Source organism: Callorhinus ursinus, unplaced genomic scaffold (assembly GCF_003265705.2).
Source record: "Callorhinus ursinus isolate GAN/ISIS: 27379988/994484 unplaced genomic scaffold, GSC_fseal_2.0 scaffold25, whole genome shotgun sequence".
Classification (NCBI taxonomy): domain Eukaryota; kingdom Metazoa; phylum Chordata; class Mammalia; order Carnivora; family Otariidae; genus Callorhinus; species Callorhinus ursinus.
This window is the reverse complement of record NW_027397087.1, coordinates 31,838,356-31,980,787: the sequence shown is the minus strand read 5'-3', so window position 1 is coordinate 31,980,787 and position 142,432 is coordinate 31,838,356. Positions and strand designations below refer to the sequence as shown.

The 142,432-nt window shown below is 51.4% G+C and overlaps 2 protein-coding genes across 8 annotated transcripts in view; one reads left to right on the top strand and one right to left on the bottom strand.

The window, feature by feature from the left end:
* AAGAB (alpha and gamma adaptin binding protein) overlaps window positions 1-15,981 on the top strand; it is a 66,859-nt gene extending 50,878 nt beyond the window's left edge. Inside the window, exons 6-10 of one of the 3 annotated variants that reach the window (XM_025883997.2) lie at window positions 7,777-7,859; window positions 8,725-8,821; window positions 12,919-13,023; window positions 13,478-13,527; window positions 14,197-15,981. In XM_025883997.2, the coding sequence (XP_025739782.1) occupies window positions 7,777-7,859; window positions 8,725-8,821; window positions 12,919-13,023; window positions 13,478-13,527; window positions 14,197-14,274 (413 nt within the window). In that variant the 3' untranslated portion in view covers window positions 14,275-15,981. The remainder of the gene's footprint in view (window positions 1-7,776; window positions 7,860-8,724; window positions 8,822-12,918; window positions 13,024-13,477; window positions 13,528-14,196) is intronic. The other 2 variants (XM_025883998.2, XM_073877254.1) reach the window with 2 other exon arrangements.
* A 5,615-nt stretch (window positions 15,982-21,596) lies between these two features.
* On the bottom strand, window positions 21,597-136,609 carry SMAD3 (SMAD family member 3). 5 transcript variants are annotated; one of them, XM_073877239.1, is made up of 10 exons: window positions 135,839-135,969; window positions 53,490-53,615; window positions 47,021-47,214; window positions 46,731-46,862; window positions 45,312-45,386; window positions 42,479-42,529; window positions 33,019-33,231; window positions 30,923-31,060; window positions 28,386-28,530; window positions 21,597-25,893 (listed from the first exon to the last, which is right to left on the bottom strand). In XM_073877239.1, exons 3-10 carry the CDS (start codon window positions 47,103-47,105, stop codon window positions 25,770-25,772), a joined length of 963 nt encoding a protein of 320 aa, XP_073733340.1. In that variant the 5' UTR covers window positions 47,106-47,214; window positions 53,490-53,615; window positions 135,839-135,969; the 3' UTR covers window positions 21,597-25,769. The 5 variants fall into 5 exon arrangements, with proteins under 5 accessions (XP_073733340.1, XP_025739781.1, XP_073733342.1 ...); XM_025883996.2 differs by lacking the exon at window positions 53,490-53,615 and having other exon boundaries at window positions 135,839-136,609; XM_073877241.1 differs by lacking the exons at window positions 53,490-53,615; window positions 135,839-135,969 and adding an exon at window positions 94,376-94,721.
* Window positions 136,610-142,432: the final 5,823 nt, after the last annotated feature.

Genomic DNA, 142,432 nt, shown 5'->3' with positions numbered 1-142,432 from the left:
CTGAGCCATCCAGGCGCCCTGGAAGAGATTGTGTTTTAAGAGAACACGGAGAAGAGGGAATTGTGAACAATTAGAGAAAATGGAAGGGAATAAATGAGTGATTAGACTTCGTTTTTAAAAAAATCACCCCCCAAATTGTCCATAAGCAAATGAAAGGTGGAGGATCTCTTCAGATTTGTCACCCTGGAGGCAGGGTCTCCTTCTGCGGCCACCTGGCAAAACATTTTTGGTAGTTTTCCTTTGGAATTTTTAGAGCTGGTTATGAACCACATAAGAAAAGTCATCTTTTTCTTTATGGTAACATCTTGTTTCCTTGCTTTTATTATTCCTCACACTTAGTTCTGAATGAAAAAACCATCAAAATCAAAAAGACTAATTCTAAACATTCCTTTGAGGATTTTTTAAGACTATGCTTTAGGCTCTGGAGATACGACTACAGTGGAGCCATTATTGGAATTATGTAAAGCTTCCCTTTAGAACTTTGGAAAAGATAGCACTCATTCTGCTGTTCAGTTGAGTTTATTAAGAATTTGTGTGTGTGCATGCATAGAAAAGACCAGGAGGACATATGCCAAAGGATTGATTGGCATCTTTCATGATTTCATTTTCTTCTTTATACTTTTCTCTATTTTCCCAGATTTTCTACAATAAACATTTCGCTTACAATCAGGTAAAAGGGAAAAAGCATAGTCTGGTGACTTTGTGGTCATGTTCGTTATATTTTCAAGCATGGGCAGAAACCGTTCTTGACTTGTGAGCAGGTGTCCCAGGTGTCATAGGGAGAGCACAGATTCACTTTTGTGGATTCAAAGCCAGGGCTTCTGCCAGCTACAGTGCATCAAAGTTTTGTCTTTTCAAGCAGCAGTTTCTTAAAAGAATAATTCTTTTTGATTTCAAAAAGGTTCCTTTCAGTATGTCAAGCAGAAGTGGAATATGTTAAAAATGTGTAGGCTTATTTCCCAAATACTAGTGAAATCATTTCTGGTGGAGTATGTGCTTAAAATAAGTTTTTATGCAAATTGTATGGTGTGATTTAAAAATATCGTTCAAAAAATAGACACAGCTTCTCTATGTAAATTGAACTGTCTTAGTTGCGGTGTAAGTTTGGTCATGTGTATCACATGGGAAAGAAAATATTTTTGGGGAGAGAAAAGGGATGTAAAGAAAATTTAAAATATGGGGAACACTTGAACTTCTTAAGATGATGCCAAATGCTGCTTTAAAGAAATAAAAGCTGAATATGAAGACAGAAAGTATTTAATGGGTCATCTAAGACATTTTGGGGGTATGGCCCTGGAGGTTCTTAATATTGTAGCCATTTGTATACATTTGAAGTAAACACTTCTCTGTTTAGCTAATGCTTGCAGCCTCTGTCTGAGTCATATCAAGCTGTCAGCAGATTTTGCAGCATTCTTCGTATATTTAGCACTATGCTAAAATTTCCCTTTTGGCCCAGGTTTTCAGTTCTCCAAGTGTCTCATGTAATGTTCACACAATTGCTGTGTGAAGTACATTTTATGTTTTGTATAATAAAACTGTGCTTTTAGATTTATGAAAAGATATCCACACAGTGTCATATATATGAAATTTTCTGGAAACTTCTTATTAAAAAATAAATATATAAATAGAAGCTCCTGCCCGAGGCACTTCAAATCTTTATCCTAGTGCTATAGCTTTGTTTCTGACACTTCTGGAAGAATTCTGTGCTAATGACCGGCACCAGCAGATTTTTTCATGATACCATACTTTTTAAAATCTAGTATTCCACAGGTGCCAACTTAGTAGTCTGAAACTGAATTAGATGTTTTTAGGACTAGAGTTTAATGTACTTAGCTGTGCCTTCCAGAATAATTTATTTTATACCACTTAACAACTTCCCTTTTCTGGAGCTCTGAAGATCCAGAAGAATCAGTTCAGTAGGTAGATTAATTTATTCCTTCCTCGTATAGTATTTTGTGGCATCAATAAAAACCAGAGATGCTAAAGCCAATTTTAACAGCTACCTGCTAAAGGAATAAATTCTTCTTAATAGGGATGACATTTCCATGCCTTGAGTCCTAGGAAAAAAAAGTCTGGCAAACAAAAAAAAGATTTATGTAGTCCTTTCCTATGAGAAGAATAGTTTTACAGTGGATGCACATGGGCAGAATTTTGCTGAACACATTTTAAACTAGGCAGGACTGAGAGTTTCTTTAAAACCATAGGTCTATAAAATATCATCCAAGTTTTTTTGAACCACATGAATGTGCAAGCAAGCTGCTTTGGATGAACAAAAATGAATTGTTTTTCTAATCGTGAAAATTGATATGTTTCTAATCTCCTTAAAATATAAGCAACGGAACATAGTGGACGGTCAGTTTGTCTATGTTTCTCTATTGTTTATAAGAAAATTCTGAGCAAAAGTCCTTCCAGCTTATTATTAGCCTGAAACCTGATTATAAACTAGTAGTCACCTGTGAACCTTAAAAGGATTAGGAAATTTAAGATTCTTGTTTTTTTATTTAGTAATTTAAAAAAAAAAGCCCAGCTGATCAAAGTTACTGTAAGCGAGGTGAAAGAGTGTCTTTTCATAAAATCACAGACTTCTAGAGCAGAAAGGACCTGAACAACCACCCCTCTTATTTTATAGAGCAGAAAATTGAGACGTAGAAAGACTGATGAATTTGCCCAGGTCACACTGGTAGGCAGAGCCTGGAGTGAAATCCAGGCTTTCTGACCTGTAGCCCAGTTCTCTTCCCACTATTCAGACTTTTTCATCATCTCATTCATTATTAGAAGTGGGGCATTCGCTTTTTTTATTGTGATAAAATACACATAGCATATACTCAATCATTACATTAAAAAAAGATCTCTTTGAGTAGGTAAACACATGAACATGGAACCAAAGTCCAAAGGCATACAGAGGTTCATGGTGGTCTGCAGTGCTGAGTTAGCTCCCCTAACTCCTGTCCATTCCAGACCCCTCCTTGGAGGCAGCCAATTATACTGGCTGGAAGTGAGGAATTTTAAATAGACCGTTTTGATCTAATGACTTGTCTAAACTGACATAATATTGCGTTATTCTTCCCGGATTGCAGCCTGGCCTGCCAAGTTTAGGTAATGCCCAACAGGAAAAACATAAACCGTGGAATTAGAATATAGAGAGATTTGTGAATTGGATTTGAAAATTACCCTAAGCCCAACATTTTTCCAGTAATAGAAGTGCGGGCTCTCGTAAGAGTACTCTGTGACTTGGATAATGCCCTTCATGCAGAGAGCCTCAGGTAGACTATAAGAACTCTCATGACATGCAAAATCCCTGTCGGAGTATTGAACTGTGTACAACAGCTTTAAGATTAGCACATTGGCCAAAAAGAAGGAATTACGCTGATGTTTAAATAAACATCCCGAGGCTCCATACAGCCAGCTGTCAGTGTGAGACACCACGTGGATGTACCTCTCTTGGCCCCTGAGCCTCCACTGCCTACCTTGTGACACCTTAGTGCTTGGTCCTGGGATGGGCGCACCCGAGTATTTGGCCTGGAATGTTCCTGGCAGAGTGAGCAAATTGGATAAGGAGGTGAAAGGGGCCCCGGGGGTACAGGGGCCCCGTTGGCCCTGCTGCCGCCATTGGGGTATGGCGTGAGAAAAGCAGGGGTTGTTGGCGCGTGCAGCTGCCCGTGTGGTGAGAGGTCAGGCTGGGGAAAGCTGCGGGCCTCCGCCTGGCATGCCACGGTCAGGGCTTCGTCCCCGTGTAGAAGACAAATCCCGAAGGAGGACAGAGACCGCAAGCGTTTCTCTTCTTTCACAACCTGTGTGACTGTGACAATGGGTTTTACCTGACAGGGGAAAGGACACAGGAAATTATAGGTGGTTTAAAGAGCTGAGAATGGGCTCAGGGAAGAGAGGGAGAGAGGAAAGACAAGGGGAAGGAAGTTGTCTTTTTTTTTTTTTTGATGAAAAATATTTAATTTAGATTTAGCCAGCTGGACTCAGTTTAGATGATTCCAATTTTGTTGGCAACATCCAAAGCATCATAGTCAGGAGCCATTCGAACATATGCCTTCTTCTCTCCATCAGGCCTGATCAAGGTGTTGACCTTGGCCACGTAAATGTCGTAGAGCTTCTTCACAGCCTGTTTGATCTGGTGCTTATTGGCCTTGGCATCCACAATGAACACAAGTGTGTTGTTGTCTTCTATTTTCTTCGTGGCTGACTCAGTGGTCAGGGGAAACTTGATGATGGCATAGTGATCAAGCTTGTTTCTCCTGGGGGTGCTCTTTCGAGGATATTTGGGCTGCCTCCGCAGACGCAGTGTCTTGGGTCATCGGATCGTAGGTGACGTGCGGATTTTCTTTTTTTGTGACTGTGGACGCCTTTCAGCACCGCTTTCTTGGCCTTCAAAGCCTTTGCTTTGGCTTCGGCTTTGGGAGGGGCAGGGGCTTCCTTCTTAGCCTTTGGCGCCATCTTCGTAAAAGGGCAAGGAAGTTGTCTTTTTGAGAGAAAAGTTCTCTGACTTGTATACCATTAGACCCTTGGAGTGTGGGTTTCACATTCTACTCTAAGGCAATGATTTTTTTTTTTTTCCAAACTTACCTGATCCTCAGATTATCCTGGAATACTTGCTAAAAGTTCAGCTTCCAGGGCGCCTGGGTGGCTCAGTCAGAAGAGCATGCTACTTTTTTTTTCACCCCTCAACTAATACCATCTTTAGTGAAGTTAGAAGTGGTTTTTTAAAAATTTTTATTTAAATTCAATTAACATATAGTATATTATTCATTTCAGAGGTAGAGTTCAGTGATTCATCAGTTGCATTATAACACCCAGTGCTCATTACATCGTGTGCTCTCCTTAATGCCCATCATCCAGTTACGTCATCCCCCACTCCACTCCCCTCCAGCAACCCTCAGTTTGTTCCCTATAGTTAAGAATCCTTTATGGTTTGCCTTCCTCTCTGTTTTTATCTTATTTTTCCTTCCCTTCCCCTATGTTCATCTGTTTTGTTTCTTAAATTTCACATGAGTTTAACTGACTTATTTTGCTTAGCATAATATCCTCTAGTTTCATCCATGTCGTTGCAAATGGCAAGATCTCATTCTTTTTGATGGCTGAGTAGTATTCCATTGTATACCACATCTTCTCTATCCATTCATTTGTTGATGGACATCTGGGCTCTTTCCATATTTTGGCAATTGTGGACATTGTTGCTCTAAACATTGGGGTGCATATGCCCCTTTGAATCACTATGTTTGTATCCTCTATTTTTAACTTTTTGTGGAACTTTCATACTGTTTTCCAGGGTGACTGCACCAGTTTGCATTCCCACCAACAGTGTAAGAGGGTTCCCCTTTCTTCACATCCTCACCAACATCTGTTGTTTCTTGACTTGTTAATTTTAGCCATTCTGACCAGTGTGAGGTGGTATCTCATTGTGGTTTTGATTTGTATTTCCCTGGTGCCGAGTGATGTTGAGTATTTTTTTCATGTGTCTGTTGGCCATTTGAATGTCTTCTTTGGAGAAATGTTTGTTCATGTCTTCTGCCCATTTCTTGATTGGATTATTTGTTTGGGGGTTGAGTTTGATAAGTTCTTTATAGATTTTGAATACCAGCCCTTTATCTGATAAGTCATTTGCAAATATCTTCTCGCATTCTGTCGGTTGTCTTTTAGTTTTGTTGACTGTTCCTTTGCTGTGCAAAAGCTTTTTATCCTGATGAAGTCCCAATAGTTGCTCAACTTTGCTTTTGTTTCCCTTGCCTTTGGAGACACATCTAGCAAGAAGTTACTGCGGCTGAGGTCGAAGAGGTTGCTGCCTGTGTTCTCCTCAAGGATTTTGATGGATTCCTGTCTCACATTTAGGTCTTTCATCCATTTTGAGTCTGTTTTTGTGTATGGTGTAAGGAAATGGCCCAGTTTCATTCTTTTGCAGGTGGCTGTCCAATTTCCCCAGCACCATTTGTTGAAGAGACTGTCTTTTTTCCATTGGATATCTTTCCTGCTTTGTCGAAGATGAGTTGACCATAGAGTTGAGGGTCCATTTCTGGGCTCTCTATTCTGTTCCATTGATCTGTGTGTCTGTTTTTATGTCCGTACCATACTGTCTTGATGATGACAGCTTTGTAATAGAGCTGGAAGTCCGGAATTGTGATGCCTCCAGCTTTGCTTTGCTTTTTCAGTGTTACTTTGGCTATTCAGGGTCTTTTCTGGTTCCATACAAATTTTAGGATTGTTTGTTCCAGCTCTGTGAAAAATGCTGATGGTATTTTGATAGGGATTGCATTGAATGTGTAGACTGCTCTAGGTAGCATAGACATTTTAACAACATTAGTTCTTCCAACCCATGAGCATGGAATGTTTTTCCATTTCTTTATGTCTTCCTCAATTTCTTTCATAAGTGTTCTATAGTTTGCTCAATATAGTTCCTTTACCTCTTTGGTTAGGTTTATTCCTAGGTATCTTACAGTTTTAGTTACAGTTGTAAATGGGATCGATTCCTTGATCTCTCTTTTCTCTGATTCATTGTTAATGTATAGAAATGCGACTGACTTCTGTGCATTGATTTTATATCCTGTGACTTTGCTGAATTCCTGTATCAGTTATAGCAATTTTTTGTGGAGTCTTTCAGGTTTTCTACGTAGAGTATCATGTCATCTTGAAGAGTGAAAGTTTGACTTCTTTGCTGATTTGGATGCCTTTTATTTCTTTTTTGTTTGATGAGCATGCCATTCTTGATCTCGGGGGTTGACTCTCGATCTTGGGTTTGTGAGTTCGAGCCTCGCATTGGGTGTAGAGATTACCAAAAATAAATAAATCAACTTGAAAAAAGATAAAAACTAAAAGGAGAGTTCAGCTTCCTTGGCATCTGCCCCAGAGATTCTGGCTCAGTGAGTCTGAGATAGGGTCCTTGAATACCAGGGTCGTTTTAATGGGTGTTCCAGGTGATTCTGAGGAACACAGCGATCAGGACTGATGCTTGTACTGTCCGTCCTCAGGTCTAGATGTTCTCCAGATTTGTCCTCCATTCTAAGTACAAATATTGAGAGGGCCTTAACTGCAAATGGCTCATCCATCACAAAATTAAAGCTTTGTTTAAAAAAAATCATGCATGTTCCTTTTCCCCTGATAATGATGCCTTTGTGTTGATTTTTAAAAAATGTGTCTGGACATTTAAAATACTGTTTAAAACACCAGAATATTGGTTGATAGTGACTGTTGAAACACGAATGCTGTAGGGGAGCCTGGGTGGCTCAGTTGTTAAGCGTCTGCCTTCGGCTCAGGTCATGATCCCAGGGTCCTGGGATCAAGCCGCACTTCAGGCTCTCTGCTCAGTGGGGAGTCGGCATGTCCCTCTCCCTCTGCCCTTCCACTGCTCGTGTTCTCTCTCTCTCAAATAAAGTTAAAAAAAAAAAAAAAAAAGAAGAAGAAACATGAGTGTTGTTAACCTTTACAAAAGAACCACTGAGTGGTCTTGTTTGTTGTAATGGCCCTGCCATTATATTTGACCCGTGTCTGTGAGTTTTTACATTATTCAGATTTGAGAGAATGTGGTAATTGTGAGTGACTTTTTTTTTATTTTTTAAGAGGTTTTTATTCAAAAAAATTCATATTTTCAAATAGTAATTACAAAGAAAATGTAAGCATGAGTAAGATATATAAATTCCTGATGTTGTCTGACAGTAAGTTTCTATAGTTAAAACTTTTATAATGAGGAAATAGCCATTGTTTCTTTATCACAGTCATTTTAACATTTTAAAATGTAAACAACAAATTTCAGTGATTGTACTGTTTTCTTTTCAGATAGGAACCAAGGCTTTAGCCTTCTTAGCTCATTGGCTGGAGCAAATCATAGCATTGGGTCAGCAGAGACGTGTCCGTCAGAGGTAAAAATTCTTCCTGGATCCTTTCAATGCTTTGGTTTTAATTTCTCCTTGTCAGTATGAGTCTATACCATTTGTTATTTTTTCCTTTCCATTTAAGAGGCAGCAGACAATAGTAAACCAAGGATAAAGAGAGAATCTAAAACAGTCCTCTTGTGCCTGGTACCTGTTGAGAGAAGGCTAGTTCAGCATTAAAGCAGTAAGCCCTTTCAAGATGTTTGCAATTTGGGCTGTTCCATGGTTTGTTTGTTTTTTTTTTTTTTGGCTAGAGTGCTTTAAAAAATGTGCTAGGAGTTCCTTGAGAATTAAAGTTCCCTCCCGATCTTTATAAAATAAAATCGATGGTTCTTTGTCAGTACTTCCTATGTCCAAGGCTCTGTACCCATCTGACGCAGGGCCCCTGCCCTCAGTGGGCTTCATAGTCTGACTTCGACCCTCTGTCCTCAAGGATTTTGGTTCAAGTGTACCTTGGTCAGCATGCTGGAACCAAGAGCAAATTACACAGTGCCATATTGTCTTCCTGGGCATCTTTCTCATCAGTCTTGAGCTCTTTGTGATAGGCTTATGTTCATTTTCACATTTTGAATAATACATGGCTCTTAAAGCAAACAAAAGACATGTTTTAATAGCCAGCAGCAGAATCATAACACTTTCTAGTTTTTTCTCAAGGGAAAATAATCCTGAGTTAGTGAATTTGTAGCCTCTTTTTTTTTTATGTGACATTGATCCTTCTTCCGTCTCTCCTTGTCTCTAGCTCCTATTACTGCTTCTCTAAAGCCAACCAGGGAGTGGAAGTGTGAGTCTTTTTGGCTTTAGTTCTGAAATAGCCTACTATTAAATTATTGCTTGTGTGTATTTTCCTCAACAGCGGCCCCGTTTGCCAGCAGCAGCTAGGACTGAAGCTCTCTTGGACCATCGGGGTGGTGCATCCAACGCAACAGATGCTCAGGCTGATGGCATTGTGGGTAAGTTCCTCCTTTAGCTGCCAGGAGACGGCTCTGTGGAACTTGGAAGAGGTACGGGGCATAAATCATCTAGGGGGAAATTGACTTTACACATGAACAAGGGAAGAAAACTGATAGTGTACCCCAAGTGAATGTGAGCCTTAGAGACGGCTATCAGAAAAGGAGGGAGAATAACCACATAAGCAATCTGTGGGTACCGTTTTCTCTCCGATTCTCTTAGCAGGATCTTGATTCAGATCATCTTAACTAAGACAGACAGAACCAGTTGGTGAGACAGCTTTATATCTCCATATTCCAGTTTTTTTCATAGTATTTAACAGTTGGTAGAGTTGATGGTAACAAGAATAATACAACTTTATAAGCCCTTTCACATCCTTTGAAAGTTCTTTTATATCTACTTTCTCGTGTTTGGTAATGAAGTTTGGCAGAGAACTTATTTTATGGAGATGAAGCCGAGGCCCAGAGCAGTTTAATAACTTGTCCAAGGGCATCTAACAAGAAGGTCCCAGAACTGAGACTAGAATCCATTCTGATGTCCAAAAGCCAAGAAATGTAGTTGACAGTAACTGTAAATGTTCTTTTGTTGGGGAATTACTGACATCTCTGCTTTCTCTTTATGTCATAGAGGACCCACGTGCAGGGTGTCCAAAACTCTGTTGCTGATTAGAAGAGAGTCCATGTAGAAAGCTTAAGTGTTTGGTAACAGACACATATTACAAAGGAAAAATTACATATAATCTCTTTTCTCTCTAGTATATTCAACCTTGTTTTCTCACTTGGGTCCCTCTTACTGGCTTTAGACCTGCTGAAGTCTCTGCCATGAAAACAAACCAGTAATCACACTGAAGGAGGGAGGGAAGAAAAGAACTACCCTAAATAACTTGGGGAAAGAGCATTCTGACTGGATACCAGGAGGCCCCAAACAGAAACAACTGAACAGAAATAGTGAACTCTGCTTAATATATTTGATTGTCATAGGGGTATGGTTTAGAAATTCTGAGGTTATGTATATTTTGTGTATATCAGGGTTGAAAAAATAAGAAAATATAGAGAATGAGAGCTAGGTTTCTCCCTGAGAAAGAAGCCACATGTAAGGAAAGGAGAAGGCTGGGATGAACCCTTGGTACTGGGCTAGAACTCAGGGTATTAGCCTGACGACATACTTACAGTTAGAGCAATAAACAGATACTCGTGTGCATGTTAGTATACATGCGTATATATATGTTTCCTACCTATTTCCACTGAGAGGGCCTGGAAGCACCCACACTCCCTATAGCAGTTGACACCCTTAGCATTTAGATCTTGGTTTTTAAATACCATTTGCCAATAAAAGGACCCAGGGCCACTTGGAGGAAGTGATTGATTCTAGGGCCGGGGCAGGAGAAACTCAGGATGATGAACCTAGAGCCATCTCATGGGGCCAGAAAGTAAGGAAGGGATGGGGGCATATTGAAGGGGCACCAAGCCAACCTTGGAGAGAGCTTCCAGGGGCCAACGCTGGAGCAGTTTGACCAGCAAGAATGAATTTAGTATTGGGCTGCAACCTATAGAACAAAATATCTGTGACTCCAGGCGAACAGAAGAAATAACTGGGGAAGAAAGGGCTGCTCTTCCTTATAGAAAAATTCTAATTAATACACGTAGAAGGAGCGAGGGAAAGAAAAATCCTTGGCAGCCACACACCACAGTAATAATAGTTGTTGTGATCAGGATCCACTGATGGATGTGAAAATTAGTAGATGAAAGTTTGAGAAGAAACATGACATCTCCATCATCTAAAGTAGCTCTCCCAAGATATTTACTTAGTACAAAAAGGAAGATAGTAACTTTGCCCTGGAGAAACCCAGCAGGTAGCCTTTCAGTGGTGGTGAAGCTCACCAGCAATAAGGCACGCTGATATCACGTGCCTCCTGATAGGGGCACCGGAAGGGCTCATCGTGCTTGTGGTCTCCATGCCAGGGGTGCGTAACCTCAACCTCCTAGGAAAACATCTGACAAACCCATGTTGAGGGACAGGCTACAGAAGGACTGACGAGCACTCTTCAAAAGTGTCAAAGCCATGATAGACGGGGAAAGACTAAGGAATGGTCCCACATGGAAGAAGACGACAGAGATCTGGCAGCCGAATTCTGTGTAAGCTTCTGGAACAGGATGTTAGTGAGAAAACTGACGAAGTTGGAATGAAGTCTGTAGTTTAGTTAATAGCACTTCCTAACTTCTTAATGTGTGTCATTGTACTGTGGTTAGATAAGAGGTTAACGCTAGGGGATGCAGGTGGAACCCTACTGTTTTGGTACCTTTTTTGTAATACTAAAATTATTTCAAAATTGAAAAAAAAAAAAAAAAGGCAAAACCAAACCAACAAGGGTAAAACACTTGTCAACCCCACGTCTCCCTCCTCTCTTTATTGAACTTCTTTCCATCCCTCACCTCCCATTAGTCTTCAGCTCACTCCCACCTAGCTTTTTGCCCCACTTGCCACTAAAACAGTTCACCACCGACCTCCAGGCCACCGAAGTTAATAGACATTTCCCAGTCCTCATCTTGACCTCTTGGCAGCATTCAATATGATGAATCAGTCCCTTTTTAAAACATTTTTTCTTGCTCACCCAACAATTTTCCTGGTTTTCTTCTGACTTCTCTGGCTATTCCTTTTCTTTCTCTGGTAGATGACCCTCCTTTATCCAGCCTTTAAAGATTGCCATTCCTCAGTGCTCCATCTAAACTCCTCTGCCAATTGTATATTTAAGCATGAAGTGATTCTGTCCAGTTCACTTACCATGTACACACAGATAAATCACAAATTTTTATCTCCAGCCCTGTATATCAACTGCCTACATGAAATGTCCACTGAACCAAAGCAAATTTATGAGCTAAAATGCCTTCTTCACACCAAATTATCTGTATAGCATTGTAGTAGATGCAAAGAATTAGAAGCTGTCCTTGTCTTCAAGCAGCTTATACCCTAAAACTGTAGAGAGAGGCTTTGCAGTATAATGCTTACAGTTGTGGACTTGGAGGCCTGGACAACTGGGTTCAAATCATGGTTCTTCCAGTAGTGGTGAGATGATCTTGAGTAAGTTATTTAGCCTCTGCGGGCCCTAGTTTCCCTTTCTGTAAAATAAAATTTTTCCTCAGAATGCTGTTGCAAAAATGAAATGGAATCATGGGGCCCCTGGGTGGCTCAGTCAGTTAAGCATCTGACTCTTGATTTTGGCTCAGGTCGGGATCTTGGGGTCGTGGGATCGAGCCCCCCTCATCGGGCTCTGTGCTCAGCAGGGAGTCTGCTTGGAGGATTCTCTCCCCGCCTCGCCCTCTTCCCGTCTCCCATCTCCCGTGCACGCTCTCCCTTTCTCTAAAATAAAAAGTATGGGATGAATTCTAGGGAAGGAGACTTGTGAGCTGGACTGGCTAGGGAAGACTTCCTAGAAGTGTTCAGCATGGAGTGGAGAGTGAGTAAGAATTCTGATTAAAAACAAATTGTGATAAATCCTTATCAATGGATTTTTATTTTCTTACTACAGATCCTTTATTAGGATAATAATAAAGGATTTGTAGTAAGAAAATAGGAATTGACTCTACTTCTGAGTAGCTGTAATCTTAGATGAGTGCATTTTTAAACCCAGCCCCTTCGTGTGTAAACTGCAGACATCGATTATCTGTCCTAACCACCTTATATAGTGGCTGTCAGTAGTAGATATGAAAATATTTGGTTGTACAGGGAAATACGGTATAAATTCCAGACAGCCGTTGATCGGTGTACCTCAGTGGAGAGGGTGGCCTTTACAGTTGGTAACACCAAAGTCTGAATCTGTGTTCACACCAGCTGTGACCTTTGAGCAAGTCACTTCAACTCAGAGCTCTACGTTTCTCATCTCTAAAATGAAACCATATTCTTTGCCTCAGTGTAATGTTGTAAGGATCAAGTGAGTTGCTCTCCTTTCAGGAGGCCACTAGCAGCCAAGCGGCTTTCCCACACACGGAGTGGTCATTCAGTGATGGCTCCCGCCAGAGCTAGGATCCATTGCCTCAGGACTGTGTATTTAGCACACGTAGAAGTCCTGTCTGGCAAATAACGTGACAAATCCTTTTTTCAGATCCCATGTTAGATCTGGATATTCAAGAATTGGCCAGTCTTACTACTGGTGGAGGAGATTTGGAGAATTTTGAAAGACTGTTTTCAAAGTTAAAGGAAATGAAAGGTAATTGGCTCCATCGCGTCTGACGTGTTCCCCTTTCGGTGCCCCTCTGCTTTATGTGGTAGGATTTTGTTCTGTAACCGATGATTGGATTCCACGCTCTGGTCTCGGCTGTCTGGAGACACTTGGTGCCTGGACTGTGTCATCCTCTGTTGGTAGAAATTCCCCAGGGAAAGTTTTCCTCTTTCTTCACTCTCTTTCCTCTTACTGTCCCTTCTTTTGCCTCTCTCGGTTTCTTTCAGTGTGTTTCATTAACCTGGAATCAGTAAGATCCCTGCCAGTTTACTCACAGCATCCCCATGTGGAAAATCGGGAAGACTTAAACTCCCTAACAGCTGTAATGACTACACCATAAGCATTTGTCTTTGAAACCCATCTCCCATCTTCTAGAACATCCATACACTCCAGACTCTCCTGTGCTATTAGACGAATTTCTTAAGATTTATTTTCCCCCTAGACAAGGCTGCGACGCTTCCTCACGAGCAAAGAAAGTTGCATGCAGAAAAGGTGAGACGATCAGTCAGGTATTTATTGAGTATCTATGAAAAGGTCTGGTGCTGTTAGAATTATGTATCACACTCGCTGAGTTCTAGACGGGTTTCAGTGTGGACTTTTCACTGGATAGTAACTTGGAACGAATTGGATGTTTACACAGTAGTAATATAATTGCTATAGTCAAACCAAGATTTTTCAAATGTATGTTGAGTGACATGGGAATTTCATTGAGACTCAGGATGTTTGCCTTCCTAACTGTTGGGCTGGAAAACCCTTAGTCGTTTTGTTTTGTTTTGTTTTGTTATTACCAATGCAACACATGTTCTTGGCAGGAAATGTATGTGGTTTATGGTATTTCATTGTATGAATGTGTCCTAATTTATCCATTTCCCTTTTGGACATTTAGGTCATGTGCATTTTTTGCTTCTGTAAATAGTGAAGCTGTGCATATCCTTACACATCCACCACCTTTGTATGTAACTCTGATTTCATCCTTAGTATAAATTTCTAGAAGTGCAAGTCCTGGGTCAGGGTATTCAAGGGTTTGGATACACGGGGAAGGAGGGCTGGAGGGCAGGGGGTAGAATTTTAGGCCTTGATCAGTTCAGCATATTGACTAACTCATGACACAAGCTGCAGCGTAGCTCTTGCCTAAAATGTGTTGCATGCTTCTCTCCACAGGTGGCCAAAGCCTTCTGGATGGCAATTGGGGGAGACAGAGATGAAATTGAAGGCCTTTCATCTGATGAAGAACACTAAATTATTCGCGCTAGGGTTTGACTGCCTCAGACACTTCCCTGCTTCACCCTGTTCTGTTTGGCTGAACTTCCCATCATCCTGTTGGCGACCTGACTTAGTTCTAGGGCCGCCTTACTTTGAGTTTTTTGTAGAGGATAGTAGGGCTTTTCTCCCTCAGTGTAGCGTAAGGGAACGCGGAGGATAATGACACGGAGTGAGAGTTTCTCAAGTACACTTTCTTTAGGGACGGGAGTGAAACAAGGCTCAGAGGCCTGTGTGATTTGCCCCAGTTGCAGAAGGACCACGCCATTCCCAGCCCACCTTTTCCAGGGTGTCCTCTGCAGTCACAGCCGATTCCTGCAGATCAGGAGCTGGTGCCACCTTTCCTCGGGCTTCTGGATTTTCCGCTTTCAGGGAGCTTGGCACCCTGAGCTTTGGTGCTTTTGATGGTAGGAAAGGAAGCTGCTGCAAATTTAATTTGTGCCACAGGGTAGGTGGGGCCAGAGTCAGTGGCCCTCGGCTTAGTCTCGCGCTAAAAACGCCTCTGGGCATTTCATCTGAAATAGTGTCTCAGCTCACACTAGAAACTGCTGAGAAACGAGGGTGAATTTTTAGACAATGATAGAGGAGGCCAAGGTGTCCTACTCTGGTAGGGATAAAACAAACTCATCTACTAAGTTGCTGTTTGGGAGTGGGGTGGGGGGGTTTGTGTTTAAGAGAGAGAAACTTCAGGAATTCCCTGTTCTGGGCCATTGAGGCAGTATGTGATCGTATCTGGAGGCTTTTGCATTAGTCCTACCAGGAGGAAACTCGTCTTCCTTAGAGCTCTTGAGATATCAGAGCTGTGTCGTCACACTTTACCCTCAAAACAAGGTAGTTTCCCCCTTCTTTGTCTCTGAATGCCCAACAGATCACTGCTAACGTGGTCACACTGCGGGGTGGGCAAGTGGGGAGAGGATGTCAAAGGTGAGGCGCTGCAGCTCTGAGGGCCGGTGTGACTTCCAGGGCTGGGAGTGGGGGGTCCCCCACAGGGAACGTTTCCAAAGGAAGGGTGGGAAATAAAGTAAATAAAAATCCCTATTTCTGTGTTTGTAGACACTTGGTAATGCATGCCATTGATCTTCACTGTGGTAGCCACTGCCACGGTTCTAGACTGGCACATGGCGCCCCGGCTGGCTGGTGCGGGCGCACAGGCTGACAACCGCTCCTGGCCTTGCGTGGACTGGGAACTCCTTAGGTCACCAGCAGAAACGAGTTTCAGACCCCTCCAGCACCGCCTTAGTAAGCACTGCAGAAGGAATGGCGGGAGGAGTGGAATGCTCCAGGTCCTGGGCCAGGGCAGCCACCAGGAGGGAAGGCTTCAGTGACTGGAGCATTCAGGAAGATACATCATCAAAGGCAACATTGGCAGTTCTCTGGCTTGGTGACTTTTTTACCCCCTTCCTTCCCCCCCCCCCCTTTAACTCTTCTGAAGATCTTTGAGACTATAGTTGATCACCATACCATCGTTGTTTCTTTGAGGTGACTGCATTAGCTGTTGATTAAGAATGCAAGGGAAGTTGGCTCTGGGGTTGCAGAATGAAAGGCAGAATGTTCTTCTTAAAACGTGAAGGGTTCCAAAAAGTATATCAGGTCACATGGAGGGAAGACAGACTAGAAAGAGCTGTGAATGTGATTTTGTGGATTAAACAAAGCTAGGTGATTAAAATATGATTTATTTATAAAGTCTGCTAATGTGATTCTGTTGTTTTTTAGTAGGGGATGTGTTGGGGGAAGCCGTACTTGACATTAGGCATAAATAGTAATTGGAGAGTTTGTCAAACTCACAGTTTTGGAATCTACCACATATAAGTATAATATCAACTGACCTTTTTAAGACCTCAGCTTTTGGGGCGCCTGGGTGGCTCAGTCGGGTAAGCGTCTGCCTTCGGCTCAGGTCGTGATCCCAGGGCCCTGGGATCCAGCCCCGCATCGGGCTCCCTGCTCGGCGGGGAGTCAGCTTCTCCCTCTGCCCCTCCCCCCACTCGTGCACGCATGCACCTGCATGCGCGCTGGCTCGCTTGCTCTCTCTCAAAAACACACTTAAAAAAAAAATGAAGACCTCAGCTTTCTGGGGCTGTTGGCCCCTTCCAGGGGATACGGGGCATAAAGTGTCCGGTGCTTGTCTACGAAAGGCTCATGTTAAGAAGAGTGATCATGAGCTAGTAGTGCAATAAAAGTTGCATTCTACCTGGGGGCCTGGGTGGCTCAGTCGCTTGTGTTTGACTCTTGATTTCAGCTCAGATCATGATCTCAGGGTTGTGAGATCAAGCCCCGAGTTGAGCTCTGCACTGGGCGAGGGTCCTGCTTAAGATTTTTCTCTTTCCCTCTGCCCCTCCCCCCCCCCCCCCCTCAAAAAAAAAAAAAAAAAAAAAAAAAAGTCTATCTAATGTGACCTAGGTATATGCCGACACAAGTTACTATGGACTGTCTGGGATTTAAAGTGAGACTCGGGTTTTTTCCCCTCCATTTCTCTATTTGTGTAACACAGAGTTGGGCACATAGTAGGCCCTGAATTTTGGCTTCGATTTGCATATGCTAGTTTGATGAAACTGATGACAAAGTTTGAAGCTCCACCAGTGTTGGAAGGTAGGGAGAGACAAAAATAAATCTCCCCCCCCCCTCAGAAAATCATGTGTTATGTAATAATTTTAGAGTGATGAAGACATAGATATTTTTATAATTTTAAAATATGTTACCCTGCCAGAGTATGAGAAGATTGACAGAACCAGTTTGCTTTCTCTCTATTTATAGAACTTGGCCACATCTAATTCAGAGAAGCAAGAGATTCAGGGACGCTAGACTTGGACGGCTGAGTAATGTGGGATGTGGTTCAAGGACCATCGAGCATGTCAGGTCATCACTACAGACTGCTCGTAACTCATGAAATGTGGCATACGGCTACCTTCCTGTTCCCCACTGTGGAGAGGAGGGGATAGACATCTTCACCGTGGCCTGTCGGATTTCTTTCACCTTAGGCCAGTGTCATAACAATGGCCATCGAGAGAGCACGTGGAGTGCCCCTGGCCCTGCGCTGGCCTGCCATGGAAAAGCAGTCTTAGAAGAATCACTGTCTAAGGGTAAGCTGAGCGCTCCATGAACTATTCTGAGTGCTTGCTGATGCAAAGCTAAATTTAGCAAACATGTGTCCAGTGTGGTCAGAGGTTCTGATTCATTGAACGTTCTGATTGATGGAGACAGAGCTTCAGAGAATTGTGTAATGAGTTAGAGTCCTTCACCCCCCCCAACCCCAAATTTAAAGCGGTCAAACAATTCAGGTATGGCATTCTGTCATTAAATACCAAATCTTACTGGAGGACTCCAGGTGGAGAAAGTGAAAAATCTAGTCAAGTGCACTGCCTTCGTGCAGATCGGTTGGAGAACAGCCGAACGATGAACTTTCCTGGAATTTATACGTCTCCTGAAAGCAGGCTGAATGTGCAGGGCGAAGTTCACGTTTTGACTTTGATTCCACTTAGGGTTTAGCGTAGTGATCTATTCCTTGCATCTCTGGCATATAAGCTGTTGTAGAAAAGGTCTTAGAGATTCTCGGTTTCATATTTTTGGCACCACCTAGCCTGTTATTAATATCACGAGCCTTGCTCTTAATGTAGATACCTTTATCCAGAGTTCAGTGTGTGTGTCTGTGTGTAGCACTAAAGCCAAATTCTGGACTAGGAGGCATCTCGCTCGGCGCTGAGGTGTTTCTCTGATGTGCAGAGTGAAGGATTAAGAGAGGTAATAGCAACCACGTGGGCCTTTTGTGGGAACACCACTGAGCCCCATTTCAGCTTTTCATGATTTGTGGTTCTACCTTGTTTCCCGTTGGAAAAGTATTGAGTCAGACCCTGGACATCAGAGTTATCACCGCATCTTTAGAACACAGGTTTGGGAAGAGAAATTGTTCCTCTAAAATGCTGTGATGTCTGTATCTGTCTGCTGATAGTTCCAAACCCTCTCTCCCCACAAGCACAAATCGGGGGGGGGCCATAAACAGGTCACATAAAGCGGTTCAGGAGCAGCCTCCCTGCTTCTCTCCTGTGAAGGAGGTGACCAATCATTGCCTCTCCCTTTTATCAGCCGGGTGGCTCTAATGCTACAAAAATGTGGGCTAAGTGAGGTCTGGGGTAGGAAACGGCACAGTTTAGGAGACCATCCTCTTCATCTGAAGCCCAAGGACACGGTCTGCACCAATCCTGCCACTCTGGAAAACTCTCAGGATGTCGTCAGTGGGGAAGTTAGAAGGCTTCAAGGTTGGAGTTGAGGAAAAGCAACCGTAAGGCATTCCTTTACCCAGGTGAGAGCTGAAACTGGATTCAGGGTCCAGCACTGATTGTGAACCTTCTTGGTGCCAGGCTGTGCCAGGTGTGGCAGAGACCACAGACTTGGGTAAGGCTGCAGGTTCTCTCTCGCAGCGCCTCGTCCAACCCAGGTGATAGTAGGGGGAAGCAAGACGAGGCCACAAAGGTAGGATGCTGGGCAGCAGGCGAAGTGCTGTGCCCAGCCTCAACTGCTGTGGGAAGGAGAGAGCAGAGCAGGCTGGGGAGAGCGGAAAGCACAGCTTGGAGCACTGCTCTCAAACCTGAGCCCGTGCCGGAGTTACCCGTAGGGCCCCGCCCTGGAGTTTCTGGTTCACTAGGTCCCGAGCAGGGCCTGGGAAAGTATGTTTTGACCAGCCCGGGTGCTTACTGATGCTGCTGGCCAGGGTCCACACTTTGAGACCCACTGACGTCGAGGAAGTGATGCTTAAATTGAGCCAGGGGCTAGGGTATGAATTGGGGCAGATGGGTGAGTGGAGGCAGCAAATTCTCAGTGGAAGTTGTGGCATGGACAGAGGTACGGAGAGAAAGCAAGGGGTTATGTTGGGAAAACCCACATAGTCCAGTTGGAGAAACGGTGGTAAATCAGGATGGAGTGAAATTTGGAGAAAACCTTGAAATACTACTTCGTGCAGCCAGTGCCTACTCCGGAGGTAATCAAGGAGCCCAACGGGTTTGGAGCGGAAAAGACATCTAACCATAATTACATTGCTGGGAAATCTGGCAGCGGTAGTCGCCCAAACTAACTGATTAGCACCACCTGCCAGGAGAGCTGTGTTGAGAAGGATTCTGAGGCTGAGAGCAGACCCAGCACTGGGATTCGTGGTGTTTTTGCCGTGGGTAGAGAAATGGAAGGGTGGTAATTTCACTCTGTGCCATCCCCAGACTGGAGGGGCGGGACACATGTTAGGAGAACATCAGAATAGCTGAGATAAACAGTAATCAGGAACTGATGAGTGGCATTCCTTCGAGCATATGTAAGGACTTAATACAGGGTAGCACAGTGGAAGCAGATGTAAAAGATATTGCTAAGGTAGAACCTGCTAGATACGGGCAGTAACTGATTCATCTATTCAGCAGAAATTGGTGGCCTGAAGGCAGGGGTACAGGGAGACATAAACGCTGCTCACTGGGAACTCAGAGCCTAGAGGGGAGAGCGAACAAGGCCCCACCTGGCCATACATCCGTGAGAGACTTTCTAGAGGAGATGTCTGACCTAGTCCCAAAGCGTTGGTGAAAGTGCTGCGGTGACCTGCTCGGGTGCCAGGCAGGCCCGGGGGGGGCGAGCATGAACTGGGGAAGAGGGCTTGTCGTCACGGAGGGGAGTATGTAAGGAGCTGCAGCGCCTGTTTGCTGCTGGGTTGCAGAGTGTAACAGCTGTGACAGCCTGATAGCGGCCATGTGACGAGAGCCCAGGGGTCCCTGATAATGGCTTTGGAGCTTGTGCTATGGCCCGGGGGGGTGGGGGGGGGGGGGGTTGGAGGCGTCTGAGGTCATGCAGGTCACGGGGCAGTGTGGGTGATGCTTTTCCGGGAAGGCGGGGGCCAGGAGCTGTTGGGGAGCTGGTGCGGTTGTCTGGGTGCTAAGGACCTGAAGCACAGGGCAGGGAGCATGCACAAGCAGGACTGGGTGGCTGTGGGGGTGAGGGAGTGCGGGGTGATCGTGGCTTCTGGGGTGTAGGCCAGAGAGGGAGGTGGTTTAACGAGGGCGGTGATGAATCCCACTTTTACGATCGTGAGTGTGAAGTACTGTGGCACCTCCATGCGCCAGTAGCCGGTAGGCTGTTGGATACACGTCTGAAACTTGGGATTGATGTCTGGACTATAAATACTGACTTGGGAGTCATTAGCATTAATGTGGCTTGAAATCATGTGGGGAGATGAGATCACTCAGGAAGGAATGTCAGGAGTGCATACAGTGGTCTGGAAACCCCGACCCGGAAGGAGGAGGCGCAGGCCCGAGCGCGAGCGAGCGCGTGGGAGGGCCAGGACAGTGGGGGAGTGGGGCCGTCCCGAAAGGGGGGCTTGGTCAACGGGATGGCGAGCACGGGAGAGAAATGCATAGAACCGCTCAGGACTTGGAGGATGGGGGAGAGGGACGGGGGGCAAGCTACTGATAAAAATGGGGAGTCCCCCAAGAGTGCCAGCTTGAGCGGTGTGGAAGAGAACTCGGGTTGGGGCTGTTGTGGTTTGGATCCCATTTGCTAGGCAGCTGGAATTTAAAATTGTGGCTCTGAAGGAACAGGTTGGGTTAGAGATGGGGATTTGGATCATTTGCTGAGAAATACACTGGCTAAATCCCTGGGGAAGACGGAGACAGGACGGTAGAACTACTAACTCTGAAGGTGGGGATTTGACGCAGGCTGTGGGGGCCCAGTCTTTAGGCCCGGAGGAGCCGCCCCTGTGAAATCGGCCTCCCAACTGCTAGGGGAGGTGTTTGGGGAGTTCCTTAGCAGAAAAATGCTAGAGAAACGGCCCAGTTAAAGGATTACTCTAGCCCCATGCCATCCTCCTCGCCCCCCTCAAAAAAATTGTTTATTCATTTTAATCTTGTTTCTTAATCCACATTATCTGGGGTCAGTGAAGATTCAACCAGATAGTTTTTCTCCTTGGGAGTTTTCACAGGCACGGACAAAGTGTGAAAACCCCCCTCTGTAGAAATCTACAACTACCTCCATGCCTCTGGGAGGATGAATGTGGCGGCACTCATTTCCCTGTACCTGAAGGCCTCTGACAAGCGACCGGCTGCCCGACGCCCACACGGGCACGGCCGGGATAGGACCGGTGCGGTGCTCGGACGTGGGGGCCGGTGCCCGGTATTGCCTGAGGGCGGGCTGGCCCTGCAGAGTACCCTGGTAAGCTGAAGAGCCTGGGGCAGAATGGGGGTGCTGGGGACATTGCTGAAGCCCCTGGAACCCCTCGGGGGGCTCCCTTTAACATCCTCTCCCCGCCCAGCAAGAAGGGATTGAGCTCCTGGCACAGGAGCTTTTCAATGAAAAGTTTATTAGAAGGGCACTTACAGGGGAAGGAGAGAGGACACAGATCCTTGACAATAGGGGCACAATGCTTACAGGTGCTCTGCTCTTAAGATACAAAAGTTAGAAAAATCTAAAACACTATAAATACATACATGCTTTTTACAAAGGTATTCAAAGGTCAGGCTGGCTGAGAAGTGAAGGCCATCAGCATCCTCCACACTCAGTTCCCCCCACCCCAATACACACCACCAGAGTTCGAAACAGCCTCGTCGCAAGAGCAGCAGGGAGGTGAGTGAAGGAGGAGAGGGAGGGGGGGCTCGGGCTCCATCCCCGGGGGGAGAGCCTGCAGGTGACGCCGAGCTGCCTGTTTGTACATGCTGCCACATGCTTAGCCAGCCCCGGGGGGTGGGGGGGGGAGGGCGGGGGCTGCTTCTGGATGCTGAGCCGCTGGGCCCCTGACTCTTCCCAGCCACGGTCCTGGGGAGAAGCGACCTTTGCAACTTTTTCAAAAAAATTAAATAGTTCTCTGTCTTGAATGGTTTTAAGAAATTATTACATAAATATAAAAACACCAGAATGCTAGAGTGTACATCAGCATAAAAAAAATCAATTACAGAATCACTGAGCGCGTTTCTCAATCCAGTTTACACGATCGGCGAGTTGCTGGGCTAGCTGTGTTTCTGGAAAGTTGCCTGCACGTCATTTCCCCACTGCCCGCCCCCCTGCCGTCGGAGCCCCAGCCTCTGTGTATGTGTTTTGCTTTCCCACCCTCTTGGGAAGTAGTTGATACTCCTCAAAAGGACGATCTAGGAGGGAACATTCATGCCACAAAAAATGGTACAACACAGCTGTGTTGCGGTTTTCTTCTAGTAAAGTGGGGACACATGTAGATCTTGGGGCCAACTCTGCCACTTAAAGTCACACAGAGTCCAGAACTAAACTCAGGCCCGCTCTTGCTACGGGTAACCCCCTTGGAAACCGTCTGGGAACAGTCCCCAGATTGCTTTTCCTCCCTCATCCTTTCAAGGATGACAGAGAGGGGCCTCAGGTGAGCTCAGGGCCCAGGCAGAAACCCTATCTGCCTTCTCCCCAGACTACATGCATGCATGCATGACAAGTGCACGCTACAGCCTTTTCCTGCGGTTTGAGTAAAAGCCCTTAGCCCTGGAATAGGTCCAAACTCTAGGAGGCCAAGGGAAGATGGGGAAAAAAAACTAAGCACAAGATATGTGCTACAGCTCATTCCAACACATTAATGATTTAAAAAAAAATAATCACCATGGTCAATAAAAAAAAAAAAATACAACACAGACAAAAGGATGACGGGAAAGTCTGCCAGCAGCCTTGCCCTTGCTTGCGCGCGCACGTGTGTGTGTGCGCGCGCGCGCTTCCTAAGAGTCAAAGTCCCCGCTCCTGACTCTCGGCTTGTCTCAAAATGTCAGATCGTCTACAGCCTGCCAGGAAGGTGGCCAACTGAGATGATGTTCCAGCACAGGCCGTAACCCGAAGCCGCTGGGGCAGCTACCCACTTTGTGCTGGAAGAACCTTAGTTACTAAATAAAGTTGGGGCGGGGGGAGGAAAGGGAAGAGAAGTTGGCTCCTCGGGGTGGGGCGCGGCCAAGGATCTCAGGCGCAAGGCTAGCTCCTCGGGGTCAGGGGCAGCACCAGCCCCAGGGTGAAGGCGACTGGGCAGGGAGCCCTGCGAATGACACTTAAAACTGCCCTCCACCCCCCTAGACTGCCCTATTTTCTCTTGCTCCTTCAACTGTCCTTTAAAAAGTTCTTTTTAACGTGTAAATGCCATTCCTACAACAGGATTTTCAAACCAAGAAAACCAGCTTTGTGACTTGAAGGATGCTAATACGACACAAGCCCCCCCCGCCCCAGCCCCCAGAACACAGCTGCAGCCTCTCTGATGGGAAGGGCACCACGTCCTCACCTCTGGGTCTGACTGAATCTCTTCCAGAGGTGGACTTACCTACATTTTCCTCTCACATCCTCCTCCAGGAGTCTAGTCTATAAAGAAGAGGGGCCAAGTAAGCTTTTGGAGAAACACAAAACTGGAACTTCCTGCCTCCTAAAAGGAGCCCTCAGCCCTGAGCATCAAGGGGACCGAGACACCATCCGGGTGGAGCCCCCGGATGGCCCAAACTGGGCTGTACCTGAAGCTAGTCCCCAAGAAACGGGAGGACAGCTGGGTGCCAGAGGAAGGCCTCAGAGGAGAGAAGGCAGGTGGAGAACGCAGGCCCTCAGAAACCGCTGTCCTGGCTTTTGGGGGAGGCCACAATGGAACACTCCCCCCACGAGTCTCAGCCCTGACCAGGAGCGTGCGCGCACATCCAGGAGGTTCAGACGGCTTGCTGGAAGCAGCAGGGCGCAGAGTGTTTCACAGCAGGCCAACTCCAGACCTGCAGAAGCTGACCCTCTCGGGGAGAGTGGCCGTGTGGGGTCTCTGGGTTCTGTGTCCACGGCCCCGCGAAAAGACCAGCATAGGTCTGGCACGGTGCTCCTCCCATCTCTTCCTGTGTCCTCGGGGAGCCTGGAGAGCAGCTCTCCTACCTCGAAACCATAAAGCTAGAGCTGCAGAGGCATTAGGATCCTGCCGGGGAGGCACCGGGAAGCCCCCAGCGTCTCCATAAGGTATCAGAAATGTCATCACATTTGAGATTCATACCTGCCAGTAGACATTTTCTCCCCTTCACCGGGAATAAGACAGGACTTCCATGGGAAATCCCTTTTCCTGGTAGAAATCCATGCAAAAAAGATGGGATAAGGTCATTTCATACAAAAACAGCAACGAGGAATAAAGTACCAATTGCAAGTGGCAATGTTGTCTGCTGTATTCGGCAAAAGGCCAGTCGAAAAGGAGGGCTTTTTTTCCAGTTAAAATAATTTATAAGTTTCCTCACTAATTGCCACTGGGAACAGTACTTCTCCTACAACATAACTGCTGGAGTTGTCACTGAGGATCCGCCGCCATGAGCTAGATAATCTTACGTCCCAGGGGAAAGATGGCCGACCTCTGCGCACCAAGCCTCCAATTTTCAAAGGTGTAAAAAAAAAAAAAAAAAAAAAAAAAAAAAATTTAATAGCCCTTTTCATTTGCCTATGTTGGCCTGAGATTTTTCCCTTCTGGTGAATTTGCTTCTGTTAATTTCAGTTTCCAGAAGTGCTGGCAGGTGTCTTCTCAACAAAACCTGGAAGAGCTTCACCTTGAGAGAGAGGTTGCTGGGCCCCCCACGCTGGTTTCCCAGTTACTGTGCCAACCCGGGATTTTTGTTTTAATATAAACATTCAAATGAGCATACGATAAAGCTCATTCAATTAATGCAACTATGTAAACCAAGAGAGCCGGATGCATGAGAATAGCAAGTGCGCTCTTACAGAGGACTGGAGACCCACACAGTGGAGGGCAGCCTCAGCTCAGGCGCCGTTGACGCCACGGCTGCCTCCTGCTTCCCGTGACTACACGTGAATCTCTGAGATTAATGCGAGAGGAGAAACTATACACTGCCTACGCGCTGAGCCTCAGCGGATCTCCCAACTGTTCAAAGTGAGAAAGGACAGGTTTACGAGACGAGGTGTCCCACCAGCTTCCCCCCCGGCCCCGTGTGCATGTTCTGAACACACTGGCTCACCCTTCTCAGTACGCTCTGAGAGGAGAGGGACAGGCGAGCCCCCCCTCCCCACCCCAAGTCAATCCGGCTCCTGGGGTGCAGGGTCTGCTAGAGCGCTGGGGCTCAGGAATGCCCCGCTGAAGAGTTTGTTACAAGCGCCAGAGGGCTAGGCACGAGGTCCGCTCCTGCCCCTCCCGCCCCGACAGGCTCTACCCTACCTAGAACACCCCAGGTGAGTTTCATACTCGAGTCCGGAACCGATGGCCATTTCCTGTTGGACAGTGACATCCCAGATTGCTGTCATTAAAAGATAAGGGGGCTGGGAGGAGGGGGCAGTTGGGGCCAAAGGGCAAATGGGTTCGGCAGACACAGCTGTTCAGAAAATCCATCTCTGGATTTGCTTTTGCGTTTTGGAAAACAGGTTGGGGCCGCTTTGATTGGAGGGAGAAAAATTTCTTCTTCATTGACAATGGTGAGTTGAGTTCCAATTTTCTCCACCTCCTACGCGGCCTTTTCCCCCCAAGCCCGCCCTCCCCCCACCCTCCCCCTTCACACCCAACGTCTCTAAGACACACTGGAACAGCGGATGCTTGGGGAGCCCATCTGGGTGAGGACCTTGTCAAGCCACTGCAAAGGCCCATTCAGGTGCAGCTCGATCCAGCAGGGGGTGCTGGTCACGGTCTGTCTCCTGCAAGACATAGGGAGAGGGGTGGGGTGGGAGACTTCAAAAAATGTCCGGAAGGACACACCTACAAGTCAGAACACCTTTTCTTGCTTTGGTGAGAGTCTTCTTCCCAGAGCCAGAGATAGGGTCCATGGCGCCTTGCTAGACCCAGCTCTAGAGGAGGTCCCAATAACTTGCTGAGACTGCCAGGCCGAACTCCTCCAACTGGGAAGAGCCTTGAGTAAGTCACGTTCTCCTCATGGGGAAGGAGATAGCCCTTCAAGGGCTAAACATGTGAGGCAAATCCCAGGGTATCCCACTTGCCCACCCATTTCTGGGATAACCCCCCCCCCCCCCCAGTGAAGAACTTCCAGCCTGAGCAAAGGTCTCCCAGGGTCCCATCTGTCATGAATGGGCAGCCTCATCTCCAGCCCCAGGTCCAGTCCCGGCAGGCCATGATGACGTGTGTCTGTCTGATGGAGGGTGTTGTTTGCAAAGCGCCGACAGAGTCCACATGCCATCAGTTCCCAATGTGCTGATATAATTCCCATCTATGGCCTTATTTTGGAAAATCTTACGAGCAGAGCAAGCCATGGAACAATTACTGGAAAAAACCAAGGCACACCACACGTTTCTTCTCCCCAAAGCACTTTGTCTAAATTCAGGCTGGCTGATGACGCAGCCGCAGGCGAGCTCCCAACGGCCTGCAGTGAGCAAAGGCTATCTGCTGAGGCCGCGGCGCTGGTACCAGCTGGAGGCGGGAGGCCTGCGCCCGGGGCCCTCGCCGCTTCTGGCCATCTCACGGGAGGGATGAAACCTTGCTCTCTCTGGCCCAAGAGGCAGAAGGAGGGCAAGACTGTTCTGGGAAGGGGCTGCACGGCCCGTTAGGCTGCTCTGCGGGGCTGCCAGGTGGCAGGGACCTGGTGGGCCGCCCAGGACCCGGCGTGTTGGCAGCATGTCCCGTGTGGTGACACAGGGCCCCCAGGGAAAGGCTTCCGCCACCCAGGGGCCTCTTCCCAGCACTCGGAGCTGGAGGGCCACGGTGCTGCGCCAGCTTGAGGGCTGCTTGCTCAAGGCCACCTCCTGCCTTTTTTTGGCCTACGCTGGGCCCAGGTGGAGGTCTCTAGATGGCCTCGTGGACCCCGGGGTGCCCCTCTGACCTGTGGTGCCCGAGTGCAGTCCTCTGGACTGAAGTCTGGGTGTAGGGAGAGCAAAAGGACCTCTCTCTGGCTCTTTTCCATTGGGGTCCGTCTAAGTATTTCCCTTCCCCACTAAAAGAAAAATATTAATTTTAAAACATTTTACTCTGGTCCCATAACTGATTTCAGCCAGGGCCAAAAGGTGGGCTAAAACCTCTCTCGGGCTGGGCCTTCGGGCCTGGGCTCATCACCTCAGGCCGTCATAACTGGGCTGTAAGTTCTCAGTTGGTCACTCATCCTGGATTTCAGAGAGACTCCCCCAGACCAAGGTGCTGTGTTCGCCTGGCCCTGCGGGGCAGACACAGGGCACAGCAGCTAAAATACCGTAAACAGAAGAGGACTTTAGGGGCCGAAATCCTCTAATGAGAATCTGACTTTCCATAAGTCATGCTCATCTGGATTTCATTACAAACGGTGGCCCAGAGCCAATATTGAAATGGGTTTGGCCCGGGTGCAGAATGACTACAAAACAAAATGGATTCCAAACATCTGGAAAAATGAAGAGGAGTGGGGAGTCACTTGCAAGGCGCTGGCCCCAGCTGACATGTGGGCACCTCTGCGTCTGGCGCGGGAGCCGGCGGCAGGAGGGGGACACGGCCCTGGCCCTTGCACACATCCTGTCTAGGTGTGGAAAGAAAAGGGACTGGATTCGCTAAACCCAAACCAGAATGTTCTGAGAGATTCGACAGCACAGACCAGGTAGACCCGACCAGTGCCATGTTTAAACCAGTATCTGAAATTCTGAAAAAACTCTTAGCAAGTAAACTGTTCCTTTATGACTACCCAAATCTTCTCCCATCCGCCTCTCAACTTTAATACCCGAGATCCTCAGGGTCACCCGAGTCAAAGGCGGAGCCCCAGAGGAGGGAAGAACAACAGGATGAAGACTTAACTCCCTGGAGAGGGTTGTCCTAAAACCATCTGCCCAAAATGAACACCGAGGAAGCAGCCAAGAGGCACAGTTCTAGGCTCAGCTTTTCCGCTAACAATGTGACTTCAGGCAAGTCACTTCCCCTCCCTGGGCCTTGGTCCCCTCATCCATGCATCGGGGGTGATGCCAGCGTCCCCACCCAGGCTGGTGGTGAGGGAGAACTAGAACATGTGTGTTTATGGTGCTTGAGAAACCGAAGTGCCTGGCTCTTCCTTATCCAGTGTGGCTCGGGCCCTCCCAGCCTGCCAGGCCACGGCCACGGCCACTGATCCTTGGCCTCTGCTTTTTGGGGCGAGGGTGGCCTAGCTCATCTCTGAGGGGCCCCTGCTCTGCTGTTTGAGTCATGTGCACTCGGGTCCCCATGATATGTGGCACCCAGACCTGACCTGTATTCTGCTCCCCAGCCTTTGACGAAGCTCATGCGGATGGTACACATCCGCGTCAACTGGTAGACCGCCTCGAAGCCCTGGTTGACGGACTGAGCCAGGAGGGCGGCAAACTCCTGGTTGTTGAAGATCTTCAGGTTGCACCCTGCCAAGAGAACAAAAACAGCGCTCGTGGGGACAGAGGCATACGTGTCCAGTGCCCCACTCCTGGCTGAAGCCACCCCTGGGTCATCCAGAATGGCATACCTGACCCGGCTCAGGTGGCACACAGTTAATCCGTGCGCTAGCCCCACACTCGACACTCAGTACCACGCTAGGGACAGGCCCCCCTCAGTCCCTGCCCTAAGCCGTCCTCACCTCAATGGAGAGGTGTGGCTGACACACAGGGGTAGATTAAACACTGGCCTGTAAGCTCCAGCTCCTGGAGCCAGGGAACGCAGAGGAAGACTATAAAGTAGGCTACCAATGACGAGAGAGATGGTTAGGAGAGGTGGGCCTTGCCCTGGGCAAGAGGGCCAAGGCAGGACCCCAGGGACCAGAGTGATAAGGTACCCAAGCCAGAATGCCCACGGCTGTGGGAGGCACGGCTGACCACCTGGGGAGCAGGAGCCCTTGGCATCAGACGGAGGGGAAGCAAAGCCTGCCACTCCAACAGGAGGCTCGGCAGAGGGTCCCGGGGTACCTTCCACCCAGGCTTCCCTGGTGAAGCCACCTGGGACCAGGAAGGAGCACGAGACTGGGGCCACATTTTGGCCTTTGGGCACAGGGCTGGGTCAGGGTGACATTCGCAGCAAAGTGAAGATGTGTGTCTAACTCTCCAGGCAGTAAAAACCAGAGACAGGCCCAAATAAAGTTTGTAATAAATCTTCCTGAAGTCCTACCAACCCGGGTGCCAGGAATGTGTCAGTCAGAAAAAGAAAGACTACAGCTCATGCTGGGAATACCCAAAAGGTGAGCTAAGGTGACGTTTACTGACAGGCCAACACTGGACTCCTAATCTTGCTGTGTGACTCTGGGCCCGTCACCTTCTCCTCGGGAGCCTGGCCTCCGAGGTCCTCCCAGCTCTGATGGTCTATGAGCTAACAAACCCCAGCACGGCCCCCTCACCAAAAAGGTGGGGGAAGGGCTGGGGACGGGAGAGGTCACAACGCCAGGAGCACACCCGAGCTTCGGGTTCTCGTCTTCTCCAAGGGGAAGTGTGGTGACCCCGGGGGCAGCAAGAAGCACAGGAGCAGGAGCCTCGGCGGCCACAAGGCCTGTGGCTCGTCCCGGCTCAGCCACTCCCCCGCTGTGGGCCTTGGGGCAGGCGGCTCAACCTCTCTGAGCTGGTCTCCTCGCCTGAGGAGCCAGGATAACTGGAGAGGGCCGAGAGCAAAACCATCGACGTCCTCTGTAAACGCGACCACACAACGTGCGGGAAACCGAGAGCGCTGTTCTTTCAGACCTCCTACGCTCTCAGGCTGGCCCTGCCCGGAGCCCATGGCTCGGCACCCGCTACCGAGACGAGGAAACGCGGGCCGCACACAGTACCCGCCGGTCCCAGCCCGCACTCGGCCAGGTGCTGCGTGCCGGTGCCAGGCGGGCTCGGCCGCGGCTCTCGGCCTTGGTTTTCTAAGTCCAGAGGCCCGGATGGGGCCCGTCTCTGCCTGTGTTGCTGCGTGGCCGTGGCCCTCTCCATGCCACCCTCTAGGGTGCAGCCTGACACCCTTTCTTGGAGCACAGGTGGGATTCATCAGCTCCACTCGGAAAGCCCGCAAGAGCTCCCCAGAATAAAAGCACAACTTTCTCACGGCCTTCCGTGGCCTGGCCCCGTCATGCTTTCTAAACATTTCCTGTCTCTTACACGGCCTCTCCAGCCACAGTGCCACCCGTACATGCCCTACCCTCCGTCACCTCCGGGCTTTGGCCCATATTGTTCCCTCTGCTCGGAATGCCCTTCAAGGTCCCCCCCCCCCCCCCCCCCTGCCCCCTCCCCCTGGCACCCTGTGCCGAATGCCAACCAGCCTGCAATGCCTGCATGCCTCCACCATGAAGCCTTCCCTGATCCATCCCAATGGTTAAATGAGTTTTTCTCCCCGGCTCCACGAGCACCTTATCTGTGCTGCTTGCTTGGTACTTAGTACCCTTCCTTGTATTAAACCCATTCGTGTCTTTGTCTTGTACACTCGGCTGGCCTGCAGGGCCTGTGCGGACAGCAGCAGGGCCTCCCGGACCCCTCCGTCTCCCTCAAGCACCTGGCGCGGCGCCCACAGGCCGTGCGAGTTTGTGGAACGAAGGGGGAAAGCACAGTGCCTGAGCACCTGTGCACACAAGGCAACAAGCAGGGACCCACGGATCAGAGGCAGATCCGCCGGAGGCTGCGTCTGCCCCCCCCAACCCCCCCCCCGGAGGGTCAGGGAGAGCGCAGCAGGACAGTAAGACACATTAAAGTCCCCAGCGAGGCACCTCCAGGCAGCCACTGCCAACACGGAGGAGCAGAAGAGGAAGGAGAACCGGCCCAGCAGCCCAGGCGCGCCGCGGTGGGTAGGAGCGCGTACCTGGTGGGATCTTGCAGACAGTGGCCGGGTGCCAGCCATAACGCTGGTTACAGTTGGGAGACTGGACAAAGATGGCGCTGTCGCTGAGGCACTCCGCGAAGACCTCCCCTCCGATGTAGTACAGCCGCACGCCTCGCCCTAGGGAGATGTGGGTCAGACTGGCCCGGGGGGACCAGCGGAGGCTCGCGAGGGAGACAGCCGCAGCCGGTGCTCCGACGGACCGCCTCTCTGCGTCTCACCAGGCCGACAGGACCCAGAGCCCAAGCTTAAACCCGCACAGGGGACGTGGAGGTGGCACTGGGTCCCTAACGCCGGAGGTGGCAGATGACTAGGGGAAGGGGCATGGGGTAAGTCTCTGAAACAGCCTCTGCCGCGGACGAGCCATCGGCCAGCATCAAGTTACTTCAGCCCCTGAGCCTCAGTTTTTTCGCCTGGAAGATGGCGCGATGATAACACGTGCCTCACAGGGTGGTTGAGCCGCACACGGCGAGCGCCCGCTAAGCGTGAGCAGCTACCACGGCTACTGCCACAGACACTCACTGGCTTCATGCCACCCCTGTACCTTCTCTCCTCCGTGCATTTTTCTAAAACATTCCATAGGTTTATGTCATTCACTTTTCCTCCATCTCTTAAAAATCCATTCCAGATGGACAAATTATTTTTAAATTGGCTCTGCAGTCCGAGCAGGCAGTTACATAAACACTCTGACAATGAGGTCTGCTCTTGGCCAGGGGAGGTTTTCTCCTCCTGCACGGGAAGGCCTCTGTTGCCTTCTGGGGAAGAGGCTCAGAGGGCTGGAGGACGGAGCCAGATTCTATAGGCACGGCGTCCAGTGGGGTAGACACCAGGGGGCTGCTGGGAATTCTGCTGCCACCTTGTCCTGCCATGGCCCCAGCGCCCCTTTCTTCTTGGGGGGGGTGCTACAAGACTCGGTGTCACAGATAACACGGGGTATGGGCAGACTCGGGGTCCACAAGGGGGGGCCGCTGGGTTATGTCCATCAGGAGCAGAAGCAGAGGTGGGAAGATCCCAACCAAAAGAACAAAAATGAGTTTTGTTTTGATAATTTGGGAACTATTTTTAAAATGTAGAGGAGCATAAGGAGAATAGGTAAACACCTATGGATGCCACCCAGGATCAGTATCTTTATTTTAAAGTAAAACAAATGGGGAGGCTGTCTGGGAAGGCTGCGGGCTCAGTGGCAGGGGCTGTTTGTCACCAACTAGGTCACACTCACAGTGTGGCCTCTGCAAGGCTCTGCTGTCCCCTGGGCATCAGGTTATTCCCTGGAGAAAAAGCACCCAGGCCCAGACCCATGGCTTCCAAACTTTTCTTCTCTTAACTATAAAATCCTCTCCACAAATGAAATCGTCCATGAACATCCAAGAAACAGTAAGAACAAGATCAAGGGTGCTCTGGGTCACTTAGGACCAGACCCCCTGCTGCCCTGCCCAGCTCCGGAGTTTGCCCTGGAGCCAACCCCCGGGGGTTCTGGGCTGACAGTACCCTATTACACCGTCTCCAGGTGTGGAGATGGCCTTCCAATGGACTTAGGATCTCAAAATTATGAATATCCAAGTGACACACACACAGCTCCTTCTTCCATAAACCAAGTGGTCTCCTACTACGTTCTGGATGTTAGAAGGCAGAATATTAGCACCGGGGCTGTTCTGGCAGCCCAGAATAATTGTATATGAAATTAACAAATAAAAGATCATTCCTTAAAGATGGACACCGCCTACCTATCCCACTATCAGTCAGTACTTTAGGAGTATGTTTATTAAGATACATATGTTGCCCTTTTCATAGATTTGCCCTTCTTGTCCCCTCAAGTTGAGTGTTTTCCTCCATGGCTTTCCCCTCTTCAGACTTAATTTGTGTTTCTGAATGGGAATGACCAAGCAATGTGAACCCTTCTGGTCTGGCCCTTAAATGGGGCAATACAGAGTTTGGGGGGCTGGCTGGGGGGGGTGGGTCCTCTCCCCAGGTCCCAGTGGGAGGCGTGGCACAGCGGGGGCAGGTGGGTTCTGGGCAGAGGCTGCTGGGGCCGCTGGCCGGGGCAGGGGAGGGGGATGGGGAGACGGGGGCGCCCTTACCGATGTGCCTCCGCGTGAGCTCCACGGCTGCGTTCCTGTTGACGTTGGAGAGCAGCCCCAGGCAGAAGCGCTCCGAGTTGGAGGGGTCGGTGAAGCCATCCACTGTCATGGAGGGCTGTGAGGCATGGAATGTCTCCCCAACGCGCTGGTTCAGCTCATAGTAGGAGATGGAGCACCAGAAGGCCGGCTCGCAGTAGGTGACAGGCTGCAGGTCTGGGGAGACAGGCCAGGCTACTGGGTCAGGGGCCCCCAGGTCACCTGCTGCTCAGCGAGCTCCCCTGGATGCTCTGTAAGGCTGTTTCTGTACCTCTCTGAGGGTTATGATCCCCGAAGCTCGTGCCTCGGCATTAAACTTGCAGGATCCAATGTGATAGAGTGCTCTAGTGTTTGGAAAAGCCTTCCACCAGCCTGGCCGCTTTCATTTAGTCTTAGCTCACAGAGGCCCTGTCCTGTCTGGCTGGCCTTAGGTTGAAGTGGTCTTCAAGGAGGGCCAGGCACCACCTAGCACCTGGGCAAGCCCGCAGGACAGGCCCGGCAGGTTCCCCGGGCGCGCCATGCCACCCACGCGGCCTCCTCCCGGAGTCACCCATAGTGATCTCGGCCTCCAAAAGGGCTTTTAGCTTTCGGCACTGCCTGGCCTCGGGCACTCCTAGCCTGTGGAGCGGCAGAGACTGAGCCTGTAAAATGACAAGGCTAGTGCAGCCTGGGGGCCTGCACAGGGTGCTGGGCCTCCAACCACACAGTCTCGGTTCCACAGAGTGGAACCAGGTCCACGGCTCTTATTAGAGAAACTATCTTCCAAATGTCTCCACATGCTGTCTGTCTGGGTGGCTAAGATACAAAGTCACCGAAAAGAAATTCTCAATTTGTCCTGTGGTCTCAACCAAGGGCTCCTCAAAGCAAAACTACCGTCTTGGGAGACACTGGTTCTCTTTCTCTCAAGAGTTGGGAATCCCTGAAATAGAGGTTTCCCCTCACACGATCCCCCATCACCTTTCCTGGGACTCCCTCGCCCTCCTGTCGCCTCCAGCCACTCTGGTCCACACCCGTCCAGGCCCCCGGCCCTCCTCCGTGCATCATCTCTGACACCTCAGTGGGTCTGTGCTTGGCCCGGGGCCAGGCCCCCCGTCCTTCCTCCTGGGCATCAGTGCCGCGGCGCCCTAACAGGACCCCCAGCACTCTAGTCCGGCCTCTTCCCGCCACCTCCCTGCCCTGCACGGCCCCACATGCGCTGGAGTACTGTACTGATCCCGCTCGCTGCCTACTTGAATCCACCCCCCTTGGTGGAAAACCAGGGAGTCCCCTGCCCCTTGTCACTCCTCCGTCTCGGACCTCCACTCAAATATATTTGGAGCTGCCCGGGGAATTAGGGTGCGTCTGTAGGAGCTGGTTCGAGGGACAAGAAGGGTTCACCGTGCCAGCTCTCAGCCCTGGCCAGAGACCCTTGCTCACTGCCTAGAGTGAGAACCCACGGGGGACCCTGCTCACCAGACCTTTGGAAGTGTGTGAAGCACGGGGGGGGGGGGGGAATCCAAAGCTGTTCTGGGAGGGGCCTCCAGGGCCAAGGGCCGGACCCGCTTGTGGGGTCTGTGTGCCTATGATCCCTTCTCAGGGGAAGGAGAACGCCTACCACGTGTGTGAGGAGATGCAGACCGGCAACTTCCCTGCACTTGGCACAGGCCCAGAAAGTGTCAGCTGGAGGGTTAGGACACCTAGAGCAGCCTCCTGGCCCCAGCATCACTGACATCTTGGGCCAAATGATCCTCTGCCCGGGGTGAGGGAGGGGGGCCTGGTCCGTTACAGGATGCCTAGTAGCAGCCCTGGTCGGTATCTACCCACCGAATGCCAGTGGCACACATCTGTCACTCCCGCCCGAGCCGGGACAGGGACACATGGCCCCAGACAGTGCCGGCTGTCTTTGAGGGGGCAGAACAGCCCCTGGGTGAAAACCACTACCTTCGAGGGTCAGCCAGGTCATGGAACGCAAGCTTCAACGCCAGGCGGCCCGGAAGGCACTCGGCGCTGGGGCACGGACCAGCTGCGCGACCGTGAGCAAACCCGGGCAGCTGGGAGCTTCAGCCTGCACATGGCTCCCGGCAGCCACGGCGCGGGGAGCCCTCTTTACCTCCGCCGCTGTCTGCAGATGGCCCGGGAGGAACCACGAAGTGCGGGGCACGCCTCAAGCCCTCGCTACGTGGTGCTGCCGATTAGAACTGATGATGTACGTGAACCTGAGTATGTCCCGCTCCTGTCCTGGCCTCTGCTGCAGGGGAGGCAAAGCGTCCATGCCCCTTTCCTCTCTTCCCAGGGGAGAGGGAGCGGAAGACGAGGGAAGGCGGGGGATCGAAGCTACTTTTAATGGGGGAGGGAGGAGTGATGGGGCAGGGGCGACCAGGGCTTGCGACCTGCGTCCCAGAGGTTGGGTTGAGCCACATGGGCCACATCCGGCTCTGGCGTCACTCGATGCTTCGACATTCCAATGAGATAAGCTATATTCTAAACAATGTGGTCACTAAAATGTGAGCTATGTCGCTTTGGAGACCTTAAAAAAAAGCCCAAGAAATCCAAGTATAATCCAAGCCCTCAAAAGGGTCGGTCGGGCAACGCGTCTTGAGGCAAGAGGTCCTGAGCAGGGGCTGCTGACCACCAGTGCCCAGGGGCAGGCTCTGCTGGCCTTGCTGTGTGAGCTTTCCTGGCCTGGACAGTGACTGCAGCTTTACTGGAAGACATCTAGTGCAGACCATCTAGGTCACTGTGCATCTGGCGTGGGTCAGCTGGGAGAAGCAGCTGGGGCTGATCTGCGCCGGCCCTGGCTTCCCCGGTAAAGTACAGAGTCCTCACCCCAAATTACAAAGCCTTCCAGCACCCCCCTGGGCTTCGTCCAGACAGAAGAGATAGAGCTTGGCTCCCAGGAACCCTGGCACAGCCTGCCCATCAAAAGAAGAAAAGGCAAAGGCCACCCATCGGGTAACACGGTGCCAGAACCACTCAAGGGAAATGTGGGCTTTGAGGCATCTCAGAATCAGAGACAGACTTGGGGTCCTAGCCCAAGAGGCCTCCCAAGCAGATCTGAGCCCTTATCCAAACATCCCTGCCAGCTTCCAGATACACACTGGACAGTGTGGTGGTAAACGCTGGACTTGGGAGCCCGACACATAATTAAGGAGATGCTAGTTTGGGGAGTTGGGGGGAGAGCAGCGCAGTCAGGCCAAGGCAAAGTCTGAAGGGTACGGATGAGCTGGCCTGTGTTCAGAAGCAGGACTGACCCGGGGCACTGCCCCCAGCCACGTACGTATTCACAAGTCTCCACAAACAACTAAAACCTAGCCCTGCCTTTCACCTCTGTGCCTCCTGGCACCTCTCATCTGCTTCCTCAAGGAACTTCTGCAAGGCGGGGGGGGGGGGGGGGGGCGCTGCAGACCAAAATGTATGGTCACTACCTCTGGGTTCGGCCTTGAATGGCAACCTAGTTTTTAAACAGCATGTATGTCCTCGTTTTTTTTTTTCCCACCCCAAAGACTTATCCACACCATGGTTAAGTACAAGAGAAACAAAAAGTCAGGACTCTGGAAAGGAGAACATTATAAACAGGATAACCATGGGCTATAGCTACTGACAGAGCACTCAGCTTGGCTCTGAGCTTCCTAGCAGACAAGGAAAAAGGGAACATCATATGCTACATGGCTCTGGTTGTGGACAGATAATGCTTACAGGTTCTGCAGGGGAACAAATCTTGTCCTGGCCCTAAGTCTCAAAAGAAATCTTTTATGAAATCAGGTGGCAACCTCTCCTCCCACATCCGTCAGGCCAGCCAGCCTGAATTCCAAGAGTCTTCCAACAAACGCAGAGGCCATTTTGCATAAGGTTGCTTCTTGCAAAGGACCTGAAGACATGCCACTCAGAGGCTCCTCTGGGAGGACGACTCTACAAGGCTAAGAGCACTTGACTCCCTGACAGTGGTTTTGCTTCTCCAGGCCAAAGACTCGGCACACCCGGCGGGCTAGACAATGGCACGTGCCCAAGGCCGCCCCCTGCACACGGCCCTGCCCCCGGCCAGACTGCTGAGTCTGTGCTAATCGCCCTTCCCGGAGGAGAGGTGTTGGAGACGCAGGAACCTCCAGCTCGCGCTGCCCTCCGGCCCCCTGCCCCCACCAGTGTGGTATCGGCCAGGCTTCTCGAGTGGCGTGGGGCACTTAATTCACGGCTGGCCCCCTGCCAGCCTAACGGTGCTGGCTGGCTTGGGTTTCGAGCCCTATTCCAAGCTGGCATAGACTTTCTGTTTTGTTTAAGGAAAAGAAAACAGAATAAAACCCAGAAGGCAACACTTGGATTAAGGGATGCCTATTAAAAACATGTGCAAGAGATCCAAATCCGGTAAAGGAAAAGGAGGGGGGACAGAAGGGGGAAATTAACTTTCTACTACGAATCAAAAGCGGGGAGCGGGCAAAACACTGAAGCTGCAAAGGCTGAGGGTCAGGACGTGAATGAATTGCCTTCGCCTGGGCCCACCTCACCTGTGACAGGCAGCGTGACCTCCCATGCCGGAGATGCCACACTCCAGTCCCCAGGGACCCCCATGGTCCCCGCTGCCTGGGCTGCCCCACCGCCCCGCCCCAGCTCACGTGGCTGTGAAAGAGTCCCTCGTGGCTGTGTGTGTCTGAGCCCCTGCTGTCCCCGAGGGTTAGTTCCTGCGGGGTCGCTGCACCCGAGGCCCCAGCTCCAACCTATGTCACTGAGGACGATGACAAAACAAGGTGTGCAGGGAAAGCAGCCAGCGCTCTTTCAGCCCCGGGGCCAGCTTGCTGCAGCCGAGACCAGACGCACAGTCTAAGGGAGGCCCTCGGGCTGGCGACGGCCTTGCTGGCGTCGGGAGGCCTGTACTTTCTGAAGCTCACAGAGAGCAGAGCCCGAGGAGGTCGTGGCAAGAGCTTGGTGCAGCAACACGAAGACCCCTGCAACTAGGCGGGGCTGCACCCTGGAGCCTGCCTCTTTCAGGGGAGAAGCAGTGTCTTCCCGCTGCCCCCCCACCCCCACCCCGTCCTGGCAGGAGCGGAAGCACCTCATCCAACTGCAAGCACTCCCTGGTACCTCTTCTCCCACGGTCAAGGCCCCTCCCCAAAGCAAGAAGAACTTACTCACCGACAGGGCCGGCTCCTCACCCTTTCCTCTTTCCACTTGCCTCCTCCTTCCCCTCCATTTGGCCCAATCCTTGACTTCACTGCTCAGGAAAGCCCAGGTGACTCATCTAGCAGGCACGTCACCTGCTCACACCCCTTCCCCGAAAGAAAGACAGAGCTGCCGGGTCTCCCCCGCTGACAAGGGGCTGATCTGGTGGGCAGTCACTCATCTGGGCCCCGCCCCGTGTCACCAGAAGTGGCAGGAGCCCCACTCCCTTGCCTGGAGGGGGAAGGAAATGAGGAGCCAACCAGAGGTCCTCTGTTTTCTCTCTTCCCGCATAATTTCTTTGCAGGAAATGATCTGATCTCCTGACCTGTCCCCATCCTCCTCTGTCATCATCTTGGTCTCTTCCCCGACCTCCTCTTTCCCAGGGTTGCCCCATCAGTCCCTCTCTGGACTTCTTTCCTTCTCCCTTCTCCAGCTGGGTTTCCCTCTCCCAATTCATCCACACCCAGGACCTCAGCATTTCCAGGGTGTGAGCCTACAGACGGTCGACAGGTTATAAGAGCAAAGTGTTTCAGCGGCGCTCAGATCCGTGGGCAAAAGGCTCAATCCCGTGGGCCTCCCTTCTGCAGGACTGCTCAGAGGCCTGACCACGTGAGTGCCCTGGGCGCCCAGGGGGGCTACGGCACAGGCTTTCCAAGCTCAGGTGATGACAAAACCCTGTCTCCCTGACCCCACTTGGGGAAAGCCTGCCCACAGGCTAAGGGCTTCCGGTTCGGCACAGCCGGCCCCGGTGTCCCTCCTGATGGCCCGGCTGCCTCCTGGACACGGTTAGGCATCAGCAACTCATTGCCACCTTCCCACCCAAGCCATCCCAGCTTCTGGATGTCCTACCTCACCATCTTCCCAGTTAAAGCTGGTCAATAAGCGCCTGCTGACTCAGGCCTGCGGCCCTCTCTCAGTGCCCCTCCCAGCCCCGCCACCATTGCTCCAAAGCATTCATCTTGGTCTCCTTCAGTTTAACAGCTTTCTAAGGGTGGGTTTTTCTTTTGAAATTTGGGGGGGCAGGGCTGGGGTTTGGCCACCAGCCATTTCTCCTAGACTTCAACTTCTATATAGTGGCCAGGTTAATCTTTATGAAGCTGTCATCAGATAACCAACCAAACACCCTTCCTCCGGTGACCTCATTCACAGGCAAGAAGGGAATCATGGAGTATGGCCTTCAGGGCTCTTGGCTCAGTGCCCCACAGCCTTGTCAGCTTCATCTGCCCCCCTCATCCCAACCAACCACAATAGCAGCTGTCCTCTGAGCTCACCCTCCGCTTTCATGCCCTTCCCTCTACCTGCGATGTCCTTCCTTCCTTCTCTGCCTCCCAGTGTCCCACCTGTCCTTCCGGGGCCAGCTCACACCTGTCACCATGACTCTGAGGTCTTCCTGCCTGATCTGGCACTTTCCTCCTTGGCCTCTACAGTTCCCCTTGACAGCTGGCATAATGCCTCACGGCAGGGGACACAGATCCCTCCCGCCACTCCCAACAGACCGTGACTGCCCAAGTGAACCCCCAGCGTCAGTACATACTAGGAACACAGCAGAGCGGACTGACTGAATGAATTCCATAGCGACACCAGCCTGGAGGCCGGTCCCCCCCCTGGGATGCCACCATTGCCCCCTCTGGACCCTCCGGCTACTTCAACTGCACCTACTTCGTGTTTTGTAATTACATTTACTCCTGCCTTACTGATTCCCCACAAGGCCATAGCATCTTGATGGCAGGGTCTGTGAGTCCTCCTTGAACCCCCCCCCAACCTGGACTGGCAGGAAGGACCTGGGGCATCAACAAGGAAGGAAGAGACAAGCTGGCAGGCAGGGCTCCCACCCAGGCCCCTCAACCCGAGAACCACCCTCAACGACAGTAAGTGCCCTTCTAGAGCTTTGTTCTGAGGTGGTGGTGGTGACAGGGATGCTGGTCTACGTGATGCAGTAAGACAGCGTCGGGCTGCAGACAGAAGCACGTGCTCTGGAACCCGAAGGCCGAGTTCGAAGCTTCTCCATTTACTAACGGCGCTACTTGGCATGAGTGAGGTGAGCAGCCTGCTCCTTGGCTTCCTAATCAGGAAAGTGAAAAAATCATACCACCGCCATCTTATGCAGCGGTTATGAACCGTGGGCTAACACGCATGAGGCGCTCCAAACAGCACTAAGTCGTCAAGAAATGTTGACCATGCTCATCACCATCGTCCATCCCCTTCCAGTGAGGATGCCAGGAGTCTGTGAGATTTTCTGGGTAGGGATGAAGCCAATAGCGTTGAAGGGGTGAAGGTGGGGGGGGGGGTGCCGGGGCCCCGCAGAGAGGAAGCACTGATGTCTCACCGCCAGTCCCGCCCCTGACTCATCAGCTGACTCGCCCCCCCATTCAGGTGTTCCCACAGACTGGCACCCACTCTCCGCCCCCCAGGCTCAGGAGCTAGTCCTTCCTTTGGAGAAATGACCTAAGCATTCTCAGCCCTCAGACAAGCGGCCTGAGGAATGGGGCAGCAGGAAGGGAGAACTGAGTCAATGGGACACCCCTGCCCCAGGTCCAAGTTCAAAAACCATCCTGTTGTCCTGGCCCACACAATCTAGAAGGGAATTCCCAGCAAGCTGCCACCTGGGACAACTTTCATTCTGAACCACTGAGTCAGGCAGCATGGCTTCCAATGCAGGCGCCTGCCCCGGAGTCTGTGCACTTACCGGGCTGCCTTGGCCAAGGGGCGGGGGGAGTAAAACGGCCCCCAAATGAACTTCAGACCAGCTAACCTTGAAAGCTGGAAACCCAGAGACGAGTTCACAGTCCTGGCCTTTCATTTCTCAAGTGTTAACACAGCTTCTAGCCTTCAGAGTTTGTTTTTAATAACTCAATCGGTCCTTTCACATCAGGAATGTGACCTTCCCTCTGCAAAGCCCAACACTCACAGTGATATTATTTTACAAAGATGTTAGAACAGATTCACCCAAAGTCACATTTCACACTGCCCACTTGTCAGCCTGTATGAAAGGGGTTTCAGGCATCTCCCGATGTTCTAAATGCTTTTCCTCATCTGATGCTATCAGTCAAGGACTCGAAGCAACTGGAATAAAAGCCTGACCAACCCCCATCCCCTGATTCACCGAACTTGGATATTAACTCTTTTTCTTCCTGAACCACAAATCAAACCCCCAGCAGTCAAGGCCCAAATGCAAATCAAACTCACATTTTCCCAAAACCACCAGGCCAACACATAAAAAAAAAAAACAAAAAAAAAAACACCTCAATAAAAACAGTGGATGTTTCATTTGTCCTGAGCCCTTCAGCAGGCCCCACGCTGGAGCTGAGGGGCGCTCCTGGAGCCCAGAAGCCACAGAAATGATGGTCCAATTGTTCCAACACATCACGAGACAACGCAAGATGATAGAGGAGGCATCTAAACATGGAAAGGCATTTACAAAATAGCAAAAAGAATGAAAAAAAAATGGGTGGACATTGTGATGGCCATTGGCCAGGCACAAATACACAGGCCTGATCCACAAGCAGCAGAAGGACCGTAACAAAACAAAACCAGCATGGGAGGGTGGGGGACGGTGGGCAATTGTGCTTTTCCCCCTGATTTCCTTGTATCTTGCTGTGTCAAAGAAAAGGTACATGGGATGCCTGGGTGGCCAAGCCAGTTAAGGATCGGCCCTCGGCTCAGGTCATGATCTCAGGGTCCTGGGATCGAGCCCCGCATTGGGCTCCCTGCTCAGCGGAGAGTCTGCTTCTCCCTCTTCCAATCCCCCTGCTTGTGTTCTCTCTCTCTCTTTCTCTCTTGTTCTGTCTCTCTGACAAATAAATAAAATCTTTCAAAAACTAAGCTTTAAAAACTAAATAAAATTAAAAAGTACATAGTTAAAAGACGAAATACTCAGATAAAATCCAAAGTGTCTCTTGAAACCAGTCAACAGAAGTCAGGGGGCTGGAGTCTTCACTGCTGCCCCTGGCTTTGCATCAAACCACACACACGTATGCTTGGCTGACCACAGCTTCTCGGCTCCTGAGCACAAGGTTTGGGGGATTTTCATTCACTCACGTCTGACTGCCACCCAGGGGAAATACAAACCCAGCACATGGTCGTCTTTTTCCTGCCACCACTGCTCTCAGGCTACCCTGTTCTGCGGGTGACCCCCAAATCACTGTAACCAGAAACCTGATGGGCTGAGCTCAGCTGATGGTGGGGGGTGGGGGTGCAGGGAGAGCCTCGCCGTCAGGGCCCCCTCCCCACACTGGCCACCAGCCAAGGCTGCAGCTAGAGGGGGTGACAGTCCCATGGATGAGGAGCTACTTACCCAAATTATTGTGTGCTGGGGACATCGGGTTCGGGGATAGGTTTGGAGAACCTGCAAGGTGAGACACAATCGTGAGAACTAATAGAATATTCTTGGCTTGGAGAGCCAAATTCCTGAACGCCTACATCGAGATGGGGCAGCTCAATGGAGCAAGAAGATAACCCTGGGGTGAGCCTCCAAGGCCCAGGAGGGGCCCTGACCCCGGGGTCCTTGCTCGACTTTCCATCCCTGGGTCTCAGTCTTTACCTGTGGCACAAACGGACGATCGGATAACCTCAGAGGTCTCTCCCAGGACTTGATGGCGTGAGGGTCCTGACCAAGCCCGCAGCACAGGGCACAGACCTCCCTGGCAGTTGTGCCCCCAGGAAAATGAGACGGGCAGGGAAGGCTCGCTCCCCAGTCTTGCTCAAAGGCCCCAGCAGCGAAGCTGCGCCCTCCTGCCCATCCCAAATGTAGCCCCTTCCCCGGGGTCTCAGGAAACTCAGCAAGCTGACTCAGAAATCCCACAACTCTGCAACCAGACGGACATCTGACGTGAGGCATGACGCTGCCCGTGGGAAAATGTCCAAACCTACCCAATGCTTGCTGCCCTGCTACCTTCTCTCCACCCCTCGCTCCCAGAAAAGAGAAAACCACATGGCATCAGCCTTCAGAAATACCAAGCGGCGCCTCTCCACAGAGTAACTGGGCTCCTCCCTCCGTCCCTGCATCCAGAGGCCTGGCAAGTCAGTGATGCGGGAAGAGCCCTGGCGGGGGGGAGCGCTCTCCCCCTGACACGCCAGTCCGCCCGCACAGGTGCCCTGAGCTGTTAATGGTGGTCTGTTCCCGCTCCCCAACTCAGCTGCAACCTCCTTGAGGGGGAGGGATGAGCCATGGGCTTCTTTTCCTCCTCCTGAACCCAATCTATCAGGGGATATGGAAGAGTCTTGGCAGAGGCAGAGCTTCCAAATTGGCCCTGGAGTCCAGGCATGCTCCCAATGTATCGGCTGTGGGGTTTTAGCAAAGTGGTTTAACCTCTTTGAGCCTTGATATTTTCCCTCCCTTCAGGTGTAAATGGGATAATACCACCCACTGTGTGATTTGTAGACGTGAAGGGGGGTCCTGAGTATACAAATGGCCGTGTGATGACCGGCCCACAGCAGGCACTCAATAAATGCTCGTTTCCCATTTTGTGGCAGCCCATTTGGGGGTAGGCATGTTAGGGGAGCCACAGGGCTAGACCCCAACTAGAACACCATCACATCTCAGCTGCCAAGACAGCAACTCGATTGGTTTCCCGGTGGACAATTTTGAGTCAAGAACAGAGGAGAAGCAGGAGACCCCACCCAACCACCCACTGGCTGGGGGGGGGGATCCCTAATGCCCAGTGTCCACCTCTGACAGATCACTGACAGTCCCAACAGGGCCCCGCAGGTGCGCTGATGGGGGGAGAGGAAGACAAAGAAGAGGGACAGAGAGAATGGGGGGGGGGGCAGAAAGGAGGGCGGGGAGGGGGCAAGAAGCGAGAGCCAAGGCGGACAGGGGCTGGCTGCTCATTTGATACTCGGACCCTCTCCTTTGGTGTGTTTTCTTTGACAACAGCAATAGGCCCGTGAACAGGAAGAACAGCTAGGAGGGGAGAGAGAAAGGAGCGAGAAGCCAGGCGGCATCTGGAGAGATGCTGCTCGGCCGGCCTGCGTCCTGCACCGGCATTCAGAGCTGCAGAGTCGCAGGCTTGCCCCGGCCACTTGGCACCGAACACAGGGAGGCCTTCGATGCATTCCAGCTGGGTTCACGCCGTCCGCCCCTCGCAGGGGTGTGTGTGCTCACCCCCACGTGCCACAACGCCTCAGGCTGGGTACCAAGCAGCTAGGTCTACAGTGAACGGCAAGTCTCCTTCGGGCTTCTTGCAGGAACCGCACACCCTCTTCTGGGCTGTGTGCCAGGGTGGGTGGCTCTGCCTCATGCAGCGGCGCCGTGTGGGCCAGGCATGCCCGCTCTCATCAGGACGGAACATCTGCTCGGCTCCCTCCTCCCCACCCCCCCACCCATCCCCCCCCTCCACCAACCACACACGAGTGCACATTCTATGTGGCAGCTGGGGTTCAATTCAAGCAGCCGCTGGTTTGGAGCCAATTTGGTCCCAAGACAAATGACGTGGGAACATCTGGAGATGGGGCTGGAGACAACGGGGCTGGGTCCCTCATGGCAGGAATACATCGATCACGTTTGGTCACTACACACAAAGAGATGCTGCGCGGCCTCTCCCGGCAAAGACCCTGCCTCCATGCGGGCTCTCCTGACTGGGCTCGGGGGATCGAGCCCACCCACCAGGCGACTGCCAGCAGCATCTCATGGGGGCACAGACCCTGCTTAAAGCGCACAGAGGCTCCCGGCCACAATGGAAGCCCCGAATGAGGGTCTTCCTGCCTCTCCGCACTCTCCAGCCACACCGTCCCCTGAAGGTGCCAGGCTGTCCTGCCCACGCGCCCCATGACTCTGCCTGGCATACCTTTTGCCTGCCCTGATGGCTTGGCCAACACCTACCCACCTCCAAGACTCAAGAGACACCTACACTGTGAGGTACTTCTCTGCCCCAACACCTCCTCCCCAGGAGGCCCTCCCTTGTGCCCGATGCCACGGCGGCGGGGGGGGGGAGGGGGAGGCATTCTCCATCAGGGCATATAGCTACCAGTTGTCTCCCTCCCCAACTGGGAGCAGCTCAGGCTCCTCCTCTATCCCCAGCGCCTGGCACAGTGCCGGGCACATGGAGGTTGCTCTATAAATGGTGGAGAGAGGGATGGAGGGATGGATAGAGGGAAGGCAGGTGCTCGGTTAGGATTGAGACTCTGACCTGCATCCATGCTGTGGTTCATCTGGTGGTCACTGGTCTCTCCATCTTCACTCAGGTAGCCAGGGGGTGGGGTTTCTGGGAATCAGAAGGAAGGCAGTTCATTAAACGGCCTCCACGGTTTGACTCGGAGACCCCTGCGGCACGCATCACACGTTCACGGCAGCAGCAGGTACTGGAGGAACTCTGGGCCACGGAGCAACGGCACCGGCTCCTGGATCCAGTGGTCCTCACGCCCTTCGACACCCGGCTCCTCGGCTGGTTGGCGACCACCTCTGTTCACGTGGCCCAGACTGACATACCTGTTCCTAGGGCCTGTGCCAGGCTAACTGCTCCTCATGCTGGAAGGTCAGGTGTGAGCCCACCCCCCTCCAAGGCGGCCGTGGACTTGCCCGTCTCTGTCCTCCCAAGGGCAACTCCTTCATGCGGCACTCTGGCTCTGCTATCTACCCCTGCTCGGACACCTTGTTCTTTGTCGTCCCTTTAGGCGACGTCCTGGCTTCCGCAGGGGGCTGCAAGTTCAGTGACAGCAATAACCGTGATCTATTTCTCTGAATGACCCCAGACGGTGACTTAGCTCTCTAAGGTTTGCTCAGTGAACACAGTGACCTACCCCCAGGGACCAGCGCCACGTGTGAAGGACCCGGAAAGCCTGGGTCCATAAAGGACTCTCTCCGAATGCTCTGCCCCTGCGCACAGGTCTGTGGTCAACCTCAAGCACGGGCGAATTCACTCAGGGAGAGAGGCTCGTCCAGATCAGAGCACTCTCCGAAAGACAGGCGGCAGGATTCCTGCCACTGGGACCAGCCCAAGTGCCGCCAAGCGGTCTTCCTGGACGCCCCAGTGCTGGTGATTCACACATTATTTGCATGTAAATGAGGGGCTTCTAAAAACATTTGCGCTCTGACGGCTGAGCCCACTTTCTCCCCCGTGCAGGAAAAACTCCACGCGGGCCTCAGCTCCCACCCAGGCTGCAGCCCGCCCCCCCCCACCAGGCTTACTTACTTAGGGGCCGGTTCTCCGCACTGGCTGCCCGGCCCTCGGCTCCCCCACGGCTCTGCAGGCCCCCAGACCGTCGGGGGATCCTGCCCAAACTCCAGCCTCGGCCGCGAGGGCGGTGAGAGAAACACAGCGCTGCAATTTCCGCTTCCAAAATAAATGACTGCACCGAGCCCGGGCGGAAGGGTCACGCCGCCGCTCCTCCGTGCCAAGAAAAGCATCATTAGTGAGCGGGGAGCCAAGGCCACGGGTCCTCTCCCAACGGGGGTGCGGTTCTGAGTCAGGGGACCTCGGGCCAGCGCCGTGTGCGGAGGGGGGACGGGCCCGAGGAGGGCCAGGAGAGCCGCGGGGGGACCGGTGTCGGGGCGCCGGTGCCCCGGCCTCCCGGAGGCCTGCACGCCCGCCCCCCTCCCCCGCGCCTACCTGGAATATTGCTCTGGGGCTCGATGCCCGCGGGGAAGTTAGTGTTCTCGGGGATGGAATGGCTGTAGTCGTCCAGCGGGGGGAACTCGGCCGGGATCTCTGTGTGGCGTGGGACCAGCACAGGAGGTAGAACTGTCCAGAAGAGCAGCGGCGGGTCAGTGTCAAGGCCGGGCTGGCACCCTCCAAGCCCTCCAAGCGCCACCAGCACACATGCAAGGCGGACCCCCCCCCCCACACCCCGGGAAGGGGAAGGAGAGGACGGGCAGGTAGCTGGGAAAGGTGGCGCCTACCTGGGGTCTCTACCCTCTGGTAGTGGTAGGGATTCACGCAGACCTCGTCCTTCTTCATGTTGAAGGCGAACTCACACAGCTCCATGGCCCGTAGCTCATGGTGACTGTGCAGGTCGGGCCATCGCCACAGGCGGCAGTAGATGACATGGGGGAGCCCCTTGCGATGGGACACCTGCAGGCGGCCATCCAGGGACCTGTCCGGACGGAGGAGGGGTGGAGAGGAACAACGCAGAGGATTTGGCTTGGGTTCTCCCCGAGACGGGCCCACACTGCTGCCTCCGGTGAGCTTGCTGGCACAGCCTCAGGAAGCCCTCCCCCGCAACCCCTCGTTTCTATGAGCCGCACAGGGCCCGGGCACCAGAGAATTCTGTTAGGGCTGGCAGGGCTCCCAGGAGAGGATCACAGAGGCCCACCAAGGAAGGCCGAGGGCCTCCCCGGGCTGGCAGTGTAGACCCTGACCGCACCAGGCCCTGGGGTGAGTTCTCCAGCCCTCCACCCCCCATATGAAGGGAATGGCACTTGACTCATGCTCTGAGCAGGCCCACGGGCAGGGCCGAGGCTGAGCAGGTCCACGGGCAGAGGGGCTCAGGGCTGAGGAAGAAAATGGGAGTTCTTGGGGTATGTGCGTGCGTGAGGACCACAGTGATGCTGTGAAGTGACAAAGCACAGGCGCATCTATCCCCCCCCAACACTCACTCAGCCCCTCCCCCCAGGAGAAAACAGGAAGAACCTCTCCCCCTTTTCGTCGGTATTTGTGACGAGGCAGGAAGGGAAAGAGGGCAGTTGAAGGGCTTGTAAATGGTAAGAGCCTACAGCGCCGACCTCGCGGGAATCCCTTTCCGGTGGAGGGTGGCACCCGGGTATCCCCGTCCACAGCGCGCTCCTAGCTAGAGCCAAGGCCGGAGGGCTGTGCGGGAGCTGAGCAGGAACAGAGCTTCCAGCTCCACCCCAGGCTGAGTTCTGCAACTGTCCCCAGCCTGGCTGGACCAAACACCACAGCCAAGGACAGGGCCCTGTCCCTGGGCAAACAATGTCTTCTGTGGTGACCTGGGCTCTGGGCAGCTGGGGCTTGGCACCCCCACCTCTCAGGCCAGGCCAAAGTGTGGTCCCTGACCAGCAGCACGGGGCCACGGAAGTTTGTTAAAAAAGGAAGAGTTTCCGAGGCTTCCCCAACCTACTAAATCATAATCATCTTCCTCTTTATAAAAGCCCCCAGGTGATATGCGTGACAAGAAAGGCGGAGGGGTGGTACTGGGCATGACCCCTGGGAGCTCAGGAGTGGCAGGCGTACTCTCAGCCAAGAGTAAGGTAGGGAGGTGGGAGGCTCCGGAAGACGACGTCCAGTGTCAGACAGGTGAGGAGATCCTGTGCACACAGTTCTTTATTTAACAAATCTTTTGTGAGCTCCGACTATGTGTGGCACGAGGGACACAGCGGGGAGGGAAGAGATGTCATAGTCAAACGGACCACAGAGTAGTCCCTGCTCCCATGGACCTTCCGGTCCAACGGACAAGACCAATATTAGTAAAATCATCATCACAAACTATGCAAGTATTCTGAAGGAAAAGTGCAGGGAGCCACATGACCCCGGGGACCTTGCTTTACCGCAGGGCTGGACAGGGTGCGTCTGAGGTGGTGATGGTTGGCCTGAGAGTCTAAAGGACAAGTAAGAACTAACCAGGCACAGGCACATGGGAGAAGGGCATTCCCCATAGGGGGAAGGTCATGTGCAAAGGCCCTGTGGATGGTGGAAAATATGGCAAGGAAGAAGAACAGAAGGAAAGCCCAAGTGACTGGAGAGTAGAGAGGGAGAAAACCGGGTATAAGACGAGGGAGCGGAGTGGGCAGGGCTGATTCCGCAGGGCCTCGGGAGCCATGACAAAAGGTTCTGCCTTTTTCCTAAGAGCCACAGGGAGCCCCTGAGACGTTCAGCTGTGTGTGCACGTGTGCGTGCACCAGATGGCCCCCGTGAGAATCTCGGCAGCCCGGCCGAGACCGGGCACCATGGGGGTGGACAGCGAGCGGACGTGCACATGAATACGGAAGTACGCAGGGGCAGGACCACTCTCCCTACAAGAAGGCCCAGGCTAGGATCCCACCGGTCAGTGGGTGCCACTGTTCCCTTAAGAGCTGGGTGGGGCCAGTGGAGAAGCATCCGCAGGCTCTCCCTCCCCTCGGCCCCCCCCCCCAGGAGGGCACCCATCTGCCTGAACAAAGAGAACTGATGGGCCCTCTGTGTGGGAGGGCCTAGCCAGATGCAACCAGAAGCACCAACCCGAAGAGAAAGAAAGAGAAATCCAATCAAACTCTCTAAGGCCCTGGCCTGGGAGTGGGGAGGGGACAAAGGTCAGAGCAAGACTTAGTTACAGGGATTGACGGGGAGCTGCTGACGAAGGGCCTCTCAGAGGATGTAATTACTTCCCTCCCGTGGGGCCCCGAACCAAGGAACCCCTCCAGCCAAAACACAGTAATTACCAGGCAGGGCAAGAGAGGACAGCCTGGGACTCGCCCTCCCCCAGGCAGAGGAGGACTACAGGTACGGAGTCATGCAGCCTGGGGTCAACAAGGGGTTCTCCTCTCCCGGCCGGGAGACCCTGGGCAAGGCAGGAGGTCTCTGAGACCCTCAGCTCCTTCACGTGGAAAATGCAAACAGCTCCCGCCCCTCCGCCCAGCTCAGTGCCCACTGGAAGCCCTTTGCGCCGAACCACCCAGCGAGCGTTTTTGCTCCACATGATGGCAGTCCTGGGTCAATGGGGTGAGTTGTGGGGCTGAGGAGGAGAGAAAGGGAGGGTGGGAAGGCATGCGTGGGGACAGGATTACTCAGCTGCTCCCATTCTCTTGCAAAGCCACCGAGCGCCTGCGGATGAGGACCGCTGCCACAGTCACTCTTCGGTGTTGGAAAAAAGCCGCAGCTGAGAGCCAGCTGGATACTGTGGTGGCCTCTCTAGGGGGAGGCCCTGGAGAAAGGTCCAGGTGGGCAGTGAGGGAGGGCTGGGGCCGTGGAGGGGGCCCCTCACCGCCCCCCCACCTGGCTGATCGAAGGGGGTGACCCTCTTGTTTTAAAAATAACAACAATGGAGGGTAAGAGCGGGGCGTGGTGGAGCACAACGCAAGAGAAGGGTCTCAGTTTCCACGGGGCAGATGGCCCAAGAAAGTGAGCACAAGGCCGAGCTCCTGACAACTCTCTGCCTGGGCCGGAGCCTTTAGGAGGGAAGGGGGGAGGGGACAAGATGCTCTGGGTGCCCCGGATGAGGAGGGACCCTCACACACACACAGCCCCAACGTCAGAAACCCCCAGAACCAGGACACTCGAGCCGGGCACCTCACTCCACAGAGATCGGAGTGGACCCAGGACCTCACACCGGCTCAGACACCTGCGAGGGGGTAAAGGGCACGGAGTGGGCAGACGTGGGACGGCCACGCAGACGTGAGGCTCTGACGGGGCCAAAGTCTGCGCGTGGGGTGGGCTGTGATGGGGTCGCTACGGCTTTCTGCAGCTGAGGGCTGGGAAGGGACATCGAGGTGGAGGAGGGGGGCAGGTGCATTATATCTGTAGGTTGAGAACTTCAGTTCGCCAATTCCTCATCCATTCCTTTCTGCATTTCATGGGCCGTGTCCTCTCGAGGACAAAGTGCTTGGCTGTCTCCCCGAAGAATGATGGCACAGAAGGCTCCAGGCAGAGAGGATGGTGGGGGGAGAGAGGAGGAGAGAGAGTAAAGGGGAGGAGATATGGGAGTGGGTAGAAGGAGGTAGCGGAGGGAAGGAAGAGAGGAGAAGGGGAGGCGTGAGGAGCAGACGAAGGGGGAGGGGGAGGGGAAGGGAAGGGAGGAGGGAGGGAAAGAAATGCCCCTCCATCAAATACATCAAACTGAAAGGATGCGTCTATCTCTGTCCTGCCCAAGGTAACAAGTAGGAGAAGCGCGCAGACGAAAGTGGAAAGGTGGCCAAATGGGAACAGACTTCAGAGTGGACCGAGCAGAAACCAAACCACCTACCAAAGGAAGCCAACAAAAGTGATTCCATTTGTGCCTCAGAACCTGGGAAAGACTCAGGAACTGGAGGCGCCATGCGCTTCTCAAGATGAGACCGAAAACTGGAGGATGGGTTGAAAGTCTATGGAAGAGACAGTCAGATCAGCTTTCCTCCCTGAGCCCCTCAAACAGGACCTCCCCCGTCCTGTAAGAGACAGGTCTGCTCTCTGCAGAAAATGAGCCCGAGAGCAGGGCTCCCGATGGGACCCCGAGGGCGCAGCTGTGGTCAGGGGAGGGCTGGAAACAGGCTGTCGTGAGCCATCGCCTGCTCACTCAGTACCCAGGACAGTGACAGGCAGGCGCGTGCCCCCCACCCCCACCCATTGGAGAAATTAAACAGCCCAGCCCATAAGACCCGCAGTACTGACATTTGGGGAACCCCCAGCAAAAGGGTCCTGTTCCTGCCAGCTCACCCTGCAGGGAGGCTCACCTGCCAAGGCCAAACACAGAGCATTCAATCTGCTTTTTACGGCTTCGCTTGTAAATATGAATGCACAGCCAGAATCCTCAGCCATTTAAAAGAAAGCCTCTAACGGAAGGCACAGGGACAGAAATAAGTGGGGGAGAAAAACGAAGTCTCAGACAACGCAAGAAGCAGAGAAACTTTCAAACAAAATGAAACAAAAACTACTCTCAGGGAGACAAGATATTGCAATCCTAAAACCGGAACATTTACAAACTACTATAAAAAAAACACTTAGAGGGGCGCCTGGGTGGCTCAGTTGCTTAAGCGTGTGACTCCTGATTTCGGCTCAGGTCATGATCTCATAGGTTGTGGGATCGAGCCCCCCTGTCTGATGGGTTTCTCGCTCTCCCTTTGCCCCTGCCCCCACCCCGCCCTCTCTCTCCCCTTCTCGAAAACAAAAACAAAAACCCAGAAAAACCTCTTGGAAATAAAATAATAATAATAGATAATACATAATAAGTTAAAAATTCTGGAGAGACCTGAGGTTTTCAACTATATACATGATTTATCAATTAAGTTTTTAAAAATCAAGGGAAGCCCAGGAACCAAGGCAGTGTGGTAATGGCAAAACCACTGAGAAACATACCAATGGAGCCTAACGGAGCTAGTCACGTGTGTAAGGACAGCTGATGTTCAACAAAGGACCAAAGACAATTTGGTAGGGAGACGACTGTCTGTTCAACAACAGTGCCAGGACGACCGGATATCCATCTGCAAGACAAATGACCTTCAACCTACACCTGGCACCCGATACAAAAATTAATGGAAATGGGTCCTAATACAGGGCCTGAAACTACCACCACAGGAAGGAATCTTTGTGGCCATGGGCTGGGAACACGTGGCTGAGACACCGCCACATCAGAAGCACGTTCTGCTAAACAAGAAAGTTGACCCACCGGACGTTCCTCAAAATGTAAGCTCCTCGTCTTTGAACAACATCGTTGAGAGAATAAAAAGCCACAAGTTGGGAGAAAATATCTGCAAAGCCTCCATCTGATAGAGGACCCGCTTCTGGAATCTATCAAGAACCCCGAAAACTCAATATTAAGAAAACAACCCACCCAACTATAAAAACAAAAACAAAAAAACAGGTAAAGGATTTGAACAGACGCACCACAAGAAGATATAAAGACGGTAAAATGAGGCCCATGAAATGATGCTCGACACCACTAGTCATTAGGGAAGTGCAAACTGAAACCACGGTAAGACACCACTTCATAGTTGCTCAAACAGCTACAATTAAGGGCCGTGCCACACGCTGGTGAGGGCAGGGAGCGCCTTAAACTTCAGACGTTGCTGGTGGGCACGTATAATAGCGTAACTACTTTGGAAAAACAGTTTGGGAGTTCAAAACAGTTCTCAAAGAGTTCAAAACCTAAACCTCCCAGATGATCCACCCATTCCACTAAGTGCTTCCCCAAGAGAAGTGAAAGCATCTGTCCATTAGAAGACCTGTGTACGAACGTTCATAGCAGCTTTACCAGTAATAGCCCCGAACTGGAAACTACCCCATTTCTCAACAGGTGAACAGACAACTGGGATATATCCACGCAAAGGAACACTACTCAGCAGTAAAAACGAATGACCTATCGACACACACAACATGGATGAATCTAAAAACAGTTGCGCCGAGAGAAATAAGTCAGACAGGATTCCGTTTCTGTCACGTTACGGAGTAACTTAAAGTAAAGGCAAACATCTCTAGAGTGGCAGAAAGCAGATCAGTGGCTGCCTGGGGGTCGGGTGAAGGGATATCCGGGAGTGGGGGCAGATTAGGAGTTAAAGGCTATGTAGACTATTTCCGCAGCCCGGGTGGCTTCACGGATGTAGACAGACGGCAACATTTCTCAAATTGTTCACTTTAAACAGCAGTTGGTTGTATGTCGATTACACCATTATTCAAAAAAAAAAAAAAAAAAAGGCAAGAGCTTTGGGGCTTTGGACTTGGATAAACCTGGATTCAAAGACTGACCGTGCTCGAGAACTGTATAAACTTCATCAAATTGCCTCAGGTCTCGGTCTTCATTTTTTACCATCTGAAATGTAAGCCCCTTCATTCGACTGCTGGAAAGACCCGTGGATCCTCGGTGCAGAAAGCCTTTGGCAGAGTTAGAAACAGTCAATGTGTCCTACTGTCAACTATTATTCATGGCTCATTATTTCCTCCATCACCAGGACAGCGCCTGGCAAAGTAGGGTGCACAGAAACACCAGCCCCCACCCAAGGCTTGTGAGGATGGCACACTGGTATGTCTGAGATGCCAGGCTCCTCGCCTGGATCACACAGCAGTCTGCATCGGGCTGCCGCTAAAGACCAGCCTTCTCGGCTGCCAGGCTGGGCCCCAGCGGCAGGGAGGCGGTCACGCTCTCCAGCCCACGAGCACGTGACCACCAGCCTGGCTTGGCAGGATTTTCCAGAAGTCATCTGGTCCATGCCCCTGCTTTGGGGCCACTCACCACTTCTCATGCATCGGCAGCTACTCCTCTTAGTTCAGAGTCTGGGCTGCCCGGAGCCAGCCCTGGCGATGTTCCTTCTTCCTCATTCCCTCCCTCCATCCCACTCGAAATCCTCACCGATGCTTACCACAGTCAGAATAGGGAATCAGGAGTTTCAGCCGCTGGATCTAATTTAGCTGATGTGTCCAGTACATACCCTCCTGAGCTCACAGGGCACCGGGCCCATGTGAAGTAAATCCAATAAATAGGTCTTAATTCTGAGCCGATGTTACCATGAACATGCTCCGTTGCAGAAGAGGGTCTATTTATGGCCTGCTCTGCTCCCTGACCCAGCCCTTCCTTGTAGCCCAAAACCAGTGGCTGGGGCTGACAGCACAGTCCCAGAAACAGGCCTCTGGGCCTCCTCCCCGTTTATGACAGAGATCTCTTCCCACACCCAGTGGCTTCCTGATGAGAGACCTCCAAGTCTTTCTCCAGCAACCCTCTCCAGCTCCTCTGACAGAGGTTTAATCCTTAAATATATTCTTCACCAACCGAACCATTTCCTGTGGCAGGAAATTAGGTTTCCTCCCATTGGCTCCAAGTGGGACCTGTGAAGTGTCCCAAAATGGTGGCGGGAGCCACAGCCAAGGATGTGGACATGCCAGAGCCCAGAGCCGACAGTAAGGCCGAGCCGGCCAGAGCGCTCCCAGGCAACAGGGTGGGGCTGGGCCCACCGCCTGCCACAGGCCATTCACATCCTCCATTACCAGTGATCTGTGACCCACAGCCATCTGGGGGCCGGCATGAAGTACCAGAGGATTTGGACACGGGGGTCCAGCAGAAGACTGGGAGCAGAGCACGTAAGTTCCAGAAACACGCCAAGACCTATTCAGCATGAGCCATGAGCCAGTGAAGTAAATGTGAGAATACAAAATATGGCAACACCCCAGTCTACCCTGCCTCCACCTCGCTCAGAAGTGAAGGGGCTTGCCCAAGTCCTATAACTGTGCAAGGCGGGCCCGGGATTCAAACCCAGGCCAGGACTGAGAAGTAAAGAGAAGGGAGGGTAAACAGGGCTTTTTCTGCTGTCCCACGCTGCATGCCTATCGGGGAAACAGACCGCTTACCAACCAGCAAATACTGACCGAACACCTCCCACAGGCCAGGCAGGAGCCGAAGAAGTGAACAAAAAGGAAATTCGTTAATGCTATCCTATTTCGGTCGAAACCGATTTTATTTTACACACACAATACTTACCTTTCTAGCTCCTTTCAGAGATAAGCTTTCTTTCCTGACTTGCCTATTGAGTAGTGACAGTAACACTAGTGACAGAAGTTACTACCGCTAGTATATGCCAGGCATTGTGTTGGTCTCTGGATGACTGTAGCAGATTGAATTCATCACCTTCTTTGTTATGTGTGCCCTTAGCTGGATGGCTCCCCTGCTCCTCCTAATATGAGTATAGTGTACTTCCAGGGCTTCTGACTTTGGGCTAGGCTATGGACTAGCTTTGGCCCAGGGAACGTGAGCAAAAAGGTCAAGAGTCACTGTGTGTTTCTGCTTATCTTCTTGCACCTCACTTCGAGAAGAGCTTCCCCCAGAGAAGCTGCTGCCCCTCCCCACCTGGGCCCAGGATCTAACACAGGAGGAGCAGAATGAGCCAAACCTGCACAAGGCGCCAAGCCCAGGTGAGCCAGAGAAGCCCGAGTCAGCACCAAAATGGCTGTTTTAAGCTGCTGAGCTTTTGGAGTGTTTGTTACTCACCACTAACTGACGGATACACCACCACTGGTCTTCCAGATAAACTTGCAAGTATCATTATTATCACATCCTGATGGAGAAACAGAGCACTGACAAGGTTTCCAAAATTTGCTGAGGCCCCAGGGTTAATATAAAGTGAAGTCAGACGATGTGACACTCTTTTCCTCAACTCTGAATGGGGCATCACGGCTATTTCCTGACCTTGAAGAGGACACATACATAAGACTTAACCATTTCAGAAGGACTACGTTTTTGTTTGTGGAGGACAACCTACCTACAGGCTTACAGAGTTGATTTGTAGTAAATGGGAACTTACCACATTTTCTCAACTACTGCTCATTTTTTGAAGTGGTTCAACTAGCACATCAACCCAAAACCCAAACCTTTGGTATCTACTTCATCTCAATTTATCCTCTACCTTTATACTTCCCCCCTAATATCTGCTATAGCTTAGTGTAAGAAAAGGGGTTATTTCTCATCTTGGGGTTACCAGTTAATACCACAAACCCACACCCACACCCACACTTCCCTGAACACAGATGCCGCAGCTGATAGGTCCAGTCCATGTGCTCTGAACGTGTGCTGCACTCCCCTCCCACGCTAGTGGGATGGGGCCTCACCTCCCTTCCTTGGACAACGATCAAGCCAGCCACTATCTGTGGGTCCGCTCACATGCAATAACATTTTTACACAACACTTTTCTTGAGCTTTGCAGTCTATGTGGGTTTTCTTTTTGTTTTGTTTTCCTGGTACAAAATAAAAGCAAGGCTTGCTTGAGTAACTTCAGATTTGGGTTAGGTGCTCACTCAGCAGACCATCTAAGAAGGCAGAAAAAATTCTGGAGACTTCACAAGGCCCCAAGCACTGGTTCCGTTTGGGCTTTGGGCCACAGTGGTCTGCCTGACAGCCCTCACTCTCTGCTGCTCCTTACCGTGCCAACATCAGAACGTGCCTTCCTCCCTTCCATGCCACAGATGGCCCAGGAATGATGTGATAGATTAGCAAACATGAAAAGCCCAGAAAACACTCCTGCTGAGAGGGTCAACGGATCTGGGGGTTCACCCAGGATCCATTCCCTTTGGTAAACACAGCTAAAACCAAAGCATCCTTTGTTCTAGGCAGAATTTCTGCCCTGGCCGGGGCAGGGGTGGGAGGGGGGTTTGTGCCCAGTCTCCTGGCTGTGGGGGACAAACCACAGAGGCCCAACATTCAGGGAACAAAGTGTCCTGGGTCAGCTGAAGCGCTGGTTAAGTCAATGTCTGCTGGAAAACCCACTGTGGAGAACCACCCATGGAGGGAGCTTGAGAGTAAACTTGTCCAATCCCCTCCTCTGGTGGCTGAGGAAACAGAATGATGGATTGAACACCTCCAGGCCACCCAGCAAATGAACACAGAGTGAGGAGGTGGCTTCCCCTAAGCAGGGTTTCCCTGGAGCCAGGCTCCCCGCTAATGCGCTGATGAAGTCCGTAACGTGTACGAGTCTGCTTTCCCGCCTTGGGAATCCCAGTACAGTAAAATGTTGTCTTTCTGTTGTACTGCATCTGAAGGGGCCCGATGGTCTCCCTTTCCAGGAGGACTCGCGTTCAAACACGGGACTGAGCCATGGCTGACTCTGGGGAAGGATGCAGGCTCCACTTCTTGTCCTACCACTGCAACTTGTGGAGGCTTGAAATTACACGAACATAAAAAAGTTACAAACAAAAAAAAATCGAGCTGTCCACCGAATACACTGTTCCCAGACACTTGCAAAGTTGTCTTAGGTGGTTGGAGTTTAAAGGGAAAAAAAAAAAAAAAAACATTTCCAACATCAGCCTGTTCTTGTCATTTGGTGCCATCAAGAAGGTAGCTGGTGAAGTATGTGCTGGGGGTAGGTTCTGGATAACTGAGGTTTCGTTATGAGCTCTGCCACATGGACCACACGCTCTCGCCCAGTTTCGTGTGATCTCAGCAAGTTCTGAAAGTAGAAGCCCGTTTTTGAATGTTCCAGTTTAGATTGGCCTGGGAGGAGCTCCATGCAGGATTTCACAACCCTCCATACCACTTCCACCAAGAACAACTCAATTTCCATCGGAACTTGCAAATGGATCATGGCTGGTGCTTCAGGCTGCCAAATTTGGTGACAGCCCCATAAAGGCCCAGGCCCAGGCCCCCTGTGCCTCCTCCTCTTCACTCCTCTGCCCCGTATATAGGGGCCCCCTCTCCCTGCTAGCCTTCTGGGGCAGGCTGCTCAGGTCCAGGACGAGGACCCCAGACAGATGAGCCCTGAGAGTGAGCCCTAGAGGTTGAAAGAGCCTTCTGGGCCAACCCTCAAGGGAGGAACACCTCATCCTGCATCTGCAAGGGGCTGGACCCGATGGGAAACACATGAAGATCATGGGGGACCTCAGGACTTCCTTCCTCCCCAGGGGCCAGGTTGCATACTTCCTGGGAAAAAACCCCAGAAGGCTAGTGTGTGGAGAAAGCTCAGCTTAATTATGATCATCTGTAAAGCACACATAGACCAAGAACTTTTTCACATGCGGCTGTAAAGTGAGCCCCACTGTTGAGCAACCTCAGCTCTGATTCTTTGGAGAGAGAGAGAGAGAGAGAGAGAGAGAGAGAGAGAGAGAGTGTGTGTGTGTCGGGGGGGCGGGACTATTCTCTGTACTGTGGGGTGTTTGGCAGCATTCCTGACCTGTGCCCGTAGATGCCACTCCCAATCCCAATTGTGATAACCAATAGTGTCTCCAGACATGGCCCAATGTCCCCTTGGGGGCAAATTCACTCCCCCTGGGTCCCCTGAGAACCTGTGGGTTAAGGAAATTGCTCTGGCACAGGTCAGGGGTGAGGGACAGAAGCAATTTCTGCCTCAGAGCAGGTGTCTCCCTGGTACTTCTTCCTCATTATCTCCCTGGATACAGGGGTCCTGTGCGGTGGGGTGTCCTCACTCTTACTTTACAGGTAAAAGATTCAAGTGATGTTGGGCGGCTTGCCCAGAGCAGCAAAAAGCAGCGCCTGGCCTTGAATCTGGGTGTCACACCCCAAACCCGGTTCCCCGTGATCTCAAAACGCAGTGTTCACTGCGTTAGAATTGTCAAGATTCTCCCTGGGCCCTCGTCAGACAACTGTCCTTGACCCCTCCCTTCCCCCCACGCAAAGAAACCCGTTAAATCTCAGAGGAGGAGGTTGCTTTTGAAATCTTTCTATTTAACAGCTTTGGTGTTTGAAAACTTTTTTTTTTTTTTCCTTCCAAGCACCAGCTTGATGGGGGCTGCTTTTCCTTGAGTATCAGCAGGATCAGAGAGACTTTAGGTCATAGATGGAAGACACCGGAGATCGGGGTTGGTCTCTGGTTACTGGAAGAGGTGGAAAGAAGAGTTCCCAAGCTTCACAGAAGTTTCTGGATGGCCATTTCACTCTGCCAGTTAACATTCACTCAGAGTAGAATTAAGCCTGAAGATCATTTGTTTATTTTTAAAGAGATCACTCAGGATACTCACAGCCCTTAGCACTGTTCTGATGGGCTTAAGGCAAAAAGCACACTTCAGCCCAGCTTTTAGTACAACACCCACCCCCAAAGCTCACCTCATAAAATACAGGGAGCTAGAACTGGAATCCTAAATCCAGGTGTGTTCAGAAACCTCTTCCTCATTCTACTGGGCGCTCCTGGCCTCGGGCCTCCTAGAGCCCTGCTGTGCCGCGGGGCCATTCACAGGACCAACACTTAGAGGCTCGGTTTCCAAACGGCTTTTGGGACATGGATGGATTTGTATTTTCAGTTCAGGGGAAAACAAAATAAAAGGCCAGGCTATAGCCACAAGACAGAAGCACCCAGAACAGAAAGGATTCCTTCGCTCTGACAATGTGATGCTCCAGGTGGGGAAACAAAAATGAGCAGTTAGGGAAAGAAATGTTTTTACTAGCCTCAAAAGTCTAACCTTGGAGGGAAGACAAACAGAAAAGAAAAAAAGAGAACTATTAGAGAATTATCTTGGCTTGGGCTCTTTTCTCTGCAGAAGGGGGCTGAAATACAGATCTTGACCTTCTGCGAATAGATGCCTTGAGACTGAGAAATATCAGGGCGCCTGGGTGGCTCAGTCAGTGAAGCATCTGACTCTTGGTTTCGGCTCAGGTCAAGATCTCAGGGTCCTGAGATGGAACCCCATGGTTGGCTCCCTGCTCAGCAGGGAGATTGCTTCTCCTTCTGCCCCCCCTCCCCTGCCCCCCATGCTCCCACACACTCTCTCTCAAAAAAAAAAAAAAAAAAAAAAAAGACTGAGAAGTATCTTTGCTCCTTAAAAAATAAAAAGGGCAGGGTACCAGAAAGTCACCTCCCCTGACAACTGCTATTTCTCTTATCTGCCAGTGAACTTCAACATTAGCTCACTTCACTAAACAAACAATTCTTATTACAGGACTCTTAGTCATTCTGTTTTTCACTTTCTTCCACAAAGCAGAAACCAGTAAGGTCTGAGTATCCTCTCTAGGCTGTCTTTTCCCAGACCCGGTTCCCAGCCTCCCACCTCCTGCCCCGTCAGGTTTGCGTGAATAGAGCACCGTGAATCACTTCCTGTGGGCAGACTGCACGTTTAGGGGTGGGATTTTCTTTTCTTCTTTTTTTTTGGAGAAGATTTTCACAGGCATTTGGGGTTAAACAAGTGGAACCAGGCGATGGTACTGATAACTGGCTGCCTTGTCCTATCAGAACACATCAAAGTTTCCAAAGACTTATTGAAAATGTCAGGCTGGTGTTTGGGTCTAGGGCACGGGGGGGGGGGGGGGGCGGTGCAGAGGTGAAGAGTGCAAATAAAGGAGGTTTTGTGTTAATTGCACAGTTCTGACTTCCTTAATTATGAGTCACTGGCCAGGGAGATAAAACAATGCCACAAATGTTAGAGAACATGCAAAGGGTAAACGGGACAACGTGGGGACGTTCCAACTGAGAGGCAGCACTCACTCAAACTCCAAGTTTACGATTCCTAGCAAAACACCATATAATATGGGTTGGAAAAGGAACATTCCCAAATTTCAGTCTTAACCACATTTACAACTATTTCCCTGTTTTTAAGAGAAGCCCCAAAGCCTTTAGAATCCTCAAACCTTTCAGGTCAGCCACTGTTGGGGAGCTGGAAGTAAGGGGTGGGGAGGTGGGGGGTGGGGTGGGAGGAATGATCACATTTCTAGAAAAAGTCACTTTAAGGACCGGGAGATTAAACAGCTACCTTTGTATGTAGAAAACACAGCATTTATAGGCCGCCAGTCTCTGACCTTCCCCACATGCTCTCCTCCTTTCTGGAACACTGCTTTACAGGCTTACATAAGCAGTTTCCATCTAACCGGTAACAAAGGATGGGTGTCCGTACATTCTGGGCATCGGTATCTTGAGGACAGTTAAGCAACCAATTAGCATTCCGTTCTGTCTAAGGGGACAGACTTCCTATTGTACCTTAACAAAAGGTTCTGGTTCATTGGGGGCAATTTCACCTAAGACAGCAAGAACCCCTATGGGCAGGATGATAAGAATTCCCAGTCAACAAGGGAGGACTTCCGAGAGCCAGGCAAGCGCTTAAAATGTCCAAGTGGCGACAGCGTGCCACGAGATGGCTCTTGGCTGAAAGCTGCATCCCAGGCAGGAACACAGGCTCCCAGGTGAGGCTCCCTCCGCTGGGTCCTGGGCACTTACCACTCTCGTCGTACTCAGCCCACCCAGTCCTTGCCAAGATTTGCACGGGACCCACCCACGCACCCACGCCCTCGTCAGACCCCCGTCTGCAGACAGACAGAGGTTTCGAGGCCTGATCCACGGGGACAGAAATTCAAAGTGCCTAACCCATCCGAGCAGCAGAAGTAACCCAGTGCAGGCACAGCATGTGAACACAGGGCCTCTGCATCCCTGAGCCAGAAATTTGCAGCCAGTGGTCACATGCCACTGTGACACGTGGGTCCGGAGACTCTCTTCTCTGACCAGCCTCATTATGCCTCTAGCTCAAAACGTAGCCCGTTCTGTGGCTCCTTCTGCAGAATGCCCTCTCTCTGACCTCCTCCCTCAGAGTCACAGTCCCCGCCGTCCCGTGTTCACCTGACTCATCAGCACCCAGCACCAAGGGCCTGGTGGATGAAGTAACTTCCAGGTGTTTCCGGCTTCCCCTCCCAACTAAGACAGGAGCTCCTCGAGGGCAAGGAGACCCAACTTAGCTTTCCCCGCAGGCTGGACGGAGCCCAGGGCTTGCATATTAACATCTGCTCACAAAGCAGGTCACGGCAGTGCAACTGTTCGTCTGTGCATACACAAGCAGAAGATGCGGGAAACAAACAAAAACCTCAGGCCGCACCCCACCCAGCCTATGAACCCGATCAAGACACCAAGCCTCAGAGTGCAGGGGTCCACAGGGGCACATGACTGCCAGAGACCCAATCTCAGAAACGTTCTCTAAGCCATCAGCTGCTCTTGAGAGACGCAGGTCGAACCGCAAGGGAGGACAAGCGATGACGACCGTGGGTGCCAGTGATGCTGAAGCAGCCTGTAGGAAAGTGCGAGAAGCTAGCGTGCAGTTACTGAGTGAGGAAGTTCCTCTCCCTTCATCTGCCACACCAGAGAGCGACGAGGTCATCTGTGGCTGACTATAGGCAGTCATGAGTTAGAAGGCTTTGCGCTACATTTCCTTAACAAATATTTGTTGAATGCGGATTTTACCAGCCTTAGATGTCCCAGAAGAGAAAGCACGCGGACCCCTGGGGTGGGAGGCCGTGGGGACTGGGGCGTTTGCAGCCATGCTGCCGAAAAAGAGGGTCTCTAGGTACGGGGCACCCCAGCTAGAACGCAATGGGGTCCATGGACCTCTGGTGGCCCCCTGCTTTCTAAGCACCGACATCCCACAGACCTGTGGCATGCGCTCACTCGCAGCGGAAAGTAGCTTCAAGGTGGCCGTGCCTGAACTTGCCATTCCTTTACCTCCTCGAGGCACGCAGGCCTCGGATGAACCAAAGCTGAATCATCGATGGAAGCAGAGTAAATGTGCGATCAAGAGTGAGGACTCCCACCAAAATGCCTTTCTTCTCTACCAGGAGTGGGACCCCAGGGGAGAGGGTGGGACTTTGACCTTTTCTGCAAGGGGGGGGGAGCAGAATGAACAAGAAACCCCCAGGGTCACAGCAGTACAGCCAGCCTGGGCAGTCACAGCTGCGATGTGACAGGAAGGAATTAAGTGGCTATCCACCAACGTCCTGAGAGGGAAGGTGGCTTCAAAGGAGAAAGGTGAGGGAGCCGTGGTGTGGTGAGTGTCAGGGGCTGCAGAGGGGCTCACGTCTGGGGCTGGCCTGGGTGGAGTGCAACCCGGACGCGGGAGTGTCCTGTGCTATCTTCCGGGCTCAGGAACCACAGGACCGCGGAGCTGAGGGTAGGGGGTGGGGAAGGCTCCAGAGGTCAGCCACTTCACAGCCAGCCCCTCTCTGGCTCCCCCCACACCCGAGGACACTGAGGATCAGGAGGGGACAGTCTCTGTGCCAACGCCCGTGTCTTTCTTCTAGTTTAGGAATCCATGATCCCCAACTCTCTGGGACCCAAAATGGAAATCACAGCTGCGGGCTGACAAAGCAGCTAATTCCACAACAAAGGGCAGGGCGCCCACCCAGGGCAGGGAGGCTAGCTGTGCAGGGGGCCCTTCTCACCCTCCACAGTCCAGCTGGGGGGGGGGGGGCGGGCCCCCGCAGCCGGCATTTCAAGTCAGCCGGGGCCCATCACCCTGGGCTCTGGAAACGTCTCCAGCTCTCTCCTCCTTCCTTGGCCTGAGCAGCAGGACAGCCCCTGCCATGGGTCCTGGATTGTTTGGTAACAATGGAGGGGACATTAAACAGGAGATGAATGAAGACGGGAAGTGAATCACTGACATCTCAAACAGGCTCCTTGGAAGGAGCAGGGCAGAGGGAGGGGCTGCAGGAGCCCAGGGCTAGTTCCGGGGCCTCGCGGTGTGGGGTGTGGGGGGAAGGTTCCTGGGAGTTCTCTTAGTTCTCTTCTTGACCCACAGTAGGGTGCCCTCACCCTCTGCCTGCCTGTGACCAGGGAGCTGCTTCAGGCATCAAGTTCCTGAATCACCCTCTCGAGGGACCCCGGTGTTCTCTGTCCCCTCCATCAGGCAGAAGGAGGGGGATAAAACTGGGTCTCCACACACTGACCCCACTTTATCTCCACGCCCCTTAAAAAATCTGAACCTGAGAAGGGGTGGCTGCCAGCTCTCCCAGCAGGGGGAATGGGCTGGGCTCAGAGCATTAATTACATAAATGGGAATGTTCTATACACACACACACAATGACTGAGCATGAATTCAGATTGCATGTAAGTGTCTGAAGGAAATGTCTTCTCCTGCCCTTCCTCCTCACCTCCCTTGACCCCTGGGTCTGCCCTGATTGCCACCCAGCCCTGTGCCATGCCACAGCCAGCCCCCAGCGCCATCTCTCACCTCCAGGCCTCACCTCCACACACTGACCACCTGCCCTGGGCCTGAATAGCACCTTTTGAGTCTAGTCTCTGCCAGGGTCTTGCCCTGTTTTAAGAGTGTGGGCAGGTTGTGCGTGTGCACCCTCACTGTTACTCTGAGCATCCACAGGGAAAGGGCTTGATCAGCCAGTCTGTGTTTGCCGAGGTCCTACTTTGTGCAAGGCACCTGGTGAGTGCCTCAGTTTTCTTAACTGTGCAAAGGATCAAGAACTCATGGACCAAACCAGAAAACACTGAAGCTTCTGTGTGCAAGAAGAGCAGGGGAAAGGGCACTCCACAGTTTGGACAAATCTGCCCTAATTTTTGTTTTACAGGCTCTTTTTTTTTTTTTTCGTTTCATTTCATTTTGCTTTTCCCACACCTGCCTCACCATCATGAAAGCAACATCGACCAGTTGCTTTCTATAAGCAAGTTCTGTGCTGAACACTTTATACGTAGACACTTTAATCCCACTTTCCAAAAGACACTGATGTTCAGAGAGGTTAAGATTCTCCCACAAGGCCACACAGCAAGCAAGAGAACAGAATTAAACTCTCAACTCCAAACATGAAAGCCCAGGGTCTTCCCACTGTGTCCTGTTGTTGGCCTGCACACCTACTTGCCTTGAAGGAGGACACAGGCAGAAACAGGACGAGACTGCGAAATGGGCCCTGGATTCCAACTCTGGCTCCTCGCTGAAGCCTGTGTGATCCTAGGCCAGTTTCCTGGGAGAAAGGGGCAATCCAGGAAGACCGTCAAGGGGTTCATGTGAGAGGCTACACGTAGGTTTCTCCTATGCTAAATGCTACACAGACTTACGATGTCACCTATCACCTTTCACTCATGTGCCAGAAAATACTCCCTGACGAGGCTGATCATCCACGCCTGAATTTTTAACTTATTCCTGGAACAAATTGGTGACAGGCTCAGGAGACTGTAAGATACGAGAACATTCTAGAAACATCATCTGGGGACAATTTATGTGGCCTTTTTTTTTTTTTTAAATAGTAACGAGCAGCTTTCAGCACAGGCTGAGAGATTAATAACTTCCTTCCCAAGTCTCCCAAATTTTGCCAAGTGTTCCTAAAACTCCTACCCTCACAGATTAAGGTCTCAGGCAGTTGTCTGGGTCCCCCAAGTCCCAGTTCCACCACTAGGGACTACGTGTCAGTTATTCCCACCCTCAGAGCCTCAGCCTCAGTGCTCATCTGTAAAATGGGGTCACTGCTCTGACAATCTGCGACTGTTACTCAGAGGCTCACTGGCTTTTCACACACACAGATGACCCCTCAGTGAAATTCTCCCAAAAGAAACGACAAAGAGAGCACACTTCCAACTCCCCAGAAACACTGTTCCACTCCGGCATCTGTTGGGGGCTGCCCAAATGCCCAAACAAGGTTGTGCTGGGAGAACACAGCTGCCATGGTGCACTCCCGCCCCCACGGGGGCTGGCAGCTTTGTGAGGATGAGGGAATCCCGGAATGGACTTCCTGCCCGCACTCCACCCTCTCTCACACACGCGATGCTCTGGGCAGGAACCACGGAGTTGCAGAAATCACAAATGCCCGACCACAGAAGAACCGAGGGCAGGGAAGGCCTCTCCACTGTAAAGTTCTACAGAGCTAGAAGACAAGGTCAGGCCCTTAGAAGACCATGGAAGGCAACTCTTCAACCTTCCTGCAAATCTGGCCCAGTCCTGAGTCTACAAGCACAGTGGGCCCACCACACATAGGACGTGGCACCACTAACTGCTGATGGGACCTCAAAAGCGAGTCCGCTCCTGGCCATGACATGAAGTCCTTCTGTGCTCTCCAAGTCCCGCTCTGTCATCACTAAGTCCTGACGGGGTCAGTGAATTAAGCGAAAATTCAGAGCCAAAGGAATTCCGTACAAATACTTGGAACTTTCTTTCTTTTTTTTTTTTTTAAGATTTTATTTATTTATTTGAGAGAGAGAGAGAGAGAAACAGCATGAGAGGGGAAAGGGTCAGAGGGAGAAGCAGGCTCCCCGCTGAGCCGGGAGCCTGATGTGGGACTCGATCCCAGGACTCCAGGATCACGACCTGAGCCGAAGGCAGTCGCTTAACCAACTGAGCCACCCAGGCGCCCCAAATACTTGGAACTTTCAAAGCATACTTAATACGACAATACTCCTCCATCAGAAACTTGAAAAACAAAAACAAAAACAAAACACAAGCATACACATTATTATCGTTTACTTCTGATAGTCTTAGCTGAAATTCTTCGCTTATTCAAACATTAAGATCAAAACTCCTGTTTACATCTGTACAATGAAATATCACCTGGCCGTATAAGGGAATTCACGATTGCGACAGGCAAAAACATGGAGGAAATCTGAAAATAATGATGCCATGTGAAAGAAAGCAGACCCCCTCCCCAAGAAAAGAGTACATCTCATACGATTCCATCAGTTAAAATTTTAGGAAATTAAAAGTAATGTACAGTGACCGAAAGATCGGTGATTGCCTCGGGCCCGGTAAAATTACGAAGGGGCAAGAGGTGACTTTCGGGGGTGACGGACACATTCACTGTCGTGATTGTGGTGAGTTTCATGGGTGCATATATATATATGTCGAACACATCAGACTGTCCACTTTCAACATGTGCCATGGATTTATGTCAGTTACATCTCAATACAAATGTCTGGGGGAAAAAAACAAAACAAAACAAAAGAAACCTCCCTCAACTCTGATGGGAAAGTTATCAGAAGCCGGATTTTAAAATGCAGCAAAGAAGCAAAGGGCCCAGACATATTCTTCCAACAGACTCTGTCAAAAATGTCTTCCTCTGCTCATTGCGTGACTAACTCCGAAAAGAGCCGATACTGAAACACAAATGGGTTGCGTTATGTTCTATAAAATGTGACCGCCGTACACGCTAAAGATCTCCCTGAGAAAGGAGTTATGGCCTATCTGCTACTTCAGCGTCTCAACTACTCTGTTACGCCCATGCAAATGTATGCAGATTCCTTACTTGATGTGAAAAGTACCACTCTTGGCCGACACTGCTCCTAACAACCGTTCACCAATGGAAAGCCCCGAAGGGCACCAAATTTCAGGTTGGCATTAAAGAATCAGTCGTACCCAGAGACCCTCACCCCTTCTGCAGGGGTGCGGGGGCTGGGGCCCAGAGACCTGGCTGTTCTGCCTAGAGGTCGGGTCTAGCCAGGAACCATCCAGCGAGTAAAGGGACGTGCCAGGGAGAATGAGCAGGTTGTTGAGGCGCAGGAGGCAACTGCTGGGTGTGCCGGATGCTGAGCTCTCTCCTGCACATGGGTTCATGTCCCATGAACCCATGGGGCAGGTTCCAGATCAACATGGCGGGCCCATCCGATGAGCCACATGGGCCCTTTCACGAGCGTAGCAAGGCTATTGTGTAAGCTCTTGCAAAAACTGCCTTTACAACTTGAAGTCCCTATAGCTTTGCTGGTATTTAGTACGGTGGTTTGCAAAGGTCTTCAGATGCCGGCGGCCTCTACATTCACTCGGGTCTCTGGACTCCCTTATCCCAGCTTCCTATTCCCAAACAAGCCAGACGTCTAATTCTCAGTCCACCAAGAAGCCTGAGATTTGGGGGTTGGAGGGGTGCCTATCAGGGAACATCATTTAGAAGCCTCTTACCTAGGACACGGAACAGAAAAAGAACTGAACACACTCAAGACTGACCCAGGGGGGTGGGGGGAAGCAAAAGTGGGGGACAGCATTAACAAGGTGAAAATAGGGTGTCACCAGTCCTGAAGGAAATGCCTTCCAACCCGTTGGTGATTTGTCCTCAAATTCTGCAGAAAGACCTAGTTTATCGCCAACCCAGCCCCGGGGTCGAGTGTTTCTAGTACAATTCCACGCAAACCATGGAGGCTCAGTAAACGTTCACAGATGGTGATGAATTCCTACTTCTGGCCAAGTACACAGGGAAAAAAAAAAAAAAAAAAAAAACAAAACACCCCTAGCTATTAAACATTTGAATGCTGATCGTCCTGAAACAATGGGGAAAGAAAAGACACATGGAAGAATGAACACACAAAAGGAAATGAAAGAATCGAATAGGTTAGCAGAGAGGGTAAGAGAGCAGTGGAAGCCCATTACCTGGTCTAGGACCTGGCTTCTCACTGCCCAGCTGTGTGGCCTTGAGCAAGTTACTTAAGCTCTCTGTGCCTTAATTGCCTCAAATTATCTTAGCAGTCGCTATTATCCCCAATTTGAATTTCACAGTGCAGGAGACTGGAAAATGTGAGTGACGTTTCCCAACACCAAGGGCAGACTCTCCAAGAGCTGCTACCTCTCCCCAACCCCCCCCCCCCCCACCCCCGGGCAAACAGCCTTTTTTCAGTCAGAGCTCAACTGTCTTTTCTGGGGGGCTCCTGGCTGCGAATTCATCTGTCAGGGGGTAGAATTAAGCCAGTACCTGCTAGGCATCCATCAGACATAAGAGCCACAAACCAGAAAGGGGATGAGGCCCAGGAGTTTAGGGGGTCTGCAGCAGGTAGCCTCAAGGCGTCAGACTTTCTGGCAATGGGAGGCCAGCTGAGAGGTCCTCTAACCCCACAAGCACAGGATGCAGAGCTCCATTAGGAAGTTCCGCCATGTACAGCACCGAACACGGTCTGCTCCTCAGTGACTTATGCCTCCCCGTCCTAGTACGACCTTCCAGGACCACGCAGAACAAGTGTCCCCTGGCTGGGATCCCTTTGCTCCAGCCCCTACGTCTCCAGTTCTTTCCTTAGATGCAGACCCTCTCTTCCTGTGTTAAGTTCGAATTCATCCCGGTTCTAATCTCAGGGGGAGAGGCGTGGAATCACAACAGTGCACGATACAGAGCCCATTGGCATGAGTAAGACACAGTTCATCCCCAAACATTAAACAGAGAATACAGCCTAACAGAGAAAGTGCTCTGAATGTAACAGGTGCTCGATAAATATTTATTGTGCAAACGAAATGCTCGGTGGAAGCCAAGTCAAGCTCCTCTCCCCTCTTCCCCACCTTGCTGGTGGCCAATCTGGGCAATTTCCGTAAGAAACTTCCCGTTGCCGGAATTCAGAGACACAGAAGACCGCCACCAGTTAATTGGTCTAGGCCGGAGGTCACAAACACGCGGCAGCCTACAGATGTTCTGCTTGGCCTGCACCGTGTTTTTAAGATGTTTTCATTAGGTGCCATCTTTTCAAAGCTGGGAGGTTTAATATGTAAATGTAGATCTGGGGCATCTCTGGGGGGAAAAAAAAATCAGAAGATCTGGGAACGCTTGGCCACTGGCTGATGCTGGGTCACCAAAGCCCCCAGTGATTGGAAATGAAGGCTCGGTCCTGCTCCGTCTTGTCACGCCAGGTGCCATTTCCTGCTCTCTGTCTGTCCTCCTGAGCATTGGAAGCATCACTCCTCATCAAGTAAAATGGAACCTGGAAGGACAGGGACTGGCCTCTGCAGGCCCACCGCACACCTCTTTGCTTGGGACAGCTCCATTCACACCTACGGGGCTGGTGTCATGAGTAACAGCGTCCCCCTCACTCCCAGAGGCCAGGCTGGGGTAGCAAGTTGTACGGCTGCCCTGGGCCTCCGCCAGCTCTACACCAGTCTGGCTCACCTCGAGGATGTTGTACCCAGAGCCCTTGGAAGGAAGGCCACTTGCTCTCCATACGGCTTCCTACCCTGAAGATTTCAAGCTTCCGGTGGAGTTCACGCCACAAACCAGGCCATCTTCAAACCCCCTGCAGAGCTCACGCGGAGCTTCCGGATGGCTCTCTCGAGGCTGTGGCAGTGGTGAGCCCCACGGAGTGCCAGGGGAAGCTGTGGAGGGAGGGCCAGTACCCTAGGGGCGGGCAGAGGTCAAGAAGCAGCACAGGAAGAAGACAGGAGAACAGAGAAAGAAAGGGGTCGAACTACCAATCCCACTTCTGGAAACCATTCCTCTTGCCTGAAGTCAAAGGGAGAACTAAGGCCACCACACCCTTCCTCCCCACTTTCAGGAGTGGGGGACTAAAGAAGAAGAGAGGATGGTGGCTTTTATGAAGAGACAAGTCATCCATTCATATTTATTGTCTCTTCCAGAACCCTGCACCCTCTTGGATCAAACCCACTGACTTGTCAGGGCCAAGCGCACAGTTTACCCCTGTGCATGCGGACAGACAAACTTCCCGAACCTTGAGTTGAGTGAAGTTGGGTCAGGGTTCAAAAAAAAAAAAAAATCTAGTTCTCCAACATTTGGGGGGCCTTTTAGTGTCAGGAGTACCTCACTTTAGAAGGGATGCTTGACAAAGGCACTGGGACAGGAAAAGCAGGTAATGTGAGCTGCCTTTCATACCAAACACTAAGACCCAGCCAGCTGGGACCTGCTGGTGCTGCTGCATTCCTGAGGATTTCCTAATACACCTGAATTCCAGCCTAGGCTAATACGGAGGCTTTGCATTTAACCCTAAAATCAAAGCATTCCCTGTCCCGTCTTTAAAGGGTTAAAGGCCGGGGCCTGAATGATTTCACTGAGGGAGAAGGACAGCAGAACAGCCCCCTCCCCGTAATAAATCTGACATTTTATAGAAAAACCTGACATAACCAGATATCCTGGGGGGCATGTGAGGCTTATTTTTCCCCCTAATGTGAGCAGACAGAAGAAAACCTGGTCCTTAAGGTACAATGTGAATTAAGATTTAGAAGTTAGATCTCCTTTTCTTCAGAAGTGAGCACATCACAAGAATCTGTTTCCAGGCTTCCTTCAGCACCGGTCTCAGATAAGGCCAAGCCCACTCCACTGCGCGGTGGGAGAGCTCATAGAAGACACAATTTGTGTCTAAATGGGTTCCTGACACTTGGATCTCTCAAAGGTAACTCTGTAAATAGGCCCCATGAAGGGCTTCTGCTTTGAAGTGGGCAATCGGCCACAGTTGTTTAAACACGGACTACACTTCCACAAAAAGGATAAAGAGAAAACACATCAAAAGAAATGATATGTTACATCTTTCCCGATCGAGTCAACCAACAGCTTTGGTTTGGAGGGTTAACGGGATGGAGTTTTTAACCATCTTGCAAGGGAAGGGAGGAGTTGAAGGGTATTTATACATTCTCAGCTGGCTTTGGCCAGGGCTGCTTTTATTGATCTAGACAAACGCAAATTATGATGCCTGACGGGACTTGTATATACAAATAGCCATCTGAAAACACTCACAGGCCTAATTGAAGGAGACAGCAAAAAAAAAAAAAAAAAAAAATCAAAGGACGGACAAATAGAGGAACAACAACCAAAAAAACCCAAAAAACCCTGACCCACACAGCACTGCCTGGAGAGGCTGAGCGGGGGGGCTTTTCCTCTGAGGGGAGGTGGGTGTTTCCCTACGCAGATGAGTTCGCTTCCCTTGGGTGCAATTGTCCCAGGCAGCTGCGCGGCGAGGCCATGGCTGGAAAGAAGGAACAGCAACCCCGCCAGCAGGCTCCCCCTGCACAGTCTGCTGCCATGGCAGGCCTGGCCCTGATGTCATGCGGGGACCGGAACAGAGCAGAGGGCTGTGAGTAACGCCTCGGCCTCACTCACACAGGGGGTTTCCTACGGCCACGGGGGCTTCCTAACACCCCAAGCATCCACATCCCCACCCGGGGCAGGATGAAGCCTGAAGGCCTTCGACAGATCTCTGGCCAGCAATCCCGTGGACCAACAGGGAGGCCAGCCCACACTGGAGAGCGCATTGGTCCCCATCCATGGGGCTTCCTGGCCTGGCGGGCCCGGAGCTGCCCCTTCCGACATCTGCCCAGGGTGCAGGCGCCAAGTGCGAATTTGGGAGGTCACGGGGTGGAAGGCGGGGAATCTGATGACAGACAACACGGCCCCCTCCTAGGAGAGGTCTGACTTCCCGAGAGCTCCCATTTTCTCTGTCATGAAAAAGAAAGCACTAGCTCCCAGAAAGGAGAAATCCGAGGGGAGAATCAGACTTCACAAGCTTGTTCCAGACTCGTGAAGAAGCAAGACATTTTGACCCATCATTCTGGTCCCCACGGGCAGTGTGGCCAGACTACCAAGAAAAATGTGACTGGAGAGAAATCGCCCCAAACAAAACTGGTAATGGCTAACATCACACACCTGAAACATTTGTTGGAGATAAAAAGTGGATTGAAGAAGCCTATCTTGTTGGTCACAATGAAAAACTGCAAAATCCACCCGGGGAAAAAAACAAAGCTCAGAGAAAAAAAAGCCCAGAATAAAAGTGAAAGTAGCTAAAACTGCAGGCAGTGAAAGTCATTGACTAAAAACTGATGAAAAAAATTCAATAACTCAAATCATGAAATATTTTCCCCAGGAAAATTGGACTTGGTGGCAAAACAAAACAAAACAAGGAAGAAAGAAAGAGAGAGGGAGAAAATCCAAAATGGCATACATTAAAATCAGTACCAATAAGAGAGCAAACAAAAAGAGAAGAAAGTTTTGTTGTGAAATGCACATGGAAACGAACGGATGCTAATGAAAATAATTTCAGCTTAAACAAACAAAAGGAAGAATTTTGGCACAGTTTCACTGTGGTCCACACAAAAGGGCTAAGATAGTAAAGTGACTTGCAGTCAGTTGAAAATGGTAAAACGAGAAATGTCAGAGACCTCTTCAGGAGAGACAAAGGTCAGGCCCAGGAGAATGCCTCCCAGTTTCCCTGAGGAGGAAGCAGGACCCCTCCCTCCCCTCTGCTGGGCACTTGTCACCGTCCCTGGATGAGGGGGCCAGGAACCACCATGCTGGAGGATTAGACCCCAGCATGAAGAGTAGACATGGCAGCAAAAATGACTTCAGCCACCAGGAGATGGCCTTCTGGTTCCAGCAGTGCACCGACCTGACCCTGGGCGGGTGACTAGCTCTCTCATCTTGGGGACACACACACAGGCTGAGGGCCTGCTGGCTAGGAAACCCTAAGAGACCATGGGGGTGGCCCCACCCTTGGAAGGCCCAGTGACTTCCAGTTCTCCACACTGGGGGGGAGGTTGGGGGGGCACCTCTGTTGGGGTGGAGCTCATGGTAGGAGGGCAGTGAAGGATTTTAATCGTTACTCCTCTGTATGTTCCAAATTCTCTACAGTAAAGCCTACGTTACAGCTGTGATCAAGGTTGGGGGGAGGGGCAGGGAGCTGGGGCAGCATTACAGAAAAAAGCCAAAACACGTGCTCTAAGAATAACTGACTCTGGCATGTATTTACTCCCATGAAAGGTCCCGATGACCCTGCGAGCTCACGATGGCACAAGCTCAAATTGGTAATTAAGCATGGGGGTGGGGTCAAGTTTTAGGTCAAAGGCAGTGGATGCATAATTTTGGAATTTCAATTTGGGAACAAGTCGGTTTATTCTCTCTTTCAGAAGTCACATTCCCCTGGCCTTGGGTATTCACGCTTCTTCTTCCCAAATAGTGATCATTTGCTTTGGTGGTTCAAACACATTCCAAAGGGGGTAACTGGACTTTGTAAACAGTAGGCTACAAAATCCTGGCTGGGAAGGACACACACCAATTTCAGGAGAGTAAACACCCGTGAGGAGGGAGGAAGACAAATAGGAAGAGAGCAGGGGTAACAGGAGGCCTTCAGCAGAGTCTTATTTTCCTTAGTAAAGAAATAAGACGTTACAGATATCTGAAGTCAATATGGAAAAACACTGACATTTGTTAACTCCGGTGGAAAGTGGGCAAGTTCTAATTTACCTGTAACTTGAATGTTTCACATCCGTAGGCCACAATGAAACTATCTACACAAAACCCCAACAACAACAGACCAAGGCTGGGAATTGCTCCTGGTGTCTTGGAGAGGCCTTCTGAGCTAGCACAGACCCAGCTGAGAAAATCCAAGTTCACAGTCCTGCGGTATGAAAACACTTAGGACATTCTTGGCCTGAGAGTATATACAGCAACATATTAACTTGTCTTTGTCTTTTAAAATTTTTGTTATCATAGGGGGGAAAAAAGGTTTTGTTTTTTTTTTTAAAAAAAAAAAAAACAAATGAGTGGAAGGGAAAAAGAAAACTATTATTTAAAGAGGGCCTGCTTGGTACCAGATGCTTTGCAAGAAGTTCTGGGGAGCAGCTCATCTAATCTTGACTGTGAAGAAGGGTGCTGTGACCCCTTCTTTCCCCGGGGGAAGGGAGCTTCTAAAGGGCAAAGGTTACAGAGGCCCCAGTGGTTGAGAGGCTGTAGGCTGGCCCGGGGCTGCCTCCCGGACTTCTGGCACAGGGAGGGGGCCCCCGGTGAGAGGGACTCACCAGAGCCACCCGCTCTCCTCTCCCCATCCCCTCCCGGGCCCCCTCACAGTGTTCCATGGACGGCCAGAACCCGGACGGCCAGCCCTTGGGACAGACAAGGAGCCTTCCCAAACATAGCCCTTCCCTGCCATCTCTCCCTGCCCTTCCAGGAGCAGGCCAGCTCTGTTCCTGGCACCTCCCCAGCTTACACACTGCTCTCCCAGGACAGGACCACCCGGCACGCATCTCCCCCGGCAGGACCCTGGGAGGGTCTGAAGGGCAGACAGCTTGGGCTCCCTCCAGTCCCCTCCTCTGTCTCACTGCCCCGTTCAACTTGGCCTCTACAGTCCTCGGTTTCCTCATCTGTAAAAGAAAGGAGGCGCAGCCCCGCCTCCCGTGGTCAGCGGGAGGAGGTGCCCTTAGAACAGGGCCTGGCACCGTCCCATGCCAATATTTACCATTGCTATCATGGTCCTTAACACCCGCACAGAAAGACGGTTTTTCTCAAGCCCTGGACTTCAGACTTTTTGACAGCGGGGGGGGGGGGGGGGGGGGGGGGCGGTTTGCCGTTAGTAACTTCACCCCTCCCCACGGCACCTGGCGTCACAGGGCGAGCGAAGGAAGCCCCAGAGGCTGGGCTGGGGTTAAGTGTCCACCCAGGAGACAGAGCTGTGCCACTTGAAGGAAGGGTTCCTCCCAGCCCTTGAAGAAATCCTGTTCGTGAGGAAAACGATGGAGCAGGGCCGGGAACTCCCACAGTGGCTTTGCAGAATGTTCTGCCAGTTCCAGGTCTCTGCGTGTAACACACGCGCACGAGTGGGGGAGAGGACATCATGGGGCTCCACCTCCCGTGGGTCGTGGGTCGGGGGGGAAAAGCATTTCACAAAAGGCCTCCGACGGCCCGACGGCATCTTAAAGCCCCGGCTCATCTGGCGGAGGGAGCCTCAGGAAGAGCTCCCGCTGCAAACAGCTCCACACTGACACACATTCCCTGCTAATTAACCACAGGCCAACTCTCCTCACACAACAGCACATCCCCCGAGTGCAGCTCTGGGGCTCGGCTGGGGGTGAGCCTGGCGAGGAACCAGGCTCCGTAAAGTGTGCTACGTGGTAGGCACCAGCATGTCTGCACCCTGAGTGCGGGGCACAGGGGGACTCTGACCGGATCACCTCCAGGCTCACAGGGAGCACTGCTTGGGGCATGAGCTCATCTCAGGGCTCAACTGAGTGAAAGGCTCAAGCTGACCAGCACCTGGGAAGCGGCGGGGGGGGGGGGGGGGGGGGGGGGGGGGGGAGTCGGTGGTGGCCAGAGCATCAGATCACAGGCTCTGGTCCCAGCTCGGGCCTTCCTGCCATGTGACTTCAGGCAAGTCGCTCACACTCCCTGAATCTCAGCTGCCTTCATTCACAAACCAAGGTTAGAACAGATCATTCTGAAGTCCCTGCCAGTTCTCAGATTGTTGGAAAAGCACTTTCTTCCGGGGAATATTTGAGTCGGTCTTACTTTCCCGAAATCACAGACTTGAGTGAAAACCAAAGCCACTCTTGGGTGCCAACCCCCTCCCCCCCGCCGTCGACACACACACCCATCTGCCTCTGCTAGAGTTTGTGAGTTGGGCCCTGAAAAGTCCTCCCAACCCTGTTCTAATTTGTAGTTAATTACAAGGAACTGCACTTACATTCACTTTTGGGTTCACAAATGGAAAATACTAATGACTTTGTAAATTAATTTCAGGTTTGGCTCCGTAATTTCTGGCAGTAAGATCATACTTTGTTTTCCTTCTCATTGTTTTTAGAGGCGAACGGAAACTCAGCCCACCCCCCCCCCCAAATACATTAAAAATTCCAATTAATTTTTTTTAAAAAAAAAAAAAAAACAAAGAAGAAAAGAAAAGGAAAAAGCAATATTTATTGGCATCTGGGGCAAACTTATGTGACAGTGTGGAAGATTAGGGCTGTAAGCCGGGAAGTACGCAAACGGGCCAAAGGGGACATGGTTTTCCTCGGGCAAGAACACGGGTTACAGGTCCGGGAGGGCTCTTCCCATCCCCACCGGCAGCTCAGCAAATGCAGTCAAGTTCCCCCTTCCAAAAAATCAGACTGTCACAGCAACCTGCCCCGAGAGGAGGCACAGCCCCCACAGCAGGCAGGCCCTGGTCTCTGCCACTTTGACGGGGCTACTGCGTTGTGTCCTGTGTGTGACACTAGGTAGGCCATAAGCAAGCTGGACAAGGGTTCCGAGGGAGTGACCAGGAGGGCGAGGAGGAGCACAACAGGGGTCAAAGGAAGAGCAGATGAAGATGCAGGCGATGCTTTGCAGGGAGAAGTCCGAGTGGACAGGGCAGAATATCCTAAAGGGCAGAAGACTTAATAGTGGGCTGTCCTAAAGGGTGGAGAGCTTACAGGGAAGTGGATTTCTGCGTAACTCGAGGAGTTTATTAGAAGGAAAAGTACAGGGCACTCACTGCCTTAGGGTGACGAGTGGAGGGTGTCGCCAGCTCGCAGATGGTAACAAGCCTGCCTTACACCGAAGCCACACTTCCCGGTTATTCGGTACTGGGAGGCATGGCTCCTCATCCGATGCATGTGCTACTTCTGCAAAGGCAACAACCCAAACCTACTCGAAAGTTCATCTTCCTCAATACGGAAATGGGAACTCAGAGGTCATGCAGCTAATAAGCACAGGTGCAGGGACCTGAACCCAGACCTTCTACCCAGTGCTTTTTCCCTCTCGTTCTTCCTACTCCAGAGCCTTGGAACCCCTGCCTCTAGGACCGGAAGGCTAGGCTTGGGGGTCCTGTCCCCTCAGCCTCCCATGGGAGGTACCAGGTGCCCACCCTGCTCCAGCTCCATCTTGCCTATGGAGGGATTCCCGGGGGGGCCCAAACACCGCGCAGTGTGCATGCCCCCTTGATTTTCCATCTCAGACAAGGGCAAACAGTGAGGTGGCTCCTCTCCAAGCCCCCTGGCCACGGTGGTAGGGACAGAGGCGTTTACCTAGCAAGTGCTAAGCATGGGAACTTGCCATTCAGACACCGAGAGGAGATGCATTCTCATGTACCTACATCAGTCCCTGTGGCTAACCGCTCTAGGACTCGGTCTCCCCCTCTATAAAGTCAACAGCTTGCTAGTTACTCTCCAAGATCACTTTGTGTCACGAAGATTTTAGAAGTGACCACGTGGTCACTCTGTACCAGGAACCAGGTCCATGTGTGAAAAGCATACACTGGCTCATTTAATTCTTCAGAGAACCCAGGCAGTAAATTCTACTCCCCATATTTTAAAGGTAAGGAAACCGAGGCACAGACAGGTTGAGTGATTTGCCCGAGGCCACTGGACGGTCAGGGTCAGCTGGGAGGCCAGCCCTAAGTCCAGGCTCCTCGCCGCTGTCCACGAAACAAGCACATGATCCACACTCCTTGTCTGTGTGAGGCCTGGAAATCGTGCACATCCTAGAAGACCTCTAGCCCTGGCAATGTTCTGTTTCCCATCCCCACCCCTACTGCCAAAGACTTTCCCAGCAAGTCAGAAATGACACACCACCAAACCGAGTCCGTGTATAACCATGTCCACGTCTGGCCCAGGCTCGGTTAGCTCACAATTAGTCACATTTTTTAAAAGGCTGAGTGGTAGAGAAGATGGATTCTGTTTTGTGCCTGTGAACTTCCTGGCCTGGGTACAGGCGGGAACCTGTATGTCTATAAAGATCCAGTGAACAGCAAAGGGCCTGATAAGGCTGAGTGTTCCTGAGTTGCAGAAGCTCGACTCCTCCCGACTCCATTAAAGACCACCTCCTTGGGGCGCCTGGGTGATTCACTGGGTTAAGCGTCTGCCTGCGGTTCAGGTCATGATCCCGGGGTCCTGGGATCGAGCCCCACGTTGAGCTCCCTGCTCAGCGGGGAGCCTGCTTCTCCCTCTCCTCCTCCCCACCGCTTGTGCGCGCTCTCTCTCGCTCACTCTTTAAAAAAAAAAAAAAAAAAAAATTGTATAAAAACCACCTCCCTGCCACTCTCAGCCCACAGTGTCCTCTGGGCTCCGGCCGTCCACTCCGGCCCGGGCACAGGCTTCTGTAGCCCCTGGTGGGGAAAGGCCCTGAGCTGGATGCTGAACAGGCTGCCCGTAAGTGTGTGTTGTTGGATGAGTCGGGGAGGAGATGGATGTATAAGTGAACCCTGTAAGGGAACAGAAGACACAGCCCTGTGTCTTAAGGAACTCACAGGATGAGGTACAGAGGACAGGGGCAATGAGAGCCCTGGGCGCAAGCTGCCCCCGACTACCTGCCAAATGAGTCCTGGAGGGGATGGAGGAGGAGTGACGGTCCTCTCTGGTCCACCCTGTGCCATCACGGTGTGAAGGCTATCTGCGGGTCAGGCTCAGGGAAGGGGGGCGGGCAGTCAATTTGGGAAGTCTTCCAGGAGGCGGATGGCGCCTGCATGGGGAGCAGGGCTCAGACAAGACCGGAGGACATTCCGATGGTTGGCTGTGTCAAGCCGGTCACTTAACCTCTCAACCTCTAGGTTTCCTTTTTTAAAAAGGGGGAGGGACGGCAGGCAGAGAGGGAGGAGAAAGAGAAAAACAGAACTCCTGGTAGACGGGTCACATTCGACCTCAGACAGGGTAAATATTTACTCATGCATTCATGAGCCTGGCTCTAGGTTTGAGCCACCTGGGTTTGTACTGGTGTCTGGTCCTGATTTGAGGTCCGAGGTGGCCAGTGTTTAGCCCGTGGCACAGAGTCCGGCCCTACACCTTGTCTGTCTGCGGGCTAAATGGGTCCCGTTTGCTGGCAGTGGAAAAAGTGACCACTATGATGACCCCGCTGCTCATGCCAAGACACCAGGGAGCCACAGCACGTGATCTGCCCCCCCCCGCCCTGTGCAGGGACACCCCATCATGTGAGGGGAGTGTTCATCTTACCCTCGTGCCCCCCATTCCTCGGACGGAGGAACGGACACGCAGCAAAGCTGCACAAGTTGCACGAACTTACCCAGAAGGGAGACTCGCGCCAGCCCTGCGAGACTCCATCGTCCACTCTCCCACACTAACCACGGAGCTGAGGAGAACACTCATGCGCCCAGCAAATATTTACTGAGGGCCTACTGTGTGTCAGGCCCTGTCCCGGGCAGCAGGACAGAGGACATGGGGACAGAGCCATGGGCAGGACAGGGAAGGCCCCTGTCCTTGGGGAGCTGGCATTCCATACGGGGAGACTGGCCCTAAACACGCAAGATCGTTCCAGGAGGTCATAGAGGCCTGAGGTAGGAGGTTTAAGCAGGGCCGCTTTAGCATGAAGGGCCATGAGAACCACCACGAAGCACGTTTAAAATACATATTCCCATACGGCACCTCAGGGGTCCCATTAGAAGTGGAGGGAGAAGGCAGGAAACCCACATCGTCAGTAGCGGGCCGGGAGAGGGGGAGGCCCCGGGCTCTGGCCTCGCTCTGCCACACGGAGCCCAGCGGACAAGAATGACCACACGCGCCCCTCAACCTCCTCATCCTTAAAAAGAGCATCGTGACAGGGGCCTGGGCTACCTCGCAGGGCGGCGCTGAGACATGACGAAGACTGGGAAGGTAAACTGTCAAGGGCTGAACAAAGGGGAGTTGTGCACATTCTTAGATCACACTCCCCCTGAGAGAGAACGCGGGAGAGGACCAGCAAGCGAGCCCCGGGGACCCAGGGGCGCCTGTCAAGTGTGCAACTGCTCAGCGACAAACACCCCCACGCGGAACCCACCGAGCCAAGGAAGAGAACTCTTACTCAAGCGTGGTTGCTCAACAAGGGCCGGGCTGTGCCGGTTTCCATGCAGTCGGCCCATCCTGTGCGAACCCAGCGTGTGGGCTTCCTGGTTAGGAGAGCGGCTGCGAGAGATGACCCCACGGCCCGCGGCTCGGGCCCACGTGTCGCTCTTATGGTCAAGCGCGCTTCATCCAGCAGTGACCTAACCCCAGCGCCAGTTAGCTCAGCAGCCTCTCCTGTTCTGTGAGGCACCAGCTCACATTTCAGGCCGTTTGCTCCCCTGGGCATGACTCAGAGAGTCAGTTGTCTTAAAAAAAAAAATGCTTTTCATATTTCAAATCAAAAATAAATACCACGCACTCTGGACGCCAGCCATCGCAGATGTCTCTCTGTTGAGCTATTAAAGCGAAAAGGCCCGGGGAAGATGAAAAAGTGGTTAATTCAGATCATCCTATCCCTGCAGCCTTCGTTGATGCCGGGAGGCTAGAGGCCAGGTCGCAGGGCTGATTTCTGGCGCGGGCCGTCACGGTGAGGTCAGGGGTTCACGCGTTCCTTGGGACCGGAGAGGGTGAAAAGCAAATGCTCTGCAGGGCAATCCTACTAGAAAACAGCATGTGGATCTAGGCAGAGAGGAGCAACATCTCCAGCTACAGCAGGTCTCAATCCCTGTAGGAGGAAGGCGGGTCAGAAGGTGTGAGGCGGGCAGGGCCGTGCAAGCCTGTCCAGCAGGGAGGGGCCTTGCCCTGCAGGCCTGCATGCGCCCGGCCACCATTAGGGCTCCTGGCACTTGCTTCCCAGCGTTCCCTCCCCCACCCCGCCCCCATCCAGACCCACCCACGCCTCTGACCATTTGGCTTCCTGGGTGGGGTGCCCACAAGGAGAGAACGCCCTGGTTATAACCCCACAGTGGTTATACTTTCCAACAAATAAACTAGTGGCTTGATTTGTGTTTCAGCTTCCTGCAGGTTAGCGGGAGCTGGGAGTTCCGACTCCAGGCCTGACCAAAAAAAAAAAAGAGGTTTCTGAATTGGAAAGGCCAGGCCCAGCTCCCAGGTAGATTCCCGAAGGTCGGGGCCATCTTCTGGCCACCAGCCTCCCCCTGGCTGCCCCCACGTCCCAGCTTTCCTTCCAACCCCTCCAGATGCATCCTCTTCTGGGCACCCCAGACTGTGAGGTTTTTCAACGTGCTCCAAGGCCACACCTAGAGAAATACATTTGAAGGCTGAAGTTAAACTGAAACTTTACCTTCAGCCGTTTTCTCCAAAGATAATAGATTCTTTTTCTAAAGACCCAGGAACCTCCAGCCCTCGGGGCTCACATGAGGAAGGGAGTTCTCACGGCAGAGGTCAGCGAGCTGGGTGAGCTGCCGAGGTGGATGGTCGGCTGGGTTGCCGAGACACCCCAGGACAGCCACCAGCAATTTCTCCTTCCAAAGGAATAAAAGCCTTAAAATAAAAGCAACCTATTTTCCAGGGATTTGTTGTCAGTCTTAGTCGGCGGGTCTCTGAAAAGTTGGTAAACAGGATATACTCTTTTCCCTGTTTCTAGACTTTCTGGACACTCTGGGATGTAGGTATTATACCTTCCAGATTAGCAGTTGGACCCATCACTTTAAATTTAGAGGTCCTCCACCTGAAAAGAAGTCCGAGGGTTGCAGAAAAACACTGACTGTATCATTTAGAAATATAATTAAAAGACTATTTCAAAATAAGTTTATCCCGTTTCCCAACTTTGTGGCATCCTATAGATCAGAGTGCCTTATGGACGGGACACCAAGCTGTAACAACAGAGCGTTGGAAGGAGGTGATGATACCATCATAATGGGAATGGCAACTGTTTAATGAGCATTTACAGTATGTCCGGAATTGTAAACCTCTTACACGTGTTGCAATTTAATCTTTAAAACAAATGCGGGGAGCTATTTCATCCCTTCTTTACAGATGAAGAAACGGATGCTCAGAAAGTTCAAGTATTTGCTTAAGCCTCACGACTTTCCAAGCGGGGGGTCCAGGATTTAAACCCTGGTCTGTATAACCCTAAAGCCCCATGCTTCTCCAACCTCCTGAACGGTCTCAGATCAGGGGAACATCATTGCAGTGTTTTTCTCTCCATGAAAAAACTCTCCCGGTCCACGAATTGATTACTTTTTTAAGATTATCAGATAAATCCTGCCTTGAAACCAAGTTTAAGAATCCTAGCTACCTGCATGACCCTTCAAGTCTCCTCATCTCTCTGGACCGTCAGTATTTTTGGCTCTGAAACTAGTATATATTTCCTGAGGCCTCTTTTGGCTTTAACAAAAGGCACCCCCCCTCACCCCCACAAGAGATCACCAACATCCATAAATCCTCCAACAGGAAACAGGCCAAAGGATTACTGTGAGGAAAACAGTGCTAGCTTACTCACTCCCAAGCCCTGATGAGGACACCAACAGGAACGAGCCACCCCCAGCTACACGGGGTCTGGGCAAAGGGCAGGAGAGCAGACACACACAGCACCCTCCAGGCTACATGAAGGGCCCCTGAAGCTTCCAAGATCAATTTCTCTTCTCTAAGAAAGAGAGAGGGGAAAAAAAAAGTATAACCTTCAGTTTCCTTATTTGTAAAGTGAAAATCTCTCATCTGGTCATTAGACAAAGGACTGCTATAGGAATCCACTGAAATATTAATCCCAAATGAGCTTTGATAAATGAATGAATGGATGGACGGACAGATGGACTCTGGAGTCAGGCAGATCTGGGTCCTAACTCTTGCTCTGCCATTTACCGGCTATTAAGTGTCAAGTCAGCTTAACCTCTGTGGTACTCCGTTTCCTCAGCTGTAGAGTTCAGACCTTAGCCCAGGGCTAGAACCTTCTGTCACGATGAAAATGACCTCTTCTGTGTTGGTTCACGTGGTAGCCACTAGCCACATGTGGCTGCAGAGGACCTGAAATGTGGCTAATATGACTGAGGAACTGGATTCTAAATTTTAACTACCTGAAATTTAAACAGCCCCGTGTGGGTAGCGGCCACGGAGTTACGTAACACCGCTTTCTACTGTGGTGATAAGAACTACGTAAGATAACATTTATAAACCGCCTTGCACAGCAAGTCCTAGAGGGGAAAAAAATCCATGAAGATGTGGCAGTCCTACCAGTGGAGGTTTTGTTTGTTTGTTTGTTTGTTTTTAAAGCACATCAAGAAATGGGGGCACTAGAAGCAGACAGAGAGATACACGGACGTTTTAGCAAGACCTCAAGAGATGAGATATTCTGCCGGAATCATTCCTTTAAGTGCATGAACGAAATGGCTCAAAGTCTCCTGTTTTATTTACCAATGCCCTTGTCAGCAGATCCAGAGAGAGCCGTTTTAGGCCAACCTGGGTTTTTATAACCCTAAACACCCCAGTACGAACTGCCCCATGAACAAACTCTCACTCCTCAACAAAACCTTCCATCCTAACAGGCAGCCACCCCCAGCCCGCTGCAGCCTCGCCGGGGCCTCCAGGGAGCTGCCCACCCAGCCCCGGGCAGGACAGAGCCAGCAGGCACACCCTGGCAGGGACGCACTCACGGTGGGAGACAGCTGTCCCCAGAGCCTAGCTAGGGTCACAAGGCAGGCTGGCAGCGGCCTGGGTCGGGAGTGCCCCCCAGCACTCACTGGCAGGCGGCCTGCATCACAGCCCGACAGGAAACGAGGAGAAGACAACACGGGCCGCGTGGAAATCCCCACCGGGCTCCAGGCCAGAGAGTGACTCAGTGGGGCTGGCCGGTGAGCTGCCCCCTCCCACCCCTCGGCCAGGGCCCAGGGGGCTGGGCTGCAGTCTCTGCATGCACTAAGACACCAAAGTGCTTCACCAGTATTAATTACTGTCCCAGATACCACCACGCCCTGCCTGAAAACATGCCAGGCAGAGGCCCAACATATCATAGGTGGGGGTTCAAGGCCCTTCCACAACAGCAAAATGTGCTTTCTCGAAAGGAAGGTCTGAGTTCAAGTCCCGAAGCTGCCACGAGGCCTGAGAGATCCGCTTAAACTTCCGCAGCCTGACTCCTTCCTGTAAGAGCAAGGCACACACCCAGAATGGGGCTCCCATCCCCCCCACGCGGCATTCCCAGGCAACCCCATTCCGCAGTACCTCCTGCCTCCCCCCAGTCCCTCTGCCCTCCCCTACACCACCCTGTGGCAGGTACTAGCCTTAGCCCTGCGATGTGAATCATCCTAAATGTGAACATTTTGCCACGCCTCCCCTCAGATATGAACGAACGTCACCAGGGCAGAGGCCATGCCTTACACTGTCTTCAAAGTGAGTTTGATAGAGGAGTCTCCAAAATCCTTCCTGTATTGACCCAAAGGGATGGCACCTGTCCAACTCTGCCACGGCTAGGCTCTTTTTCTTTCCCCCCTAAAATACACCCAGGATATTCCAGGGGGGGCTCATGGCTAATATGAAGCAAAAAGAAGTAACAAAGTTTAAAAAAAAAAATTCCTAGTGAGATGCAAGAGGCTTACTAAAGCCAAAGTCTTGACCCTTTGAAATTACACCGAAAATCCGACCTGTGTTATTTCATTTTAATAATACCAACTCGCCCTGACTTTTTACTTTCAGAAGCTCTCGGAGGCAATTTTACCTTTGGACTATAAACTTCTTACAAAATAACCCGTTTGCCCCACTCCCCCGAGTGTGTATTGGTCTGATTTTTATGGATGTCTTTGGCAAGTCTCAGATACAACTCGGCCAGGGTTCCACGGGTCTACTGAAAGCACAACCCCGTTCAGCTCGGGCCATGAAGCACTCGAGGGGCCCCCCCACCTCACCAGGTCATCCCATGCCCAGGCCCCCATGGAGCCCATCCCGTGGCTCCCTCCCCACACGGAGGAGCCACTGCTAGTGGTCACCCATGCCCTGGGCTCTCACATCCTCACCCGCCATTCACTGTGGGACTCTGCGTGGGCTTCTGTCCCCAGCACTCTACCCTGACCTCTCGGTTACAAAACCCAAAACATGTGCTTTTCACGCGTTACCACCCTGGATCCTCTGCAGCATCTACTGTTCACATCCTCAGTGTCCCCGTATACGGTCTCCCTTCTCCTGTCTCCCCATCCCCTAAATGTGGCTGTCCCTCAGCTGCTGGCCTGGACCTTCTTGTCCGGCCCTTACATGCTCCTCAACCTGGCTGCATTCACACGACAACTCCCAAATGTGTATCTCAGCTCAGACCTCTGCCCTAAACCCCACACTCCTCCACCCAGCTGCCTGGTTTATGTCACATATAACAGGTGCTCCATAAATACTTGCTGTTATGCAGCATTTAACGAGCACCTCTCTGTGCGTGGCTCTGTTGTAGGCACAACGGGAGAGGCGTGTCCCTGGGCTCAAGGGGAACACAGTGCTGGACATTAAGCAGAACTCTTTTGGTGGCTTTTTGTGACAGATGGATCCATTCCCCCGAATTCTAGGCTGGTATAAAAGTGACCTGACTGTAGGCCAGAGTTTGCTGGCCCCAGTCCCACCCTCGCTCAGCAATAGGGTATTACCTTCTGGCAAATATCAAAGACCACCAGTAATCAGGCAAAACAAGAACTGACATTTATTAGCAGAGAATACAGTAAGTAGGTTTGCTTTACCCGAACCCTGGTAGCGAACGCTCCAAAGAGGAAAGCTCCATCCATATCTTGGTCCCCTCTCAGCTGGGCTAGATCCCCTCACCGGGTTCCTCCATGGCAACTCTCACAGTGGATGACATGGTACGTGCTCAGCGCCCCCTATTGCGTCGAGGGCACCCGGCCCCATGTTAGGCACATGGTCAGCACCAACCACAGGCCTGCTGAAAGAATGGATTTCAGATTCTCAACAAGGAGTTCTAACTGTAAATCATCTACATGTGCTGCTTAGGAGTATTTGCTTTCTTGGGCGCCTGGGTGGCTCAGTTGGTTAAGCGTCTGCCTTCGGCTCAGGTCATGATCCTGGAGTCCTGGGATCGAGTCCCGCATTGGGCTCCCTGCTCGGCGGGGAGTCTGCTTCTCCCTCTGACCCTCCCCCATCCCATGCTCTCTCTGTCTCATTCCCTCTCTCTTAAATGAACAAATAAAATCTTAAAAAATAAAAAAGGAATATTTGCTTTCCCTACTATCACTAAAACATTACCATTTGATCCTGTTTCCAGGTGTTTCTAAGCTAACAGGAACTCTCTAAAGAAAGTTTGAAAATCTGTGCTCGAGAAACCACATCTCTCACATGAGCTTGGAAGGGTTCCCAGCAGGCAGGGACACATCCTTACACCTACCAGAGTCTCACACCCAGCATCACCTGCTCCAACTCCACTTGGGGCCCTGGTGACTTCCTAGTGATCCAAAGGGGACATCCACTCTGAGCAGTGAGTGTGGCCTGGGGCCGGGACTCGGGGGCCTGAACAGGAGGGCTGTCCCCCTCCCCCATCACCACTCCTACGATGGGCATATGGCTTCCTCCTCTAAGAATGAGGGAACTGGACTTATGAGGCCTGAGGCCCCTCTTGGTTCTGACAACAGTTCTCTTCCACCTTCTGGGTCTGACTGAACAAAACCGTGCCACCCAGTCCCTCGGGGGCAGAACCGAGCATCACCACATGAGCGAGGCCAGAAAGGTGGGAAAGCACCTGGGTTTGAGGTCAAAAGACCTGAGCCTGTATCCTAATCAGCACGCTCTGCCTGTGGAATGCCATCCACTGTATGCACCCAAAATGGCTTATTACTCTTCCTGGTGACTCCGAGACTAGACACACCAGCCACGGCCCATGACCTCAAGGCACCAACCCCCCAGGAGGGGAGAAAGACACATCTGCACAGCGTGGTGGGGAGATGGAGGGCCCCGGAGAACTGGGTGGGATAGCCCAGAAAGGCTTCCCAGAGGAAGCAAGCATGGGGATTTCCAAGCAACTTACAACATTTTTCAAGATAAACATTGTATTTATCCGCTTTCTCACCTCCTGACCTTTGCCTTCCAAATCGGACGTGCCATCATCCCTAGTCACAAGATTTTTCTAGACCATGAAGCAGAAAGCTGGCTGGGTCACTTCCCCGGAGCTGCGAAGCCATCTGCCCAGCTCACCGAACACGTGTCCATTGCCTCTGTGACTCATGGGTACACCCCTGTCACCTAAGGTCTTCCTCACCGGCTGCTCCTACCTAGAGGAGGAGCTCCCATGGGCTCTGAGGAACAGAGCCTCCCCTCCTCAGCAGTCTCTCCTCCTCTGATTTCCCGGGACACCTAACTTTCAAAACGACTTGCGGGACCGTTAGGAATAATAGTGCTAATCATGGCAGGCTCCCCTTGGCCACGTGCTTCTCCAGCCAGGCACTTGCTTGACATGTCACAGTCAAAACGCCCGCCCGCAGGAGATGGTACTACCGTGACCCCACTGGAGCAGGATGCACCCAAGATTCAAAAGCTTAGGTCCCTCACCTGAGTCCACATGGTTAGTCTGTAGGGAAGAATTCTAAGCCGCCTTGCACGGCTCAGATCTGCATCCTAGGGCAACATTTCCACTCGCTCTGTGCCAGACACAGCAGATAAGGAGATGCATATAGCAGGGCTGTGCCTTCGAGGCCCTCACATCAACCCTCATGCCCTGATGGATCTCAGAACGGCCCTCAGGCACCTGGGGATGACCTTGGCCCCTAGCAGTTGCTCCGAACAGACCTGCTGAAAGAAACTGAATAGGAGACGCTAGAGAGCAGTGTCCACAATCCTCTAGGTAGACTCCCCTGCAAACTGTGCCTCCCAGCTCAAGGCTTCTTTTTTTTTTTTTTTTTAATTTAATTTTACTATGTTAGTCACCATATATCATCAGGTTTTGATGTGGTGACGCACGATTCATTGTTTTCATGTAACACCCAGTGCTCCACGCAGTACGTGCCCTCCTTAATACCCACCACCGGGCTAACCCATCCCCCCCACTCCCCCTCAGTTTGTTTCTCAGAGTCCACAGTCTCTCATGGTTCATCTCTCCCTCCGATTTCCACCCCCCTCATTTTTCCCTTCCTTCTCCTAATGTCCTCCATGCTATTCCTTATGTTCCACAAATAAGTGAAACCACATGATAACTGACTTTCTCTGAAATAAGTTAAGCAGAGAAGGCTTCTTCTGCATTTGCTTCTCCCTCTGCTCAGGCTGCTCATCATCAACCTCTTCTCCTGGGGACTCCTACTCACCCTTTGGGCTTCAGCCCAAATGTCACTTCCCCAGGGTAGCCTTCCCTGACTACCACTCCCTCCCCAAATGGAATCAGGTCTCTCTCCAGCTCCCTGTCCTCATTCAAGGCCTGCAATATGACATTTGTGACTGCTGGGCTCCCCAGACTGCAAGCGTCCCGTTGAGAGGTAGGTGCTGCCTCTGTTCACCACTGAAGCCGCAGCCTGGCAAAATGTGAGCTATCAATAAAATACGCTGAATGAATGGACGAAGGCGTTCATGCCATGAAATCTTATTTCAGCCTCATCATCACTGCAGGAGAGAGGCTAACCAGACGTCATCATCGCCCCCACTTTGCTGATGAGGCAACTGTGGCTCAGAGTACCTACGTCTGTCACCTGGGGTCAGGGACAAGACCAAGCCTGTGGCAAAAGCACCTCAAAGGGGACCACGGGTTTTTCTTGTTGGGTTCTCTGGCAACCAGCTCTGAGCACACAGATTTGGAGAGCCACGTGCACGGAAACAAGTGAAAGAGCTCCAAAACAACTTGGTGGTGCGGGTGGAGGTGGTGGTAAGCATCACATTTCCATCATAGCAGATTCTGGAGAGAGGCCACATCTGTTTGCATTTGGGTCTATTCTACCTGCTCTGTTCTGAGAACACGGCTAAGTGCCAGAGGGATACAAAGAAATCCACAGGTGTGGCTGCAACCTCACTTCTGGGGAGAAAAAGAAGACTCGCCTATTGTCTCACCAGGCAGATAAGGAAGCGCTAAGGTGTTCCCGGAGGCACTCAGGGCCACTCGTGCCCCAGGAATTCTAAGCTTGTTCAAGCAACTTGATAAACCTTTGCTCAAGGGCTGGGGCAGAGCACTAGACCAGGAGTCAGAGACCTGGTTTCTAAGCCCACCTCTGACCCTGACCACCCGGTAACCCTGGGCAATTCAGTGTCCCTATGGGCAGAGCAGGGTTAACAGCACCTAGCCTGCCTTCTCCACAAGGCTGTGGCCAGACTCCAGCAAGAGGGTGGGTATAAGATGCTCTTGGTAAGATACAGGCAGTAAGCAAACATCCATAGTATTATGCCATGACAAGGTCGCTCCTGGCCCAGGGCCGATGGTACAGAAGGTGATCCCACGGCCTGCTTACTCACAGCCTCCCCCATTGAGGCAAATGTAACTTTAAAGGGAACTAACTGCGTTTACCTATCAGAAAGAAGGCTGACCTCTCCACCCACGAAATTAAAGACTGGGGGCCAGCAGGTGGAAAAGGAAGGAGGGAACAAAGTCAAAGCTAGGATTCCCCGGGCTGGAGCCACATCTTTGCATGCAATGAGCCGTGTGACTCCTCTGAGCCTCTACTTCCCTATCTGTAAGTTGTGGAATAAGGATAACCTCCCTAGAGGTTGGCATTCAAATCTATTTAAAAAGAAAAAAAGAGAAAAAAAGGATTCTACCGAAAAATAGTAAAGCCCTTTATTGGGAATGGGATGGAGAAGGCCACTGCAATACTGTGAATATATTTTTCATTTGTACTTGGTGTTTGTCCAGGGCTCCAGCCCCAGGGTTCCTAAAACCCTTGATTTTTGTCTGATAGCAGCAATGAAGAAATCTTTTGTTATGTTAACGAAGGTGACTTGGGGGCCCCACCCAAGGGCATTTTGCCAGGAGGACCAAACTTGTGAGTAGAGGGTTGGAACTTCCGTTCCTACTCCCCCTGTCACCTCCCAGGAGGGCAGAGAGGCTGGAGGTTGCATCAGCCAATGGCCAATGACTTAGTCAATCCTCAGTGTGCAAGCCTCCATAATAACCCAACAGGACCGGGGAGAGTGATGCACCTGGGGGCGAGGGCACGAAGCTTCTTGCCCTTTCCCCATACCTCGCCCTATGTATCTCTTCATCTGGTTGTTGATTCATTTCCTTTAATAAACTGGTAAAGGTAAATGCTTCCCTGAGTTCTGCGAACTGCTCTAGAAAATTTAAGAACATAAGAGGAGGTCATTGGAAGCTCCAATCTGTAGCCAATTGGTCAGAAGCACAGATTAACAGCCTGGGGCTTGTGACTGGCATCTGAAGTGGGGGGGGGGGTAGTCTTGTAGGACTGAGCCCTTCACCTGTGGAATCTGATACTATCTCTGGGTAGGTAGGGTCAGAATGGAGTTGAATTCTCGGGCACCAGTCAAGGTGTGTGTGGGGCAGGGGGAACCACCCCTATGTTAAAAATTGGGTCCGGGAACCCTAACAGAGCCACCCCACATGACATATGTAGTCAGTTAAAGGTGGCTGGTTCCTTGCCCCCACGGAAGGAGCCCATCTGGCTGGGCCTCTTTGTGGAGTGGCCATCCCCGTGCCCAGCGCAACCACAGGTGGCAACTCCAACTCTGAGGAAGCAATACCACCTCCCCTCTCTGCAAGGTCACTGCCATCTCTCGGAGCAAACGCGCATACACACCCCCTTCACCCAAAGTTCGCCGCTGCTCAGGAGCCGAATGTGAGAAATAACTTGCAAAATGCAGCCAGAAGCCTACCACTGCCCCCTTTCCACACCTAAAGTAGTCCAAACTACTCTCAACCTGGTGGTGGAAATGTCGCCATTCTGAATTTCAGAAAGAATTCAATCGAGGTTTTTTTTTTTTGTTTTTTTTTTTTAAGCACCTTCCTGTCCAGTCCGAGGCACTGTGAGAAGTGAGGCAAAGAAGACACAGTTCCTACCTCCAGGAAGCCATGAGTCTAAAGGGGCAGAAACACACATGAAATAATTATGGGCTTAAGAGGTTCTGGTTCCTAGGACCCACAAGAGAAATCCTCTCATGTGGTGGTTGCTGAAGATACTGGGTTTCTCCCTGGGAAAAAAAAAAATTTTTTTTTTTTAATTCTTATGGACCACTTATGTTACCCTTGGCAGAGGTCACATTTCTGTGTTACTTCTGGCTACGAGGAAGCTCAGAGCCAAATTTGCAGGCCACATCTAACATCTCACAAGACTTTATAATAAAATGCAATACGGTGTGCTAACATTACCTTTGATCTCATTTTCTCTCCTTTTCTCCCTCCCCCGCAGTGTCCTTATCTATCTCTGTTTTTACTCACTATACTTCTGAGAATTACCTCACATTCTTTTTTGGAACAAGGTAGATTATGAAAAATCCACTGAAAACATTGACCAACATTACAAAACTTCAGTCATCATGACCAGCATGAAGATGGACATAGCAATCAACAGACTAGAATGGAGAGTCCAGATATAAACCCTGATTCTCAACAAAGGTGCCAGACAATTCAGTAGGGGAAAGACCAGTCTTTTCAAACAGTGCTTGAGCAACTGGATATCCATATGCAAAAGAATAAAGTCAGACCCCTACCACACACCACATACAAAAATTAAATCAAAATCAATCAGACCTAAACATAAGAGCTAAAATGATAAAACTCTTAGAAGAAAACAAGGGAGTCAATTTTTGTGACCTTGAGTTAAAGACAGTAGTTTCTTAGAAAAGACACCAAAAACAAAAAACAAATTTAGCTTCATCGGAATTAAAAACGTCTGTGCTTCAAAGGACAACATTGTAGAAGTGAGAATACAACCCACAGGATGAAAGAAAATATTTGCTAAACATCTATCTGATAAGGGGACTGGTACTCAGAATATATGTGGACTCTTACAACAACAGAAAGACAGCCCAATTAAAAAATGGGCAAAGGGGGACACCCGGGTGGCTCAGTCAGTTAAGCGTCTAACTCTTGATTTTGGCTCAGGTCATTATCTCAGGGTCCTGGGATGGAGCCCTGTGGTGGGCTCTGGGCTCAGCAGGGAGTCTGCTTGAGGATTCCCTCTCTCTCTCTCTCTGTCTCCCCCCACCCCTCCCCCCGAATGATGCACGTGCACACGTACTCCCTAAAATAAATAAATAAATAAATAAATAAATCTTTTAAAAAATGGGCAAAGGCTCTGAAAAGGCATTTACCTCAAGAAGACGGTCAATGGCCAATAAGAACATGAAGAGAGACTCAATATCATTAGCCATTAGGGAAATACAAATCAAGACCCCAATGAGATACTACTTCACGCCAATAGGGTAGCTAAAATAAAGGAGACAGACATTAACAAGTGTTGGAGAAATCAGATCCCTCATAACTTGTTGGCAGAATCATAATATGGCATGGCCGCTTTGAAAGAGAATTTGGCAGGGCGCCTGGGTGGCTCAGTCGTTAAGCGTCTGCCTTCGGCTCGGGTCGTGATCCCAGGGTCCTGGGATCGAGTCCCACGTTGGGCTCCCTGCTCGGCCCTCTGACCCTCTCCCCTGCTTGTGTTCCTGCTCTCACTGTGTCCCTCTCTCTCTCTCTCTCTCTCTGTCAAATAAATAAATAAAAATCTTTAAAAAAAAAAAGAGAGAGAGAGAATTTGGCAGTGCCCCGAAGAGTTAAACACAAAGTTACCAAACGATGCAGCAATTCTACACTTTGATATCTACTATGTATCTAATGAAAACACGAAACCGCACCCAAATTTATACACAAATGTTCACGGCAGCATTAGTCATAATAGCCAAAACGTACAAACGACCCAAATGTCCATTAACTGAAGAAACAAATGGATACACAAAATGCGGTACATCCAGACAATGAAATATTATTTGGCCACAAACAAGAACCAAGTACCTGGGTGGCTCAGCCGGTTAAGCGTCTGCCTTCGGCGCAGGTCATGATCCCGGGGTCCTGGGATCGGGCCCCGCATCGGGCTCCCTGCTCGGCCAGGAGCCTGCTTCTCCCTCACTCTCTCTCCCTCTGCCCCTCCCCCTGCATGTGCCCTCTCGCTCACACGTGCACTATCAAATAAGTAAATAAAAAAAAAAAAGAACTAAGAACCAACACATGCAACAACATGAACTTTGAAAACATCATGGTGAGAGAAGACAGTCACCGAAGACCACATGTCACAGGACTCCATTTATAAGAAATGTCCATGCAAGGCGAATCCACAGACGAAGAAAGTAGATTGGGTTTCCAGAGCTGGGGGAGGGGCATGGGGGGTGGCTACTGATGGGTATGAAGTTTCCAGGTGATGAGCATATTCTAAAATTAAATCGTAGTGACAGTTGCAGAGTTCTTTTAGTACGCTAAAACCAACGAATTGTACATCTTAAGAGTGTATTTTATGGTGTGTCAATCATTTGTTAAAAAGGCTGTCATTTTTTTCAAGTTTGAAGTTTGACGAAATAAATTCTGGAGTCGTGTTCATAGTAACATGCTGATGTTCGTTTCTTCCTTTTGACAAACGCACCATGGGAATGGGAGATGTTAACATTCAGGAAATCTGGATGAGGGGTACACGGGAACTTTGTGTCATTTGCAATTTTTCTGCCAATCTACTACTACTCCAAAATAAAGTTCCTTTTTATAAAAAAAAAAAAGGGGGGGGATGGGTTAGCCTGGTGATGGGTATTAAGGAGGGCACGTTCTGCGTGGAGCACTGGGTTTATGCACAAACAATGAATCATGGAACACTACATCCAAAACTAATGATGGAATGTATGGTGATTAACATAACAATAAAAAATTAAAAAAAATAAAAACCAGTTACTAAAATTAAAAAAAAAAAAGGCTGATCATGCGGAGTTCACAATTATGTAATTATTTAATTAGGCTTGCATAACTGTGGTTTACCTTCCCCTATGAACCTAGCAGCTCAGGGGCAGGGCCAGCGCACCGGGGTGTCTACCCCACTGATGCCCAAGGAAGCGTAGGCAGAAGGGCTGAAATCATGACAAACACGGTCCTTTTCCCCCTCACTCCTTTCAAGCCTCCGCACGACATTGTGAGGTAAATACGGTCACCCAGGGAAAGGGCCAGCCAGAGGTACTGTTTGTTAGCATCCTATCCGTCACCCTCACCCCATCTCATTCTGTTTATATACACACACTTCTGTTTTGCCAAACCCACCAACCTGTAAATCCCAATCTTTCCTGCTGTAGGCGGGGGTCATGGGAAACCCAGCGGGGCATTTCCTCACCCTCCCGCCCCTGGCAGAGGTGGTATCTCGAGCATTCCATGGACCCTCGCACACACCTTGATTTGAGCCCTTGAACCTCCACATCTTTATCAGCCTTACCCCCAGCTAGCGTAGAACTCCAAGGGCAGAGGCAGGATCTTTATTCCTCTATCGCCAAGGTCTTATGGACATACACCTAAGCCACGAATGAGGTCACAAATCCATTCACCAACTGCCGACCTAGACGAGCTCACAAAGCACATGGCAGCACCATCCCCAAAAGATATGTGTTGATTGCAGGCCGAGAGCCCCTAAAAACAAAACAAAATAAAACAAAACAAAACACCCAACCCCCTCGTGGTCTTCTCTTTCTTGCACGGCCCTCGCTGGCGGGTCGGGGTTCTGTTTTTCTGAGAAGCACTGGGTGGGTTTCCCTGCTCTGACTAGCCTGGGAACTGTGGCTTCTTGCTCTCCGGGGACACGGGTGGCCGGGCACTGGGCCGTGGAGGGAGAGCCGGCTCGGCTTCACATGCTCCACTGGGCAGATGGCAGCCCAGCTTCCTGTGGGGCCACGGCCCGCTGACATCACCGAGAGGCCGGCCGCACGCGGGGGGCATGCGGGTGTCGCAATGGCAGGCAGCACGTGGGGTCATGTGAAGTTCAGCTCCGGGCTCTCGCAGGTCATTGGGTTTTACTCATCCCCTGTCCATTAAGCATGTTTCTCCCCCTCTCGCTTTCCTTTCTCTGTGTGCGTGTGTGTTTTAATTATTCGATGGCTCTTGGCTTGCTTTCCTAACCCCAAATTAACATTTCCCCCGGCTACTGAGAAACTAGGCATTCCACCCACTGGAAAGCAGTCAAAGAGGCCAGCGAGAATTCCAGCTCCGTGCGTGACCCTTAAGGATGCTGTCCGGATCTAGTCGCCAGGGAGAAGGATCAGACAGCAAGATGCAGCACGAGAACAGAAAACTCCCTGCAGCCACATGGGCTGCTCTTACCTTCCACCCATTTTACAGATGACAATCACGAGGCCCAGAGCAGCGCAGCGACTTACACAAGGTCACCCGGCCCCAGTCAGCGCAAAATGACTCAATTTTTCAAGACTGCCCCTGCAACGCCTGTGTCAGTCCAGGCCAGCATTCCCCCACCGAAAGCATTCCCCCACACAAAGATTTTTACAGTGGAAATGGTATCTTACAAATTAATAAGCCGTGGGCATGTGCTCATCACCCAGCGCTAGAAATTCCAAAGTGCCTATTCATCCCGTGCATTCATTTGCAAAGTATTTATTAAGTGACCCACTCTAGGCTCAGAGGACACGAAGGTAAGTAAGGACGGGTCCTTCTGCCTTTAAGGAGAACCCAGCGGTGAGACACAGACCAGCCCGTGGAAAATAAACCTATTTCAAACGAGCCTTGATTTATGTAACATTCATTAAGTAACAGCACTTGGATCTTTATAATTTTATCCTTACGTCCAGGTCAGTGAAATCTCTAGATTTCCACTCTCTTTATGTCTTCCCAAGTGAAAATGAAACACAACCATCTATTTTCAGTCTATTAAGTCATAAACCACAGGGCATACACAGGGGCCAAAGCTCAGTGTAGAACCAGTACGGTCCAGAGAACAGAATCCACACAAGGGAGAGACCCCCCACTTCCTGGGGGGTCCAGAGGAGCAACGTGCAGTTGGGTGACCTGGGCACCAGCACCCCGCCAGCCTCTAACCCAGAGACCGGCCCCACAGAGCTCCTGTTCTCAAGAGGTTCACTGTCTAGGACAGCGAAGACAGACCCAGAAACATAAGATTTTTTTTTTTGACATATCATGGTGCCTGCTGAGAACGAAGCGTGTTCTAGTGATGGTGGGACATTCTGGGCTCAGCATGAGGCAAAGCACGGGGGTAAGAAATGGCTTGGGGCCAGGCGGGGGGAAGGGACAGAGAGAACTCAAGTCAGAGTGGGGATTCTTGACCATTTGGGGCAAAGAGGGATCATTCTGAATTCCAGTGACTTTTCAAAGACCCCTCCTACAGTGTCATACTTGAAATCACTGACTGCGCAGACAACGCTCGTGTTCACGTGGATCCTGCTCTTTTGCAACCAGTACGCAACCTAACAGCACCTTCAGCTGCCAAGTGGGAAAACTCCTTACCAGGGCCACCGAGGGCAAAGCTGGGGGAGGGGTGGGACACATGGCAGAGATCCCAGGGGACAGGCCAAGTCATCCCCGAGGCTCCCGGAGCTAGGGATGGGTTCTAGGCAGGGAGGCGCCAGGGTAAGATGTGCCCTTTAGGAACATTACCTCGGGCACACAGGGAGAGCAGATCCAAAGGGGTGGGAGGAGAGGCCCAGTCATCCAGGTGAGGGAGGGTGACTCTCCATACCAGATGTCAGTGTCATGGAAGCCTCATGCCCCAGATAATCCTCCCTTCCAAAAACTAAACTGAGCCAAGCTCACCCACTCATTTTCAACAACTGCCATCCTCTGCGCACCCAAGGCTCATCCTTCCTGCCTCCATTCTCAGGCCACATCCACATGGGGAGGGGGGAGGTTGGGGGGGGTGGTACGTGGCATGGGACACACAACTGTGGGGCGGGGGTGGGAGCAAGGGTTCGGAGGAGGCCCCGTCAGCGCCATAACCGCAGCCAGACGGGCAATGATTGGGCTGCGCAAACCAACGTGACCTTGACAGGGGTGGGAGGGGCCGGGGAAACCTGCTCTCCTCGGAGGCATGATTTTTCTGCCTTTTGCTGCTTCGTTGGCCTCACCCTGCTGATGACCACAAACTGCATCAGCTGAGGAGGAGGATGTGGTGACAAGACTCTCCGCTCTTCTGGCACCTTGGAGCGTAAAGAGCTGATAAATCTCACACGGGGCAGAAGGACAGGTGGCTGGAGTGGTATGACCAGTGTGGGCGGTGGGGAGAGATCTGGACTCAGGGGCTCGGAAGAGCCATGCCCCGCTACCCACATAAAGCTCCCTCTCTCCTGGTCTCCTGGCATGGTCACGGCCACGGTGCCTGAAGTTCCCACCATTTGTCATTCCTCTGGCATCCAAAGCCCCAAAGACTGACTACACCAAACGCTTCGTTCACGCATGAGTCATTAAAACCTATTTCTTTTAAATCCACGTAGTAAACATTAACTGAGGGCCTGCCCATGCCAGGTCCTGCTGGGCCTCGGGTAGGGGAGGGGGATGACTAAGGCCTGAGGACCTGAGGCTGGAGGAGTAGACACGGAAGCCAAATTGTGCAGACGGGGCCTTATGAATCTGGCTGAGGAGACTGGCCTCTACTTGGGCTCACTGGGACATTCCTGAAGAGTCTTAAACCACCGGGGAATGATACGGTTTTGACGCCATCATTTTGCATCCCCTGGGGTTATAAACACTATGTCATTAGCACCTTTAACACCTTAGTGCGAATTAGGTAATCAGACAAAGTGTCACCTTGCAAAAGACAGAGACGTGGAACGGAGAGGTTTTGATGCCAGAGGAGAGATGCCAGGAGGCACAGGCGCTCCGCGGCCTCTCCGTGGGGACTGGAGAGTAGGAGACAGGCCCCAAGGGAACCAAGGTGCCAGGGCCACGGCAGCTCAAGCAAAAGTGGACACGGACACGTCTTCCACATACAATTCATGCCTGCAAATATTTACCCAGCTCCTCGGTCCTGGGCCCTGGGGCACGGTGGAGAACAAAAGAGATGGTCCCTGCCCTTGAGGGGCAGACAGACAGTAAACAAATAACCACACAGACTTAGAACTACAAGCTGGGATAAGGGCTGTGAAGGAAAAAAAAAACAGGGAGCTATAAGAGTATATCAGGGGACAGAATTTAAATAGAGGGGGAAACAGTGAGGGCTGTCTTAGGAGAGGATAGTTAAGCTGAGCCCTAACTCACATTAGCTGAAAACTGTGGGGAAGAGCATTTCAGGCAGAAGGAAGAGCACGTGCCAAGGCCCTGAGGAAGGGACTGTAAATAAAGGCCAGAGTTGGGGGGAGGGAGGAGAGCTGAGCTGGAGGTGGAGGCCTGACCGGCAGGTGAAGCCAAACGCACAGCCTTATTAAGGATTCAGACCTTTACCCTCAAGACAGTAGGGAGCCCGAGTGGTTTTAGCAGATGTACCGGGTGATAGGATGTGCACTTTATAGAGATCTCTCTGGCTGCCAGCAGAAAGCAGGAGGCAGGCCGAGAGACCAGTTAGGAGCAAGGCTAGGCCAGAGATAACCCTGATTCGGATGAGGCAGCCACAGTGAAGACGGAGGAACGGATGGATGTAGATACCCTGGAGGCAGAACCGACAGGGCTTGGTGATGGACAGGATGATGAGCAAGAAGAGAAAGATGGTGACAGGGGTGACTTCCCCAGGTGTGGCTCAGGCAACTCGGTGGATGGTGGACCTTTTGCTGAGAAAAGGGGAGACTGGAGGAGGAGGGCAGATGGGCACTTAGATCCGGGACGTGCTTGAGCAAGGCCTGGAGAGGCGGCCCAGCAGACATGACAGCCGGGGCATTCTCGGGCCCTCGATGCAGCCTCCCGCAGAGATGGGTCCCTGGTGGTTGAAAGTCCTGTGGGATCTCCGGCCAGGCCGTCCTGGTAAGAGAATTTCTTGGCACCTGAGCCCAGAGGAGACACATTCTTGTTTTTCCCTCCTATGTGCTGTCAGAGAGAAAGGCTTTCCCTTTTCTGGAAGTGTCAAAAATGCAGCACAGGAACCTCCTCCAGCTGCCAGGGTGACTAATATTTATCACTGGTATATACAGTAGCCATTCTTCAAGGCCGTGAAATTCAGCCACAAGCCTCTCAAGGGCCCTGCCCAGGCTCAGCCATGCCTCGGCATTCCACAAGGCTGAATAATACCCCTCACTCCCCAAAGGGGCTCTGCGTACCTTACCCCGGAGGCTTCTCAGTGCCTTGGACTCACTGCCTCCAGGCCGGGGCCCAGCGACCCCACAACAGAGTGCAGGTAAGCCGTGCCCTCACCCTGCCCGCCCCACTGGCCCCGGTTCCCACTGCAGTGCTTCTCTCCCTGGAAACAGCGGGGGAAGGATGGGGAGGGCAGGAACTTCCCAAGCCCCGCGGCCGAGCCTTTTGCTTTCAGGAGCAAACGGAGGAGCAAAGAAATCAAGTCGCTTTGGCCAAGGTCAAGCAGCAGGGCTGAGACAGAAACTCCAGGCCAGGGCACTCTCCCTCTCTGGGCAGCAGGGCTGGAGCAGCCGAGATGGCATGTGGGCAGCGTGCCAGCGAGACCCCTGGGGGAGAGCAGCAAGCAGCTCGGGATAAACGGCCACTGGGACATCCCACGAGATGAAACTCTCAAACAAGATCGCTCGTGGGATGCCACGCCATCTGTCCTCCCCCAGCGGCCTCAAATGAGCAGCAGACAGCAGTGCTAAAAGAGAAGGCAGAATCAGGGCTCAAGAGACCAACCAGAGTCTTCTGGGAACACGGGGGCGGGGGGGGGGGGGCGCTCCGCAGAGGAGGCGGCTTTCCACAAGATCCCAGCTCTGAACAGAAACAGTTTCATTCAGACAACACAGTGGATGACTTTAACTACACCAAGGTCTCTGTGAAGGGAGGCCCACAGAGGAAGTCCTTTCTCGTGTGACAATGACCATCGAGGAAACAAGATAACAATATAGCACGGAATACGGCGATCTCACGTCAACTTTGCCATTTGTGCCAAGCCTCCGGCCAAGGTTATGTGCCCATGACACCTGCCAGCGCAGAGGGGGCTAATGGGAAATCCACTGGAGAAAGGGTACTGCCCACACTCAGTGTGAATTTTCTCACTGAGTGTGTGCAGAACAACATCAAGTCCCCACAAAGAGGGCCTTCACTCCTTCCCTGTCCCAGATACCCCGGAATTCAGGAATACGGAAGGGTGACCACAAAACGCTAAAGGACAGGACGGAGAAGACAGCTTCCAAAGGGCAGTGCTTTCTTCCCAGAAGCTCCTTCTTCCAGACTCAGACACGTTGGTTGGTATCTAACCCATGACTTCACGTATACGCGGACCGCCTCCTGAGAACTGGCAGCCACATGTTCACTGAGCGTGCTGCACACCCAAGCGCCGTGCTGCACGGGGCTTACAAAAGCTGAAGAATACGCAGGTCCTGCCCTGCCCGCCCTGCCAAAGCTGCAAACTGGCAAAATGGGGGGGGGGTGAAAATCCTGAAATCCGATCTTATCTATTTCCCCGCCTTTGAGCACCCCCACCACAAAACCAGCACAGGCAGGCCCTTTTGAAAGTCAGGACCTGTTACACGGCTCAGCTCCTGGCCCCTTCCCTGCTTCCAGATTTCCTGCCTCCCCTTCTGGGCTGTCACCCCCAACCACCCATAAATGTCAACACCTCTGCAAAAGGGTGACAAAAATTCTGCCACCTTACATGGTGCAAACAGCCTCTCCCATTAGTCCAAGCGAGTGTTTACGGAGATCCGGCAATAAGCAAGGCACAGGAAAAAAAAAAAAAAAAAAAAAGAGGTCCGGCGTGATCACTCGAGGGGACATCAAAGCTGCGAGGGCCAACCCAGAAACAGTAAGGTTGGAGAGAAACCCTCCTGATTGTTTTGGCTGAGTTCCAGCCACACAGGAGAGGGGATCCCACCCCGCCGCCCTCTCTGCCGCACAGCTCCATGACCACCAGTCTTGGAACTGGAAAGGGTTAGTCAAGCCAAGGAAACTGAGGCCCAAGGATGGTGAATGGATCTCAGGGGTGCTGGACTCGGGGTCAGCGGCATACACTGGCTCTCCACTTACCCTTCAGGCCCCAAGCTGGACCCAGAACTAATGTCAAGGCCGCGTGTTATTGACAGCCTACAAGACCATTAATTACTCACGTCTGCACTGTGCTTTGTGGTTTTCCAAAACTCTCTCCTGATCATCATGGTAGCCTTTGATATAGGCCGGGTAGATCTTACTAGCCTCAGTCTCTAGGATAGAAAGTGAGTGCCAAGGAGGCTGAGAGCCATGTCTGATGCCGCATGGAACAGGAAGACAGGCCTTGCAGGATCTTAACTACCATGCTTCTATAAGCTGGTGGGGTTGGGGGGGGGTAATAAAAAACAAGACTAAGACACAGCCCCTGTACAGGGAAGGTGGCCCTCATATCTTGGTAGATGAATGACACAGACGCAAGTTACCTATCACGAACAGGGCCACATTCAAACATATTTACGGAGCACGTACTATGCGCCAGACCCAGGAAGTCATTCAGGAGACCTTTCAGAGAAAGGGGAGGTGGTCACAGTGAGCTGGGATAGATAGTAAAGGAAAAGGCAACAGAGGAGGTGGGGCTTGCTCCTGGTTTTAAAGACAGAAAGGTACAGAGAAGTCTGGGAATGCATCCCAGGAAACATACGGGCAAGCCAAAGCAAGGCAGTGGGTGTGGATACAGCAGGCTGGGGAGGAGCTGTGATGAGCCTCATCTGGAAGGAACAGAGGCCCAAAGGGAAGGCAAATCCACAGAGTGGTTGGCTCTGGACGACTTGAAGTACCAGGCCTAGGGGACCGCATAACCTGCCTACAGGTGGCGGGTGCGGGTTCTTCCCAGCCCATCCAAGACCACGGCCTGCTACAGACCCCCCCAGGACCACAGAGTCCACATTTCCACCTGTTTCACAGAACAGAAGCTGTAGATCCTTGATTCTTTCACACACGGCCCACGCCTATGTACCACACACACAAGCCAGCCGGGGCTGGCCCCGAACGAGCTCTTCAGGCAAACACAAAATTCCTGCAGATAAGGAAAGAGCTGAACATTCACAAATCCATTTGTGCTCAAGACAATGTGGGTGTAAGGCACACTTTCAAAAGGGCCACATTTCACACATTTTAAGTGGTTTTCACACATTTCTGTGCAAGTGTATGAGGCTGTATGAGCATAACACATTTCAAAAGGGAAAAAACAGTGGGTAAATCTGACTCATCTTACTCCCCTGGCTTTCTCCTCTCTGAACACATTCTCTCTCTCTCTTTCTCTTTCTCTCTCTCTCTCTCTCTCACACACACACACACACACACACACACACACACACACACACACACACCCCATTTCCCCAGTACTCCAATCTGAACAGCACAGTGGGCCTGGGGGCCCGCAGGATGCATTGGGTCAATTGCGCTCCCTCTCAGCATGTGGCCTTCCAGGTGACCCATGAAAAACACAATTACACTGTGAACTTCTGGAGGGCAGGGACTGGGTTTTCCCCACACTGCCTTAGAGCAGGTGCCTCCCAACCCTGCCCGTATGACGGCAGAAATAAATGCCCCTGCACTCCGAGTCCTGAGGCCCACGACGGAGGCTCCCCTGAAAAGGACCACAGATGTCACCACCCTCCCCCCACCTCAGCCAGAGAGCGGTGTGGGCATCAGTTCAATTATTTCATTCAGCCCCTCCCACTCTTCGGTCTCTTCAGTCACCTCAGGAAGAGCCTTGACAACTAACAAAAGCACATGAACATCTATCCCCTGGCTTGGGTGCCCCCCGCCCCGACTCCGTGACGTGGGAGGGGCCAGGAGAGTTGTCAGGCTACTTTGCGAAGGTCACGTCCATCGCTAACGCTGACACACTGGTCTTGTCATTGCTTGTCCCTGGATCCTACCGAGAGAAAAACTAAACTCCCAAGGTTCTGAAACTTTATTCACCTCCTCCTCAGGATTAAATCTATGTTTAATTCAACTACTGTTCAGTCCCCTAAATGGTATCGCCATCATCTTCATCACCCCTACGTGGCCAGGTGGGTATGCCAGCGCTTGACCTAAGAGCGAAGGCAGACCAATCCACTACATAACCAGAAGGGCAGGGGGACCCTCTTGCTACATTTGAAACCTTCTCTGACATCCAAGCATTTAAACAGCTCATTGACTTCCATACATAAATATTACCATAAGCTACAGTTTCATTTACCCTGTGCTGGGGCCAAGAGGGGTTGAAAGCAGAGCGAGCACAAATTAGGTACTGGAAAGTTTCTTATTTCCTGTAGTGTCAGATGTTCACAGTCAAAAAGAAAAGAAGAAGCGGTGTCACGTGCTCAGTCTCCCATTGAACATCGAATGTATGTGTTTACACATAATTGTTTCCTTTTGCTAAATGTTGCAACTGAGTAGCACAACTGGAATTGTTATAGACACACACACGGGGACACAGCCCAGGTCTTTGGCTGCTTCCACTGAACAGCCCCAGGGCCTCCTGACAGCTGAGCTAATGCAGGGGCTCTCCCACCAGCACGGGACAGGTTCCCCAGGTACTCAAGGAAAGCACAAAACACCAGGTGGAACAGAGCGGAATCTCTGCAGCCCAGAATATACCCAGGGATGGAAAGGAGTACCCACTTCCCCACTGTAATTCTCCTAATGGAAAGCGACAAGGCTAGAATCCAAATCCTAACTCTGGTAACTTGCTCTGTGGGCCCTTGAGTAAGGGACTAGTCCTTTCTGGGTCCCTGGTTTCTCATAAAGGTGGAAGCTGAATCAGAAAGCCCCAAGCTTATTTCAGCTTCAGTGTCCACAAAAATCATCCCTTTCTCTCGCATTCAACGCAAGCACAGGAGAACCCAAGTTGGTGAGAGGGACACCATGAGAGGAATACACTTTTACAAAATTACATACTGTGCGTAAAGGCACATAGCAAAAATATGCCATCTTAAGGGGTACAACTCAGTAGCATTCAGTTCATGCACAATGTTTGCAACCATTACATTTATTCAGTCCCGGAACATTTTCATCACCCCAAAGGAAACCCTGTACCCATTAAATAGTCACTCCCCATTTCCCCCTGCTGAACCCCCGGCGGCCATGAATCTGCTTTCTAGCTCTGTGGGTTTGCCCATTCTGGATATTTCATATCAATGGAATCATATGATACACGGTCTTACAGGCCTGGCTTCTTTCCCTCAGCAGCATTTTTTCAAGGCCCATCATCTGTGTCGTGGCATATACTTTATTTCTTGGCTGAAAAATATTTCGTTGTATAGAGGAATAGGCCTTTAATTGCTAAATCATTCACAAACTTCAGTACCACGAATGAGTAGTAGTAATTAAATGAGATAATCTATATAAGGTCGTGGGAACACAGTGAGTGCTCGATGAGCATGAGTTTCATGTTGTCACTGTCCCTAACAATGCCTCCTAGCACGTCTTGCTGGCGGGGGCGGGGGAGGGGCACCACATCTCATTGGGAATCCGTGGCCTAGATGCTTCCTAAGGCCATACCTAGGTCCCAACTTCTCGGGGGTACATGGATCAAAACATTCTGCACACGTATCAGATCTTCCCTCAGCTCTCCCACCTCTGGGAACCCCTTCTGAGACTGGAGGAGTAGGCAGTAACAATCGTCAGCCGGCAGAACAGTGGGACTCCTCTTTTAAGCAACCTTGCAATGCAAACTCCACCAAAATAGAACAGTGTTGGGGAGATAGTGTAATTCTTCATTTTTCAAAATGACCCACAACAGGATTCCTTTAAATGGTTTTCCTGTCACGCTTAAGACATAATTCAATTTACACAATCAATGTTTCAGCAATATACCTTCTCCATAAAACAGTATGGGGCCATCAAGAGTTTGGGTTCCAATCCTGGAGGGCAAGGGCAGTCAACAGACAGTAGGAACTGATGTTTGCTTCTCCCTCCATGTAATTAGCATGTTCCATCTGCAGACAGAAGTCCTGAGTCCTTATTTCACTTTCCAGCCCCGAGACTTGGAACAAGAACAGCCACCTCGGAGTGTCAGTTTTACTCTTGGGGAACACAAAAGGTGCACCCACTTTCCCTGAGGCCGGTGGGAGAATCCAAAGTGCCCCACATCCAAAGAGATGTGAATTATCATTATCCACAGAACTCGCTCCCAGGACTCCGTCTGTATTTGTGAAGCCTGTCAAAACACCGACCCACCCTCATGGGGAGCTTGAACTTCTTCTACGTGGGTCCCCTCACAGAACCGAGATGATTTCCCCTCCCAGGGAGGCCCTCCCGCCGTCTCCATCCGGGTCTCCCAGCTCAGCAGCCTGGGCCCTCAGGGCACCACTGGGATGTGTGGGCCCCGGATGCCCACTTCCACCTGCCTTAGGGGACGGGGGAGGCCTCCACAACCAAAGCAATCCTCCCCAAGGGCTCTGTGGCCAGTTCTCTCCCAACTCCCAAAGCTTGTTTTCTTTAATTAGCTCACTGTGGCTGGAGAAAAACGCGGCCCCACCCTCGAAATGAGCAGATCTGGGCCTCAAATGTACTCTGTGGTTTGCCTCTGTGCTGCCAAGCTGTTAGCCAGGGAGTAACAAGCTACCGGGGCTCAGGAGGAAGGGGTGGTGAGAAACCCCCGCCACAGTAAGATGGGCCTCTCTCTTCCCAACATCTGACATTTGTCAACCGCGAGGCTGGGCTGTCCCCCTTTCTGAGTCCCCGAAACCTGCCATTGCGGTTCCAGTGAGGGGACAATTCCAAATGCTGTGGGTTTTCTTGCCCTCTCTCTCCCTTCCCATCCCTTCTTCCTTCTTTTATAACCTGCTCGTGGGGCAGTTCATGCTGCATCCAAGTCTGTTCCTCCCATCTCACAGAGGAAGAACTGAGGCCCAAGCAAAGCAACTGCTTCTTCGGCTCTCATGACGATAGCGCGCAAGATTTCAATAAACACGGAAGATTCACCGGAGAGCTCTTCCTAAACACAGCACCTCGAATGGAAGCTTATGAAAGACTTCTTCACGTGTCCCCTCCACTGGGCCTCGTGCTGTAGGGCAGGCAGACCCATCACCACTCCATTTTACAGATGAAGCAAGTGAGGCTCGGTGGGGAAGGGACTGTCGCGGGTCACATCACGGAGGGTAAAGGACAAGGACCCAGACCTGCAAACTGCAAACACGGTAATTTTCCTCATTCCAGTAACTTCTGGAACACAAGTTCTGAAGAGCTGCTTAGAAGTCTGAGGCAAAGTTTCCATAGGCATTTGTACTCATAGAATCTCTGAGGTTAGACCCTGAATGCTGGGGTCCCCAGATGCTACTACTTTGGTCCTAGCACCTCGAGGGATTATTTCTTCCTCCCTCACCGTCCTGACCATTGCAACCATTTATTCAACATTATGTACCAGACACAATGTTAACTTCCTTCCCTGCACTCATTTAACACCCTACGAGGTAGTTACCATTATCCCCACTTTACGGATGGGACAACCAAGGCTCCAACAACCTGCCCAAGATGGAGGAACTACTTAAGAAGTGAAAACAAGAGCTGACCCAAGAGTTGGCCTCCAAGAGGCTCACACTCTTAACAGCTACATTACAACGGATGGACTGAGGATCACCCAATGAGGAAACAGATCCAGTAAGAAATGACTTGCCCAAGGAGACCAAACCAGAGCTGGATTCAACTGGGGGCCTCTCTCAGCCCATTGCTGGCTCATGCCTCTACACTAAGCAGCTCAAAAATTCACAAGAGTGAATGCACAGTAGGCCCCAAAACACCTCCAACAAGACTCTTTGTGGAGCCTCTGGAGTTCCCCAGCTGTGACCTTTATCAACAGATGCACCATCACCTGGAACAGCCTAGAATCTTCCGAGCAAGTGTCAATACTCACTTGTATGTGTGTCTGTCTGTTGTTTCTTGGCCCTGCAACCACGGTAGTATGAGGCGGCCAGGGATCTAGCAAAGGGCCTGTGTTGAGACCAGCTTGAGACCTCCACGCCCGCAATGCCAGCCAACACGGGCTATGTAATTTGTGGGCCCCAGGGCAAAATGAAAATGTGGAGCCCTTTGGGCAAAAAGCAGGAAGAAAGTAACATTAATGTTATTAAAAGACAAAACTTTTTCCTTTCCTTCCACAGCCTCTGTCCCGACTTGTTACGGTGGTTTATTTTATTTGCTATTTTATATCATTCTAAGAAAAGTGAAAGTTTTAAATTATTAGCATGTATCTTATCTGCATGACCTGTTTAGGTCATGCAATGCAGTTTTAAATACAGACATCAGAGCATTTTTACTAGGATGTGAAATCACTGAAATTACACAATTTGTATTTCGTGGCTTGGACACACATACACACTGTGACTTTACCAGAATAATAGCCATACTGCCTAAACCTAACCTGTTTTTATTTCACTTTTTGGTATGTGCACATCCCACCAACACTCTACCCTCTGCTTACTGAGGAGTGAGGAAAGCTGAAAGGGAAAGGCATTATGGGCTGCCTTAGCTTTCCTTCGGCTACGTCATCATTTTCGGCATGAGTAGTTGGCTAATATGGGGAATATCACAAGTAAGGCGGCATAGGAGAGGATTTCCTGGTCATTAATGTTTCTTAGAAGGATACAGCCCTTCTTTCTCAAGTTCTGGTTCAAATGGAAAGCGTCAGGACTTTCTGTCCTGTGAGGGCAGAAAGGAACATTGTGCACACGTATCTCTTTTACTCAAGCGCTTGCTCCACGGTCTCATCGGACATCGCTTACAAAACCCTAGCTCAAAGAAAATCAAGAATTTCCAGATGCTGATGACAGACACTAGCCCAAGCACAGGGCCCTCCTGAGTGCCCGTGTCAAGGACAGACTCAAGACACGCTCCCACGGCTGTCCTTTCCTGGGCTGGCTGGTTAGTCTAAAGCCAAATTAGCTCAAGTCCCCATACCCAGAGGCCCTGCGTCCCAGAAATGTTGGTTCAGGGCTTCAATACCGAAACATAAAAAGTGGTCTGGATTAAAATGCTCACCCACCTTAGCACCTGACGGGCTGGGAGACTTCACAGGCATTTTTTCACCTTTCTGGTGCTGCCATACTGTGTGACAATTCCTTTGCCAACACAGTATAATAGGTTGGGTGAGCAACCCGCCATCTTTTTATCTGGTTAACACCAAGGAAAGGGAAGAAGGGACCATTTACCAGCTCTTAGCAAGGTGACAAATGCTGAGTTGAGCTCTGTATATGCATTAACTCAATCTTATAACAACCCTAAGAGATAGGCATCATTATCCCCATTTTACTGCTGGAGAAACTGAGGCTCAAAGAAGTGACGTGACTTGCCCAAGACCTGCCCATCCAGTCAGCTCCGGCTGACTTTTCTGGACTTATCCCCACCCCACTGAGGTTCCTTGTGATATTGTGATTTATAATAAGAAATATACATTTGGTCTTTGTCCACCGTTCCTGGCACATAGCTCCTAAAATCCTCGCAATTTCCTAGATGAGAGCCTCAAGGGCATCTTTTGTTGTATTTTGTTATATTCTTGAAATAGCTCCAGAGCAATGAAGGTGAAATGAGTATCTTTTGTTATTCACAACAAGCCCTTTCCAACCACAGCTGGGTTTCTGTAAGCGAGGGGACTTCTGGAAAGTCCCTAAGGATGGACAGTTGGGTACCAGGGAAACCAACCGTGTGATCAGAAGGTTGGAACTTCCAGTCCCAGCTCCCCATCTCTGGGAATAGGAGAGGGGCTGAAGATGGAGTTCAATCACTGATGGCCAATGGCTTAATCAATCATGCCTACGCAATGAAGTCACCATGGAACCCCCAAAGGATGGGGTTCAGAGAATTCCCCAGTTGGGGAGCCCGGGGAGATGCCAGGAGAGCTGTGCTTCCACAGCACATGAAGGCCCTTCCTCCCTCTCTTGCCCTGTGCATCTCTTCCATCTCGCTGTTCCTGACTTGTATCCTTCTATAAAGTGGTAAAATGTTTTCCTGAGTTCTGTGACCCACTCTAGCAAATTAACTGAGTCCTGGAAGGGGTTGATGGGAACCCCTAATCCACAGCCCAGGGGTCGGAGGTGTCAACCTGGACTTGGGGTGGGTATCTGCAGTGGGGCCGGGGGGGGGACGGGAGGACGGTCTTGTGGGACTGGGCCCTTACCCTGTGGCATCTGACGCCGTCCCCAGGTAGTGTCAGAATCGAGTTACACTGGAAGGAGGACATTCAGCTAGTGTCCAAAGAATCTGAGAATTGCTCGGTGTGGGGAAATCACATGTGCATGCGCGCACACACACACACACACACGGCCACCAGAAGCATCACAAGTAAAACACGCTGTATGAGCCTAGAGGAGACACAGCAGAGTTTTCCAAACACCCCCTTCCCCCCAATGCAGCCCTGCCACCTGCCCAGAGGCTGGGGGAGCTGGCTTAGAACTCAAGTGCATGTACCAGAGTACATCAAGTTCGATGGCCACCTGCCAGCATTTAAATAATTAATGCAAAGGCTTCTCTGAGACACCTGTTAAGTGTATGTGGCCACATCCTTACCTAGGTTAGTGCAGCCCAGTGCACTTCCCTAAGTGCCTGTAAAGCAGATCTCGGGTAATTATGATCCTCGGCTCATCCCTGGCTGCATTAGCAATAACGTATACTTACTGAGTTAAAAGCTCAGGTCCTGCCTCCACCACAGTTAGTCATTGAGACCTGTCCCAGCAGGCCCGGAGTTCCATGTTATCACACCCCACCCTGCCCTGCCACAGCCTTCTCCTCAGGGTAGCAATTTTGAGCAGAGCTGGAACAATAAGACTGTTTTGTGCTGAGTCGACCTTAGAAGGCAGCCGGGGAAGTGCCCTCGCCCTGTCCAGATGGGATGATGGCACCTGCTCACCTCCAGATGCAGGCCAAATGGGAGCGACTGGCGCTCTTCTCCCAGGGGCTTCACTCCCCATTTTGAGGTCACCTCTAGTTGCAAAGCCACACAGCAGGATCACAGTTGTTGGCTGGAGGGTGGCACAGCTTCTGCCCGGCCCGGGGCTCAGGCTGACTTCTCTGGGTCCTTCCCACCGAGGACCGCCCCACACCGGCCACTCACTATCCTAACTGCCCACCCAGAGGGCCTCCCAACAGAATGGGTGGGAAACCATCTGGAAAAGTGCCGGCCATGCCCGGCTCAACAAGGCACACAGGTGTCACGCAAAGAGCCCCACACCAGAGACCACACCATCTGGGCTCAGATTCCTTGCCTGTTTAACCTCAGGTAAACCGCTTGACGTCTCTGAGCCTCAGGCCCTCAGCCATTAAGTGAGGATGGCACAAAAGCCTCAGGCGGGATGGTGGCTGGTCCTCATCATGTTGGTCCCAGAGGTTTCTCCTGGGTGCTTGCAGAGGCAGGGCGACGGGAAGGACTGGCTACCTTTGCTTCTTCCAGGTAACCAGCCTCCCAACCAGCTCCCATCGGCTTGTCTCTTCCACCCACACACAGGACCTGGGGGCCCAATGGATCACCACACGTCAGCAGGAGCCTTTACCTTGTTCCTCTTTCCCTTCTTAGCAGGAGCGACTCCGTGGATGGCTCTGAGGCAGAGTGGGCCTCTGTCTGTCCCCTCAGGGGTTCGCTCACATCCTTCCTCTTCAGCTAGCTGAGCTTGGTTACTTCTCATAAGACTCCCTACTTGGTAGGGTTGTGGGAGGAGTTCGAAAGATGTGTGGAAGCCCCCGGCCTGGTGCCTCCCTACAGGTCGCAACAGGACGACGGGGCTCCCAGATGCCTGCCCTCACTGACGGACTAAATACTCAGACTTAGTACTTCCCGCCTCGGGACTGGAAGGGGAAGCCTACAGGGATGGCAAGGCTGGCCCTGGCAGAGATGTGGATCCTGAAGGCTTTCCGCTCATAGGGCCCATTAAGGTTCAAGGCAGAGGTCATGTCCATCGGCCCACCTGATCTTCACCAGGGTTATCCAGGGAGACAAGGCAGAGGTTTTACAGGTAAAGACAGCGCAGCTCAGAAAGTGGGCTGCCCAGGAGCACCCAGCCAGCACCGGAAGCCAGGGGTTCCTGGTCTGAGACCAGGGTTCTTTCCACTCCACCAAGTGGGCAGACAAAAGGGACAAGAAGGGGTAAGCACAGGGTCAGGTTAGAACACTAATAAAAGCAGGGTGGGGTGCAGCAGCCTCAGTCCAAGGTTCCTACAGACTTGAAGCTCGCTCGTCAGCTTCCTAAGGGCTCATCATGAACTTTCAGACCCCACACCTCAAGCCCGGCACCAAGGCCAATTTTCTACGCTGCAGAAGCTGGCTAGTCTTGCCACGCTTCCTCTGCACAGCTCCGAAAGACCCACATATAGGGAACATCATGCCTGTGATTTCGTTTAATCCTCATACTACCGCCATGGTTTGATATTTTTAGCCGCTGAACAAAAGAGGAAAGAGGAACCACAGGAGGTTAGGGGCAAGGGTGAGGTGTGACCCCAGAAGCGTACAGCGCTAGAGTCTTGTGCCTTTGTCGCTACACCATACTGCTCTGGGTAAAGAGGCCTGACCACCAGCACCCTCAGCATCCCGCGCCGCCCCCCACTTCAGTGAGGTGTGGCATCACCGGTAACCGTGGCTCTGAAACTATTATGGGCATCAGCAACCCCCCCCCCCCCGCCACCACCACCACGAGAGCCTCTAAAGCACAGATAGTAGGGCCTACCCACAGGGTTTCTGATTCGGGAGGTCTGGGGTGGGGCCTGAGACTCTGCATTTCTAGCAAGTTCCCTGGTAATGCTGATGCTCCCAGTGGGGGCCCACACTTCGAGAACTGCTGATTTATCCTTATTTTAAGCACTCCCTCAACAGCTGGGGAACGGGCAGCCTAACAGTGGTACATCCACTTGAGTTAACATGCATAATTATGAAGACCATGGGAAAACACGGGGAAATGCTTCTGACGGTATTAAATGAGAAAAGGAAGCTAGCACCTGGGCTGGTCTGGATCCTGTCTGCCCTCTGATCCATTTCTCAGCCTCTCGTGTTCTGCTCTGTATCCCCCAGAGCTGACCCCTGACTTTCCAGGCCCCACATCAGGGGCATCCGGTGGGGCATCTGGTGGGGTCTGCACAGGAGCAGGAACTCAGGAGACCGGAGGGTGGGAGGAGGGGAGAGGCCAGGGCATTTGTCCTCTCTCCCCCGACCTTGGGTGGGCACTTTGAGAGGCAGCTGTGTCTGCTCTAGGTAGGCCACCGGTGACCCCGACCCTGGGCTTTGGGAACACTACCTTCTCCCTTTATCCCTCCAGCCCAAAGGGGGTAGTGGCTTCCTGCCACAAAGCTCTGGGTCACCTCGCTTTTCCCTGTTTGGCTTCTCAGCTCCTTTATCACCCGTGTAACCAAGGCCCCGTATTAAATTCCCTCTGTGGTAAATACCGGATGGAACTCCTGCTTTCCTGGTTTGACGGACTGACACACTCCGATGATAGCCACATTAAAAAAAAAAAAAAAAAAACACACACACATATACGGATGGGCAATTCTAGAAAATATGGAAAAATTAAGGTGTAAAAGTAGGAAGGTTTTTCCCCCCAACACGTTAGAAGTGTGTTGGCTATTTATTATAAATATATAAAGCTGATACCAAGCATATGACTTAAAAGAAAACCAGGTGAGTCTTTATGAGAAAAAGGTAGGGGAGCCATGCATCCATGTCAACAAATCTAAGGAAACCCATCCCTGGACTTTCACTTCTAAGCACACCTTAATTTGGAGAAACTATGGCCACAGCCACAATGATGCCAGCAGTTCCCCTGAAAGTACCAGTGGTTATCTGGGGGGTGAGTGACTCACTGGTGGAAGAGGTCACATCGTAGTGCCACAGCACTGGATCGCCAGCCTCCGTGGCAGGGCAGGTCACCAGGCAACACCCCAAACCACCTTCAGGCCTTGTTACCGTGGAGCAGCTCCCATCCCAGGTCAGCCTCTGGCCTGGAACCTCCTACGAAATCCCTTCAGAGGGGACAGGGGCCCAGAGACCGGGGGCTGCGAATCACACACAAGGATGTTCAAAAACTGGGAAGATTCTGCTCAGCCCTGTCCACCAGACAGCATGGTGCAGTTCTGGGGAGAGGGGGAGATCTTATTTTTACATCATTCTGGGGTATTCCTCTCCCAAGAGAGAAAAAAGTCAAAAGAAACAGACTCTGTGAAACCAGATGGTAACGATGTAAGAAATCCTGGATTCCTGCACTGGAACCAACAGTCTCCCTTACTGAGCTCAAGACCGAACCCTGTGGCAGATAATCCAATGCTCAAGCGGGGAAGGAGGGTCTTAATCTTGGACAAAGCACAGTTTGGTGGTCTGCTGATAATATTTTAGCCTAGTGGCACTGCACAAAATGGACCAAAGGCTTACCACTAGGATGGGCAACTTCCAACCCCAAGCCAAAGAGGATTGAAAGCGCTAGAGGAATGGGGATGGGGAATACAGTGGAGAAAAGCATTGAGGCTCTTTAGGAGAAACCTAAGTCTACTTTCCAAGACCCTGAGTGGACCGTCTCCACAGCTGAACCTTGCTTACCATCAAGCACACTTAGGAAACTAGGATTCAGCTGCCGATGGTTCACATCAGACGAGGATAAGAAAGTGTTAGCACCCTGCCCCAATCTCCCACCCAGGCTCCTCTCCCCAAGAAGCTGACATCAAAGGGCTCCCACATTCTTTCATGGGTGTTAATGGACTTTACCTCGTAAGATAACTAACTATGCAGGGAAATTCATGAGGGTGTAAACGAACAAGAAAAATGACCCCAGGTTCATGCAAAGCACAAGCAAACGAACAAAACTCCCTGGGACTGGGATCAAGAAACCTGGTCCTAACTGGCTTTGCCGCTAATCTTCCTACCACACCAGGAAAGGCGCCATGATCCAAACCGCATCCTACCACACTAGGAAAGGCGCCATGATCCAAACCGCCATATTCCCGGACATGCCCTTTTAAGTTCACCTCTTGAATCAGAATGCCCCTCCTTGAGCAGGGTGAACCCCAGTTTCAGCCACTTCCATGCAGCCTGTCACCACGCCCTCAGGGGGCCCTTCACTTGACCTGGGTGTGCCTCTTTCTCTCGCGCCGGTCTAGGCTTCCATGCCGGGCAGGGTGTGCACAAGAAGGTCCTCCTAGCGTGGCTCACACTCAGGAACCAGGACCCTGCATGGCTTCTGAGACAAGAGCCAATCACTAGCTATACCACCCGCAGGCTCCACTGGACTCTTGCTTTCCCCTCCAGGGCATTCCGTCAGTGACACCCACTTACCACTGGGCCACTTGCTGGCTGGTGCCCTGGGCCAAGTCACTCAGTGCCTCTAGCTCTCCATTTGCTCATCTAGACTTGCATCTATTTCCAGGGACTGTCACAGAGGTGAAATGAATTCATGTATGTGAATGTGCTTTGTACACTGCAAAATACTGTGCATAGGGTAGGTCATGGTGGCGGTATCCCCTTCCCTGTGACAGCAGCTGAAAAAGAATCCATTACCCTCACATTTATTTCTGAGGCCACACAGTATAGTCAAGGAACCACTCTGACAGAGGACTAGAGGAAGAGCCTCAGTCCCCGTTCCCGCACTCACGTGTAAATTGTCCCTCGTCACCTACAAAATAGGGGCAAGACCCTCTGCCCTGTCTCCACCCAAGGCTGTCTCAAGACAGAACAGTGGGAAACTGCTCTGCAAACCCTCAAAGTATGCTAGCCATCATCCCACCATGAGGTTGGACATGAAGGGGGTCACAGAAGAAAATGTGGCTCGTGCCTCATTTTCCTGCTATTCACAATCCCCAAGAGGCCTTGAGGGAAAAGGTGAATTTGTTGAAAAAAGCAGCCATGATCGTCGCCTGGCTTCTTCAGAACCAACAGCCCAAAGCAGCCATCCTCCCCCACACACCCCCCAGTTTAAAAAAAAAAAAAAAAAAAAAAAGCCCACTTTGCAAAAGAGAACTGTTGGGTGTGCTCACACTCAGGACTGCTCGCTTTATGGGGGTCTCCCAGAAACTGCGCCGGTCTGGGGCTGAGGGGCTCTGGGGGAAGGGCCCTCCCTTCTCGCTTGCCTGAGCTCTGTCCGGAGCAAGGGGACCCTGACAAAGGGGTGAGGTCAGGCCCGGCCACGCCACATGCTCCCAGATGTAGACTGCTTGCAGAAGCGGCTTCCTTCCTCACCCCAGAGCAGCTGCTCCCTCCGTCGGTGGGGGGTGGGGGGGCAGCTCTGAAATGGTCTTCCCAGCAGCACCGAACTGGGAGTGGTGTGAAAAAGCAGCAAAACACCAGTTTCTTCCACTGCCAGCCACCCCCCCCACACACACACACCCGTGGACAGCTCTGCTGCTTTTGGGGGTTTTCTCCCCAGCTTCTCCTGCTCACCTTCCTCCCTTCCCCGTGTTTCCCCAGCTGACAAGCAAAGCTAAGAAAGAACACGTGACCCACCCCCTCCCCAGATCCACCAGGAGAGGCCACTTCCGCTCAGCAGCAGTTAAACCTAGTGTGTGCCCCACCAAAAATTAGTTCCAGGCTTGGGGCTCTGGGGTTCTGACTTCCAGAGCAGAGGCACCCACATGGGCAAACGGGGAACAGAGAAAACCCAACCCCGGCCAGAATGATACACAGATGATTCTTCCTGCAGCAGAGGTGGTAATGGGGGATAAACTAATAAAGGCATATCCCCACCCCCCCAGGCTCAAGGTTTCTATTTTTATTCTAGATGAGCTCGAGTAATCACATCTGAGCTGCCAGTCAGCTGGTCAGAGGAACTCTAAGAACTCTGACCTAAACCATGGCTTCCAAAGGGCCTGGCCTGCTCCACCTATTTGAGGCAGGGCTGGCCTCACAGCCAAACAATTTCAAAGCACAGAGACCATAAACACAAAATTAAAAGGTGAAGTAACAAGGGAGGGAGATGTTTACTGGAAACTTAAATTCTGCTGCCCAGAAAATATAGGTCTTTTTTTAAACACACACACACACACACACACACACACGGGTGTGTGCGCACACATATATAATGCCTCTTCCACCCACCTTAAGAAATATGTACTTTGCTCTATATATAACTTTCTTATCTGCCCCCGATTACACTCAACTCGTGACCGTGAAGCCTGGAATAACTACCCACAGAGAAATAACAGCCTTGGCCACAGCCAGGGCCTAACAAAGCCAGTCCCGCATTTACAGTCACACCACTTGCTCATAGGACAAAAGTGAGTTTTCAGGTGCACGGATAATCATTCCCCATCCATACCTGAAACGCAGCCACCGCTGAGAGTGTGCCAAGTGGCTACTGGAACCAAGAGCAATAGTATTACACGGTATTTCTGAGTCCAGCAAAGAAAGGCTTTCCAACTGAAACTATGCAGAAAATTAAGGTGGGCAGAGGGTGGTCATCAAAGCAGGGGTCTGGCAAAGAGCACCCCGCCCTCGTGGGAAGAGTTTTGGAAACGCTAAAGGAAAGTTTACTCTTGAAAGCAAAGAACACCGATGGGGCAAGAACAGAAGCCATTGCGGCTAGCAAGGGGGTGCCCATCAGGCTGCTGCCCCAAAACCGTCGAAATCACGTTGAAAGCGGGGGGGGATCTGCACAACAGTGGGGTGGGTGTGTCTCCCTTTCCCTGGCTCAGACCCACATTCCTTGATGCCTCTGTCCCATCCCCATCTCCTTCTGAACCCCTAGGTACTCACCACATGACCACAGCCCCTCACTTGGGTATCAAGACCCCAGGGAGACTGCAGGCTCTTTGGAGACAGGGGCCGTATTTCCCATTTCTCTGGGTGTCTTGCTCAGCTTCATAAATATTTGTTGACTGAGGCACTCCCCACTCATCTCAAAAACGGCAACTTACATCTGGCCCATGTGTCTACACCTGCATCTCAAACGTTGTCATCTTAGAACCTCCTGGAACGCCCCCCCCCCCAATTTTGTGAAACTCTTTGGAGTTGATCGGGACTGACAAGTTCTCCTTTCTTCTGTGGCTCATTTCACACCAACTTTAGGAGGCACCTTTGCAGCCCGAACCTCCACCTGAAAGATATTCACATTTCGCTGTCCTTTCCCCCTTTGGGCGCTTTCCATTAATGTTGAACCTGGACAGCTGTGCCCCATCAGACTTCTTAGGCCGCAGGGATGGATGCCCTGCAGGGAAACAGTAACAACCAGGCACAGATGGGAGTGTTTAAATGTTACAGCTGATGAAGTTATGGATGCTCTCAACCAAGGGCAGGACCACTGTCACCGAAGCACAGGAAACAACAGCCTACATGCTTCCATAGCCCCTGGAATCCATCGGGGTGTTGCCAAGGATCTGACAACGAAGGTAAGCCAACGTTTGGCCAAGGCTTCTGATTGCGTTTCTTGAAAAAAGTGTGGGTGTGTGTAATGGCCTGTCTCATCCATTCGGGCTCCACCCCCACCTGGCTCCACCCCCACCCTGGCTCTGCTCCCCCCTCCCCCCCGGCCCCCCGCTCAGGGCTCGGAGTTTCCTGAGCAAAAATAACCAACTACAGATGGTTCTGCTACTTCGGAGATGTTGAGAAACCACTGACCCAGAGATACGAGAGAAATGGAGCTCTAAACCTCAGGGTATCGGCAGCTGTGATTGCCAAACCAACACGCTTCTAGAATCTAGAACTTTGGTGTCTGAGTGCATGGGCTTTTGGTTTATTTATTTTTTAAGCGACCATGATCACTTCCACCCCACCCCACCCCACCCCACCCCAGGACAGACGCCGGTAACACCGAACCACAGCTTTACATAAGATCTAGGGCTGTGATTTTCCATCCTGGCTACACACCACAATCACCAGGAGATCTTTAAAATACTGATTCCCAGACCCCACCTGCAGAATTTCTGAATTCACTGGTCTGAGGTACCGTCTGGGCATCAGAGTGTTTATAAAGCCTCCAGGATTAAGGACCTTCTACAGTGAGCCTGACAACCAAATGTGAATCGTTCTGAAGCAGGAGTCCCAGTTACCACAGCTCACCTCGAACGTCAAATCTTTTTCCGTTCTGTCTTCTGGGGGCCCCCATCTCTAGCCCCCACAGCGATTGTACAGTGATCCCGAAACTATCTGAATGAGTAACAGAGCAAGTCATTTCTTTGAATGCAAGCTCAAGAATTAGAATTTTACAGTGGAAGAAACTTTAAAATCCTGGTAAGCCAACGCCTTTGGTCTGTAAAGGAGGAAAGCAGGGGCCGGGCTAGTCAAGTGACTCACCCAAAGTCACCAAGCTGGCTTACTAGGGCCTTCTGCCTCTAGGTCTCCCTCCTGACAGCACATAGCAGCCCCTACGGAGACAGACTCTTGACAAAAGCAGCGTCAAGGGAAGGCTCTTGTTGTTCACTTATCGGATGCTTTCAGATGCCATCCTCGAGTTCATCTCTGGAAGGTTCCAAGCCTCAGTGGCCTTAAAACAGCTTGAGGACAAAAGGATGCTTCTAAAGATTCCCGAGTGCGTTAGTCAAATTATAATCCTCAAAGAATATACTTGCTGGCTGGGGTTCATGGAAAAAGCCATTAGCAAAGAGGATCTTACTGCAGTTTTGAAAGGGCACTCTGTTGAGCTGAGCGGCAGGCCTGACTGACCGAGAGCCAGTGGTGGATTCTGGTTTCTTGTGGATACGAGAGAGCTGATTGTCGGTTTAAAATCTCTAACCAACCTGCAAACACGTTTCCCTTCCTTCCTGTATTTTTATGGCACCGCGGGTGGAATGCAGCTGGTGCCTAGATGCACAGGAAGTGTGTGCTCCAGGTTAAATGGGAATTCCTCTCTGCCTGCGGACTGATTTCCCCTGGCCCAGGAGCAAGGAGGAGATCCTCATCAGGTGGGCCTCATTCCACCACAAGCCTGGAAGCTTCGGAAAGGGAGAAGTATGCATGACCTGTCCAAATCAACAGGGCATTTACAACTGCTGGAGCCTCAGTGTCTGGTCCCACCACCACCTAAAGACGCTCAGTAAACTTCTGGGGAGTTCAACAATGACTATGGTGGAATTAAATAAGATCTTTAAGGAATGGGCCACCTCTGAAGGTAGAGCATTGGATGAAAACTTAGATTCGCCCCCTAGGAAAACAAGTGCATCAAGAAAACAGCCAACGGGCGCCTGGGTGGTGCAGTCAGTTAAGCGTCCAACTCTTGGTTTCAGCTCAGGTCGTGGTCTCAGGGTCCCGAGATCGAGCCCCAAGTCAAGCTCCGGGCCCACCGGGGAGTCTGCTTGAGATTCTCTCTCCCTCTGCCCCTCCTCCGCATGTGCATGCATGCACTCACGCTTGCTCTCTCTCTCAAAAATAAATAGGGGTGCCTGGGCGGCTCTGTCAGTTGGGCATCTGCCTTTAGCTTAGGTCATGATCTCAGGGTCCTAGAATCGAGCCCGGTGTCAGGCTCCCAGCTTAGTGGGGAGTCTGCTTCTCCCTCTGCCCCTCTGCTCACCCCCATCCCCGCTCATGCTGGCTTGTGCTCTCGCTCTCATATAAATAAAATCTTAAAAAATAAAATAATAATAAAGAAATCTTAAAAAAAAAAAGAAAACAGCAAAAGGCCAGAAGCCAAGGAAGACAGGAGTCAGAAAATATTACAGCTGATTTAGAGCTTTGAGATTCTCTCAAGCCTGTCATTTTGTAGCTGCAAAGACCAATACCCAGAGGAGCCAGGCTGACTTTCCCGTATTCACAAAGCCAATCTCCACCAGGGAGTGGCCGAGGGCCCCTCAGCCTCACAGAAGCAACAGGACCCAGAGACTGCATTTCCTCCATTTGCGCCTCTGTTTTCTAGAGGATTCGACACTTCATTGAACCTGCGGCTCCGAGAGGAATGAAGATGAAAACCAGCGTAAGTTGTGGGAGGGGGACAGAAAGGGAAGGCACAGGTTCCAATTCCAGGTGTGGCTGGGACGTTCTGGTGCTGACATCCAGAGCGCAGTGGCGCGGAGGGTCTCTAGCCATGGAGAGACACAGAGCTGGGGGGCACCCCCACCATGAAACCCAGGGAGAGGAGCAGCATGCAGAGCAGTTCTGATCCAGTCCAGCTGCGGTAGCATGCGGCCCAGCCTGTGGTTTGATTCTTTTCATTACCGAAGTGAAGGCCGATAGGCAAAAAATAAAAAATGCAACTAAAAACATGGTGGCCAAAAGATGACATTCAAAAGGATTCTTGGATCAAAGTCCCTTTGTGAGTACTGTTATTTTACCCTCCTCCTAACGGTAACCACTTCCCACATGAGCCCCAGTAAGGCAACGGTGCAGCCCACAAAAGAGATAGAAATATGACCACACTTCCCTCTTATAAACAGGCGATGGTAAACATCTGAGACCACTGGTCCACAGCCGTGGTTAAACAAAGGGTTGGGGGCACCCTGGGATGGCAGTCAGGCCCTCCAGCTCCCCACACGCTGACTCTCCCTCTGTGAGTGGGGAGCTCAGGCCATTAACTTCAGAACCGAAGCTGATCAAAGAGATCCAGCCTCACAACGGCACAACTCGGTTCGGCTTCACGCCCAGCCTCACCTGGCCACGACTCCTGGGAACTCGAGGAATTTTCAAGGAAAAGTAGTTGCTTTAGTTCCAGGCCTATGCTCAAAGGTGCCTCTCTGCGGGGGGGGCGCACGGGCCGTGTTAACGGGACAGGAGGACTACGTCCCGTGTTTACTGAAGTGTGCAGCACCCCAACCCCCACCATGTGGATCAGCGGTAGTGATAGCTTCTCTCTTTTTTTTAACAATACAAGCAAAAACTGCAACTCTTTCAATCAAGCAAGAAAAGCAGGCAAACCTCAAGCAAACATCTTTAATTAGCTTTGAGATGTTCCCTGGGGTCCCGAGTTATCCCAGCATCTAGATCAACAGGAAAATGAAACACGAGGCCTTGGGACAGGCTCTTGTGGTGTTTTTTGGGTTTTTTTTTTTTTTCCTGAATTGAAATGAAAACGCATTTGCTGACCTGAAGTCAGTTATTAGCTTTCTGTGACAGGAAGACTCCAGGGTATTCCATTTCCGCAGAAAGTTCCATCAGAAAACAACCAAAAAATTACATAAATCAGCCAGCACTTTGTTTTTAACCGCTACAACATTTATAGAATTCTCATTTCTTGATCTATATGCTTTCAGAGAAAGTTTCCAGCAGATTCAAAGCCAGTGAGACTCACAAAGACACGAAGCGTGCCATTAAATTGCACATGGTTTTGAAGCTAGAATACCACAAGAACCTTTAGAAAATTTCCCCTGGGGGCAGGAGGCTCTCAGCTCTGTGCCCTGCCCCCACTCCATACCCAAGGGCAAGTTTCTGCCTTCATTTTGTCAACAGGAAAACAAGACTGGAGGGGTGGAGACAGAAGTCTGAACTGCTTAAAGCCACCTGGCTTGGGTCACAAGATGCCACCCTCAGGCACAGCGTTCAGAGGCCTCAAGGGTCTTCCCTGTGAGTCACACATCCATTTGTCTCCCTGAATCCCAATTTCACACCTCTTCCAAAGACGCTGCATGGCAGACGGCCACAATCCACTGGCTAGAGGCTCCACACACAATTACATAACTCTTTCTCCATCTCCTCTCAACTCTAAGCTCTGTGGGGTCAGGAACTGGCCTCCGAATGGTTTTCCACCCCAACCCCAGAATTAGCAAGCCATCAGGTGCGTGCTGAGGAATCCACTCAGAGAAGAAGGTAAGCAGTAATCAACAAGTACTGACTGAAATTTACCAAGTGCCTAGCAGGTACTAAGTACAGTAATGAGTCAAAGAAATAGTCTGCATCCTTGACTTCAAGAGGCTTCTCACAATCCATGACTAGTCCCATGACAACACGTGACACGGCACTGGCCAGTGAGATCCCAGGAGGCTCTTCCTGGAGGGAGAGCCCCCCCCCCCCCCCCCCAAGGAGAAGCAGCCTTTTCTTGCCCCCTGGACGTGTAAGGACGGTAGTGTCTGGAGCAGCTGTGGTCATCACTGGACCCAGAGGGGTGGAGCCTGAAGGTAGACACCCTCAGGCTGAAGACGGCAGAGCTGAAAGATGGAAGGCTCCCAAGTCCTTACTGATGCCTGAAACCGCCCTGCCCCCAAACTTTGTAAAGAGAATACACCTCCACACTGTTGAAGGTGTCAGTTGGGTTTCAGGTGACTTGCAGCCCAAAGTATCCTAATGCAGCGAGGCTGGCCCAGATACGGAATACAGGCTATGGGATGGACCAGAGAGGGAAGGCCCCACTGGCTTTAGTGTAGCGACAGGGAGGAAGGGCTGAGGGCCTCCGCTACAGACGAGAGGGTGAGATGGTCAGGAATGCCGGAGCTTGGCAACAGATTCCAGCCTTACCCACGAGACGGCCTGGTCGTCTCCATGGAGCCCAGGGCCCGGTTCCCACGATGTGTCTCTGAAGAACCGGAACATAAATAATTAATACTCCCTGCCCATACTCACCCACACACATGCCTCCTTGTGTCTGTGGGGTAGAGGGGGGGCGGTGAGAATGCATCTTGTTCTATTTATAAGACACGGCGTAGCCACAAAGGATGACGAGCAGAGCTCCACAGCATCAGCTCAAGTTCTCCAAGAAAGAGCCGCCAAGTTTGGCTTGAATTTACACTTCCCTTTTCTCAGCCTGTGACCAGTCCTGTCACTCCAGCGGCTCTCCTTGGAGCTCCTTAGACAGGGCCTCGCCTACAACAGCCGTTTGCTTGGGTAACAGAGAGGACTCCTCAGGCCCGTCTCCAGACTTCCAACAAGTTATCCGGGGCAAGAGAGGATCACAGGAACAAATCCTGAGAACATAAAGCGGCAGTGGAATGGCTCACAGCCGTTCCATGTTCCCTACAGAATTCCACCGGCCAGAGGGGTTATTTGGGGCCACGTGCTCCACAGAGGCCCTGGCACATTCCATGCATTTACCACAATCAAAGAGAAAGAAAAGGCATGCTTGCTGTTATTTTTAATTCCTTCCTTAATGCCTTCCAAAATTCTTCAGCAGAAGGATTATCCACTAAACTTGCACCAGCCACCGGCCAGTGGGATCCTCGAGGGCTCTAAAATGGGAACAGGGGAGCGGGAGAGGTCAGCTTCCAGAAGAAGTCTCTGCTCCTGGCCATTAAATACCATCTCAGTTGCACTGGGCCTGAGGGCCTCTCCTGGGCTTTGAAGGGACACGGCCTGTAGAGGATGCAGACATTCTAGAGCCAGGTGAATGCCTTACGGTCTCCCTGCTGCCACCCCCATCTCCGCCCTCTGTCCCCTTCCCTCCAGAGTAGCCATCAGCAGAGCTCAACATTCCCTAACTCCAGCTCTTAAGGAAGCTCTAGCGCTAACTTCACTGTGATTATTTCTAAGGCCTCATCCCGTTTTCAAATATTATGTTGCCAACTTGCTAAATGACCTCAGGCAAAGTCACTTCACCTGGACTCACAGTAAGTAACTCAGACAGTCCCTTACCCTTTAGCAGTACTGTATGAACTGGCTGACCTAATGCTCCCAGTTCCCTTGGCAGGTGGCATAACGGCTGCCACAGAGGCAAGGGCAGCTGAGGCTGCCTATTTACCCAGGTTTGGCTGGACAGTCCAGCCTTATGCTCACTTTCTGGCCCTAATTAATAACAGCACCACCCCTTTTCACTCTTAGAAGTGTCCTGGTTTGTTCAATAAATTCTATCGTCACCCTGGATTCTAGAAGGGCTAGAGCTTCTGAGGCAAATCCAGCTCCATCTCTTATCACGAGACCTAAAGCAACTTACCTAGGCAATCACCTGGACCTGCTTACGAGGCTGAAAATGATAAGGATGCTAGCTCCTTCTTGGGTAGCCGGGGGGGGGGGGGGGGGGGGGGGGGGGGGTCACGGGGCAGACAGCCAGGATCAGGAACCAGGGATCTGAGCTCAGATTCCTGCTCTGCCGCTGACCCCTCAAAGCCTCAGGCCCCTCCTCTGTGATCGTGAGTAACCCATCCTTCCTTCTCTGAGTACTGCAGATGGGGAAAGAAGACCAACCAGTTGATTGGTGGCCCAAGCTAGCGTCTGGCATACTGTCAGCACTCAGTTCATGCTGTCCCACCCCCAGGTGAGAGGGCTCAGGTGACCGGCCCCAGGTCAACACAGCTGAGTTAAATCCTCAGGCAAGGCCCAGAGCATCAGCTCACTGAAGCTTCTGGCACCAGGCCCCAGAGCATGCACGCTCTGAGTGCATACTCCAATTGAATTGTGCACATCCTTTGTGATTTTTCTCTAAGGCCTGTGTGAAAACCTGGGTGTGAGCTTGCAAGCCTCAGTCCGTCTCTGTCAGAAAGCATCTTTAGCAATACAACAGAGCTGAGCTTCATAAAGAAATAGGAAGTGACACTAATATTTTCCAGTCTGCAAGTGCTTTGAATGCATAGCTCATTCACATAAATAACGTCAATAATCCTACCGAGGAAAGTCTTATTGTTCCCATTTTACTGATGAAGAAAGGAGGCTCAACGAAGCGAGGTGATGTGTCCGCGTCACCAAAGCAGTGAGTGGGGGAGCAGGAATTTGAACGTGCACCTCCCGAACATAAACCCAGGCTCTCCACTGTCGTATGCTGTCCCTTCACAAGCAGGGCTCTATTGGCATTTTCAGAAATGGTCCATGAACCACAAGCAGTCCATGGACACGAAACTTTATCTTCTGAAAACCTGTCGGCTTCCATTGACAAGACCAACAGAAAGCTGACTCTAACCAGATACGGTAAGTTGTACCCAATCTCTAAATGGTCAGCATGCTTTCTGCTTGCTCTCAGGGCTAACAGACATGAGCAACACTGGGGCGCCTGGCTGGCTCAGTTGGAAGAGCCTGCGACTCTTGATCTTGGGGCTGTGAGTTTGAGCCCCACGCTGGATGCAGAGATGACTAAGAAACATAAATAAACTTTAAAAAAAGAAAAGAAATGAACAACACTGACTTAAGTAAATGATGTTGCTCTCTTATTAGGGAAAATAATCTGTTTTTTTAAGACACTTAGCATTCTGTGAATCTGCAGGAGAGAACGGAGGCATGCCTGCTGACTGCAGTGTGGTCAGGTCATCAAGGAAGAAACGAAAGAACCCTGTCTGGGGACATTCCACCTAAGGCGCTGTGCCAGGCACAGGGGAAGCCAAGGGGGACGTGGAGATCTGGTCTCGCAGGCCTTTGCTTGAAGGGACCAGGCACCACTCGACTCACTTTCCCAAGGAATACATGGCAAGAGGTGGCCATGACTCACTAGCTAATTACCTGAACACTTGGGCTCCCAGAGCCCTCCTGGCTGAACAGCTAGTCTTCTCCCCTGACGGGGAACAAAACACTATTTTCACCCCGGCCCAGACATAGCCTAAAGCTGTCCACACGGTGGTGTAAGGGATTATGACTCTGACCTGGATAACTCAGGCAGAAAAGCTGCTGCTACCGGCTGGCGGGTGGGGGAGGAAATGAAGTCTCAATACAGCGGTGGCTTTGGCCCCTACTTGAAAATCCCCGAGGTGCTCAGAGAGCCAGGTCTAAACGCCAAACCTGGCCTAAGGAAGCCTTCCCGGGCTCCTCTCTGGCCACACCCCCCTCCACGGCCCGGCCGCTCCCAAATGTCCTTCCGCACTCCGTCCGGCCAGGGAGCCAGGCAGCCTTTGCGACACGCGCATGCTCTATCCATCCATCGAGGTCCTGCTGGAGTACCGCCTCCTCTGGGAAGCCTCCTGCCTTCCCCCCAAAAAGAGAGCTGCTCTTCCTCGGGGCTCCCAAATCAACACTTGTGTGACCTTTACTAGAGTGTCTGTCCCACAAGCCCACCATAACTGTGGTTGGTGGGACCCTTTCTGCCTCTATGCAGCTCAGAGATAGGACCTCACCTCTTCATCTCCATATTCATCTCCATATCCCCTGAGGCCCAACACGACGTCAGCGCCCAGTAAAGGCATCACAAATAAATGCACCAGCCGGCGTCCCGCTCTCCGCTCCACTCACTTCTGAGACAGGCAGCTACCATATGTGTTGCCTTCTCCCTGATCTGTAATCCACTCCGATCCAGGTTCAAAGTGAAGGAAATCCCTAGAGTCTTGTCCATACAGTGGTACCACCGAGTCTGGGCCTCAGTCGTGGCTCCACAACAGAGAGAAGGGGCTAGAAACAGGCCTGCTCCACCACTAGTGGGTGCTAAGCAGAGGCCATGCAAAGGCCCACATGCCATATATCATATTCGAAAGATAGAAATCAAGGTAACAAACTGATAAATAGAATATATTCTATCCTCCCACCTTGACAACCTTGGAAGGCCAGCTTTGCATTTAGCGTTCCCTGACCCCTTGGTTTCACAGTGGAATTCGGACATTCAGGGAGACCCGGGCCCAAATGCCAGCCTATCCCCTGGAACCATCACACACACTCAGAGGGGCTTCATGCACACCCATACAGATACCACAAACGTGAATTCCATCCGACCTCTCCATCCCCGTGCCCTGCACGCCTTGTCAGAACCTTAGGCCCACGGGTGCACACATATCCACGGCAGAGGCAGTATGCCCTTCCCTGAGCAGATGGATCTAGGAGAGGCCCACACAGCACTTGGAAACAGTCTTGAGACCACCGGGGCAGGGAACTGAAGGGTCAGGGCCCAAAGCACAGCCTGGAAGGAGATGCAGGCTCTAGATGGGCCACCCCGTTGGCCCTACAGCTCTACCACATGAAAAGAAGCACACCCAGGAGGAGGGCCAAAGCCCGGCCCTGTAGGCAGAGTCCTCTCTTGGGCACACCTAAGGGCAGTCAAGGGAACCACCGCCCGCGTCTAGGTCATTTTGGAGCCATGGTCAGCTGGGTGCTGACCATCCTTACTTGACCACCAAGCCGACTGGTGAGGGACCGGAACTTGGCACCAGAAGTCGGGACCGGAACTGCGTTCCAACCGGGTCTCAAAAAAACACCAGCAACAATAAACATCATGCACTTCCACACACTTACGGGCAGGCTATCGGTGACAAGGGCATGAGTCACCGTGTTTCTTCTTCAGGGGCCTGTCCATCCCCCGCCCCAGGAGCACTGATTCATCAAAGTTTGTTTTCAATACTATTATTTTTAGTCAGCCAATTTTTTAAATGACAATAAAGGGGGGGGGCAGAACCACCCAAGAATATGAATTGTTTCTCCTTCAGTGGCTCGCCTAGCCCTCAACCAACAAGTGGCATGCTTAGGTGCCCTTGCTATGTGCTGGAGGTGGATTCTGTTACTATGTAAACTGAGGTTCTCCAAATGGTGAGCTCTGAGAGCAAGGGCCGGGGGTCCCCTGGGGGTCCCCTGCTGGAATCAACTGACACTATCTGTCAAATATCCCCCTTGAAAGGGAAAGATGAGTGTTTACTGAGCACCTACTATGGGCCGTGAGCTGTAAATATGGGCCAAGGGCTTGATCTCTCTTACCTCATTTTGGTTGATTTACTGCGGTCCCATCCCCATTTTACAGATAAGGAAACGGGTTCAATAAATTGAAGCAAATGTACCCAAGGTTGCCACAGAGCCAGCAACTGGCAGACTCAGACCCAGGCTCGTCAGACTCCAGTGCCCTTTGCTCTTTCTTCATTACCATGCTTTTCCTGTCCACCCACGCCCCCACCCCTGCTCCCCAGGTAATATTTTAAGAATCTGTTTGGTTAGAGATAAATGGCCATGTACAAAATTTAAAGCGATAGCAGGAGAAACTAACTCACCCTGTCCTCCCATGCACACAGAGAAATAAGGCTCAGCTTGAGTCTGAATTCAACACGGGTCAGAGAGACTTTTCAATGGGAAACATTTGAAGCAAAAGGAAAAACCCAATTTCCATTGTCAGGGCCTGCTTTCAGCCACTTGTAACTACTCAAAAAGTCTTTTCTGGATCCATTACTCCACAGTTGGGCCTAGCCCAGAGGTGATTTTTTAAGGAAAAAATGCCTTTTGGCATTTTTGAGCTGTGACAGCGTAAAAACAGACCTTTAAAAAACACACACCCAAAAAGCATCACTATTTTCAAGAGTCCAGTCTAAAAGAAAAAAAAAAATGACACCTCAGAGCTACAACTTGGCTTGGCAATCGGTGATGCAACAAGGAGCAGCAAAAGCGACCAGATTTATAGCTCTAGAGGTTTCAAAGGTAAACCCTTACACAATGTATCTTAAACAGTACTCTCATCCTCAACTGTGAGCAAAGCAGTAGGAGAAACAGTTGCCTGATGTCAGCATGGAGGGCCAGAGGATACAGAAAAAGTACTTTTTCGGGGGAAACTCACTTTTCATTCCTTAGCTGGGGTTTCAACTTGTAACCTCCATGTTGCCTAACAAAAGGCACAATGCTTTCAAAATCAAGTATAGCCTTTCTTTATATAGATGCTTGAAAATAAATAAAGGAGGCTTCCTGGGTAAGCTCTGACATATGAGCAAACATTTTCCACAGGTATCCTTTATAATGCCTACCTCTTAACATTTCGCCATTTTTAGGCGGCTGTGGTCATTAGCGTAAGTAAACTTCCTGCTCTGAGAATGGCCAAAAATAGCAACAAAAGAAAAATTGCTGCATCTCAAGACACACAGCCTTCATGTCTTTATCCTTGAATTCAGTCATTTTTATATTCCTTGGTAGTTAAATTTCAGGGATTTAGACTCACAGGGTTAAGGGAGAGGCAGGGAGAAGGGCAACATAATCAAAATTAAGACTGGATTATAGTTTTATTACTTTCATTTGTATAAATTATTTGGCATGAGACTGACAGGCTCTCAGGACGTTAATAATTAAGAAAGACCTGTGATGTATTATTCAACTGAATGCATACAAATGGGAGCTCCTGAAATGTTTGCATGAAAACCACGTTAGTGTTAGAAAGGCCCTCCAATAAGGCTTAGCTCATCTATGAACTGAGAACATCTGAGGCCTAGGGACGTTAAGCAATTTGCCCCAGGTCACACAGCCAATCCGAAACAGAGCTAAGTCTAGAACCTAACCCAGGTCTGCTGACTCCTGCCTCCAAAATGACCCCGAAAGCCCTGTTTATAACAAATTTTTCTTTGACAGCATTTATGGGGAGAAAAAGCCTGCTAAACAAACTTTAGCCTAGTCCAGAATTAGCCAAACTTCTTAATTAATAGGCTTCTACTGTGTTTTCATTTTCAACTGGGGCTCTCTGTCAAAACATTCTGCAGCAGTATGTCGCTGTGGCAGGCTGCAGTTTACGGCAGGGGCCTCGGATAATCACCAGCGGATAGTGTGACTTGTACCACAGATTTGTTATTTCTAAAACCGTTAATTAAATCAAAACAAAGAGTAATGTTACACACTCACGCACACACGCACACACGCAAATTACCCTTGTCAGGAGTCAGTAAACTGTAGAGCTTGAGGGATTCGGCTCTCTAGCATCAAGAAAACAGCCTTTACAGGGCACCTGGGTGGCTCAGTTGGTTAAGCGTCTGCCTTCAGCTCGGGTCATGATCCTGGAGTCCTGGGATCGAGTCCCGCATCGGGCTCCCTGCTCAGCAGGGAGTCTGCTTCTCCCTCTGACCCCCCCCCCCTCATGCTGCCTCTCTCTCTCTTTCCCTTCCCCAAAATAAAAAAATAAATCTTTTAAAAAAAAAAAAGAAAACAGCATTTACAAATTCACTAGGGAGAACACCTACGGCATTATTACAAATGCAAAGAACCCATGCTGGGAGCCGGCGGACTAGAAGCTACCAGAGGGTAAGGGTGGTGCTTGTCTTCTTCCCTGTCACCCCTGCCACCTAGCACGGGGTTTGGCTCCAGGTAGGGACAATGCAGGAAAGCAGAAAAATGAACGGGACGCGTTCTCCGGGGATCTTTGTTCTGAAACTTGGCATAGAGGAAAATGAGAAACCAAATGTCAGCGGGGTGGGCTTCATATGGCCATTTCCAACTGTTTCCAGGGACCACTGTGCTTGAAGGTGGAGACATTGAAGGCTCCATGGCCCGGAACCTCTCAGGGGTCACTGGATGAGTCCCCGCCCTCTCTGGGGGAGGAGCCAGTACCATCCAACACAGCACAAGCCATTCCTGTCTGCACAAGGTGGTAAAACCTCCCAGGCCCAGCCTGCCTTAGGGAGCAGCCTTCCTGGGTGCTTCTCTTCCCAGCCAAGTAATACTATCAGATGTGGATTTGGGGAAGGGGGTAGAGTTCTTTTCTTTTCTTTTTTTTTCTTAATAGGTCAATACCTCAACGCAGAGAAGAACAAAAGTTTAAATTAGGACTAATCATGAGCCTTGTTGATTGAGAAAGCTGCAACCCATTTCAGAGAACTTAACAGCCACGCATAGGAGGCTGGGGGAGACGTGGATAAAAAAGATGGGCGAGGGCGCCTGGGTGGCTCAGTTGGTTAAGCGACTGCCTTCGGCTCAGGTCATGATCCCGGGGTCCTGGGATCGAGTCCCACATCGGGCTCCCAGCTCAGCAGGGAGCCTGCTTCTCCCTCTGACTCTCTCCCCTCTCATGCTGTTTCTCTCTTGCTAAAAAAAAAAAAAAAAAAAAAAAAGATGGGCGAATAAGGTAGTGGGAATAAAGTCTGATTTCAATTTTTAAAGCCAGCGCTGCTTGGTCCTATTTCTTTCATAAAGGAGCTCACGCAGAACAATGGCTGTATTGTGCATTACGTGGCATTAAAATCCCCTAATAAATTAACAAGTGAAAATTAATGGTCTCTCAGTCCATTAAATCATGTTAATTTTATTTCCATTAAAATAATACAGCAATTACAAGTTTACATTATTAAACCAATATTTATTTTTCAAAAACTCATTTTAATTGGATTCCTGATGTGATAAGCTTGAGCCACATTCTCTCAATTTCAACAGCTTCTTGCACTTCTCATCAGAACTAAATGACTACCATACGTATTGGCTGACTTTTTTCCACGATTAAAATGTTCATTTGAGACTTGACATCCTTGCGAAGATTTTCTAAGAATGGATCACTCAAAGCTCTTATGTCCACGCAGAAACTCGGGCTTACAGGATTTAGTTCAGCCAAGTGTTAGCCAGAGACCCAGAAAGCTAGGTCACACCAAAATGCTGAAATTCTAAGTATCCACAATCATCAACAAGTTACCCCGTTTTTACTGACACTCTTTGTTATATTCTGAGCTTATATATCTAAAGTCACTGGTCCCACGGAGGAAACCTGAATTTCAAGTTTGCAATACTAAATTACTTTTTACTTCAAGGACAGAACGTTGTAAGCAGAGTAAATACTGCACACAGGTCACTGGCCCTTCCATGCAAGCCATGAAGTAACATTTTTACAACAGTACTCAGTTTAGCAAAAGACAGAAGAAGATAAAGACATCCTCATTCTTGTAGACTGGTATCACCATGTACCCAAAAGTTCACATGATCATGTTTGTAGTCCAGAAGCTTCCTTTGGTTAGTAACTCCTTGCATTGACCCCTCCCTCCTCTCCCCACCCCCTCCCATAGAATTAAACGGTCTGTCCCCATATCCCTGGGCGCTTTATCCATCCCTCTGCTGTAGCTCATTTCCTGTACCTTTGGCCAAGTCCGTCTCCCCCTCTGGACAGGGAGCTCCTTGAGAACCGGTGTCCTGCCTTGCTCTTGGTACCAGATATTTAACAAATGAGTGAATAATTTAGTTATGAATGAGTGATAAACACAGAAGGCAACAAACATAACACTTATACCTGTCAAACTCCCTGGTTTACAAAACATTTCCATAGGCCTTCTATCATCCTGATTTCCCAGGTGCAGACATGAAGACTCCGAGACATTAAAGGGAACTCCTAAATCCATCCAGATTCGTATCTGGCAAGATCCAGGACTTGAATTCTGGGCTTTTTCTGGCGAAACCAGATGGCTGCCATTATTTTGTTTTCTAACAGTGACTTCCACAATATTTAAAAGATACATTTTAGTCCCCACCCCCACCCCCAAATCACTCCATACTAGAACTCATTTTTCTTCTGATGGGGGGGGGAATAAAAAAAGAAATAGCAGTTAGACCCTCAAATAATGCCTTGTCAATGTTTCCCTTACTGAAATGGAAGCTCCTCAGAGGCAGGAGCCATCTCAAATTTACCTTTGCATCCTCTCCCATTGCCTGGAATATTGACTCAGACCTGGGAGGGGGACAGGAACTATCAATGAATCAACATGATCCAACCCCATAACCTCTGATCAGGAACTGTGAGCAAAGGGCTGTCTGCAACATGCACTGGCCTAAACATTTAACTCCTGGGTGCAAGCGGCAAGTTCCAAGGTTCCAAATGGCAAGGGAACATCAAGTGGCTCCTAGGTTCAGCCGGAGCTCGGAGCCAGCCCCTGGTCAGCTACCGGGGTCTGCGGGGTCCCTCCTCTTCCCAGCTCCCTGTGTGAAACTCCCTTAATCAAGGTTAACCAGAGAAAGGAGTGGATGGACCACCACCCCGGCAGCCAGAAGTGGACTTACTTTCCGTGGGCTACACCAGAATGGTGCTCTGAGCGGCAGCGAGAGAGTGGGTGGACTGGAGGTAGGGAGGTCGAAAGGGTATTAAAAAGAAGCCACTCCTGCAGCCCGCATAATAGGTCTGCCCCCAGACGTCTGAGCAAGGAGCCTTCAAGATGACGATCTTTTTCCTTTCTCCCGAGGGTGAGAGCAGCCTGGTAAAGTCCAGGTGGCTAACAGGAGGAGACCACGTTCAAAGAACAGATTCACAAAGGAAGAGGAGATGGAATGTGTCAGACCTGGCGTCTGGTTCAATTCCCTATTTTCTTCTGGACGTTGACACAAGAAAGCCCGAATTCCCTTCCAAACCAACCAGACCGGAAGCTTGGTCCAGCTCCCAAAAACCGGGCCAAGGCATGGAGCCCGTCGCTGGAAGCGCAGGTTACCAGCGTCCATCAGAGCAGTCATTCTTAGGTGTGCCTGGCCCCGGATTACTGACCTAGCATGCGCACACCTTTTCTTCCTCTCTGCGCTAAATGCTAGGACTCCATGCTTACCAACTGGCCGGGAAGATGCCCGCTGCTTTACTTACTCAGGCAGGTGACGAGTAAGATGCTGTTATACAACATGTCTAAGTTCTGCCCAGGCTGCCAGACCTCAGAGTATCCTGATAGCCTCTCTGCTGGTGTATCTAAATCAAGCTCTTACCACTTCCTTGGCACAGGTCTCTTTCACATTCTTGGTATCAGTAAGCCTGTACCGCTCCAGCTCTCCTGATCACTGAGACAGGTTAGAGCCGGCGTAACACCCGCAAGCATGCAGTCTGGAAGACCCTAGGATACGGCTGTCCTTGCCAAAGGTTGCTGTTGCTGATCATGATTACGTATTAGCCAAAGCACGCTTGTCACATCTCCCCAGACTGAGGTCTCCTGAAACCCCAGGGTAGTTTTAACCACTCAGTGCCCCGCCCCCCCCCACGCCATTGGATAACTTGGTTAAACATCCCTTGATCAACTTTCCAAAGCCCTCGTTATACAACGTAGTGTAGAGAGAGCAGACAATTGGACAAACACCACCACACTCTTTGGGGCTTAGCAGACACACTGATATCATTAACGTGGAGGCCAGCTAGACACCTCCCCAAGACGTGGCCTTTAGTTTCCTGCCCACGACCAAAACAGTGGCAGCCGTTGCCAAGGGAGACAAGGTGACCCAGAGGCGTGGGCACAAAATCCAGGGATGGAAATCCATTTTGTCTGGATCCACCCAAGCAACTGGGTTTCCCTGAGAAAAGATTAAAAACAAAATCTACCTTCGTATTCAGCCCTTGCCAAGGCAGGTAGAAGATGCCCCATTCCTCTCGGAGTCATGGGAAGGCCAGGCGCAAGTTAGCTTGAACTCTCAGAAACGTCCAAAGCGTTCCTACACCTCAAGCTGTGGAGGACTTTGGAAGAGGAAAAGGCAGGCCCTAGCTAAGTTTCCCTAGAGGGCAAACCCCCACCAAGGCAAGAGAAAGCAAGGGCTCTCCTCCAAGCAGTCACCAACCCAAAGACAGAACATCAGCAACCTTACCAACAAAGACCCCCGGCTGCCCCCACCCCAGGCTAACTGTGCTCCAGTATTCAGCAAAGAATGTATTCAAAACTTTCCAAGTAGAGAGCAGTGCGCGGTACAAAAAGGAGCACAAGTGGTAGAGTCCCAAGTCCACCAGGCCAAACCTTTTCATCTCCCTCCTCCAGTTTTCTCAACTTCAAGAAGGAGATAAATCTGCAGTCTGACAGCCTTATCTATTTTCCAGGAGTTTCTTTCTTTCTTGATCGCATTAAAACCATGTGAAAGTGCTCTGTAAACTATAAAACACTTGATGCAGCTGCTCATTTTATAACTGATGCCTTTCTTTCTTTCTTTCTTTTCCGTTTCAAGACACAAAGCACTTGTCCTCAATGCACCCAGACAGGTAAGAAGGCATGTTTTGCACACCCCTCCGCAGATGGGAGAAGTATGACACTCATTCACCCTACCCCTGCCCCCAACACAACCAAAGGAATAAAGAAGAATTCAGAACCAGAGCTGGGCCCAGAATCCAAGGCTCACGACCCCATCACGGGCGCACTTCCCAGACGACACACCACCTTCCCTCCCCTTTATTGACTGGATCCACCCAGTTAAAAAAAAATATATTACTTTTTTAAGTCAGCACTCCCACCATATGTGGCATTTATTTCCAGAGAAGGCCCATTCTGGGTTCCTGTGGACAGATGTTGCTTTGTGCCTGCCTCACACGGCTGGCAGGCCGCGTACAGCTGCCCCAAGCAGGTGGCCAAGGATGCAGTCTACTCCTGGCCCGGCAGCAAGACCGACAATCTCTGTGGGGCCCAGGCCGTGCAGACCCTCTACTCATTTCTCTGCAGCCTGGGAACCCCAAGGACATCCCACCCCTGTGTGCACACACACTCCCTGGGTACAGAGTCAGACTTTAAAGGGGGCCCAGAGGGAGAGACAGGAGGCTAAGGTGTCTCCCCCCGCCCCCCGGCCCCCGGGGCCAACACACACACGCCCCGATTCCCAGCCAGGGGCAGCAAAACTAAGAGAAGGCCCTGGGGAGTGGCGAGAAGTCACTGACCCCTTCTAGCAGCCATCTGTGAGCTCCCGCCTGACCCAGCTAGCCCGCAGCGGAGGAGGAAGGAGGTCCAGACAGATGGCAAAGCGCTTCGGGAAGGACGGCTCTGCAGGAATGCGAGGCCCACTTTGGGGTGCGTTTTGTTATCTGATCAGCTCCAAGCTCGCTCTCTCCCTACAGCAGCCCGCAATCTCAGGCTGAAAGCCAGGCAAAAAATCGTGGGGGAAAGGGGAGAAGACAAGACCCTAACCTCTGCCACTTGTCTCTCATTTGAAAGCACTGCGCTGCAACTAAAGTGCGTGTGTGCCGAGGGGGCGGGAGACTGGCACAACTGAGTCTAAAAATACTCGGTAAAAATGCTAATCCCGAAGGCAAAGAGAGAGCGAAGAAGGAATCTGTCAATCACGAGGTTCCCGCTCCTCACCCACAGCCCCAGCTGTACGGACTGCATTCCTGTTGCGGAGGAAAGAAGTGGGGGGACTGGACTGAAGGAAAGAAAGGGAGGGACACCACCACCTCCACGAGCGCGGGCCGCCGGGGCGGGAGGCGACGGCGGAGGAGGGGCTCCGGCCCGCGGAGCTGAACAAAGCGGGCCTCAACTTCTAGCCCGCAGCTCCCCGGAGTGGGGGCGGCCAATTCCAGCAGCACCCCCCTTTCCCGGAGGTGAAAAACGAATGTGAGGTCTGGAAGTGAGAGTGCCCCGTGCAAGCCCCAGGCTCTGAATCTTTGCAAATCCAGAGAAGGTTTTGTTTGGGGTCCCCCCAGCCCCTTCCGGACCGCGCTCCCACTGCCCCCACTCACACACACACACACACACACACACACACACACGCCCTCTCGCGCCAACCCCACCCGGCCGGCCCCGCCGCGCCAGGGGGCTGGGCGGGCGTGCCCCCCGGGTCGCCAGGGCCCCCCACCTGGGGATGGTGATGCACTTGGTGTTGACGTTCTGCGTGGTGATGGCCTTCTCCAGTTCGTCCAGCTGCCCCGTCTTCTTGAGCTTCTTGACCAAACTCTTGACCGCCTTCTCGCACCACTTCTCCTCCTGCCCGTTCTGCTCGCCCTTCTTCCAGCCCAGCAGGCGCTTCACGATCGGGGGGGTGAAGGGCAGGATGGACGACATGGCTGGGGAGGGCGCGCGAGTGGCGAGAGGCGCCCCCGGCGGGGCTGGGCGCGGCGGGGCGCCGGGGGCGCAGAGGGGAGCTCGGCCGCCCAAACTTCGCCTCAACTCCTGGCGAACTTGCCCGTGCTCCGGGCCGGGCCGCGGCGCTGCAGCCAGCAGGGCTCGGCGCGCGGCCCTGCGCCCCGAGCGGCTCCCGCGGCGGGAAGGAGGGCGGCGAGGAGGTTGGGGGAAGGCGGGCGGGCGGACGACAGCGGCGCCGGGTCAGGAAGGCCCCGAACGCGGGGCGGAGGCGGTGGCCGCGAGACTCAGAGTGGCAGAAGAAAGTTTGGGTTTCCGCACGGGGTAGCTGTTTGGGTGCCGCCTCCAGGAAGGAAAGTCCAACCCCCAGCCAAACTTTGCTCGCCTCGCTCGCTTTGATGCGCAGATCCCTCCGCCTCGGCAGCCTCGCCTCCCCGCTTCCCTCCTCCTTCCCGGCTCGCTTGCTCGCTGGGCCGGCCCGGGGCGTGCGCCGCGCTCCAGCTCCCGCTCCCGCTCCCGCTCCCTCTCCCGCTCCCGCCCGCTCCCAGTCTGTGTTTCATGCAAATCCGCGTGCAGCCTCCTTTCCAAGCGCTGTCACCGCCCCCTCGCCGCCGGGGCTCCCCGCCTCCTCCCCCGCGCCCCGCCGCCTCCGCCCCCGGGCGCCTTGCCCACCCCCGGCCTCCGGGAGGGCGCCCGGCCTTCCCCCGCCCTGCGTAGAGCACGCCCACGTGAGCGACCCGGGCCGGCGGCGGCCCTGGCTGGTGCGCGCAGGACCCCGCGCGGCCCGGACCTCGAGGCCGGCGGACGCCGGGAGGAAGTCGTGGGAACCGAGCGGCGAGAGGGGAGGGCCGGGCTCCCTCCGTGGCGTCCACTCTCGGCACCCACACTCAGGAAGCTCGGTTGCAGTGGCGGGCTGGAGAGGGCCAGACTGGCAGCGAGCGAGCGCCGTCCGGCCAGAGGCTGGCGGTGCACCCCTGGGGGGCACCCGGGTCCCAGAAAGGGCGCACGGAAGGCTGAGGCCCAGGAAGTCGGGGCGCGCTCTTGGATGCGCGCAGGCTGTTCCCGGGCAGGGGCCTTGGCGGCGCCGGAGCCCCGGGAGCTGGGCGGGGGCGGGGGGTGTGTGTTGATTTTTTGTTTATTGTTTTTTTATTCTCTCATCGATGAGATCACACCGGCTGAGAGCCCCGAGCCTGTGTGCGAAGGAGAGAGTTGGGATGACGGGGGAGGCTCTCAGAAGAAGGGATTTGGAGATCCCAGAGGCTCCCTGGATAATAGCCGGAGCCAGGGGTCCCTTGGGCCTTGTGAATCAAGTCCCTGGCAGAAAATGGGCCTCAAAGACATCTGTTGCGTTCTTGAAGGAATGAATGGGGGCGCTTTAGAATTTATCTTGGGGGAGGGGAAATTACGTTACTGAGTGTTTGCAATCTTATGATACAAAAAAATCCGAAATTCGACACCCCCAAAACTAGGAGAGAGCTTTGTTTCCAAAGCTGTGAACTCGCAAAAAGTGGGGCAGAGGGGGAGTACTCGGGAGGTTTCTATATTCAAACAGCCTTGGTGGGAAGCAAAGAAACCCCAGGATATTGGCGTACCTGGGGATTGTCTCCCTGCCGGCAGAATTAGGGGCTTCTATGCACAAACCCCGCAGCGGCTGTCAGGAGTCACTCCAGACCCTCAGGTCGTTTCTCCTGCTGCCCCTCCCCTGCCAGGCCTCTAGCCGGGTGTCTATAGCCTTTGTTTGTTTTTAACAGCAGGAAACCCCCCTGGTGAGAAAGACGTTATCCGCTAGCGGGTGGGGAGTTACAAAGCTCTGTGAGGTGTGGCCCAATCCACAAAATCAGCCCAGTAGCTGCAGGGGTCCCTGCCTAGGAGAGAATGGCCTCCCACAGCCTGTCAGCGGCTTCGGTGGAGGGCTGTGCTCTCCACACTCCCCTCCTAATTCACCCTGCCGCTTGGCCCGGGGAACCCCTGAACCCCAAGTGGGGCTTTCCCTTTCCTGGCTAGACCTCCGGTCACCTGCAGCCCCTGTAGTGTGACGTTTCACTCCCTTCTTCCCAGCCCTCATCAAAAGAAGGAAGGAAGGAAGAAAAGGAAACAGCATTCAACATGGATTGATGGCTTTCTTCATTCCCGGTAACCCAAATGCTGCCCTCTGCTTTAATCCTCAGAATGGCTCCCGAGGTAGATGTCCCTGTGCCTCCCATTTAAAGGTGAGGCACCCGAAGCACCTAGCTGTTACAATACTTACTCAGGATTCCAAGGGGGGGGGTGTTGGAATTTGGACCCAGGGCTCTGTGAGGCTGAAGTCCACATTCTTGCCTGTGCATTCAGCTCGCTGCCTTCCAGAGTCCTGGCGGACAAAGGTGACGTCACTGATAGAGCTCTTTGCAAAACAAAAGTTCTTGAGGCAGGTGCACTATTGTGGCAGCACAAGGAATGTTTGCTCGCCTATTAAATCGGGCCAGAAATAGCTTTCCTCTCAACCTCATGCCGTAGTTGTGGGAATCTCCTGGGAAAAACTTTGCAGTCAAGTGCTCTGAAGGGATAGAACCACACCTTGGGGCCCCAGGGGCTGATGCCACCAAGAGTGGTGTGCGGTTAAGCGAGAACAGTTCTGTTAGACATGCATCTGTGGGATGCCTCTGTGTTGCAGCCCTCTTCATTTCTGGGAAGGCCGCAAAGGAAGATGAAGGCCCCTGGGGGAGCTCACAGCCTAGAGAAGCACCAAGGCATGGGAGGCGTGTGCCTGGGAGAAAGGGCCCCTGCAGGTATCACGCCCCCTTGTAAAATATTAATTTTAACCTGAATATCAAATCATGCAGTTAGGACTGTTGTGAGGCAGTCAGATGAAGTAAGAGGACCTCAAGCTCCATCAGTGACTTGACCTGACTTTCCGTCCTGGCTCCCTTCACCTCACTGAGCATCTCTTCTCAGCTGTAAGAACGGAGCAAACAGTTGTTATTGTGCAGAGTGGTAAATCTAGAAAGAGCATGAAAAGTGCCCTCCTGCGATGCGAGCATCTCATTTCACACAGGCAGAAGCCACGTCTCGGAGAGGTAGGGGATGTGCTCCACGGAGGTCAGGAGCCAAAGAGATCCAAAAATTAAACGGAGTGGAAGGGCCTGGTGTGTCTCTAACCCTCTAAAATCAGGGCATGGGAAGAGCTCCTTTTCAGCCCTCCCATTTTCCCGAGGGGAGGAAATAACTAGTCAGCAGCTAGTTAGTGTAGCTGAACGACGCTTTCTTGTACTTCCTTCGCATGCCGTCATCCATGTGACAGGGACAGCTGTGCATGCAGAAAAACAGGGCCGGACCCACGTGTGAGTCCAGCAAAGGCCGCTTCTGGCCTAGTCCTTTCTCCTCTGGGCTTAGTCTCTCCACAAGAAGAGTCGAGGGGCTAAGCCCAGTTTCAACCAAGCAGTGAGGAGGGCTGAGGAATGGATTCCTCCCTCCGGGGCCAGGAGGACCCTGCGTGCTCCTGTGACTCTGGGTGGTGAATGGGTGGGCGGCTCCGGATGGATAGGAACTCTGTTCTGGTGCCTGGTCTCCTGGGGCCCACGCCAGGCCAGCTTTTGCAGAGGTTGTCCTTGGAAGGGAAACATGAGCCCAGTTAATTTTTCATCACCGTAAGTGCAAAGTTCAAGAGAGGTGGGATGGGGCCGGAGGCAGCGACTCTGTTTCCCAGGGAATGGCTAGTCCTATCAGGAACTGCCTCACAAATGGACTTGCCAAAGGGTTCTCATGTATTTGGAGTGGCTCCCAGGTAGAACACTGGAGAGAAACAAACACATGACTTCAATTCTTATTATTTTTTTCCATTAGCTAAAGGGTGTTTAATCAACAAGTGGCAAATCTAGAAAGAGCTTTAAAATTGTCCCGTCTTCATGTTACACAGACATAAAGTGACATCTGGTGAAGGGAGGTGATTGGCAGTAGGGATCTAAGTCAGAGTGGAGGCAGGACTAGAATTCTCATTGTAGTGGCCTCCCCTGAGAGGGCGCCTCGGGCTGTGGCTCTGTGCAGCACCTTACACATGGGAGCCCACCCGTGGCACCAGACAGAGCTGGGTTCAATTTCCAGCTGGTTCAGCTTTCAGCTCTGTGACTTTGGGCAAGTCTCTTACCTCTCTGTATGTCAGTTTCCTCTTCCATAAAATGGAAATAATACACCTACCTCTGAGGGTTGCTGTAAGGAATCCAGTAACCCATGTTAAGAGCTTGCTACAAACACACAGGACACTCCACACACAGTATGGATATGGCTGGTGCTTACCACAGAGTACTCTGCACAAATCAGAAGCATCGAGTTGTGTACACAAAGCAAATGGATGGATCTTAAAAACAGTTCCAAGTGCAAATAGTAACACAGAGGATAAGTAACATAATGCTACTTATGCAGAAAATTCTATACACACAAAACAACTGTGGACATTTTTTTTAAGATTTTATTTATCTGACAGAGAGAGACACAGCGAGAGAAGGAACACAAGCGGAAGTGTGAGAGGGAGAAGCAGGCTTCCCGCGGAGCAGGGAGCCCAATGCGGGGCTCGATCCCAGGACCCCGGGATCATGACCTGAGCCGAAGGCAGACGCTTAACGACTAAGCCACCCAGGCGCCACATTTTGAAAGATGTCTTAAAAAGATACACATTGCACCACTTCACACTCATTAGTATGGGTATTATTTTTAAAAAAGAAACAGAAAATAGCAAGTGTTGGAGAAGAGGTGGAGGAACTGGAACCCTTGTGCATTGCTGACAGGAATGTAAAATGCAGCAGCCATTGTGCTGAATGGTATGCTGGTTCCCAAAAACAAAAAACAACAAACAACTACACAAAGAATTACCATTTGATCAAGCAATTCCACTTCTAGGTTTACACTCAAAAGAAGCAAAAGCAGGGAACCCCAACAGCTATTTGTACACTGTTTATAGCAGCATTATTCATGGAGCCAAAATGTGGAAGCAACTCTAGTATCTACTAATGGAGGAATGGATAAACGAAATGTGCTACTTACAAACAAGGGAATATTATCCAGCTTTAACAAGTTTCCAGAACCTTCCAGCCCAGTAATCATGGTACCTCACATTGGAGAGCACAGTCAAAATTATTCCACATGTCCCACCTCATAGCCACCCCTAGGAACATGCAGACTCAGGGGTGGCTCCATCTGACAGCATAGGGAACTGACGGCCAGGGGGACTAACGCCATTGGTGGGTCTGCTCTACGCCGGGCTCTGGGCCCTGGACCTCAGGGACAGGGTCTTGTTTGAAGTTCTTGCAGTTGCCACAAGATGGTTGTCACTGTGGCCACTTCACAGAGCACAGGGACACCTGGAGCTCTGCTGCTGTTACCCAAATGGGACTGCTGACCCCGGCCTCCCGGCCCAGCACCACCCCTCTGTCCCCAGAGCCTCCCACGGGGTTCCTGGTGTTGATGACAGAGTGCCTCTGGGAACGGAGCCGGTGGCTAAAGGAGCTGGTGCAGGCGCTGGCCAAGGAAGGTACTGGGAGGGACCAGGTCTGACTTGGGGAAATCTGGGTGAGGACATTGGACTTAGGGTTAGAAATGGTCACCTGCAGCTGTGTGCACACAGAGGTGTGGGGCCAGGGCTGCGAGGGAGGACAGGAAGGGCCTGAAGGCAGGTGGCTGGAGCCTAGGGCAGGGTTCACAGAGCTATTCTGAGTTCTGCAAGAGTTCCTTCCCAGCATTCAGAAATTGCAGGAGTTGGGAGCCAAGAGAGAATCCTGGTAGGTGTGTGTGTGTGTGTGTGTTTGTGTGTGTGTGTGTGTGTGTGTGTGTTCGACTTGACCATTGTGTATATCCTAGTGTGTTGGTCAGTCTGTATACACAGGTGTTGAGATTGTGTGTGTGTGTGTGTGTGTGTGTGTGATGTCTGTGTCTGCCCGTGCCTCTGAGATCTGTCTTGTTTGGATCACAGTATTTCATAGAGTCCAGCTTTACATGTGTAAGTGAAACAGGTATATGTTTTATGAGTTTTCTCCCTGGGCCCCTGTGTTTTTGTGTTTGCATCTTGTATGTGTGTATGTTTGTAGAGGTCACTGTGTTTTCCCTTTCCTATTTTCTGGGATAGTAAGAGTCACAAACATAGCCTTGGCTTCAGCCCAGGATCTTCCTCAGTCCAGGGTTCAGTTTACAATGTGAACCTAAAAACTAGTAGTTGGAAAATTGCTGGTTCATTATAATTGCATTTATTTTTAAAAGCACACGCATACATACACACACACACACACACACGGACAGCCACCAAAGAGTGTGCCAAAATGAAAACATAGTTCCATAAAGGCAGTGAGATTGTATGCCTTCAAATTATTTTTAATATAATGGCATGCTATTTATACATTAAAAA

What these genes read in the sequence shown, in the direction of transcription:
- SMAD3 (XM_025883996.2), bottom strand. Translation starts at nt 136,044, where the DNA reads ATGTCGTCCATCCTGCCCTTCACCCCCCCGATCGTGAAGCGCCTGCTG. An exon ending in CCAGAGGGTAGAGACCCCAG is followed by an intron (nt 46,863 to 47,020) that starts GTAGGCGCCACC and finishes TCTTCTGGACAG; the next exon opens with TTCTACCTCCTGTGCTGGTC. An exon ending in TGTCTGCAAGATCCCACCAG is followed by an intron (nt 28,531 to 30,922) that starts GTACGCGCTCCT and finishes TTCTCTTGGCAG; the next exon opens with GGTGCAACCTGAAGATCTTC.